Source organism: Saccopteryx bilineata, chromosome X (genome assembly GCF_036850765.1).
Source record: "Saccopteryx bilineata isolate mSacBil1 chromosome X, mSacBil1_pri_phased_curated, whole genome shotgun sequence".
Lineage (NCBI taxonomy): Eukaryota > Metazoa > Chordata > Mammalia > Chiroptera > Emballonuridae > Saccopteryx > Saccopteryx bilineata.
In genome coordinates, this window is record NC_089502.1 from 60244463 (window position 1) to 60388641 (window position 144179).

Consider the following 144179-nt stretch of genomic DNA (forward strand, 5'->3'; position numbering starts at 1 on the left):
GGTGAGGAAGAGCTGTATCTGAAGTTATGAAAAAGCAATGAGAAAATCAAAGTGGCAATGTGAAAAACCTTTATTATATACAATATATAACTGTCCAATACTTTAAAGAAGAGGGGTATAAAGAATGATCCTCTATGTGCTGAACAAGGTGACGTATGTGAGGATTCTGTCATAAGAAGTGGAGAGGGGTAAATGGCTCAACTTACACCAGAGATTTGGTGAGAAGGAGATTGATCAGGAAGAATGGGAGTTTCTCGTGAGGGTGCAGGGAACGGGGGCAAATCTGTCCAATGAAAAGCGATTAAAGAAATTTTGCAGTGCAATATGCCAGGGAACCACTTCCTTTGTTTCCCTGAAGATATCGATAAAAAACACTTTGAATATTTTTGTAATTACATTTATCATTGGCTGAAGAGTGGGGATGAATTTCAAGACCTGCTCTCAAAGATGGGGCAAGAGCAAACATCATCTTAATGTCCCAATGACATCTTGCTTCCATAAGGTAACTGCTACTATTGCACATTGTTTCAGCAGAAATGTCTACATATGGGCTTAACTTCAGAGAAATTGAAAGATTCTGAAGAAGCAGAGAGATAAGATTGAATCTGGCCACAAGCAAATCTGCAGCAGATGTTCCAGTTTTCTTCAGACAGGATTTAAAAGCACTGGGTGGATTCTAACAGGTGCCTGCTGGTTTTCTCTCCTGTCCTGTGCTGGCCCTTCTGTCATGCGTGTCTGATCAGCATCTCACAAGGCCTAAAGCAATAGACCTAGATGGGTCTGGTCAGTTTTGGGGGGGCAGCTTGATTTTTAAAATCAACATTACCAACTTCCCACTATCCTGACACCTACAGAAAGGAAGAATAAACCCTTGTAGGATGAAGTGCAATGGATGTTACGAGGACCAGTGAAACAGGGAGGGTGTGAAGGAAACTGGGGTTGATGTGCCTGAGGTGGGAATTCTAACTCCTTCAGATGGTGCAAAACATAGGGGAGATTACATGCTCTTTCTTTTTTTTATTATAATTTTATTTTTTAATGGGGTGACATCAATAAATCAGGATACATATATTCAAATATAACATGTCCAGGTTATCTTGTCATTCAATTATGTTGCATACTCATCACCCAAAGTCAGATTGTCCTCTGTCACCTTCTATCTAGTTTTCTTTGTGTCCTTCCCCCTCCACCTTTCCCTTTCCCTCTCCCCCCTCCCCCCGTAACCACCACACTCTTATCAATGTCTCTTAGTTTCACTTTTATGTCTCACCTACGTATGGAATAATGCAGTTCCTGGTTTTTTCTGATTTACTTATTTCACTTCATATAATGTTATCAAGATCCCACCATTTTGTTGTAAATGTTCCGATGTCATCATTTCTTATGGCTGAGTAGTATTCCATAGTGTATATGTGCCACATCTTCTTTATCCAGTCATCTATTGATGGGATTTTTGGTTGTTTCCATGTCCTGGCCACTGTGAACAATGCTGCAATGAACATGGGGCTGCATGTGTCTTTACGTATCAATGTTTCTGAGTTTTGGGGGTATATACCCAGTAGAGGGATTGCTGGGTCATAAGGTAGTTCTATTTTCAGTTTTTTGAGGAACCACCATACTTTCTTCCATAATGGTTGTACTACTTTACATTCCCACCAACAGTATATGAGGGTTCCTTTTTCTCCACAGCCTCTCCAACATTTGCTATTACCTGTCTTGTTAATAATAGCTAATCTAACAGGTGTGAGGTGGTATCTCATTGCAGTTTTGATTTGCATTTCTCTAATAACTAAAGAAGATGAGCATCTTTTCATATATCTGTTGACATGCTCTTTTTAATATGGTCCCATGAGTCCTCCAATAATCAGACCGACCCTCTGGTCACTGCATTGGAACATACTTTGTTCTTCCAGTTCCCAGTCATTTAGGGTTCTACAATTTGTTTCTTGAAGACTTGGTGTTCAGCTCTTGTGGTCTGTTCAGGAGTTACTACTAATTCATCTGTTTTCCAGCTTCCAAAACTTCACTTACATTTTTTATCTGATGCCCTTTTTTCAAACTTCTTATTTTTTTTCCTTTTTCTTCCTATACTTCATTGTAGGAAGCTTTCTGCTGGGAATGAAAAAAACATTTGTATTAGATTTTCCAGAAATCATCAGAAGTTGTTTGATAAATTTTTGAATAGTCTATGACCCTTTCATTTCTCGAATAAATCCTTTCTGAACATATTCCTTTACAAGACATTTCTAAGTTCAGCTTGGTAACATTTTTATTTAGAAATTGTGCATCTATATTATACTATTATACCCATGTACTATAATTTTCAATACTCATACTGTCATTTTCTAATGTTTAGAGTCCAATATTGCTAGCCTCATAAGATAAGATTTCTTTTCATAAGAGAGGATTTTTTAAATCTCTTTTTACTTTATTTATAAGCTTTTCTCATCTCTTTGTTATAATGGGAGATAGAACCAAAACCAAATTAGTGAATATAAATATACTGGAATGAGTGAAGAGGAAGGATAGTCTGAACATGTGGGAAAGGACCATTACTATTTTAAAAGCACTGCTGTGTGAAAGAGGGCAAAGAAAACCTCATTAAATGGACTTTTATTACCAAAAGAACTTGGATAAATGTTTGGGTGTCCAGGGGTTTTCATTAAAATAACCTTCATAATCATAATGTTTATTCTGAGGAAAAGCTAATAAATTATATATGGAGTAATTTTTACTCTCTGAATCCAGGCAAACACAGAAACAAAATTATTAGTTAACAATTGTATCACTCATGGTTCCTATAAAACCAAAACCAATAGATTCTATAAACAGACAGGCAGACTGTCAACCAAATGGATAGAGGGAGATCTAAATAAAGAAGTTCATTATAAGTAATTGGCTTACACATTATCAGATGCTTAGAAGTCACCCACCTTATATCTGCAAACTGGAGGCCAAGGAATGCTGCTGGTGTGGTTCCATTTTGAGTCTAAAAACCTGCGAACCAGGAGACTGACTGCATACGTTCCTGTCCAAATCTTTCTGAAAGCTTGAGAACCAAGAATGCTGATGTAATTTCTACTTCCAGGGCAGCAAAAGACCAATGGTTTAGTTTAATACTCCAGCAGAAAGAGAACATATCTTTCTTTTCTGCATTTTTTGTTCTATTTAGGCACTCAACCAATTGGGTAATGCCCACCCACATTGGAGAGGAAAATTTGCTTTATTCAGTTGTTAAATTAAACATTCACTTCATCCAGAAACATCCCCACAGACACGTCCAGAAATAGCATTTAACGAAAATATCTCTGTGCCCTGTCAAATCAACACATAAAATTAACCAATGCAATGATTCACGTCTAAATTACATATTGCAGGGCCTGGTCTACTAAGGGCTGGCAAAGGCCGAGAAATAACTATCAATTTCTAGTCAATAATGCCGGATGGAGAGAGGTGTAAGAGAGAACACTGAGGTTCTCTCCTAAGTCCACCACTGTGAAGGGTTGTTCTGGCCTAACCCAGGAGAAAAGCTGAGCACTGTGAAGATACTCTCTGAGTTTGCTCTTTTCTCATAATAGTTAGGAACAGACAAGATTCCCTCAGTCTCTTAGGTCGTGCAATGCAGAGTGTGCTGACTGTGGGACGCTCAGCCGCACGTGCCCTGGAAGAAATCTCTAGGGTCTCTTCTGAATGCCCTCAACCTAAAGAAAGTGATCTGGAACCAGGGGGAATAGAAAACCAACGAGTGACCACGACTGAGTGAACAACAAATGAATGCTTCTCTTTCCCTTCCACTTTCTCTATCTCAAAAAGAAAAAAAAATATTAAGCCCTGTTTGGAGAGGTTGGTTATTTGCAGCGTCAACCCACAGGGCAGAGGTTGTTGGTTCGATTCCCGTGTCAAGGCACACTCTCCCAACCTCTCTATCAATTAATTAATTAATAGTGTGAAAGCATGCGCCCAAATCTACCTATGGTACAGCATGGTATCATTGAGAGTCTTTTAAGTCATTGCTTTGCATTCTTTAGAGAAAAAGAATTTGATGTAGCTCAAAGCTAAATATATATTAAGTTGACGTGTCTAAAAGTGTTAATGTTTTTGGCAGTAGCTGGTCTGGAAGAGAAGCTGAGAAAGATTTAAAAGAATAATATGGCCTGAATAGGCGATGGCGCAGTGGATAGAGCATCAGAGAGGGATGCGGAAAGCCCAGGTTTGAAACCCCGAGGTCGCCGGCTTGAGCAAGGAGTCACTCGCTCTGCTCTAGCCTCCCAGTCAAGGCACATATGAGAAAGCAATCACTGAACAACTAAGGAGCTACAATAAGGAATGGATGTTTCTCATCTCTCTCCCTTTCTGTCTGTCTGTCCCTATTTGTCCCTCTCCCTGAATTTCTCTGTCTCTGTAAAAAAAAAAAAAAAAAAAAAGATAAAGTGGATGGAGGATGGTCACTACAGGGATGGTCAATGAGTAGGTGGGAAAGGAGAACAAAGTTCCACTGACTACTGATCTTATAGTTTCTTTGCTGCACTTAACCTAAAATCAATATCGCAAACCATCCCCTTGTTTCCCCACAAAAGGTCAAAGTTTCAGGGATTGACGTTAATTTATGGCTTAAAAACTCCAAAGAAGAGGTTTGAAGTGAGACCTTCATTTGTAACCATAGTCATTACTCAGACACTGAAGAGAGAGGTGCAGACCAGCTCATGGCCAAGTCCTAAGGCAAGGGCCTCGGTATAACTTAGAAACTGTGGAAATATGCATGGACAATTTGGTATGTGGCTTATTTAAGGTTTTACACTTGTCTGTGTTTCCTTCTTGCATATATCAGATATTTAGAAGCACCAGGGCTTCTGTGTCTCTGATATAGGATAGAAGTCTTTACTCATCCCATGCCATTCTACAGCCTTGAGGAGATCCTTGGAAAGCTGGAGCTAGAATTCTTCCACGAGGTGAGCTTACATCACTGGATAAGGAACCGCTTTCAGTTCCTTACCTACTAATGGATATGAGTAAACAGGTTAACTTCACGATGACCCACATCCCCAGGGCTTGTCTTTTGGACAGCTTCTCCCAACTGAAGCTGGATCATCTTCAGACATTTTTCTTGGCCTTTTCTTTATAGTGTTATTAAATTGCAAAACGGAATATCGTTACAAGCTCTTGGCTTTAAAAGAAGGTCAGTCTTCTAATGCACTAAAAATGAACAATACCTTCCATTAATGCAAATTCTCATAAATACATTAACAGGAATAGTTCTCTTAAACACAACATATGCATGTGAAAGAAATTTTTTAATCTTTTTTTTTTTTTTTTTGCACAGAAAAAGGGATAAGCAGGGGCAGACAGACAGGAAGGGAGAGGGATGAGAAGCATTCATTCTTCCTTGTGGCACCTTAGTTGTTTATTGATTGCTTTCTCATATGTGCCTTGACCAGGAGGCTACAGCAGAGCAAGGGACTCCTTGCTCTAGCTAGAGACCTTGGGCTTCAAACTTGCTACCTTTGGCCTCAAGCCCACAACCATGGGTTCATGTCTATGATCCCACACTCAAGCTGGCAACCCCTGCTCAAGCTGGTGAGCCCGCATTCAAGCTGGATGAGCCTGTGCTCAAGCCAGTGATCAGATTTGGAACTTGGTCCTTAGCGTCCCATGCTCATGCTCTATGCACTGCGCCACCACCTGGTCAGACTACAGTAAGAATTCAGTCTACAAATACAAGGATTTAAAAACAAAATAGCAAGATAAAAATGTAAACTTTTAATAAAGATGTTTTATATCATATAGACAAATGTGCTGTGTTTTTGGTTTTTCCTCACATTTTGCCTTAAGCTGCATCTACAGTCAAACTACCTTAATCATGTGTACTCTTCAGTTTGTTCTTCATTTTCTATTTCTTTGAATTATAAGGTTAGTTTGTTTATTTGAAGTCTTACTTTTTTAGTGTAGGCGTTTTTCCCTATAAACTTCCCTGTTAGTATTGCTTTTTTGCATCCCATACATTTTAGTATACTGCGCTTTCCTTTTCATTTATCTCTAGATATTTGCCTTTTTGAGTTCTTCTTTGACTCATTAGTTGTGCAGAATTGTGTGATTTAATTTTCACCTATTTGTGAATTTTCTAGGTTTCTTTCTGCTGCTGATATTTTATTTTTTATTAAAAATTTTTATTAGCCCTGGCCGGTTGGCTCAGCGGTAGAGCGTCGGCCTAGCCTGCGGAGAACCGTGGCTCGATTCCCGGCCAGGGCACACAGGAGAAGTGCCCATCTGCTTTTCCACCCCTCCCCCTCTTCTTCCTCTCTGTCTCTCTCTTCCCCTCCCACAGCCAAGGCTCCATTGGAGCAAAGATGGCCCGGGCGCTGGGGATGGCTCTGTGGCCTCTGCCTCAGGCGCTAAAGTGGCTCTGGTCGCAACATGGCGACGCCCAGGATGGGCAGAGCGTCGCCCCATGGTGGGCGTGCCGGGTGGATCCCGGTCGGGCGCATGCGGGAGTCTGTCTGACTGTCTCTCCGTTTCCAGCTTCAGAAAAATGCAAAAAAAAAAAAATTTATTATGCATACTTGGATTATTTTTGCTATTGATACTTTGTTTCATTCTGTTGTGGTTGGAAGATACTTGGTATGTTTCCTCTCTTCTTAAATTTGTTAAGACTTGCTTTGTGACAACATGTGCTCTGCTCTGCAAAGTGTTCCCTTAGCACTTGAAAGAAATGTATATTCTTAGTTCCTAAAATTGTGGTCATGTGGATACTGTCATCATGTGGACGCTGTAGTGATGTGAAAGGCCCAGAGCTACTGGTCATGTCAGCACCTGAGCTCATACGACTTTCTGGACCTGTTGGAACTGCGGTCACGTGGTATATCAAGCTCTTCAAGTCACTAGAGCATGTGAATTCTTCCCATCATGTAGCGCTTAGTACTATCGGCATATGGAAGCTGCAGCCTTCAAAGTCAAACACGTGACTTATTTCACCTCAGCGCCAGTCATCTCTACTACATGAAAATGGTGGACTATCACTCTGCAGATAGATGTATCGTCAGTCATGTGCCTCCTACTCTTGAAGGCAGGCAAAGACTTTGAAGTCACATAAGCACCACCGTTAACCAATCATTGTTGGCCATGTATATTCTGTGGTCACGTCTATCCTATTGTCACGTACCAGTTTATAATCTCGCGAGACTCAGTTCTATCAGCCACGGCAAGATTAACGGCTGCTGAACCTGGAATTCTTATCGCATGTTCTCCACGCCACACAAGACACTGGATGTCAGGTAGGGTTCCGAAGCTGAGGGTTTGGGACCCTGCAGTATTGTGATACTCCTGAACCCCACCCTCGATCCCCCACCCCTGTGCTATGGGTGTTTATGATAGTATGCCCTGTGCGTGTGTGTGTGTGTGTGTGTGTGTGTGTGCGCGCGCGCACGCGCACACAATCTCTCCTGAACCGTAACTATGGAGCTTTCTGACGTAAACTTTTAGAGCGGTGGTTTCGGACCCTGGCTCAGGATCATTTCTAGGTCGATACCACCCATTTGGTTCCTGTCAGGTAGGCGGTGGACGGTGCCCAGGTAGAAGGGGTGTCGACCGGGCAGGGGGCATAGGAGCGTCACGGATCTGTACAGTTTCCTCAGAGAACTGGCGGCGGGAAGCTCCCGCGGGGGTGTGACGGGCTTCTCTCAGGGCCCAGGCTCCAGAAGTCGGGTGAGGCCCTCCCTTGACATTTTTTTCCGACCCCACATCAGAGCCCCGCTCCCGCTTGTCACCCGCCATACTCCCGTGATGCTCCATCTACTGCGCCACCACCTGGTCAGGCAGAAACTTTTTATTTTGTAAAAGTAGCATCATGTGAGAATTCAGAATTTATTTATATTTATTTATTTATTTATTTATTTATTTATGTATTTATTTATTTATTTATGAAGCTGGAAACGGGGAGAGACAGTCAGACAGACTCCCGCATGCGCCCACCGGGATCCACCCGGCACGCCCACCAGGGGGCGATGCTCTGCCCCTCCAGGGCATCGCTCTGCCGCGACCAGAGCCACTCTAGCGCCTGCGACAGAGGCCAAGGAGCCATCCCCAGCGCCCAGGCCATCTTTGCTCCAATGGAGCCTTGGCTGCGGGAGGGAAAGAGAGAGACAGAGAGGAAGGGGGGGTGGAGAAGCAAATGGGTGCTTCTCCTATGTGCCCTGGCCGGGAATCGAACCTGGGTCCCCCGCACGCCAGGCCGACTCTCTACCGCTGAGCCAACCGGCCAGGGCCAGAATTTATTTTTCATATTTACTGAGCTGCTCAGTAGTTCCTTTTTTTTTTTTTTTTGGAGTATATACATCTTTATTTTTTTAATTTTTGTTAATTTTTAATTTATTGTGCTTACATGGATTCAAGTGTCCCGCTGAATATAACTCCCTCACCACCCATGCCTGTGTCCTTTTTATACCCCCTTTTCCCCCTCTCCCTAACTCCTTCCCCCCTTTCTTCTAGGATTTTCTGTCTTGCTATCTATATCTGTGTGTTATGTATATATAGTTTCACTACTCCCTTTACCTTCTCTGATTCCATCCCCTCACCCCCTTTCCCTCTGACTGCTGTCCCTCTGGTCCCTGTGACCCCATCTCTGCCTCTATTCTGTTCCTCAGTTCACTTTGCTCATTAAATTCCACATATAAGTAAGGTCATATGATATTTGTCTTTCTCTGCCTCGCTTATTTCACTTAGCATAATAGTTTCCAGGTCCTTCCATGTTGTCGCAAAAGGTAAGGTTTTCTTCTTTTTCAAGGCTGTGTAGTATTCCATTGTGTATATGTATCGCTGCTTTTTAATCTACTTGTTCACTGACAGACACTTGGGCTGCTTCCAGATCTTGGCTATTGTAAACAATGCTACAATAAACATGGGAATGCAAATCTTCTTTTGAATTAGTGATTTGGTATTCTTAGGATATAGTCCAAAAACTGGGATAGCTGGGTCAAAAAGCAGTTACATTTTCAATTTTTTGAGAAAACCCCATACAGTTCTCCACAATGGCCGCACAAGTCTGCATTCCCACCAGCAGAGCAGGAGAGTTCCCTTTCTCCACACCCTCACCAGCACTTATTGTGTGTTGTTTTGTTATTGAATGCCATTCTGACAGGTGTGAGGTTGTATCTCATTGTGATTTTAATTTGCATTTCTCTGGTGATTAGTGTGCCTGTTCACCATTTGTATGTCCTCTTTGGAGAAGTGTCTATTAGTTCTTTTGCCCATTTTTTAATTGGATTGTTTACCTTCCTGGTGTTGAGTTTTAGAAGTACTTTATAAATTTTGGTTATTAACCGCTTATCAGATGTATTGGCAAATATGTTCTCCCATTGTGGTAGTTTGTCTTTTTATTCTGTTAATGATGATCTTGCTGTGCAAAAGCTTTTCAATTTGATATAGTCCCATTTGTTCATCCTGTCCTTTATTTCATTTGCTCATGGAGAAAAATCAACAAAAATATTGCTATGAGAGATATCGGAGAGTTTAATGCCTATTTTCTTCCAAGATGTTTATGATTTCATGACTTACATTTAAGTCTTTTATACATACTGAGTTAATTTTTGTGAATGGGGTAAGTTGGTGGTCTAAGTTCATTTTTTTCGCATGTACCTGTCCAACTTTCCCAACACTGTTTATTAAAGAGACTGTCTTTATTCCATTGTATGCTCTTGCTTCCTTTGTCAAATATCAATTAACCATAAAAATACAGGTTTATTTCTGGGTTCTCTGTTCTGTTCCATTTATCTGTGTGCCTGTTCTTACACCAGTACCAAGCAGTTTTGAGTACAATGGCCGTGTAGTATAGCTTGATATCAGGAAGTGTGATACCTCCCACTTTATTCTTCATTTTCAAGATTGCTGAAGCAATTTGTGTTCTTTTTTGGTTCCATATAAATTTTTAGAATATTTGTTTATATCTTTTAAGTATGTCATTGGTATTTTAATAGGAATTGCATTGAATTTATAGATTGTTTTGGTTAATATAGAGGTTTCAATGATGGTTTTTCTTCCTGTCCATGAACATGGTATATGCTTCCACTTGTTTGTATCTTCATTGATTTCTTTTATCAATGTTTTATGATTTTCTGAGTACAAGTCCTTTATCTCCTTGGATAAATTTACTCCTAGGTACTTTTTTGTTGTTGTTACAATAGCGAAGGGGATTTTTTCTTAATTTCTCTTTTAGACAGCTTATTGTTGGTGTATAAAAATGTGACTGATTTATGAATATTAATTTTATATCATGCCACCTTACCAAGTTCATTTATCAGGTCTAGTAGTTTTTTGACTGAAACTTTAGGTTTTCTATCATGTCATCAGCAAATAATGATAGTTTTACTTCTTTTCCAATTTGGATGCCTTTTATTTCTTCTCTTGTCTGATTGCTGTGACTAGGACTTCTAGAACTATGCTGAATAAGAGTGGTGAAAGGGGGCACCCCTGCCTTGTTTCTGATCTTAAGGGGATTGCTTTTAATTTTTGCCTATTGGGTATGATGTTGGCCATAGGTTTGTCATAGATGGCCTTAATCATGTTGAGGTATGTTACCTGAATTCCCACTTTGCTGAGAGTTTTGATCATAAATGGGTGCTGGGTTTTATCAAATACTTTTCCTGTATCTATTGTTATTATCATGTAATTTTTATCCTTCCTTTTGTTTATGTGATGAATCACATTGATTGATTTGCAAATATTGTACCAGCCTTGCCTCCCCAGAATAAATCCCACTTGATTATGATGTATGATTTTTCTCATGTATTGCTGGATCCAGTTTGCTAATATTTTGTTGAGAATTTTAGCGTCTATATTGGCCTATAGTTTTCTTTCTTTGTAGTGTCTTTACCTGGTTTTGGAATGAAGATTATGCTTGCCTGATAAACAGAGCTTGGAAGTCTTCCCTGTTGAATTTTTTGAAATAGTTTGAGAAGTGTAGGTGTTAGTTCTTCTTTGAATATTTGGTAAAATTCCCTGTGAAGCCATCTGGTCCAGGACTTTTGTTTCTGGGAGTTTTTTGATAACTGTTTCCATTTCATTTTTTGTATTCAGTCTGTTTAGGTTTTCTGATTCTTCTAGATTGAGTTTTGGGGGCTTATATGTTCCTAGGAATTTATTCATTTCATTTAGGTTGTCCAATTTTTTGGCACCCAGATCTTCATAGTATTTTCTTACAATGCTTTGTATTTCTGTGATGTCAGTTGTTACTTCTCCACTTTCATTTCTAATTTTATTTATTTGAATCTTCTCTCTTTTTTTCTTGGTGAGTCTGGTTAAAGGTTCATGAATACTGTTTACCCTTTCAAAGAACCAGCTCTTGGTTTCATTGATCCTCTGTATTGTTTCTTTAGCCTCTATGCCATTTATTTCCACTCTGATCTTTATTATTTCCCTCCTTCTACTACCTCTGGGCTTTACTTTGTGTTGTTTTTCTAGTTCTTTTAGGTGCAGGGTTAGGTTGTTTATTTGAGCTTTTTCTTGCTTCTTAAGGTGTGCTTGTAATCTATGAACTTCCCTCTCACAACTGCTTTTGCTGTGTCCCATAAATTTTGAGTTGTTGTATGGTCATTTTCATTTGTTTCAAAGAAATTTTTTATTTTTTCCTTGATCTCATTGTTAATCCATTCATGATTTAATAACATGCTAGTTAGCTTCCAAATGTTTGAATTTATTTCAATTTTTCTATTGTAATTGATTTCTAGTTTCATGCCATTGTGTTAAGAGAAGACATTTGATATGATTTCAATCTTCTGAAATTTATTGAGGCTCATTTTGTGTCCTAACATGTGGTCTATCCTGGAGAATGTACCATGAGCATTTGAAAAGAATGTATATTCTGCTGCTTTGGGGTGAAAGGTTCTGAAGATATCTATTAGATCCAGTTTATCTAGTGTGTCATTTAAGGCCACTGTTTCTTTGTTAAATTTTGTCTGGAGGATCTATCCATTGATGTTAGTGGGTTATTAAAATCACCTACTATTGGTTTTGATCTCACCCTTTATGTCCATCAAAATCTACTTTATATATTTAGGTGCTCCAATACTAGGCACATAGATATTTACAGTGGTTATATTCTCCTGTTGGATTGCTCCCTTTACCATATGTTGTGACCTTCTTTATCCCATACTATAGCCTTTGCTTTACAGTCTATGTTGTCAGGTATAAGTATTGCTGCCTTAGCTTTTTTTCATTTCCATTTGCATGAAATATTTTTTCCATCCTTTCACTTTTAGTGTATGTGTGTTTTTTGTTCTGAGGTGGGTCTCTTGTAGATGGCATATGTATGGGTCCTGTTTTCTTATCCACGCAGCTACCCTATGTCTTTTGATTGGAGCATTTAATCCATTTACATTTAAGATTATTATTGATATGTAGTTGTTTATTGCCAGTTTATTTTTTAAATCTGCAATCCTGGCCTGACCTGTGGTGGCGCAGTGGGATAAAGTGTCGACTTGGAACACTGAGGTTGCCGGTTCGAAACCTTGGGCTTGCCTGATCAAGGAACATATGGGAGTTGATGCTTCCTGCTCCTCCCCCTTCTCTCTCTCTCTCTCCCCTCTCTCTAAAAATCAATAAATAAAATATTTTTTAAAAATTTAAAAAAATATATGCAATCCTCTTTTTCTCGATTTTTTTTTCCCTTTGCTCTTTTTACAGCAGGCCCCTTAACATTTCTTGCAGTCCTGGTTTGGTTATAATGAATTCCTTGAGGGTTTCTTTTTGTCTGGAAAGCTTTTTATTTCTCCTTAAATTTTAAATGATAGCCTTGCTGGATAAAAAATGCTTAGTTGTAGATTTTTGCTTTGCATCACTTTGAATATTTCTTGCCAATCTTTTCTTGCCTCAAGTGTTTCTTTTGAGAAGTTGGGTGTCATCCTTATGGGGACTCTTCTGTAGGTAATTAACTGCTTTTCTCTTGCAGCTTTTAGTATTTTTTCTTTGTCTCTGAACTTTGACACTTTAATTATGATGTGTCTTGCTGTAGGCTTCCTTGAGTTCCTCATTAATGGAACTCTTTGTGCTTCTTGAACTTGTATGACTTTTTCCTTCATCAATGATTTCTTCAAACAGGTTCTCTATTCCTTGTTTGCTCTCTTCTCCTTCAGGAACCCCTATGATGTGGATGTTGTTTCTCTTCATGTTGTCACAGAGCTCTCTTAGAGTTTCCTCAGACTTTTTGAGCCCCTCTTTTCTTTCTGCTGCTCTGTTTCCTTGCTTTCATTTATCTTGGTCTCTGAATTGCTGATTCAGTCCTTTGCTTCATCCAGCCTACTATTGATTCCTTCTAGTGCATTCTTCATTTTTGATATTGTATTTTTCATCTCTGACTGGTTCTTTTTTATGATTTTAATGTCCTTTTTGATACTTGCTATCTTTTTATTTAGGTGCTCATTATGTCCATCCATTGTTGCTCTAAGATCCTTGAGAAACCTAAAAAATCATTGTTTTAAACTCTGTATCTGGTATTTTGGTTACTTCCATCTCATTCAGTTCTTTTTCTGGGTATTTCTCTTGTTGATTCATTTGGATTTCTTTTCTCTGTCTGCCCATTTTGTCTGTGTATTAGGTAGTGCTGTCTGACTTTGAATTTTTTTTGTGGTCTTTATGAGGAAGATGGGCTTGGTGGTACTGTCTTCTAGGCCACTTGTTTTCTTTGTTCTAGGAATGTTTCTTGAGGGCATTATTTTCCCTCTTGTTGTATGTGTGTATTAGATGTAGTTGGTCTTTTGTGGGTACGTTTATCCCTTCAGGCTGGATGGCTCTAAGGGTCAACCTTGATTATGTGTATTACACACTGTGCAATGTCTGTCCTGTTGGGTGTATTTATTCTCCACAGTATCTGGTGCCTGCTAGACTCCACCTTTGGGTGTGCTACTTATGTATGTAGTTGAGTCTAAGGTTGGTGCTGTCTGCTACCCACTACCAGTAGCATTGGCTCTAGTTCTTCTTGGTTTGGTATCAGCTGTTGTTTATAATCCTCTGTGGGTTACCAGTCTGCAGCTACTGCACTTTTTGCATTTGTGGCTGCACTTTCTGTCTGAGTACTGTGAGAGGGGCCCACCTTTTATAAGGATCAGCTTCTTCCTGCTTAGAGATGACAAGAGCTCTGTAAAAGCTGCTAGGTCTGTAAGATTTGTCTCCAATTTTCAGCTGCTTCTCCTCCTCTTCCAGCTTCCTGGTCTTCCCACAAAGTCTTGTGTAGTAACACTGTAGTGTAGGCTCAGATTGGCCTCACCCAACCAACCCTTCTACAGGTTGCAAGCTTGGTAGGTTAGGGCAACTGAAGTTGTGAATACAATGTTTGTGGGACCCCCTACTTCAGGAGCTTCTTGGTCAGGAGCTCAATACAAGGAATGTGGCCCCCTACTCCAGAGCTTGATCCCTCAGCCACAGCTGGATACTCAAATTTTATTGCTCCCCAACAAGGTGAGGAACAGATTCAGACTGAGTGTGACTAACAGTCCCCTATGCAGAAGTTCTTTTAGCTGTTGAGACCCCAGTCTCAGGGAAGAAGACAGAGAGAGTTCTCTCCTGAGGCTGACTGTGCCTCTCCCAACAATGGTTAAGCCCCTCGACCAGATCCAGTAATAGACTTAAAGGGACCCACACTTTAAATGTCCATGCTCCAAGCCTCTCTCCCTTCTCCCTGTGGAACCTATGCTAGCAGTGCAGAGTACCCAGAGCCCAGGCCAGCTGACTGTGAAGCTCCACCCTATTCAAGGAGCATTAGCTGCTATGCTGGTGCTATTCACAGAGAGTGGAACTCACTTCAGCTGAGCCAAGTGTGAGGAGATTTTCTTTAGGATACCACTCTAGTAAGGGTTGTTAGGTCCTGAACCAATGCTTTTCACAGCTGGCCCCTGGATGTGCCAGTCCTGGGTCTCCCAAGCAGGAACTCTGCACAGACCAGAGTGAGACACTGCCTGTGACTGGCCCTCAGCAACCTTCTTAGGGCTACAAGCAATTCAGAGTTTGTGGCTGCCTCTGCTGGGCCCAGAGGTACATGGAAATTCCAAGCTGCACTCCTAGGCTGACTTTTACCCACTCTAGCCCTGGGGAAAAGTCCACTCAAATGGATAAGTTTCCCTGAGTCCCGCCTCCTGCAGCCTGTCTTCTGGCTGCTTGTTGGGCTCAGCTGCTGAAAAAACCTCTGCTATAATCTAGAGCCTGCAACAATTCAGCAATTAGGAAGGGTAGTCGGTGTGGCTTCACCCCTTGGCCCCAGGTGTCAGTCTGTCTAGACTTTTTCCACAGACCTCAGTAGGGTGTGGTCCCAAGAGTCTGGTGGTTGTGGCCTCTGAGACCCAGAGAAGTGTGTTCTTCCCCCCCTCCTGAACAGTTTCAACTGAGTCTATTGTGAGGTGGAAGCACCAGTCATAGACTGGGGAATGTGTGGGGGGAGCTCCAGTCTCAACACCAAAAAACTGAGTCACTGATGCACCCCCTGTTTCCTGGCCTCTCAGAATGACTCATCACCATTCCTGGGGTAGGAGAGAGTCCCGAGGGCAGAACAACTGCTTTTCCTCAGGCTGATGCCACGCAAAGGGGATTAGTAGTTCCTTTTAAGTGCATGTGAGGTGGGATGCCATAGTTTTTTTGTGCTTGGTATCCCTAAATGGTTTAAACTAATCCAACAAAACACCATTAATTAGCCTTTGATTTTCTAACCATTGCTTGAATAGACTCTTTGAAGATTCTGTGCTTTTCTTCATGTGGAAAACCATAGAGAATTTATTTATGATTAACATGTTAAGTAAAATTATAAGGGATATATTTCATAAAAATAACATAGATGAGCCTGACAGGTAGTGTCACAGTGGACAGAGTGTTGATCTGGTATGTTGAGGACGCAGGTTTGAAACCCTGAGGTCCTCAACTTGAGCGCAGGCTCATTGGGCTTGAGTGAAGGCTCATTAGCTTGAACCTGGGTTGCCAGCTTAAACACTGGAATATAGATATTATGCCATGGTCACTGCCTTGAGCACAAAGGATGCTAGCTTGTTGCCCAATGTTTCTGGCTTGAGCAAAGGGTCACTGGCTTGGCCAAAGCCTTTCCCACCCTCACTGTCAAGGTACATATGAGAAGCAATGAGTGAACAACTAAAGTGATGCAACTACCAATTGATGTTTCTCATCTCTATTCTTGCCTTTCCTTCTTTTCTGTATACCTGTCTCTTTCTCTCTAAAAAACAATCATGTAGATGATATTGAATGAGTATAATCAAAGCAAGTAAAGGATTGTGTTTATATTTATGGGTGATTTAAATATTGTTTGGTAAATGGATCAATAGTGCTATCGCTTGTGCTTTTTTGGAAGATTATATTTATTTTTTAGAGAGGAGAGAGAGAGAGAAAGAGAGAAGGGGGAGGAGTAGGAAGCATCAACTCCAATACGTGCCTTGACTGAACAAGCCCAGGGCTTTGAACTGGTGACCTCAGTGTCCCAGATCAATGCTTTATCCACTGTGCCACCACAGGTCAGACCCTATTTTTATTATAATATGTCTACTTATTTTTCTCATTTCATAACTTTCAAGTTTGTTTTACAAGACACTATGTCCGAGAGATAGCAACAACAAAAATGTTTTCTTTCATTAGAGAGGCATGGGACATACAGAAATGAAGGTAAAGGGATTTCCATATGGTAGTATTTTTAAAGATAATATACTAATATGCTATTTGAATCTTAAACATAGCAGTAGTGTCTTAGTTCATTCAAGTTGCTGTAAAAGAATACCAAGAACTGGTGGCTTACAAACAACAGAGATTTATTTTTCGCAGTTCTGGAGGCTGGGAAGTCCAGAATCAAGCCAAGGGCCAGTTCAGTGTCTAGTAAGAGCCCATTTCCTGGTTCATAAGCTACTGTTTCCTTGCTGTGTTCTCACATGGCAGAAATGGCAATAGATCTGTTTTCTTTTATAAAGGCACTAACCTCATTATGAGGGCACCTCCCCCGTGACCTAATACCCTCCAAATATTGCCACATTGGAGATTAGGTTGAAACATAGACATTCAGTCTACAGCAGATACTTTTTCAAATTATATGGGAAGAGAACATTTTTAAGAACAGTTTTCCACAGACCATTTTGGAAAACATTGTAGGAGACACTGTTCAAACTAATTCTTTTCTAGTATATTAATACTTTGTTTACTAAAAACAATCTAAAGTATGTTTACCTATATATAATCTGTGCTTCTTATTGAGAAACTACTTTTTGCTCTTTAACTCATTTTATCTCATTTCAGTAGTCAGTCTCTCATTCTCAATCTTTCCATTTTTTCATCCTTTACATACTCCCAATTTATAAGTATGTTTCTGATATCTTGATGGCAAGATGTAAGTGCAAGTCATTATGATTTTTTATATCTAGCAACAAATACAATGCCCCACTTTTACAGCAAGATACAATTTACCTGTAAAGATGGGAAGATGCAGAATATCTCAATTTATACCAACTTTTCATAAATTTTCAAAATCAGCCTTTTCTCATTACAGGGAGTCCTCAGGTTATAACACAGTTCCATTCTTACAACAGTGATGTAACCTGAATTTTGGTGTAAGTCGAAACACACCCTAGCCTAAGTCACATATCCTTAACACATTTGTAAAGTCATAATCTAGAACATAAAAACACAACTAAACCATAGAAAAAAGAAAAGCACATAAATATACTGTACACTGTACTGCATATTCTTCTGGCATGCACAACCGAACTAGTTCATCCACGTATTCTGTAAGTATGATGCTAACAAGAAAAGCCAAAGCACTCACGTCTCAATTTTTTTTAAGTTTTTATGGGATTAAGCATCATAAACTTGAAATGTGATATGTCAAGACTGTCATAACCCAAGGACCCCTGTATTTAATCAATGTAGCTGCCATTTTTCAGTTCCTATTATATGTCAAACACTGTGATAACCTTGTCATATAAGTTATTTAATTTTTTAGGAAAAATGTTAAGAAGGTATTATTTTAATTTACAGATGAGATATATGAGACAGAAAAGGCTGGGTTATTCCAAATGGCAGTGGTTTATTCTTCACTCATATTACATGTCCATGGCAGGTATATGTCCATCATGGGATGATGGACATTGGGGCTCTGAACAGTTCTTATTGGAATAACTTGGAGACCCAAACTGACAGAGGAGACATAATCCAGAAAATTGTCAGTGACTGTGCCTGAGGGGAATATGGTCCTTGAGTGGGGGGATTTCAAACCAACAACCATATTTTCTCACCCTCAAATAACACGTTAGTCTCCATTCCTTAGCCAGAACTAGCCACATACACATCCCCACCCATACAAGGGGAGTTAAGTAAGAAGCATAGTTCCACCAGAGGCCTGCAAGAGGAGAGAAATAGAAACACTTGGCAAACAGCACCACTGGCAACCACATGATAGAACTGAAGCTCAGAGAGATTACTTCCTGAAATCACATGGGCAGTAAGTGACAGATGATATTCTGTATATATTTTTTTGAAGTTCATGCTTTTTCTCCTCCAATGTATATGCTATTTTCTTAAGTGATTTTCATATATATAATGGAAATTTCATGTCTTTTCCAAGTAAATAAATGTATTACAGATTTGGATATCCATCATATCACAAAAATAAACTGTATAAAAGAAAACTTAATGGTAGATGAAAATATTTTATTTGTTATATACTTAATAAAAGTAATCTCTTATTGTCAAAAGAAATAATAAAAATAAAGACAAAATTTAATGAAATTGATCACAGATATGAAAGAGTTGAAAAAAGTGCTAGATGTTAGTGTTTTGAAAGAATAAACTTCTGAGAAGATGGGTCAAGATGATTAGAAGACACAGATTAGCCACTTTTGAATGAAAAAGGCATTATGTTTTCACTCACAATAAAAATGTAAAGATTAGACAGTATTATGAAGAAGATATGTTGATAATTTTTAAATTGGTATTAAATGGGTAAATTCTAGGAAAAGCATAACCTCCTTATATTGAAGAAATAAAAATAATATTACATCTATTTTTAAGAAATAATGCATGAGAAGGCAAAATTACTGGTCAGTGTTTATGAGTTATAGAAATGCAAAAAAAAAATATGTCCTGACCATTTGGCTCAGTGGTAGAACATCAGCCTGATGTGAAGAAGGCCCATGTTCAATCCTCAATCAGGAAACACAGGAGAAGCAACCATCTGCTTCTCTACCTCTCTCCCTCCCCTTTCTCTCTCTCTCTCTCTCTCTCTCTCTCTCTCTCTCTCTCTCTCTCTCTCTCTCTTCTCCTCCTGCAGCCAGGTTCAGTTGGTTCAAACAAGTTGGCCCCAGGCACTGAGGATGGTTCCATGACTTTGCCTCAGGCAATAAGATAGCTTGTTTGTTAAGCAACAGAGCAGCAACCGCAGATGGGCAGAGCATCACCTTGTAGGGAGCTTGCTGGGTGGATCCCAGTCAGGGCATATGCGGTAATCGGTTTTGCTGCCTCCCCACCTCTCACTTAATTTTATTTTTTTTTATTTTTTTTAAATTAAGGTGCATCTTTTTTTATTTTTTATTTTTTATTATATTCATTTTTTTTTAGAGAGGAGAGAGGCAGAGAGAGAGACAGAGAGAGGAGAGAGAGACAGGGGGGAGGAACTGGAAGCATCAACTCCCATATGTGCCTTGACCAGGCAAGTCCAGGGTTTCGAACCGGCGACCTCAGCATTTCCAGGTCAACGCTTTATCCACTGCGCCACCACAGGTCAGGCCATCTCTCACTTAATTTTAAAAAAGAAAGAAATGCATAAAAATGAAATAATAGCAAACTAAATGCAGCAATGGCTAAAACAGACAATACAACATGACCAAGTTGTGTTTATCCAAAAATTTGCAAAGGTTTAACATCAGATGATTCAAATGGAATTTTACACATTAATAAGATAAAAGAGTAAGAAAAGGGTGATTATCACTATGATTCTGGAGAATAAAGGCATACAATAAAGTTTAACAACCAATGAATATTAAGCAAGAACACCAATAACTCTATCAACTAACTGGGAATACAAAAATACTTCTTTCCAGTAATATCAGATATTTTTTAAAAACTACAATGAGCTACATACATAAGAGTGAGGCATTTAAAACATTCCACTTTAAATCAGAAGCAGCAAAGATGACTTAAAAAATCACCTCTGTTCAAGCTCTTATTGAGTCTCTTAGGCATTGCATTAAGCTGAAATAAATACATGTATACATAGGTTAGTAAATATGTATATAAGTGAGAAGAAACAAAACATTATAATTGTCTATATAAAACTCAAGAGAATGAACAAAAATTATAATAGTAATTAACAAGTTATTAGATATAAAATAATTGCAACAAATAAAACATAGCCTCTTTATTGTGAATATATCATTAACAATAGAAAAAAATTAATTCTGTGACCTGACCAGGTGGTAGTGCAGTGGGTAGAGTGTTGATGACCCAGGTTCAAAATCCTGAGGTCACCAGGATTTTGGGTACAAGCTTATCTGGCTTGAATGCAGATATTCTGTCTTGAGCATGGGATCGTAGGCATGACTTCATTGTAGCTATCTTGAGCCCAGAGGTCACTAGCTTGATGTCCAAGGTCTCTGGCTTGAAACTAGAGTCGCTGATTTGAGAAAGGGGTCACTGGCTCTGCTGTAGTCCCCCAGTCAAGGCACATGTGAGAAAGCAATCAATCAACAACTGAAGTGCCACAACTACATAGTTAATGCTTCTCATCTTCCTTCCTGTCTGTCTGTCTGTTTCTCTCTAAAAAAAATGATTTTGTGAACTATACTATGAACTAGCTAACTTGACAAGTAGTCCAATACTAGTAAAAATACTCTTATACTTTACTGTACTAGAGAGATTGGAAAGCTTAAAACAAAAATACTTATGTGAGTGTGCGCGTGTATTAAAGGTCCTTGCATCTAGGGTCCCAGTCAGATCTCCGTGTATGAAACATACTCATCTAGTGAGTACTGGAAGTGGAACTATGTACTGTAATATGGGAGTCGCACACAGAGTCAGCTATGTATAATGGGAGAGGTCTCTGATTTTAATGGAACAACCATAGCAGAGTTTCTGGAATTCAGTGTCTGTCATACATGTCAGGTAGCAGTCAGGTGGCAGTGGTGTTTCAGTTCTAACAGCCCCATAGCATGAGAGGGCTTCCACTGGTTGTGTAGCATCTAAGCCCATTTTTCTGACCCTCACAGATTTTCTGTATGCTATGTAATATATTTTATTAAGGATGTCGTACATTTATGAAATAGCTAGAAAAAGCTCTGTTGTAAGCGAATGGGAACCTTGATTAAGAAAGTATGGGGGATCCTTGGGTTACAACCATCTCGACATACATTTCAAGTTCACAACCCTCTCTTCCATAAAAACTTTAAAAAACTGAGACATGAGTGTTTCAGCTTACGCCATTAGTGTCATACAGCAATGACAGATTCAGTAAGGTCTACAGAGCTGTTATAGATGCCTTGCAATGCTGTAGGCAGATTTTGGAAAAGAAGAAGTCATCAACCTTCCAGACTAGCCTGGAATGATTCTTTAAGAAGGTAGAGAGGCCTGCAACAGATCCTGTACCCTCTACATCAGCTGATTCTCAAGATGAAACCCCTGTAGTACAGGTAGAATAATCTCTAGCATCTCCTGCATGTTCCTTAGGCAACCCTGATTCACCTGACCCAGTATCCCCAGCACCTTCTGCAGGTTCTCCTGACTCTCCAGCTTCCTCCTCCCAATTGGTCACTCTCTTTCACCTTGCAATACCCCTTCCAGTGTGCAAGCCAACCACAAGAATAAAGGTAAGGAATATTTTTACACTCACTTTTTGTCATTTTTTTCCTATTACTACAGTACAATGTATAGTACAGCATATTTATGTCTTTTTCTTTTTTCTGTGGTTTAGCTGTGTTTTTATGTTCTAGATTATGGTTTTACAACTGTGTTAAGGATAGGTAAGTGACTTAGGCTAGGATGTGTTTCGATTTACACCAAAATTCGGGTTACATCACTGTCATAGGAACGGAACTGTGTCATAACCCGAGGACCCCATGTACTTGGCACCAAAATTAATTGCAAGCGAAGAGCCCCAAAGGAAATGGAGAACTGGGATAAGTTATCTGACCTAGGTGGATCAGAAGATAGTAAGGATTCAGTTGACATTAAAGGGTCAAATATTGGTATTCCATGGTAGGCAGTGGTAAAACAATGGCAAAAGCTATCACCTTTGGTCATTTGAATTGAATTATCTTTAAACTCAATTTTGGATGGACCAACTAGCTGCTCTTAAGGATGCAGAGGGCACTCCTTTCCACACAACATTAAGGAACATATTGATGAGAGAAATATCTTCATTTTGAAGTGTTCTGAAGTGCGTGACTTATGTAGGTTTCAGATGGAATGAGAGATACTGCCATTTACATTGTGCCCTTAACTTTGGTTGGGATGTTGGAATCCTGGAGTCACAGGCCAAGTAGAAGCACGTAACCTCCCAGGTCAAGGTGAATGCTGTTTACCTTAATAGGCAGTAAGGACAAAAGGGTAGTGACATTGGTGAATTGGTTTGAGCTACAGCAATCTTTGAAGGTTACAAATTGATCAACAGATCCCTTGGCTCTTGAAATATCTAAATATTCTCAAAAGTTGCATTTGATTAATGAAAAATAAAATACAATTATAATAAAAGAAAATTTACACACACACTCTCTAGATCTGGAGACTTGAGCCATCTTGATGGTGAATAGTGGTCCTTGACTTAATTCCCACATCTGACCACGAACACCATGAACAATATATTTGTTCTATTTAAACTATTAAAGAAAGACCCTACAATGAAGTCATAAATAACTACAGTTAATCTTCTTACTGAGTTTTGCCAAAGGGACCTTCAGATGTTTACCAGAGTTACTGTGCAATTGGTTTTAAGGACATTTGTCATAAGCCAGAGCTCAACACACTTCTCTGAAAAGGGAAAAATCATAAACGTTTGAGGCTGTGTGGGTCATTTGGTCTTCGTTGTAACTATTCAACTCCGGTATTGCAGAGTGAAAGCCACAATAGAAACAGTATGACTGTTGCAGTAAAACTTTATGTATGGATGCTGACATGTGAATTTCAAATAATTTTCACCTGTCAAGAAATATTCTTTTGATTTTTCAACAATTCAAATATGTAAAAACCATTCTTATCTTACGGGCTCCACAAACACAGGCTTTACAGTTCAGGTTTGTCCCATGGATCACAGTTTTCCAATCCCTGATCTAAGTTGATGGAATCACTAGCACCCCAAAACAACACTGAGTAGAAAGTTACCATAATGATGGGGCAGCCATTCCTAGGAAGTTCTGGCAAAACCAAAAGCTGATATTTTACCACAGTGGTTTCCAACCTTGGTTGCACACTTCAGTCATGTGGAGAGTTTAAAAATATGTTTGCCTGGGTCTTACTCCAATTACGCTTTAATTGTTGTTTGTGTGGACTGGTGCTAGTGATTATCTCAGTCTCCTCAGGTAGATGATTTTTTAAAGAACTCTGAGAAATACCTTAAAAAGTTTCAGTGTTGACTGTGCAAACATATTAAAATACTTAATTTGAAATTTTTATACTTGTGGTTTTGGAATAATAATATTTCAATACTTAATATATACTATTTCAGTAACTATAAATGCAAGCTGTGATGGGAAACAGGGAAGAATAATTCCCATGTAAGAAAAATAAAATAATCCCTTTATAAAACAGAAAGGAAATGAGAAGACATAGTGATAAAGCACAGACCACCAGTGGTAGGACCAGGGAGCCAAATTATAGAAAATTGTATTGGTTTATATTTTTAATTTATTCAAATATTAAAAAATCAAGATGTTAAAAACTTAAAAAGGCATATTAAAAAAGATGAAAATTAGGTCATATGTAATACAGAATACATGAAAACAAAATATACTGTGCAATCTAGTTTTGTGTGACAATGCGTTTACCAACATGGTTTGGAATACATGTATCTATAACCTAATTATAAAAACATAACATAAAATATTAACACACACTCATGCACACACACACTCTTCCCTGCCTTTCCTCTGAGACACAGGCCATATATACTGTCTGTCACAAAGCTGAGCACCCACAAAAATGTCTTTAGTCCACAACATTTTTTGTACATAGAACAGACTTCTAGGAAGCCTTGTCTCTTGAATTGCAAGAAAGCCTCTTCTCATTAGTCCCCACTGTTTGCAAAATCCTCCCTTCCTGAGATTTGAAAAGCTATAGTTTTATATTAGTTCACAGAAGGGACTTCAGTCTCTTTCTAACTATAACTAGTGAACAATATGAACTTTGCAATTCACGGTAGTTTTGCAAAGCATATTATGAAATAATTCTGCATCTCAGATTTGTCTGGAATAAATAGATATAGGTAGAAATGTATGAGATAGACATATGCTCTAAAGTAATTTTGTTGATGATCCCAAATCTGTATTGCATACATTTATTTAACAAATATTAGTTAGGCCTCTGTTACATACCAGACATTGACAGTTTAAACTGACTTAATCTGAAATCTATAACCCAAACATACTACTAGATCTAGTTCAAGACATATCTTCACTTGATCCAACACAACTGGAAGACACTCAAACAGAAATGACTAGGACCTGGTCACAAAACAGCATCTCTGGTTTTCTCACTAATCTTTCCTTGAGACCTGGAAATTTACCATTGAAGGAGAACCAGTTCTATAGGTTGAGAATCACTTAGAATGTGAATGTAGACCAATAAGCAAGGACACAATTTCTGTTCTACCACTTACTTGGCTGAGAAATCCTGAAAATGTATTTAACACCTGCGAACCTAATATTCATGATCTGAAAAGGGACCGTGAATATACTCCCATAGGGCTTCTGTAGAGAGGCCAAAAAAATCCAGTGAGTCTGCCTAACACTGAGCAAATGTTGGTTGCTGCTGGGCAAGTGTGGATTTCCCCCTCCCACACCATTCTTTCTTTACTATAGCAGAGATCTCATGCCATGTACTCAGTAGCACAGCAGTGATGTTGGTAGAATTCCAAAGTGACACAGTAAGTAGCTATACATATACACATAATGTCTTAAAGGAAACTCACAACTATTTCTTTGTGGGAGGATTGGCTAACACCTGGTGGAGCTTGCAAGGGAACCCAGGTATCCCAGGTGAAAGGCACTAGCTGTTTGTAATACCCCTATTTTCACATTTAAAAAATTTTTAATATTTTTATTTTTATTTATTTATTTTTTTAGTGAGAGAGACAGGGAAGGAGAGAGATGATAAGTATCAACTTGTAGTTGTAACACTTCAGTTGTTAATTGATTGCTTCTCATATGTGCCTTGACCAAGGGCCTCCAGCTGTGCTAGCAACCTTGGGCTTCAAGCCAGTGACCTTTGGGCTCAAGCCAATGACCATAGGGTCATGTTTATGATTCCATGCTCAAGCTGGCGACCCCACACTCAAGCAGATCAGCCTGCACTCAAGCTGGTGAGCCCACGCTCAAGCTGGTCACCTCAGGGTTTAGTACCTAGGTCCACAGTGTCCCAGGTCAATGCTCTGTCCACTGCACCACCACTGGTCAGGCTCCTGTTTTCACTCTTGATTCTGACAGCAAAACTTTGAGACAGGGATCATGCTGAAATGCAAACCTTCAGTAAGTGGATGTGTACGTGTGTCTCTGTATTGGGGGAATCCCTCTGTGGCTTTTATCACATGAGTACACTCTTAAGAGATTCCCAAAACAAGGCCATACCTGAGGTTGCTGTTGTTTGAATCATCTTGATAAGTGAAGGCTCTGGCTTTCTTTTGACACCGGAATTACTTAATTGGTCAGTCTGGGAATTGCTGAAGCTGTTAGCTAGCTCACTTTTATACTTTTTCTTTGGTGACTTTATCTATGAAAGTAATGTCAGCCACAAAAATGACTCTGGCTCTTCATAGACACCATACACTGACCCCATACCATTACTCCTTTTTTTTTTTTTTTTTTACTTTCATGTATGGATTTTCATGAAAATAAGTTAATTTCTTGGTATTCACCAAAAGTCAACAATAAGGTGACTGTGGTTATTGTTGTTTAATAGCATTATAAATTCATGGATCATTAATATGCTGATGGGCTTTAAACTATTGTTTCATGGTTTTAAGCAGGGGTGAGAAGTGATTTGACCTACACTCTGGCTAAGGCCCCAACATGTATCTCCTGGATTATACTGCCTTCCAGCTCATCCCTCTGCATTCATCCTTGCCCCTCACCATCTGTCATGGCCTTGGTGGGTAGTTATGGAGGTGGTGAAAAACAGCTAGATTCTGAATATACTTTGGAGGAGGGCCCCAGTGAATTTTGTGGTCACTGGGATGTGATGTGCAAGAGAAAGACAGTACTTTAGGCTACCTCCCAAGTATTGGGGACTGAGCAAGTATTTCTGGTTCAGATGCTCTACCCATGTTCAGTTTCACTTTCAGTGCCACACATGGGAGGTCTCAAAGGCTGTGAGATACAAGATTGTCCTGACAGCGGGCCACACTGTGAGAACAATGACTTCCGAGAGGAGTTAATCTGAGGTCTGGTTGTCATGAGTACATTGTGGAATGATCAGCAATGAATGCAATTTTACTCATAGTGGCCCTGATACAATATTGAGTAATTAGTGTACAAAAAGTACAACACAGAAACCTAGAGAACCTTAAATATGAGACCCTAAAGGACGCTGCTTTTTATCAGTCTCATTCCTGTAATCTTCCTGTCTCTCCAAACCACTAGTGTGTTGTCTGCTGGTATACTGTTTCAGTTGAATAAAGTAAAAATAAAATGCTCTTAGTAAATCCATATATAGGAGAAAGGACAGAGACTTCCTTATTTCTGTTGTGCCCCCAAAACTGCCAAATCCTTCCATGTGGCGAATTACATATGTCAGTGGGATTGTTTGTTGGGGGGAAGGGTGGATAGCAACACAACTCCTAGGAATGAATGCACAGTGCAATATAACCAATCACTTCATGAATATACCTGTGGCTTCACTCTCCAATAAAAAAGAAAATTAATAACAGATTTACTAAAGAGAGACATTACATAATGATAAAAAGACCAATTCACCACAGAGGCATAACAGACCTAAGGGTGTATACACAAAACAACAGGGACAAAAAGTACATTAAGCAAAAACTGATGGCGCTGGCCTGACCTGTGGTGGCGCAGTGGATAAAGCGTCGACCTGGAATGCTGAGGTCGCCGGTTCAAAACCCTGGGATTACCTGGTCAAGGCACATATGGGAGTTGATGCTTCCTGCCCCTCCCCTTAAAAAAAATGATGGCGCTGAAAGGAGAAATAGTCAAGTACATAGTGAGAGTGAGAGTTGATACCTTTAACACCTTCTCTCAGCAAGTGACAGAATTACTAGAGAGAAAATAAACTTTTAGGAGATTTGAATAAGACAATAAATTAACAGGATCTACACTCAGAATATTCCATGCAACACAGCAGTATACAATATTTTTTATTCAAATATCTGTAACATTCACTAAGATAGACCATCTCCTGGGACATCAAAACAAATCTCTACAAATTTAAAAAGAATTAAAATTACACAGAATATGTTCTCTGACCATAAAGGGATCAAATTAGAAATCAATAATAGAAGGAGAAAAGAAGAATCCTTAGAGATTTGGAAATAGTAGTTGAGACATCATTCTAATTTGTAGTTCAGACTGTTGTTATAGGAGAGCTGAGGTTCAAAAGAGGTTCCTCTTGAACTCAAAAGCACTTCAAATAGACTGTTAACCCGTCCCAACCGATGTTAAACCTTGTATTGCACCAGCAAAGGAAGCACAGCATTCAGAGTATTAATGGGATTGGTTTGGTGGCTAATTGGGTTTGGGAAGCATGAGAGTGGTTGCCTCCCAGGTACTAGTGTTGTTGTTAGAGAGCCCTGAGAGAGGCAAGATTCGCATTCCTTCCTGAAGTATGGCTGGCATGAGGTCTAATCCATGGCAACAAACACCTCTGTTCTTATAAATCCTGCTTCATTTTTTAAATAAACTTTAACACAGTAACCTCTTCTTCCTGTCTCCTCCTCCTCTTCCTCCTGCTCATCCTTTTCCTCATCCTTCATAATTTCTTACTTGATAGCACCATCTGTCAATAATGCTCTTCTATCTGGACAGAGAAATTTCTTTCTGGGCTGTCTGAGGTTTGCTTCTTAGGGCAAGTTGTCACTTTGCTTGCCCTACCATGGTGTTAACCTGAGATGTGGTACATGGTTAGTGGGCACAGCTGTGTCTCCAAACTTGCATTTTTTTCCTTATTTCAGAAGATAGTGGTGGTGTTAGCTCACCTCAAGGAAGAAAGGTTAGAATTCTTTTCAAGGTAATTTTGGCAAGAGGAATATATGTGACCTGGTAATATGAGCTTCAACCATCACATGTTCAGAAAGTTGACAAAAATGTACAGATAAAAGAGGCCCAGAAGTACCAAGTAAGACAGTAACTTACCGTGCAGTCTGGTTTGCATGTAGCAGCCCCAAGGGACTATGAAACTCTTTCACTCTCCATGGTTTTGTTTTTCTTTTCTTCCTGGAAAAACAAAGAACACCAGAAGTGAAATTATCATTGTGGAATCCTGATTGCAATCCTGGTGTCAGAGAGGTAAGGGGAGTATAGAAGACTTTCTTAACATTTATGTCCACCCGCTTTCTCTCCACTTCTCCACAGTGCTTCCTATACCGTGGGACAGGACAAGGGAAGAGGGAAATACTATAAGAAAGGTCAAATCCATATTACTCTGTGGACTAACAGAAAACATCTCAAGAGAGAAATGGAGGATAACAGACAAGATGAAATCCTGCCGAGTTGGTTCAAGATCACAGTGAGTGTACTGAAAAAATATATGGGGTGTGCAAAGAGAAAGGTTGAATGGATTTATGTTGGTCTCATGAAGAGAAACTTGGTAATTTGCTGGAGGTAGTTTATGATCTGTCCTTTTTATTACTAAGAGTTAATATTCTTACTCATCTATTTGAAAATTCAGAGAAACAGTACAAGGAATCACTATAGAAAACAAAGGAGGTTTGTCCAAAAGCAAAGGTAAAAAAAAACTGTCAAGAAAATGGCACATGTCCACACTGGATGTCTCAGTTTGGCTCAAGCTGAGTGTGGGAGATGGGGGTTGAGTTTCTGGAAAACTTCTCAGAGTGGCAAATAGTGTGTCCTAGATAGGATCTCCTGGAACTTTATAAAAGGAGGAAAATGTCTAACACCTTAAGTTGTGTATGAGAACAAGAGCTTTGAATGGACAGATAATGGATTTAAAAAGTAAGTTTGTCACAAAAATAAAAATCAAGCCAGTGGTTCCTTGTTTATAAGCCCTGTGCAGCTCAGTAGAAGGTAGGAAAAGAACACTGTATTGGGTTTGTTCTCCACCTTTATTTCATGTTGGCCGTCCTGTCTCCATGCCTTTGTTTTCACCTTTAGGTTCCTTGCGGAAGAAAGTATGACAAGGCATCGTTGATGAAATTAATCCAGAGCCGTTGCAGAGTCCCCTTCACTCCAGTGGACGTAAGAAATTCTGATGGAGTCAGATGAGGGGGCACAGGGAAGGGAGAGCGGTGTGGCTCAGGTGGGGCTACCAACCTCTGACACTATTGTTGCTTCAACCCCTGTAGTTTCAGTTTGTTCGAAATAAGGCCCAGTTCTTTGTCCAGGATGATAGCGCTGCTTCTGCACTGAAGATGGTCAGCAATAAGATTTGTGATGAGGGGAACCGAAAGGTGTGTTGAGGTCATTATCTGTACTTAGTGCTGGGGCAGGAGGACAAGCAGAGCTGGTCAGCTTCCTTGGACTAGAGTTCCTGGTGCTTATCTCACCTCTTCTTCCTGCAGATACCTATCTTCGTCACTAGTGCTCCTGTACCCTACTCTGTGCAAGATAAACTGGGGCCAGAAGAAATGAAGCAGCTAAAGGTAGTGCAGACAAAAGGCATGTTGTGTGCCCATACTCAGACCCACCTAATCTTCCTCCAGCCTCCAATTTTCTGTCACCACCACAGCCTCAGAGCTCTCTCTCTGTCCCTCTGCAGCTGACCATGAGCAAACGATATGATGTCTCCCACAAAGCTCTTGACCTTTACAAGTTCCGCTTTGATCCAGGTATGGCTAACAGCAGTAATTCTAGGACAGAGGTGTCTGCCTGGGAGGGAGGCATGGTAATGACAGAGGTGTTGGTGCTGTCCTGGATGCTTCTCAACTTTTTCATTCCTTACTCTCACCTTCTTGAAGGCTTTGCGCGTCTTAAAATTGATATAATCCTGAATCGGAGAAACTGCATGGCGGCCACCCTGCAGGTCATTGAAAAGAATTTCCCTAAGGTGAGGCCTTAGACCAGTGCTGGTGCAGCAGATGGGACAGAGGGTACATTTGTCTTTGAGGTCATAGTAACTGTCACTCTAACTCTTCTTCCCCAAAGCTGTTGTCCTTGAACTTGCGCAAGAACAGACTGTACCAGCTGGATGGCTTATCTGACATTATGGAGATAGCTCCCACAATCAAGATCCTGAACCTGTCCAAAAATGAGGTGAGAAGAGGGACAGACCAAAGTTGGGTGTTGAGTGTGGTGTGTAGTGATTATCAGAATGGTGATGGTGGGCATGCAGCAAGTGAGATGTGGGTTTAGGGGCATAGATGTTCCTCTTTCCCTGGAGCTATTTTCAGTTTCCTCCCCAATTTTCTCAGCTGAGCTCAGCCGGGGAGTTAGGAAAAATCAAAGGCCTGAAGCTCGAAGAACTCCGGCTGGAAGGGAACCCTTTGTGTGACACCTTCCCAGACAAATCCACTTATGTAAGGTCAGTGTGAACCCTGTCACCTTTCCTTGGGAACATTGACAGCTGAAAGCCTTTGTTCCTCGCAGGTACTGAGAAGTCGCCTGTCCTTCCTCTAACCTGCCCACCTGTACTCCTATTCAGGGTCTGGTTCCCGACACTGAATATAGCATGCACCCAAAAATGTGTTCGAGGATGCAGGACTCCCTCTCTTCACCAAGACTAGTAATGTTGACTGTTGAGGCAGATACTGCTGACCTAGACTGAGAAACATCCTCCAGTCCAGAGTCATGGTTCTGAGAATATATAGTGACCCTAATCCAATTCTGGGAGGAGCTTCACTTGCCTTACTTCAAAAAGGGTCTCCCTTAGATTCCCAAAATGACATGGGGACATTCCCACGTCATGCCAAGTGTCTAGGCCCCAGGTGGCTGTCATCATGATATCTGTTCTTTGAGTGCAATGCCGAGGGATAAGCTGTCCTTCAGAGAATTCAGTGTTTCCTGAGTCAGGACAAGTAATTCAACACCACTGAGCACAAGACCTCCAAGGCAGCAGTGGAAGGCAGAGGGCAGAGGGTGGAGGAAACAGAACAGTCATCTTCTCAGGGACACTGCCCTTCTCTCCACACATCATATCACTTGCTAGTCCCTCAGATGAGCCCTGAGTAGCCTGACCCAGGTGGGATATTTGAGGCAATGAACAACTAAGACAGGTACATGTGCATGGGGGCCATGAGGAGAGAAGGCGTTCATCATAAGAAGGAACCAGAAACCCACAACTCCATGCTGAGGTGAGGTCTGACCCTTAACTCTTTCTGGGGAAGGTCTCCTGACCTGTGGCCACTGTATTTCCTATGCTCAGTTCAGACTGAGCTCCCACAGGTGACAAAGACTCCACCAGCATGCCATGGTGCTCAGGCCAACAAGGGCACGTTTTCTATTCCTATCTGGAGACCCAGGGCCAGCTAGAGGCAGAGGAAGGACAGGGCTGCTTCAGGGGAGCCATGCCCCCTTCTCTCTACTTCCCTGATCCCACCCCATTGTAGAGCTTCTTCGTTTCCCTTTGCTTTGCTTGCTTTTTCTCCTTTGTCTCTTCTACATCTCCCCAATGTCTGCTCCTCTCTTCACTCCCTTTCTGTCTTCTTCCCCCTCCCTTTCTCTCCTGCCCCCTGATGCCTCCCACACTCACCTCCCTACCCGAGCACCTTGGGCCATCCCAGGGTGTGCCCTGGTCCTGGCAGGGTGCTGGACCCCCAGTGTGATAGCAGAGCCCTGGGCTCCCACCCCATTGTCTCTTCTTTCTGGAGTCTTCGATGAGGACCTGAAGGAAGGCAGGGATACAGGGAAGGGAACGAAGTCTTGGAGTCTGGGATCAAATGCAGTGTTCTGTGGCACTGGAAAGGGAGTCAGGACCCTGTAGGCGGGAACTAACCAGGGGAATGGAGAGGGAGACAAAGAGAAGGGTGAGGGGAAGAGTGTGTGAGAGATAGGGAGGGAAGAAGGAAGGGAGGGAAGAAGGAAGGGAGGGAATATGAATGTGAAGGTGCGGACAGAGATGATGTATTTCCGAAATTCCGTATGGCAGATGGTCAGGGCTCAACAGAGAAGTGGACCCAGAACTCTGGATGTCAGAGGCTGAGGAGAGGAAAGGGGGCTCCTGGGTGGGCAGAACACCTGTGTCTCTTCATGCTCTCGGTGTTTTAACTAACTGGAAGTGCTGCAACTCAAACTATCAACCACTACTTTCTGTTTTTGGATTTGGACAGTGCCATCAGGAAATTTTTTCCCAAGCTGTTACGTTTGGTAAGTGCCTACATTCCTCATCTTCTTAATAACATTGTCAACTTCCACACCTGCCCTTAAATCTTCTGTGTATTAAATAGACTATGTGTTTACATCAGACTCTTACCCATTTTGGGGCACATGGATTTTTGAAAAAGACAGCCAAATGATTTCCGTGAAAATTTATTAGAAAGACAAGAAGAGAGAGATATGTGTGTGTGCGCATACACACACACACACACACACACACACAAATTACATAAAGCAGTAGAGACTTCCAATACCTCATAATGCAGACACCCACTGTAATCTTGCTCATGAAATTTCGAGAGCCTTTTATTCCTGACCTCTGACCTTCACCATCTCCTGGGCCCACCCTTTTCCCTAATTATCCAGGTCCACCTCCCTGCTTTACACTGCTAACTGATGCTTCCTTTCTTCAGGATGGCCAGGATTTACCCCCAGCAATTACCGCTGACACTGATGGACAACATTTGCCAACCCCCAACAAGGTGAGGTAGAGAGATCAACATTGAGGGTATTTCAAGAGAGGCTTTATCAGCCACATGATCTCAAATGTCTTTGATTCCAGGAAAGCTATAAAGGATCTGATCATCTGAAGAGTCTAGTCCTGCAATTCCTGCAGCAGTAAGTACCCCTGGGACACCAGGAATGGAGAAGGCTAGGACAGACCAGGACCCTCAGGCACAGGCTGCTCATGAGATATTTAAAATGCCATTTGGGGTCCAGACCATGGACATAGACTCTCCTCCTTGTCCCCTCACAGGTATTACTTAGTCTATGACTCTGGAGACAGACAGAGTCTCCTAGATGTTTATCATGATGAGGCCTGCTTCTCCCTGACAATTCCCTTCAATTCCGAGGACCCAGCCCCGTGAGTATCACAGCTTAGGCTCTGATTTGGAGAATGTTCCCCTACAACAGAAAACAACCATCTCATGGAAACACCCACACTGGCCTAACCACCACCTCTAGTTTGTTTTTATTTTTTTCCTCATAGAAGCAGCTTGTTTGAGTACCTCAAGGATAACAGGAATATGAAGAAGATCAAGGACCCCAGTGCGTGTGGGATGGGGACGATTGGGCAGGAAAAGGGGGCATGAAGGGGTCAATCTAAGGGCCCAGAGTGTGACAGCCCTGACCTTTGCTGTCCTTTCCCTACAGACCTGTGTTTTCAGCTGCTGAAACATACAAAACGTGACATTGTTTGCTCTCTCTGTCGATTGCCCAAAACTCAGCATGACACCAGCTCCTTTGTGGTGGACATGTGGTTCAGCTCGGTGAGCACCCACTTTCTCCCTCGTGCTGTCCCAGAAAGATGCAGGTGGGTTGTGACATAGACAGTGACTGAGCACTTGCACTCTTCTCTTTCAGGAAAACCTGCTCTTCTTCTGTGTCAGTGGGCTGTTCAAGGAAGGTGAGTGTGTGTAGAGCCCCCTCCTCTGATGCCCCACTGCTCCCTCTGCCTGGCTGATTTCTCTCTCAGAACTCTCACAGCCTGCCTGATTTTTTTTCCTTTTCTTCCTATTCCCTGTGTGTTCTCCTGCCTCCACGCTGCCCCTAAACTATCCTGGTCTGATCTGCATCCATGCCTGTCAGTCCCGCACAGCTGGGGCATTGGGGGCATCAGCTATGAGTCTGATAACTGTCATCTCAGATCCATACAGTGCAAACTTGGACCCATTACTTAATCTGTCATTTCCCTCATTGCAAAATGATACTAATAGTACCCACCTGTTGGGTAGCTGCAAAAATGAATTAAATGAACTTAAATTGGTTTTCCCAGTCCATGGCACATAGTAGGGTTCATGTAAGTGGGGGCAGATTACTCCTATTGTTGCCCTCCCTGTTCTCGACCCTCTAACTCCATGGGAACCGTTGACATGAGTATGGAGTCCAACCCTATTTGTCACTACTCTATGAGCATGTGAGCATGTCAAGCTTGGACAACTCTAATGGGGTCTTGTTTGTTGTTGAAGTGGAAGGAAGGTCACAGGGTTCTGTGCGTGCTTTCACTCGGACCTTCATCGCTACCCCTGCAAATAATTCCAGGTGAGTGCTGTGCTCTGGGTGAGAACACACAGCCCAGTCTCGGTACAGGGTGTGGGAATGTGACAGAGCATATCCTCAGGGTTTCTAGATGTTGTAGAAAGTCTACAGGTATGTCAAAGCAACAATCCATCTTAAGGTGTAAGAGTGTGGGCTTTGGAGTTAGAACACTGGATTCTCTTTGTGATCCCAGCACTCACTAGATTTATACCTTTGTGAAATCACATGAACTCTATGTGTCTTTCTCTGAAAGGAATTAGCCTGTTCTCTCCCTTGGGCTCTCTTGCAGAGTAAATTCAATGGGGTTAATCATACATATCGAGTGAGGCTGCTAGAAAGTCTCTCTTACAATTAGCTTAATGAGAGGGATAGAGCTACCAGGCAAGGAATGTGGAGGGCATGCTTAGTCAGGCTATGGAAGGAATCTGGTTGCTCAGTGGCAGTGTAAGCATGATCATTGTTGAAGATGTGGGGTTGGCCATCTATTTGTTGTCTGAGGCTTCATTTTTCTCCAGTCTGTGTGTCGTGAATGAGGAGCTGTTTGTGAGGGATGCCACACCCAAGGGGACTCAGACTGCATTGTCCACCCAAGTTCTCACACCTTGCTGCAGCTCTGGACTCACTCTCTCTCAGGAGCTGGAGGAAATGATACTGGTTTTCTCCGTCCTCTCAGGCATGAAACCACAGTGGTCTCAGAAGTGAGTATTGGGTGGGCACAAGGGTGGGAGGAAGCTCAGTGAGTGTGGAATGAATAATTGGAACACATAAACAATTCATAAATATAAGCATTTAGATGTTCGCTTCTTAGTACAAGTAAGCCCATGAAGAAGGTATCCTAATTTTATTATTTTGTAAGTATTTTTAAAACAGTATAATGTTCAGATGACATACATTTTTGTCTGGAAAATCTTCAGGAATCTACTAACAAACTATCAGAATAGATAAACAAGTTTAGTACAGTTTTAGGATTCAAGGTCAATATACAAAAATCATTTGTATTTCTGTGCACTACACTGAAAAATTCTGAAATTGAGAAAATGATTACATTTATGATAGAATAAAAATAACACTGGGGAACAAAATTTTTGTTGCACCCACAAAAACACTTGTTCTTACCTAATTTGAGTGTGCTGATATCAAATCTGACATTAGTTTTTCTCTGTAAGCTACAGTTTTTTTGAAATTCAAGATTTTAGGTTTTAATCTTATTGTAAAATTTTCAACGTTTAGTTTAACATAATGAAGTAGAGTGTCTTCTTGGGCATCATCTTTGTGAAAATATAATAATTTATGTAATGCAGTAAATACAGTCTAATACACTAAAAGATATGATTGCATCAAAATTTGCCTACAATTTCAAAATAGAACATATTAAAAACACTTATTTTAATCTAAAATTTGCGCAAAACTTATTTAAATTCTATTCAGGCAAAAATTTGCGTTTGTAGCTCTTGCGTTTGTGTACTTGTTGAAGACAATCCTGTTTGATGCTCCAGCAGTAGTCTGATCATTACTAACAACTCCAAGATTTTCAGGAAACTTATCAAGGTGACTGTTCAGGAAGTGAATCTTAACGCTCATGTTACATCCAATGTCGCAGGAAGCCAACAGCATCCTTTGAACCAGAAGTTCATAGTTTTCTGCTTTTTTGTTGCCAAAGAAGTTCTTTGTAACTGCCACAAAAAACTGCCATGCTGCTTTCTCCTCCTTATTCATCTTCCTGGCAAATTCTTCGTCACATATAGGGTTCGAATTTGAGGTCCATCGAATACACCTGCTTTTATCTTCTCGAAAGACAAGGCAGGAAAAGCAGAAATAATATGCTGAAAGCATTCACTTTCTCTATTCAAAGCCTGAACAAACTGCTTCATTAAGCCAAGTTTGATGTGAAGTGAGGGAAAAATGATTCTGCCTCAATTAACTACATGTTCATTCACAGTATTTTGCATCCCTACTTCCAGAGCTTCATGTTTTGGGCACTCCTTCTGTGTCCAGTGTTTCTCCTGAGCTCTGCTGTCCCACAAACAGAAAGCAAGGATACTTCGTGAAACCTCTCTGTTGTCCTAGCAGGAAATTTACTATTTTAAGATCCACACAAATGATCCAGTTATGCTCCTCATGCTTCAGAAAGTTGAGGACAATTTTTATATCATTATAATCTTCTCATAGATGAGTTGAATAACCAATTGGAACCGCTGCATAAACATTACCGTTGTATAGGAGAACACATTTCAGACTCCGTTAGAGCTGTCAAGAAATAACCGCCATTCTGTTGACTATAAGTGGTAACACCTAGCTGGCTGAGAAGACTACTGATATCATGACAGTAAACAAAGCGTTTGTCTTCGAAAACAAAGTCCATAAAAATTTGTTCACGCTTCCTGAAATGGGATACTTTAGCTGACTGGTGAAGTACATTCTTTTCTTGAAGCCTGGAGGCTAATAACTCAGCTGCTTTCTTTGATAGGCCCAACTCTCTTACTGAGTCATTCAATTCGGGTTGGCTAAACTGCTGAGGGGTTAATGACTGCTTGGCATCAGAAGAAGACCCTTCAGATTCTACAACCATTTTCTCATGCATCTTATCAAAATACACTTGATCACCATGTTCACTTTCTTTGTCCTTAAAAGAAATAAAACCATTGAGAACTGGAACCAGGAGTGTCTCAGAGTGTGGGATAGGTTGTATTGCTGAAGGAATATTAGGATATGCGATCATATGCTGTTTTTTCTTGCCGATGCCCTTTGTGTGGATCAGACAGAAATAACAGTCACTGCTGTGGTCCTTAGGTTCACGCCAAACCATGGGAATACCAAAAGGCATTCCTTTGCTTTTTCCTTTTGTCCAGTCAGGAACCATTTCCTCACAATTTTGACACACAATATGAGGAGCCCAATTCTTGTCTTGATTGCCAAGGGGAACTTGAAATAGGTAATATATAAATAGGTAATATATAGGTAATATATGTCACAAATTATGAAATATTGTGCCTTTGACGTTGAAGTGTGTAACAGCCACATATGTAACAGGTGTCAGGACTATTCTTACATTTACGCCTACTCGAAGAAGCCATGATTCAATCTTAAAACAAAATAAGAGGGTGTTTTTATCAGATAATAATTTTTTACATTTAAAAACAACTACAATTATGTAAAAGTGATGTTTGTAAAACATTAATTGCCTTGTGGTTATGTTCAATCCAAGAGTTGTTGCCCTTTAACTCCAATATAAAAACCAATGCATGCCATTAACTGTAACAAAAAGAATTTAAAATTGCATAAAAACTAGAGCATGCACCAAAAAACAGATTTCAGATTTGTAATCACTGATGGAGAGATATATAGAAACAGTTCTAAGACCTCATGCAACAGAAAATGGAAAAAAAATTTGTTCCCCAGTGTAATACTTAAGAAAAGTAAAGTAGTAAAAATTTTATACTTTAACATCTTCAAAATATTTTTGGAATGAATTAAATAAGACCTAAAAATGGAAGAACATGCTATTTGCAAGATTTAACATTGTTAAGATGGTAATACTATTCAAACTAATCCACAGATTCAACACCATTTCTATAAAAATCCTAGCTGTTTCTTTTCAAGAAATTGATAAGTCGATCTTAACATTCATATGGAAATGCAATGGACTTATAATACTAAAAACAAAATTGAAAGGGAAAAATAAGTTTGGAAGACTCATAATTCTCAATCCCCAGAATTTCAAAGCTTACTAGGAAATTACTGTAATCAAGCATGCATTGGTACTAACATTTGGTTAGACATATAGGTCAACATAAAGAATCGACAGTCCAAAAGTAAATTGTGACATTTATAGTCAATTGATCTTCAACTAGGTGCTAAAAATTTATAATTACGGAAAAATAGTCTTTTCATAAAATTGTGCTGGAATTCCTGTATATCAGCATGGAAAAGAATGAATTTGAACCCTTACCAAACACTATATACAAATATTACTCAAATGAATCAAAGACCTAAATGTAAGATCTACAGCTGTAGAAACTCTTAGGAGAATACAGATAAAGCCTGACCAGGTGGTGGCACAGTGGATAGAACAGGCATGGCCAATAATCAGCCTTTGGGCCAGATCTGGCCCGCGTAATGAATTTATGCGGCCCGCAATTAAATTTTTAACATTCTCCACTACTTTAAAATCTCAACTACTCAGAAGTGGATTATTGGAAATAGAGATATTTAAGAAAATAGTGATACTTGGAAAAGAATTCCACGTGTGACTAATCTAGGGTTAACTTCCAATAATTGGTCGAATGGATTCACGATTACTTCTTTATTTTTTTTAAAAAAATTCCATTATAAAGATTTACAACTTTTGTACTCGTCTGTATTCGATATGAACTGTTTTACATTTAGCAGTGATGTGAAACCCACATTCTTTTAAGTAGAGTTTGCCAGTGCGCACCCAATGTCAAACAATTCATTATTTTTGTGATCAAGTGTGCTGAATCAAGTGGCATTGTAGCATAGACAATAGCTGCAGTTGATAACTGAAAACATGTTCAGGCTGTTTGTAAAACGAAATAATTGTTTTATTTGTGATATAATCCCTTCAAGCTCATTCTATTAATTAAATATTGTTTAGATTGATTGCGATACAGTTTGGATATTTATACGGTATGTAATTATATTTTTATTAAAAATATGTTTATTAAAATAATATTGTATATTAAAAATATTTTACGCCTGACCAGGCGGTGGCACAGTGGATAAAGCATTGGACTGGGATGCAGAGGACCCAGGTTCGACACCCCGAGGTTGCCAGCTTGAGTACGGGCTCATCTGGTTTGAGCAAAGCTCACCAGCTTGGACCCAAGGTCACTGGCTAGAGCAAGGGGTTATCAGTGTGCTGAAGCCCCACGGTCAAGGCACATATGAGAAAGCAATCAGTGAACAACTAAGCTGTCTCAATGAAAAACTGATGATTGATGCTTCTCATTTCTCTCCATACCTGTCTGTCTGTTCCTATCTCTCTCTCTGACTCTCTCTGTCTCTGTATAAAAAAAGGAAATCCCATAAAAAATATTTTTCACTCACATTTATTCATAAACAAATTACATAATAAAATTTTGTTTACTTAAACAAATCGTTTTTGTATTTAATATTTTTTAATTTTAATATTTTGTCCAACCCGTGAAAAAAATTTTCTTTCTAATCTAGCCCAGGGGCAAAACCTGTTGGCCACGCCTGGGATAGAACATCTGACTGTAACACAGAGGACCCAGGTTCGAAACTTCGAGGTCACCAGCTTGAGCGCATGCTCATCCAACTTGAGCACAGGCTCATCAACTTGAGCATAGACGTGACCCCATGACTGCTGGCTTGAGCTCAAAAGTTGATGACTTGAAGCCCAAGGTCACTGGCTTGAGCAAGGGGTGATTTGCTCTGCTGTAGACCCCCAGTCAAGGCACATATGAGAAAGCAAACACGGAACAACTAAGGAACCATAACAAAGAACTGATGTTTCTCATCTCTCTCCCTTCTTGTCTGTCTGTCCCTATCTGTCTCTCTCTCTGACTTTCTGTCTCTGTCAAAAAAAAAGAAAACATAGGTATATAGTATATGTTTATGACCTTGAATTAGGCAACAGTTTCTGATATAACACCTAAAGCACAAGAAACCAAAAACAAACAAATAAATGAATAATAAATAAATTACACTTCATTAAAATAAAAAAGACTATCAAAGAAGTAAAAACACTGCCCACTGAATTGGAGAAAAGTTTTGCAAATCTCATATTTGGTAAGGTATACTTCCTAGGTATCTGAAGGATGGACACTTATAACTCAACGATAAAAAGACAAACAACCCAATTTGAAAATGTGGAAATTGTTTGAATAGATCTTTCTTTAAAGATGATATAAAAGAGACCAACAAGCACATGAAAATATGCTCACCATCATTAGCCATTAAGAAAGTACAAATAAATCAAGGAGATACCACTCCATACACAGTAAGATGGCTTTTGTGAAAATGAAATGAAAGATTAAGTGTAGATGAGCATGTGGAACTAGTAGAACTTTCAGATATCACTGGTACAAATGTAAAATGGAGCATTCCCTGGGAAAACTTTTTGGAAGCTCCTCAAAGTCTTAAACGTGGAGTTACCATATGACCCAATAATCTCATTCCTGAATATATAACAAGAAAAATTTAAACATATGTTCACACAAAAGCTTGTACAGGAAGGTTCATAGCATTACTCGTACAGCCAAAGAGTAGAAACAACCCAAATGTCTTTCTTTCTTTTTTTTTTTTTTTTTTTTTGAGCGAGAGAGAGAAGGGGGTGGTGATGAGAGAGAGAAAGGGAGAGAGAAGCATCAACTCATTGTTCCACTTAGTTGTGCACTCACTGATTGCTTTGCATATGTGCCTTGCCAGGGCTCCAATCAGTGACATTGGGGTCAAACCAGTAATCTTGGCATTCTGGGATGACACTCTATCCACTGCACCACTTGCCAGCTCAACCCAAGTGTCTTTTAGCTAATGAATGGATAAATAAATCCTGTATATCCATATAGTAGAATATTATTCAGACATAAGAAGAACACAGTTCTTAATATATGTCGTGAAATAGATGAATGTCAAAAACAGTACACTAAATGAAAGAAGCCAGTCACAACAAATTACATATTGTGTGATTTTATTTACATGAAGTGTTCAAGTACTGAAAACAGATTTGTGATTGCCAGGGCCTAGGGCAGGGGTCGAGAACCTATGGCTCACGAGCCAGATGTGGCTCTTTTGATGGCTGAATCTGGCTCACAGACAATTTTTTTTTTTAATTTTTCTTTTTGTATTTTTCTGAAGCTGGAAACGGGGAGAGACAGTCAGACAGACTCCCGCATGCACCCGACCGGGATCCACCCGGCACGCCCACCAGGGGCAACGCTCTGCCCACCAGGGGGGATGCTCTCCCCCTCCGGGGCGTCGCTCTGCTGTGACCAGAGCCACTCTAGCTCCTGGGGCAGAGGGGCCATCTTTGCTCCAATGGAGCCTTGGCTGCCTGAGCGGAAGAGAGAGACAGAGAGGAAGGAGGGGGGGTGGAGAAGCAAATGGGCACTTCTATGTGCCCTGGCCGGGAATCAAACCCGGGTCCCCCGCCCGCCAGGCCGACGCTCTACCGCTGAGCCAACCGGCCAGGGCCGACAAATTTTTAATAAAAAATAATAACATTAAAAATATAAAACATTCTCATGTATTACAATCCATTCATTTCCTACCGCCCATGTTCATGGTTGCAGGTAGCTGGAGCCAATCACAGCTGTACTCTGGGACAACACCAAATTTTTATTGGATAATGCATAACATACATGGGTTGTTGTATGGCTCTCACGGAATTACATTTTAAAATATGTGGTGTTCATGGCTCTCTCAGCCAAAAAGGTTCCCGACCCCTGGTTTAGGGAAAGGGGAGGAATAGGAAGATCTCTTATGCTTAAGGAGTTTCTATTTGAGATAATGAAAAAAATCTTAGAATTAGATACTTGTGATGGTTGCACATTCTTGCAATATACTAAAAAACACTGAATTGTACACTTTAAAATGGTGAATGCTATGGTATGTTCACTATAGCAATAAGATGTAATTAAAAGCTTGTATTTTTTACGTTTGTTTGTTCTTTTCTTGAACGTCTTTATCAATGTATACTAAGCTCCCTTGTTCTTTTGAACGTCTCCATTTTTCTGTTTTGAATTCTAGTGGGCATGAATGCTAGTGACATAGGTTTTGGTTTCACTAGGTCTTTCTTCCTCATTACGTAGTGCTCATTCTGACACATGTGTTCCGTCATAGACTAAGTGGCACAGATTTAGTAGTGGAATTGCATGGTCAGTGTGTCTGTCCTGTAATACTAATGAAGATCACCTGTTCTTCTCCCATTCCAGGTGCCTACAGGAAAATGAGTGGAATTGCATTAAAGCTGCTGAGGTCTTCACTAGGCTCAAGGTGAGTTCTGTGTATCAGGTGGGTTAAAGACGGATGGTTCTGGGTCTTTGGGAAGGCCAAGAAGGTGGAGGCTGGTGCCCTGGAATGAAACTCACAGAGCTGGCTTTTCTGACATTCTTATTCCTCCCCTGCAGAGCAAGGGCATGATCCCAAAAGAGGCCTTCAAATAGATCTCTTGAAAAAAGCTTTTGGATGTCATCTGTGTCTTTACCTACATCGTTTTGCTTTCTGTTTTCTCTAGCCAAAGGCCAGGCCCAGGACTGGGGTTGGAGGCCTGACAGACCAAGAAGTCTGTTATCTAACCACTTGAAGTATCAATTCTGTTTATTTTTCACACTAATGATAGCTGTTTATTTTGATAATAAAGAGTGATATTACAGGTTGTACTTTGCGTGTCTTGTATCGCTCTTTCTCTGTCCAACTAAGAGCTACCATTGACCCTGGCAGTCTGTGACAGATACATCAGGCTTGATTCCATAGGTAGTTTGTCAATAAATTCTGATGAAAAGGAACACTTGCTGCTTCCCAGAATTTGGACTTTGGAGCTAGTGTCTCAATCAGAGGATATACCTAAAGGCCTGCAGAAGCAGGCATGGGACCTGGCACAAAGGGATTTTGCCAGGAATGACTAATACATCATGTATAAACCTTAAAAACTTTATGCTAAATAAAGGAAATAAGTAAAAAAGGACTACATATTATATGATTCCATTTATATGAAACATTCAGAATATAAAAACCCATAGATACAGAAAGTAGATTAGTGTTTGCCAGTGGCAGGAGAAAAGGGAAAACAGGATATGAATGATTAATGGATATAGGGTATCCTTTTAAGATGATGAAAATGTTCTGGACCTAGATAAGGGATAGTCAACCTTTTTATACCTACTGCCCACTTTTGTATCTCTGTTAGTAGTAAAATTTTCTAACCGCCCACTGGTTCCACAGTAATGGTGATTTATAAAGTAGGGAAGTAACTTTACTTTATAAAATTTAAAGCAAGTTAAAGCATGTAATAATAATTACTTACCAAGTACTTTATGTTGGATTTCCGTTAAGTTTGGTAGAATAAATCTTTATAAAACAACTAACTATAGATAAATCTATTTTTTATTTATACTTTGGTTGCTCCGCTACTGCCCACCATGAAAGCTGGAATGCCCACTAGTGGGCAGTAGGGACCAGGTTGACTACCACTGAGCTAGATGGTGGCTGTACCAAATTTGTTTGTATTAAATACCACTGAATTCACTTTAAAAATTGATACAAAGTTAATTTTATGTTGTGAGACTTTTTCCACAATTAAAAAAAAAAACACTAAAAACAAGGATGAACCCTGAATATACTTTGTGAAGTAGAAAAGGACATTTATATGCAATATCCAGAATAAGTAAACCACAGCAAAGGAAAGCAGATTTGTGGTTGCCAGGTCCTGGGTGGAGGGAGAATGACAGCAAGTGATTAATGCTATGGTGCCGCGGACCAGCGCAGCTCCAAATAACGGTGCAGAATTGAGGAAACGCACTTTGTCAAAACAAAACCGATGGGACCGGGAGGACTCCTCAAACTGCCTGGCAGTATCTGAGTGCATCACAGCCCCAGTTCGCTTTATTATATAGACCTATGCAAATCAAGGATCCTGATACAAAGTTGCACATCAAAGGCTAAGACAGGAACTCTCCCAAGGCAAAAACAGGATACATTAGTGAAATTTACAAACATCTGAAACAAACAAAGAGTCAGAGGAAGGGCATGTATATTGCTTCCTGCAACCCAAGGAAACAAGTGGAGTGGGTGCAAACACTCAGCATCAAAGCCAAATATGGAGATGGAGGGGGGAGAACTTAGCCCCCTGCCAAGCCTCGAATCTATAATGGCTTTTTGCCATTAACGGTCCACAACACTATGGGATCTCTAAATAATTTCTGAAACTATATAATGGCGGTGATACAACATTGTGAACATACTCAATGCCTTTGCATTGTACACTTTAAAATAGTTTGAAAATAAAACAAAATGTTAAACTTTATGCTGTCTATATTTTACCATAATCTTTAAAACTCCACAGTGGAGTCCATTAAAAAATGATACTCCATTTTTCATGAATATAATATACTTGCTGTAGAAATGTGGAAAATATAGAAGAGGATAAAACTATGGGGAAAAATTCACAGTCCAAATCATGAGCACAATACCGCTGCTGATTTTTTATTTTCTCTGTACATACTCTTTCCTTATGTAACTTATCTGTATTACATTGCTTTAGAGAATATATTTTTTAACCTGGAATAATTTCTTTGGATTTTCCCCTATGTCACTAAAATCTTCCAAAACATTTTTAAAGTAAATTGTAAAATATTACAAATAAACTAATACGAAAGTAGTTGAGGCAAGAAATGGCAGGCATAGAAACGTTTGCAGGAAGGGTCAAGAGCGTATGTTTTCAAAATGGGAGGAGAGATAACAGCATATTTTATGCTGCAGAAAAGGTAATTGATTATTTTATGCTGCAATAAAGGTAATTGATTATAATGAAATCTTGTTTGTGAAGATGTATGTGTGTGTGTGTATGTATATATATATGTGTGTATATATGCACACACATATATATATACACACACACACACAACACACATAAATACATTGATAAAAACCTGGAAGGATTGCCAAAATGTTACGATACACAATACCATTTTTTCATTTTCTTATTTTTCCAGTGTGAACATATATAACTTAGGTAATAAAGAAATAAGTTAAATAATGGGGGAAATAGACATTCCCAGCAATTTCAATAGGAAAATGATTGAAAAACTACAATAGCCCTGGCCAGATAGCTTGGTTGGTTACCAGTGATTTTCAACCTTTTTTTTCATGGCACAAACACACACTAATTACTAAGGTCAGTGCCCCTGACTAAATACAACCATTTTCATCTCATGGCACAAATAAATTAGTTACTAAAGAAGAAGAGGTCAGGGCCCCTTTTTCTTTAGTAATTAGTTTATGAGTACATGAGAAACAAAGGTTGAAAATCACTGGGTTAGACCATCGTCCTAAAGCACAGAGGTTGCCTGTTTGATCCCTGGTCAGGGCACACACAGGAGAAGATCATTTTTCCTGTCTCTCTTTCTCTCTCTCTCCCTTCCTCTCTTTCTGAAATCAATAAACATTGAAAAAATAGAAAAGAAACTGAGTCATTTTCAGAACAAAGAACATTTTTAAAGCAGCATATGAATTAAGAGTATGGTCTTGAGTATAGTGATTAACGGGGGTAGTGGAAAGTAGAAGGGTATAAATGGGGAATAAATGATGATAGAAGGAGACCTGACTTAGGGTGGTGAACACACAATACAACATAAAGATGATGTATTACAGAACTGTACACCTGAAACCTATACAATTTTATTAACTAATGTCACATCCAATAAATTCAATAAAAAAATATGATTATGAAGATCATCTCACTGCTCTGTGTTTTCTCCAATGAAAAAAAAAATCTGGGACCTCCCCAAAACAATAAAGAGGCCTAAAACAGAGAAAGCATATCTCTCATAATTATTTTCAATGAGTTTGCTACAATTTGGTTGTTTTATGAGTATCAAGAGATGGAAGGAAACTTGACTTTGGGTGGTGAGCACACAATACAATATATAGATGATGTATTATAGAATTGGACAATAGAAACAAAATTTTATTAACCATTGTCACCCCAATAAATTCAATAAAAAATTTTCAAGTGCTGTTTCACATTACACTTCTGTATGGATTCAAACACAATCTTCTTTTTTTTTTACTTTTTATTCATTTATTTTAGTAAGACAGGAAGGGAGAGAAAAAGAGGAACATAAATCTGTTCCTGTATATGCCCTGACCAGGATCAAACTGGCAATTTGGGATGATGCTCTAACCATCTGACTTATCCAGCCAGGGCTCAAATACATTCTTCTGAATGTAAAGAAATACTATCTTTAACAGCAGTAGTCACACCACATTTACTATAAACTTACCTAGTAAACTAGATTATAGATCACAGTGGAGAAATGTGAAGTTAAAGGACTCATGGAACCTTGTCCTTCAAATCTGGAGTGTAAACCATCTACACTCATTAATGTCATTTCAGAATTGGGCCTCTCTCACTATTTTTGATTAACAGGTTGGCCCAACTTAGAGTACAGGTGTGTAGGCCTATACTTTACACAGAGTACTTTGGAGCACTTCTGAAAATGTGGTATAAACGTTTTAAATATAGTCTGATTCTAAGTCATATTTCATCAAATTGGAATTTATTTTTGAATAGTTAATATAAACATGGGGTTCAAAAGAATAATGTATATTTAAATGAGAAACAGTAATGAACCAGATGTTTTGGAACCAAAAACAGCTTAGTGAAAGGCAAAAGCAGAGCTGAAAGATGTCAAAATAAGTAGGAAATAGTGCCAATAAATTCCACCAAGCCCTACTTATTTCACCTCAAAGTTACATGGCAGAGGGAGGCTGAGTTCAGAAAAGGACACATTCAAGGTCTCAAGTGTGTGGGTTTTCCAAACTTGCTTTACAGAAATAGGTCTAGCACATCTGCTTCCTACATTCCTTGCCACTAACACTGATAGTCAATAAAATTAACTTTGATTACACAAATAACACAAAACAAAGAAAACCCCCAAAAAGCACAGAAGTTCATACAAGTAAGTCCCCAAGTCTCTTTCCCATTTTTTTCTTTAATTTGTGTGTGTGTGTGTGTGTGTGTGTGTGTGTGTGTGTGTGTGTGAAAAAGACAGAGAGAGACAGAGAGAGGGACAGACAGGAAGGGAGAGAGACAAGAAGCATCAAGTCTTCATTGTAGCACCTTAGTTGTTCATTGGTTGCTTTCTCATATGTGCCTTGACAGGGGGAGGGGGGCTACAGCAGACTGAGCGTCCCTTTGCTCAAGCCGGTGACCTCGGGGTTTCGAACCTGGATACTCCGCATTCCATTCCTACCCTCTATCCACTGTGCCACCGCCTGGTCAGGCTCTTTCCCATCATTGATTGCCAATAAGCTACTCTCCAAGAAAGGTAAACCTTATTACCAGTTACTTGTTGATATTATTAAGTCAATGAGAGCACCCTAAAATAGTCATTGTTTTGCACCTTGTCTTCACTTAAAGATGTGTTTCAGAGATCCATATCAATATTTACATTTTTAACTGCTTCGTATTGCATGGAGAGACATCATAATTTATTTAACCTACCCCTATTGATAATTATTTAGAATCTTTCCACAGAAAGGTTTCACTATTAAAAACAATTCTACAGTGGATATCCTTGTATACAAAGAATTTTGCTATTATTTTAAGATACATTCTTAAAATACAGTTATTGGTTAATGCTTTTGTGCATTTGTATTTTTTTGAGAGAGACAGAAACATCAATTCATTATTCCACTTATTTGTGCATTCATTGGTTGATTCTTATATATGTTCTCTCCAAGAATTAAACCCACAACCTTGGCATATTGGGACAATGGTTTAACCAACCTAGCTACCCAGCCAGCATGTGCATTTGTATTTTAATAAGTATTGCTGAATTACCTTCACAGAGGGAGTAGTTGACAATATATAAGAATGCTATTTTTCCCACGTCTTCTCCAATACAATTTGTTTTCAAATTTTTTGTTCTTTGCCAATTGATAGATGAGAAAATATACCACTGTATTTATAATTTGCACTTCTGTTATTATTATTAGTGAAATAAAATATTTTGTCAAATATTTAAGAAAAACTGATTTGTCTTTTTTATTAACAAACTTTTCATATATTTGCTTATTTTTCTATTGGATTGGTGGTCATTTGTCGAATTCATAGGGGTTTGGTACCTATTAAGGAGCTTAGTTAAGGCATAGATTAAACATGAATAAAATACAGAAAAATAAAGACTAATGAATCACTAATATAAAATTTCAATTCCATGTACCCCTCAAAATATTCATTACCATATAAGGTATTAAGATACCTTAGGTTTCTTTCATATATATATATATATATATATATATTCTTGCTTTTTTCCTCCTCTGAAAAAATTGTTTATAGAATATCTCCTGCGTTGCAGGCTCTAGGCTAAGGCCTGGGTCACAGACATCAAAGACAAAGAAACATCTATAGATAAGTATTGATCTACAGTCAATAGAAGGTACCATGGAATTCTCATTACTCAATGGCTCGTCTCTTCTTTCAACTGCTGACTGACTACTTTGTCTTCTAAGTGTGGCATTGAGCAAACAGTAGTGAACAAGATTGAGAAAAGGGCCCCTCCTGCATGGGAACTTACAGTCTCCTTCATACACCCTCCTGCCACTGCTTGAAATGGAAAGTCAGAAAAATTTACAAATTCAGGGAGAAAGAGCATATGCATTCATTAAGAAGGATGTGGGTGGTAAAAAAGAGACATCAGAAGAGCAGCTAGGATCTGCCTCAAAAAGTGGGGACTTGGCCCTGGCCAGTTGGCTCAGCGGTAGAGCGTCGGCCTGGCGTGTGGGGGACCCGGGTTCAATTCCTGGCCAGGGCACATAGGAGAAGCGCCCATTTGCTTCTCCACCCCTACCCCCTCCTTCCTCTCTGTCTCTCTCTTCCCCTCCCGCAGCCAAGGCTCCATTGGAGCAAAGATGGCCCGGGCGCTGGGGATGGCTCCTTGGCCTCTGCCCCAGGCGCTAGAGTGGTTCTGGTCACGGCAGAGCGACGCCCCGGAGGGGCAGAGCATCGCCCCCTGGTGGGCAGAGCTTCGCCCCTGGTGGGCGTGCCGGGTGGATCCCGGTCGGGCGCATGCGGGAGTCTGTCTGACTGTCTCTCCCCGTTTCCAGCTTCAGAAAAGTACAAAAAAAAAAAGTGAGGACTTGGGTAGCGTCTTTTTCCTTAGGAAGGGTAGTGTAGAGGGTGCCTGACACTTGGCTGTGGAGCCACAGACAGGAAAGATGGTAAGACCTGGTGCAGGTCCTGAAAGGGAAAGATCCTCTTTCTTGGACAACTGTGGAAACTGTAAAATGGCAAATTGTGTTACTATTTCAAATGAGGTGGAAAAGCAGTGTGGCTGAGGAAATGACTCTGGGCACAGAACAGTGGATTGTTTCTTAGGGTTTGAGATCCAGGTTTGTCTTCTGATAAAGAGAGCCAATGGTGAGGTCTCTATGACAGCTCTTTCCCACTTTCTCCCCTTCTATGGTCCCCTGAACAGTGAAAGAAGACCCTGGAAAGGCCACCACAAAATCTTCAGGGTGGTCTGCTCTTAAATTGCCTTCCCTCTCTCAACCTGCTTTCTTGACACTTCTACCCAACCTGAGTTTTTGTGCAGGAGACGCGATGGGTCAGGTCTAGAAGGGATTTACAATGGAATAATGGGATAATTTGGTATTTAATCTGTTCTCACTTTAGTAGCAAACTATGTGATATAGGGGTATGGGGGTGGTTTACGGGTGCAAAGGTATTTAAGCATTAATCCTCTTCCAAGAGTATAGAATTGCTTTCCTCATGCCCATGCTCAGGTCTCTACATAGTTGGTTGTGGAAAATATTGTGGGCATCAGGAGGCGAGACAAGGCATAAGAATTTGACATGTATACACAACAGTAGTTTGGTATTCATATGCTTCTTTCTTCCATTTCTGCTTTTCCTATATCCTTATCTCATCTTTTAACCTTCATTATTCCCGTGCAGGAAATTTGGTAAGCAATACGGGTAAGACACTTAGAAAAGCAAGAAAAGACTAAGGTGTTTGATATTGATCAACAAATCCTACCAGAGCAACTTTCCAAACACTTTGCCTCGTTTTGTGTTAAAAAAAAAATGAGTGTTTAGAAGAGATTCTCTCATATAGGGGACACACAGTTTTTGAAAAGGTTAGGATTTATCCTCGTCACTCAGTCTTGAGCCTCTCCTCCAACTCAAACTTGTAAATACGGGGTTTTGGTGACGTGAATGTTTAAATATGACACTTCCGTATCCGTCAGCCTCATCATGCCGGAGTTGATTCACTGACGTCACCGCCTGAAACTCGTGAACATTGCAGTTCGGGGAAGAAAAAGATGTAGGGTCGGTAGAGGGAGCTCCTAAAAGGGGAAGTAATACCCAAATCCTTACTATAAACCTTTTTCTCTTTCTCCAGCTCTGCTTTCTCTATCCAGGTCCCGCCCCTGCCCATTCCAATACGAGGAACGGCCAGCGTAGGCGGGACATAACGACAGAAAGAAGTAGCGTTCTGTAAAGCTTGGTATCAATCCACTTCCGTCAGGTCGGATTCCCTAAAACTACACTGGCTCCTCAAGTTGTCGATTTGGGTATTGGGGGCGTGGCAAGGCAGATCTGCAGAGGAAAAGGTAATTGTTAATTTCGTCACTAGGAGCCGGTCCCTGAGGATCCCGGAGATGGGAAGGAAAGGGGACTATCCAAAGGTATCTCAATCCAGATGTGAAGCCAATCGCCAAACACAGTCGCCGCCATTGTCTTATGTCCCTGTGTCTATCTGACTGTCCGCCTCTTTTTCTGTAGGGCGCGGCACCCCCTGAGGCAAGAAAATGAGACAACTGCCCCGTGATCCAAGCAGAGCAGGTGAGTTAGAAGGCGGGCGCGGTTTGGGAGTGTGGATATGGGTATCAGGGGTGAATGTGGGGTATGTGGCCTGGTCATGAGGTGCGGACGGTTTGAGTGTGGGAGGCACTGAGGTAATTTGAGTAACACACAAGTATAAAATTAAAATGATGTCTTTTGATAGTTTGATTTCCGGATCCTCGCCCCACCTTCGACCACGTTTGGGAAGGGAAAGGGGTATAGTAATTGCGACTTCTAGCGGAGAAATGGCGGATTATGTAATTGGAGGAAGCGCTGCTGTTATCGGTAAGAACGGTTGCCTGGAAAGTCTTGGAAAGGAGAGAATGGTAAAATATACCGTTCACAAAAATTAGGGAATATTTCAAAATGAATATGAAGCAATAAAATATCCCCTAATTTTTGTAAGCAGTGTAGGTTGTGCTTGATAATCAAGGTCTTGAATTAGAAAAGTGTCTCGTGTCGTGGTTACTAGTCTGACCAGTAATAGCTAAGTCTCTACCACTGTCATTTATTTTGGTGTTTGGGTGTATATTATGCATTTATATGTGTAGGTCCGTTCCTAAATTTGCAGTACTCCATGCTTCTGTAAGGATTTGTAGGGGTCAGAAGATCTCAAAAGGACAGAATAAGAAAAAGAAAATTAGCTTATTTTTTGTAGAGCGGGCAATGCTTGATGGTGGTAGATAGCTAAGACTAAAGCAGGTGGGGGTCTAGGGGACACTCCAGATCTCTTTTCTGCCAGCTTTCCGAACAGTCCCTTTTCACTCTCATTGTGTTGCAGAAAATGATAGGCCTTGAGGAGAGTTAGGAAACATAAGAATCAATGTCACCCTGTTAAATTTAATTTTCTAAAAAAATTTTTTTAAAAAGAAAAAAGAACTTAGATGAAATTGGAAATAATACTTCCCATTGATTTCCCAGCCAGCTTCCATGTCTGAGCATTCTATTCCTATTGACATCACCACTACCATGCAGGGGTGTTTGAGTTGTCTCTGCAGAGGAATTATCAGATTTGGGGAATGGAGTAGAGAAGATTGGAGATTTGGAGGAGGCGTGGAGAAAGGAAGGTAGAAAATTTTAATGAACAGGTACCTGTATCTAGAAGAGATCGATGTCCTAGATGCTACCAGGGATGCAGTCTCCATTGTCTCCTGTATCTCTATTTAGCTATCTCTGCTTTTGTAAATTTATGTGTGTTCTCTAGGTGTGTGGAACTCTCACTTGCTGTGAAGGTTTATAAATGGTAACCCAACTTGAAGCTAGGATACGATGAAGAGAAAAGTGCCCTGTGTCTGTTAAGATTGGTGTGATGGTAGAGGCACAGGGGATGATTACGACTAGAGAATAATATCTCTTCTCTTTTTCCAGTCTCCTAACCCCTGTTGGACCCACTACTGATTGGGTTGGGAGTCTTTATAAGCATTAGGCATAAAGAAAAGATAACATCTGCTTTTCTTACTTTCCACTTGATTTTCCTATCCATATGCTTCACCCTAACCCAATTCTGAACTAGGGAAATGCCAGAGCAGTCACTAAAGAGGAAAATAGTGAGCAGCAGGGAGTAGAAGGAGTAGCCCTGAAGCAGGAAAATGGGGGTAAGGGACCAGAAAGAGGGAAACACTAGAAAAGAAACAATTATAAGGAACAGGGACTATGGTCTGTCTACCAAGATATCAGTTTCCATAACCTCCTGTTTATTTATCTCTCCATAGATCTTCTATAGGGCATATCATCATTGGAAGCAAGGAAAGAAGGAGAAATTACTTCAGATCAGTACAGGTTGGTATTGTGGATGGAGACTTCCCCAGTAGTCTGGTAGGATGAGGTAGTAGAGATCTGCTCGGATCTAGCATGGGTAAAGAATGGTCTAGGGATTCCTTAGTCTCTCGCCCTTCCATCCAGCTTTCCCATTGTCCATATTCCTGTTTTGTGTCTAGAAAGATTAGTAGCACCTGCAGATGAAGAGAATGTGAATTTAAGGGGGAGATTGCTAATTATCTACCTCTCCCACTTAGCACTGAGTTTCCATACTCTCTTGTCTCTGTATGCTAATAAAAATGAGAAAAAAATCAGAAGACACTGAAAGTCCCATTTCCTTCCTCCCCCCTTAGGTTCAACTTCAGTGGCAGATCTGGTAGCTTTGAAGTAACTGAAGACTACCACCCTCTACAGGGTCGCATTTGGGAACACAACCATTCTTCCCTTCCACAAGCGAGCTTCTCTGCACATTGTTTATATCATTGGCAGAGCCTATAGTTGGAAAGGGGGCTGAGGGACTTTTGGACTTTGCATGAGAACACCAACCTGGGACAAACCCTTCAGTGAAGGCTGTGACATGAGTGGGAGTATATGAATTGGCCTTGACTTTAATTTAGATCATAACTGGTTTTGAGGTGAAGGCAGAGGCAAAGGAGAGGTAGGGGCTGGCTTGAAAACTGAATTCAATGGCCCTGCCAACACTGTAGCCAAGGCTAAGCTCTAGGCCAAGGCAGTGGCTGAGGCAGAACCAAAACCAGGACCATTGACCTAGGCCAAGGCTGGGGATGAAGTAGTGGCCAGGACACAGACAGTAACTTATACTGAGTCTATGGCTATGGCAAGGGAAATGAACAAGACGGAAGCCAAGACTAAAACTAGAGTCATGGCTGAAACTAAGGAAAAAACCCTGACAGAACCTGGCATAATGTTCCCAAACAATTCAAATGCCATACCTACATCCAGGGTCAGAGCTGTGACCAAGTGTGAAGTCAAGGCTGATGCTGGTAATGAAGCCAATATCAGGTCCTTTTGCAAGGCTGATGATAAGGCTATTACTGGATCCAGGCCCCAGACAAGAAGAAAGACCAGCATCAGAGCTGGAGACAGAGCTGGTATAACCGAGTCCAATGATGAGGATGAAGAAGATACCTGCTCCTGGTTCTGGTCTGGGGAAGAAGCTAGTTTAGGATCTTGGTTCTGGCCTAAAGAAGAGAACCCTTTTCAAGTTTATAAGCCTCTACCTAAGATCCAGGGAAAACCCGAGCCCATACCTGAACCCATACTTGCTATGAAACGAAAAGTAAAAGCATGGTTAAGGGCCAGGTATATTGTCTTAGTCCCAATAGAGAAAGAAGAGCAGCCCTTGCCTCCAGGTAGGAATTGGACTCTGGTTGACACTTTGATTGAAACTCCTCTGGGGATTCGTCCTCTGACCAAGATCCCACCCAATGGTGGGCCTTATATCCAGACCTTAGCTGAGATCAAAGAACAGATTAGGGATAGGGAAATGTATGATCCCAATCCAAAAACCTGCCGCTGCAAATCACGTTTCATAAGTTTAGAGCCTGAAGAGTTTGAGAAACTCATTGCTCTCCTTAAGTTAACTAAGGATCCTTTCATTCATGGAATAGCAAAAATGATAATGGGCATTGGTCCTGCTTATCCGTTTACCCAAGATATAGTTCATGATGTAGGTATTGCTGCTCTGATTGAAAACTTGATCAATAATCCCAATGTTGAAGAACATCCTAGACCTTTAAATAAGGTGGATGACAACTCTGAGTCTTCTGAAGAATCAATGACAGAAGAGTCATACGTAAATCTAGTTTGTAAGAACGTAATCTCTTATCCTTTGAACTCTCCCAAGCAAATTTCTGAACTAAGAGTATTGGAACACTTTAGTATGAAATTTGAGAATCACCATGTTATTGCCAGCTATATTCTAGATTTCCTCACCTTGTTAGACAATGGAAGTGTCAAAACCAAATTTAATGTTTTAAAAGTGTTTTTCTGCTTGTCTAAAAATCAAGCAAATACAAGAGAATTGATCAGTGCCAAAGTACTGTCATCACTGCTTGCACCTTTTAACAAGAATGAATCAAAGGCCAATGTTCTTAGTATCATTGACATTTTTGAGAATATAAATTTCCAATTCAAAAAGAGGGCAAAGTTGTTTACCAAAGAAGAGTTCACTAAATCTGAACTTATTTCCATATTCGAGGAAGCAAAACAGTTTAAGGAAAAACTCCTAGACTTAGCAGAGCACAGTGATCCTGAGGTGAGAGATAAAGTTATACGATTAATACTCAAACTCTGAATTATTAAATGTTCTTACAAAGCCTTGAACAATTGTTGGTGTCATAATATGAAATCAGTGTGTATTATAAGTTCAGTATTTATGTTATCTGTGTTGACTGAAGGAGGCAATTTATGAATACCAAATGATCTTGAGAGTTTGATTATTTGTTGATTTTTATTGAGCTATATAAATTGAGATGTTTTCAGTATTTTTGTAATGTGATCAGATAATGAAGTTGTTCATCCTGAGTAAGTTATACTCCTGTGCTTTATATTGACATAAGTGTATTCATTTGAGACTTCAATTACACAATAAAGCTGCATGCTAAAACGGGTGAAAACATTGTCCTTGTTCTTCAGTTGAAGTCTAGTCAGAGGAATATAGCACAAACAGTACAAAGATAATAAGCAACACTGTCTGTCTGGAGGGGCATACAAACAAAACAAGTTGGCACTGATAGACCTTTTAGTTTTATATTCAAAGAGTAGAATCACTCTGTACACAAGAAGACATGACTATGCTACTGGCGGACATCTGGACAGAGCTGGGGAAAGGGGTGAAGACATGGACTTAGAAGAAAGGGAACACAGATGGTTTCATTCCATTCTGTGTCCCAGACTTGTGCTCAGCCTTTCACATAGGATGTTTCATCAGGATAATTTAAACTTTTTAACCCTCCTAGTTCTCACCTCCATTCAGCAAAGCCATGGAAGTGTGGTTATGAAATGCTCCCCTATGCCCTCAACATCCAAGTTACAGTCTAGAACAGGGGTCCCCGAACTACGGGCCACATGCGACCCCCTGAGGCCATTTATCTATCCGGGCCCTGCCGCACTTCCGGAAGGGGCACCTCTTTCATTGGTCAGTGAGAGGAGCACATCGATCATCTCATTAGCCAAAAGCAGGTCCATAGTTCCCATAGAAATACTGTTCAGTTTGTTGATTTAAATTTACTTGGTTTTTTTTATTTTAAATATTGTATTTGTTCCTGTTTTGTTTTTTTACTTTAAGATATGTGAGTGTGCATAGGGATTTGTTCATAGTTTTTTTTATAGTGCGGCCCTCCAATGGTCTGCGGGACAGTGAACTGGCCCCCTGTGTAAAAAGTTTGGGGACACTTGGTCTAGAAGTATCAGTTCTACTGCTTCATCTGAAACTCTCTTCCCCTTGTAATCCTGGGCCTCAGAGGAAGTTCCTTCTGGGCATAAACCACAGATGCCGCTTCATGGATAGTCTCGTTTGCCTTGCCTTGGTGATTGTTTACTCTCCTCCTTGCTTTTGCTTGCTGTCCAGTCATTTAGGCTTGGTGATTTGCACCTATCCTTGGTGGTAGCCCCTTTTTTCACTGATCCCTTTTTATCCGAGCTCAGCTCTGAGAGACAGTCACAGGATACCAAAGTTCTTTAGAAGTGTATGGTTATGAAGAAATTAATTTCCCCTAATATCACTATCCTATCTGTTCATTTGTACAGTTTACAGAGCTGAAGCCATGCTGTCTATACCAGTGATTTTTAACTGCCAGTCCACAAAAGAGTTAACCACACAGATGCTGTATGAAGATTCTAGACCCAATGATCTTGGTCAAATTCACTTATGCTCAGGGTGATTTCTGTCTTAGCGGTCCCCCAAATAATTATCTTATTTTCACTGGTCCTCAAGTATAAGATAATTGAAGACCACTAGTTTATACTACTTCAGCTCTTCCTCTTTAGCTAGAACAAAAATTAGGTTTTGCCCTAGGGGTTGTGTCACAGAATGCCAGAGTATAGATTGGGATCTAGGGCTTCCTCTGCCTCTTCTAACCTCTTCTTTTTTTGCTGTTATTATCCTCTTTTCACTGTTCAGAATTAGGAGATAGAGATATTAGGGTCTATGTATAAATATTAATCTTTCTATTGAACTTCCTCTCTCTCTTAATTTTATATATATTGGGGGAAAGGCCTAAACTGGAGAATCAGAACTAGGTGTCATGTACCCCCCATTTTAGTGGCTATCCTTAGTTTAATTTCTATTAAGGTCAAGTCTAAACTTATATTTCATATATCTAGGAGTTAAAATGAAGCACAGTCAGCCACACTTGGGTATTAAGGGTATGAAAAAACAGGTAGGCTTTTTTGCAACTTAAATGGTTTTTTAAGTTCTTTATAACTTGATTTTTAATCCACAGGACTCCCATAGCCTGGAATTCCAGATCAGGGTATTGCTTTCAGAGTTGGGAATCTTCACAATTCAGTTGGACCAGACCCTTTGGAATAATCTCTGTCTCAATGCCCTATGGAGCACACACTTAATTAGTTGATGGCTATAAAATTTTCCATCAGCTATAGAAATGGGTGAGTGTTTGGTATGTTGCTATTTGTATATAAGTAAGAAACCGATAGTCTCTTTTTGTTTTTTGTTTGTTTGTTTTTAATTTTTATTAATGTTAATTTATTGTATTAACTTGCATTCAAGTGTCCCACTCAATATAACACCCTCCAACCCCAACAACATGCCCCCATCACACCCCCTTTGCTTCCCTCCTCCTTCTCCCTCACCCCCCTTCCCTCTGGGATTTGCTGTCCTGTTATCTGTATGTCTGTGTTATGTATATATAATTTCACTAACCCCTTCACCTTCTCTGATCCCATTCCTTCATCCCCCTTCCCTCTGACAGCTATCCCTCTGGTCCCTGTGACCCTGCCTCTGCCTCTATTTCATTCCTCATTTCACTTTGTTCATTAGATTCCACATATAAATGAGATAATAGGATATTTGTCTTTCTCTGCCTGGCTTATTTCACTTCACATTTGCAGCCACTGTGGAAAGCAGTCTGACATTTCCTCAAAAAATTAAAAACGGAACTGCCTTTTGACTCAGCTATCCCACTTTTAGGAATATATCCTAAGAATACCAAATCACTGATTCAAAAGAAGATTGCACTCCCATGTTTATTGCAGCATTGTTTACAATAGCCAAGATCTCGAAACAGCCCAAGTGTCCATCAGTGGACGAGTAGATTAAAAAGCTGTGGTACATATACACAATGGAATACTATGCAGCTGTGAAAAAGAAGGAAATCTTACCTTTTGCAATGGCATGAGTAAACCTGGAGGCTATTATGCTAAGTGAAATAAGTCAAATCAGAGAAAGTCAAATGCCATATGATCTCACTTATATGTGGAATCTAATGAACAAATTAAACTGATGAACAAAATGGAAACAGAGATATGGAACAGACTGATAGCTGTGGAGGGTTTGAGGGGACTGGATGATAAAAAGTGAAGGAATTAAGCAAAAAAATAACAAAATATACAAGATGTAGAGACAGACAACAATGAGGTGATAGCAAAGGGGAATCAGAGTGAAAGGTGGGTGGTAGGTAGAGGTGGGCAAAGGGGTAGTGGAAATGAAAGAGACTTTCCTTGGGGTGATGGACACATGATACAGTGTGCAGATGATATTTTATTGAGTTTCATACCTGAACCTGTGCCCCGATAAATTCAATTGAAAATAGTTTATAAGAGAAATCAAAATTAGTATTTTTTATTATCAGATTGGCAAAAATTCAAAGTTTTGATAACACTTGTTTTGTTCGAGCCCTTATGGTAAAAGAGGCAGTTTATACATCATCAAAGGGAAAATAAATTGGTGTGACCCCTTGGGGGGGAGATTGGCAACATCTATCAAAATTGCAAATATGTTAACCTTTAATTCAGCAATTTCCTTCTTGGAAATATATCCTACAATTATATTTGCATGCATGACAAATGGTATATTCAAGATTATTCATCTTGGTATTGTTAAAAATGGCAAAAAGATAGAAACAACACAATGTGTAATAAGATGGGTCTAATTAAATAAATCACAGGCTTTTATCAAGTGGAATAATGTGTGTCTGTTAGAAAGAATGAGGAAACTGAGGTGATATGGAAGTTTCTTAGGTACATTATTTACTGAAAAAAGCAAGGTGGAGAACAGTAATTATAGTATATTACTGTCTGTGCAAATAAAGGCATTAGAATGTATGTTTCTATGTGCTTATATTTGATTAAAACAACTCTGCAAGTATATAAGGGAACCAAAAAAAATCAATTGGTCCTAGATATGTTAGGTTTATTTCTGGACTCTCGATTTCATTCTATTCCTTTCTGTGTCTATTTTTATGCCAGTTTCATAGGGTTTTGATTTGTACAGCTTTATAGTAAGTTTAGAAACAGGAAGAATAAATGCTCCAACTGTTTCTTCTTTTTCAAGATTATTTTGTTAATCTGAGTCTCTTTCTGTTCTATATGAATTGTAAGATCAACTTTTCCACTTATACAAAAAAGCCACTGGGATCTTGACAGGGACTGCTTTCAGCTTATAGATTGTTTTGTGGGTATTGCCATATCTTAAGTCTTCCAATCTTTGGACACAGGTACTTTTCAATTTATGTAAATATTTTTGTTTGTTTTTTTAGCGAGAGAGACAGAGAGCTGGGCAGATAGGGACAGACGGACAGGAAGGGAGAGAAATGAGAATCATCAATTCTTTGTGGTGGCACCTTAGTTGTTCATTGATTGCTTTCTCACATGTGCCTTGACCAAGGAGCTACAGCTGAGCTACTGACCCCTTGCTCAAGTCAGAGACCTTGGGTTCAAACCAACAACCTTGGGCTTTAAGCTAGACACCTTTGAGCTCAAGCCAGCAACCATAGGGTCATGTCTATGATTCCACGCTCAAGCCAGTGACCCCGTGCTCAAGTCAGTGACCCTGCACTCAAGCTGATGAGCCGGTGTTCAAGCCAGATGAGCCTGTGCTCAAGCTGGCAACCTTGGGGTTTTGAACCTGGGTCCTCTGCGTCCCAGGCCAGTGCTCTATCCACTGCTCCACTGCCTGGTCGGGCTATGTAAATCTTTATTTTTAGCAATAAGCTGTCTGTCAATAGACATTTTGCTTATTTATACCTTTTGGCTCTTGTGAATAATTCTGCTAAGAAGTTGTATAAATATGATATCTGTTCAAGTCCATGCTTTCAGTTACTTTGGTTATATAAATAAAAGTAAAATTGTTAAAAATAGAATTACCAGGCCCTGGCCGGTTGGCTCAGTGGTAGAGCATCGGCCTGACGTGTGGGGGACCCGGGTTCAATTCCCGGCCAGGGCACATAGGAGAAGCGCCCATTTGCTTCTCCACCCCCCCTCCTTCCTCTCTGTCTCTCTCTTCCCCTCCCGCAGCCAAGGTTCCATTGGAGCAAAGATGGCCCGGGCGCTGGGGATGGCTCCTTGGCCTCTACCCCAGGCGCTAGAGTGGCTCTGGTCAAGGCAGAGCGACGCCCCGGAGGGGCAGAGCATCGCCCCCTGGTGTGCAGAGCGGCGCCCCTGGTGGGCGTGCCGGGTGGATCCCGGTCGGGCGCATGCGGGAGTCTGTCTGACTGCCTCTCCCCGTTTTCAGCTTCAGAAAAATACAAAAAAAAAATAGAATTACCATATGTTAATTATGTTTTGAGGACCTGCCATACTGTTTTCCAAAGCAGCTGGACCATTCATTTTACATTCTCATCAACAGTGCACATGGATTTCAGTTGACCCATATCCTCGCCAGCATTTGTTATTTTCTGTTTTAATAACACTTATCTCAATGTGTGTGAAGTGGTACCTTGTGGTTTTGCTCCGTATTTCCCTAATGTCTAGTGATATCTAACATATTTTCATGTGTTTATTAGCCGTGTGTATATCTTCTTTGAAAAAAAAGTCAGCCCTGGCCGGTTGGCTTAGCGGTAGAGCGTCGGCCTGGCGTGCGGGGGACCCGGGTTCGATTCCCGGCCAGGGCACATAGGAGAATCGCCCATTTGCTTCTCCACCCCCCCCCTCCTTCCTCTCTTGTCTCTCTCTTCCCCTCCCGCAGCCAAGGCTCCATTGGAGCAAAGATGGCCCAGGCGCTGGGGATGGCTCCTTGGCCTCTGCCCCAGGTGCTAGAGTGGCTCTGGTCGCGCAGAGTGACGCCCCAGAGGGGCAGAGCATCGCCCCCTGGTGGGCAGAGCGAGGCCCCTGGTGAGTGTGCTGGGTGGATCCCGGTCAGGCGCATGCGGGAGTCTGTCTGACTGTCTCTCCCCGTTTCCAGCTTCAGAAAAATACAAAAATTTAAAAAAAGTCTATTCATGGCCTTTGCCCTTAAAAATTAACTTTTAAAAGTAGGGTTGGCAGTTCTTTTGTTGTTGAGTTTTAAGAGTCCTTTATATATTGTTGATATTAACCCCTTATATATATATGATTTGCAAGTATTATCTCCTATTATTTTGGACTACCTTTTTACTTTCCTGAAAGAGTCTTTTGATACACAAAAGTTTTTAATTTTGATGAAGTCCATTTTATCTATTTTTAAATGTTTTTAGTGTCATATCTAAGAAATCATTGCCAAACCCAATACCACTAAGTTCTTCCTAATGTTTTCCTCTAAGAATTTTAAAGTTTTATCTCTTAAATTTGTCTTGGATCCATTTTGAGTTAATTTTTGTGTCTGGTGTAGGTAAAGTCCTAAATTCTTTTTTTTATGTGGATATCCAGTTTCTCCAACACCATTTCTTGCAAAGAATGTTTGTTTCCTGTTGTATGGTGTTGGTACCCTTGTCAAAAATCATTTGGCCATAAATGCAAAGGATTATTTCTGAGCTATCTATTCTAATTCATTGATTTATTGTCTATTTCTTTGCCAATACCATACTTTTTAGATTACCATAGTTATTGTAACAAGTTATTGTGATTTGTGAGAAATGTATATATATTGGTCATTCAGATGACCAAAATATACTTCTCATATATAGTTTGTCTTTGTCCACAGTTCCTGTCTGACAGCTCCCAAAACCGTTAAAATTTCACGAGTGATAAGAATAATGGGAGCTTCTTTTGTCATTATATTTATTATTTTTTTTATTTATTTATTCATTTTTTAGAGAGGAGAGAGACAGAGAGGGAGAGAGAGGAGAGAGAGAGACAGAGAGAGAGAAGGAGGAAGGAGCTGGAAGCATCAACTCCCATATGTGCCTTGACCAGGCAAGCCCAGGGTTTCGAACCGGCAACCTCAGCATTTCCAGGTCGACGCTTTATCCACTGCGCCACCACAGGTCAGGCCTTTTTGTCATTATATTTAGTCTCTTGTCACCAGTTCCTGAAATTTACTTCAGAGCCATTAAGGTGAAATGAGTGTTTTATTATTTATAACAAGCCCCTTACATTAATTAGGTGACATTTAGAAAGCACCTAAAGATGTTAGCTCGTTGGCTGGGGAACCAGCCAAGTGGTCACAGGGTTGGAACTTTCAGTCCAAACTCCCCACCACCACCTCTTAAGAAAGGAGAGGAGATAGAGGTTTAATCAGTTACCAACAACCAATGATTTAATCAATCATACTTATGCAATGAAGCATTCATAAAAACCCAAGGGAATGGGTTTTGTAAAGTTTCTAGGTTGATGAACACATGGAGATTCTGGGATAGTTGTGAGCTGAGTAAGAGAATGGAAGTTCTGTGCCCTTTTCCTATACCTTGCCATATCTCTTCCATCTGGATTATCCTGAGTTATATCCTTTGATAAAATACCAGTCATCTAGTAAATAAAATGTTTGAGTTCTGTGAACCACTAGCAAATTAATCAGACCTATGGAGAGTGTCATTGGCACTTCCCTTCTATAGCCAGTCAGTGAGAAGCACATATAAAACCTGGACTTCGGTCCGGCATCTGAAGGTGGGGTGACAGTCTTATAAGACTGAACCCTTAATCTATGGGATCTGATATTACTTCTAGGAAGCTTCAACTTAGAATTAAATTAAATTGTAAGACATGTTGTTGATGTCCAAGAGTTGCTTGATGGTGTGAGAACTACACACTTTCACACATACACACACACACACACATTGGAATTGGTGCTCAGGACACCTTTACTTTGGAATTAGGAAGAGTGAGTGCCAGCTTTTTTTTCTTTTTCAAAATTATGAACAAAAATGTTGCAACAGACTCATGGGCACAGAGAGAAAATTGGTGTTTGCCAAAGAGAAAGAGGGTTGATGGACTGGGTGAAAAGGGTGAAGGGACTAAGAAGCACAAATTGGTAGTTACAAAATAGTCACAGGGATGTAAGTAAAGCATAGGGAATATAGCCAATAATATTGTGATAACTGTATATAGTGCTAGTAGGAGTACTGGAAATGTAAAGGGGAACACTATGTAAAGTATATGATTGTCTAACTACTAAGTTCTACAACTGAAACCAATACAAAATAAAATTGAAAGGAAAACAATATTGTTTTATCTATTTGAATTTTAAGATAAGTTTTTCTATTTCTACAAAATATATTGTTGTGATTTTAATAGAAATTGCACTGGGTCTTATAGATCGCTTTGGGTGATATTGACATCTTAATTTTGTTAAGTTTTCCAATCGATAAACACAAGATGAGTTTCCATATGTTTCGATCTTTTAAAATTTACTTCAACAATGTTTTGTAGATTTCAGTGTATAAGTTTTTGGCTACTTAGTTAAATGCATACTTAAGTATTTTATTCTTTTGATGCTATTGCAATGAAATGACTTTCTTAATTTATTTTTAGATTGGTCATCGTTATTGTATAGAAATATAACCCAGTTTAGTATGTTGTTTGAATCCTGCAACTTTGCTAAACTTGCTTCTTAACTCTAAGAGAATTTTTTGTGTGATATTTAAGATTTTCTACATATGTGGCATGTCATCTATAAGCACAGATAATCTTATTCTTTCATTCCAACTTAAATACCTTTATTATTATTATTATTGTATGAGATGAAACTTCCAATACTACATTGTATGTAGAGAATGTGGACATCCTTATCTTGTTCTCTATCTTTTTTTTTTTTTAGGCAATTAAATTTAACAGGGTGACATTGATCAACCAGAGCACATAGATTTAGAGAAAACATCTCCACATCATTTGGACAGTTGATCATGCCATATACCTATCACCCAAAGTCAAATCATCCTCCATCAACCTATATTTTGTTTCTCTTCAAGCCCCTCCCCCTCCCCACCCTCTCCCTCTCCTCCCTTTTCCTCCCCCTGGTAACCACTGCAGTTTTATCTATGTCCATGTGTCTCAATTTTGTGTCCCACCTCTGTATGGAATAATACAGTTCTTAGCTTTTTCTGATTTACTTATTTCACTCTTTATAATCTTATCAAGGTCCATCCATGTTGTCATAAATGGTAATATGTCATCATTTCTTATGGCTGAGTAGTATTCCACTGTATGTATGTACTACAACTTCTTTATCCAATCCTCTATTGAAGGGCATTTCAGCTCTTTCCATGTCTTGGCCACCGTGAACAATGCTGCGATGAACATGGAGGTGCATGTGTCTTTACATACTCATGTTTTCGAGTTTTGGAGGTATATACCCAGTAGAGGGATTGCTGGGTCATATGGTAGTTCTATTCTTAATTTTTTGAGGAGCCACTGTACTTTCTTCCATAATGGTTGTACTAATTTACATTCCCACTAGCAGTGAATGAGGGTTCCTTTTTCTCCACAGTCTCTCCAACATTTGCTATTACCTGTCTTGTTGATAATAACTGATCTAACAGGTGTGAGGTGGTATCTCATTGTAGCTTTGATTTGCATTTTTCTAATAGCTAGCGAAGAGAAGCATTTTTTCATATATCTATTGGCCATTTGTATTTCTTCTTGGGAGCAGTGTCTGTTTATATCTTCTTCCATTTTTTTATTGGGTTGTTTACTTGTTTGTTGCTGAGTTTTGTGAGTTCTTTATATATTTTGGATATTAGCCCCTTATCTGAGCTGTTGTTTGAAAATATCATCTCATTTAGTTGGCTGGCTGTTTGTTTTGTTGTCATTTTCTTTTGCAGTGCAGAAGCTTCTTAGTCTGATGTAGTCCCATTCATTTATCTTTGCCTTTACTTCCCTAGCCTTTGGGGTCAAATTCATAAAATGTTCTCTATTGCCAAAGTCCATGAGTTTAGTAGCTATGTTTTCTTCTATGTAATTTATTGTTTCAGATCTTATACTTAGGTCTTTGATCTATTTTGAATTAATTTTTGTGGGAGGTGACAAACTATAGTTAAATTTCATTCTTTTGCACGTGGCTTTCCAGTTTTCCCAGCAACATTTATTGAAGAGGCTTTCTTTTCTCCATTGTGTGTTGTTGGCCCCTTTATCAAAGATGATTTGACCATGTACATGTGGTTTTATTTCTGGCTCTCTATTCTGTTCCATTTGTCTGTGTGTCTGTTTTTCTGCCAGTGCCATGTTATTTTGATTATCATGGCTTTGTAGCATAATTTGAAGTCAGGTATTGTAATGCCTCCAGCTTCATTTTTTCCCTTAGTATTACTTTGATTATTTGGAGTTTTTTATGGTTCCATATAAACCTGATGATTTTTTCTATTTCTTTAAAAAATGACATTGGAACTTTGATGGGAATTGCATTAAATTTGTATATTGCTTTGAGTAATGTATCCACTTTAACTATATTTATTCTTCCTATCCATGAACAAGGAATATTTTTCCATTTCATTGTGTCTTTTTCAATTTCCTTTAATAATGCTTTGTAATTTTCAGTATATTGGTCCTTTACATTCTTTGTTCTGTTTATTCCTAGGTATTTTTTGTTGTTGTTGCAACTGTAGAAAGGATTATATTTTGAGTTCTTTTTTCAAAGTTTCATTGTTGGCATATGAAAAAGCAATAGACTTCTGTATATTAATTTTGTATTCTGCAACCTTACTGTATTGGTTTATTGTTTCTAATAGCCTTTCTGTTGAGTCTTTGTTTGTAGGTCCTTGCTTTTTATCACTTTGACTATTTCTTTCTACTCCCTTCTGGCCTGCAAAGTTTCTGTTGAGAAATCAGTTGACAGTTTTATGGGAGCTCCTTTACAAGTAACTAATTGCTTTTCTCTTGCTGCTTTTAAGGTTCTCTCTTTGTCATTTTAATTATGATGTGTCTTGCCTGTGAACCTCTTTAGGTTCACCTTGTTTGACACTCTGTGCTATTCTTTGACTTGCATGTTTATTTCCTTTGTCAAGTTAGGGAAGTTTCCTGTCATTTTTTTTTCAAATAGGTTTTTCGTTTCTTGCTCTCTCTCTCTTCTTCATCCAGCACCCCATGATGTGAATGTTGGTATGCTTGAAGTTGCCCCAGAGGCTTCTTACACTATCCCCTTTTTTTCAGTCTCTTGTTTTTCTTTCTTTTTTTCTTTTGCAAGAGAGACACAGAGAGGGATATGGACAGACAAATAGAAAAGGAGAGAGATGAGAAGCATCAATTCTTTGTTGTGGCACTCAAGGTAAGCCTCTGCCATGTAGGCTGTGTACACCTTCCCCTTGTAATTGAGCCTTGATTGTTACTGGAACACTAATGGAGGAATTTAACCCCAGGCTGATCAGCTACAAGGACTGACTGTGACCACACTCCACAGAGTACTACTTATTTCAACAGGGTTCTCATGCCCTCTGAGTTTACACCTTGAGTGTGTCGCTTGTGAACATGGTTGGGCGGTTATGCTTCAAAATGGTCTGAAGCTGTCTACTGTATGCACTGGCACTGAGACCTCCCAGGAAGTTCAGGCTAAGGTCAACTACCTGTGTTCTATCCAGATTAACCCAACATGGGCTACAAAGCAACCTGCAAATGCCTGCTACTTGGAGATTCCCAGGCAAGGCCAACCTGTGAACCAAGGCTGACTGCTGCTAGTGCCTGTGCTGGGGCCACTTAGTGAGAGATATGGGGCATGCTTAGACCAGATGTTATTTGTTTCAAAGATTTTAGGAAAATCTGAAGTGTGAGCCAAGACAGGTCACTTGTATGGAAAAGCCACTGGAAACAGCTTGGGTGAGCCTGACAGTTCGGTGGGACAGGGTCTCAGGGAATCACCAGGGTGGGGCAAACAGTGTGAGTCAGGTTGATGGAGTCTTAGATCTGGTGCCTGCCTGCCTGCCTGCAAAGAAAGCATGGCTTCTGCCAGCACTTCTATCTGGGAGGAAGCTATTCCTACTCCCCAGCCCTCACTCTGATGTTTGACAATTCAGTTCTTCCCCATATATCTCTGGTAATTTTCATGCTGCTTTCCCAGCACTACAGTTCAGAGGGAATGAATCTGAGTAAGTCTGTGTGTGGGCTCTTTAAGAAGAAATACCAGGGACTCCAGCAGCCCTTCATCTCACTCAGCCACAGTCTCTGCTGATTTTCACAGCCAGAATTTATGGGGACTTCTCTTCCCAGCACTTGGAACCCTAGGTTTAAAAGCCCCTTCTGCATCTCCACCCTTCCTACCAGTCGCCATGTGGCTTCCTTTTTTTTTTTTTTTTTACATGGACATAGAGAGTCAGATAGAGGTATAGACAGGGACAGACAGACAGAAATGGAGAGAGATGAGAAGTATCAATCATCAGTTTTTCGCTGCGACACCCCAGCTGTTCATTGATTGCTTTCTCATATGTGCCATGACCACAGGCCTTCAGCAGACTGAGTAACCCCTTGCTCGAGCCAGTGACCCTGGGTCCAAGCTGGTGAGCGTTTTGCTCAAGCCATATGAGCCTGCGCTCAAGCCAGCAACCTCAGGGTCTCGAACCTGGGTCCTTCTGCATCCCAGTTGGATGCTTTATCTACTGCGCCACTGCCTGGTCAGGCTGTGGCTTCCTTTTTATTCCCCCAGTTGTAATACTTCCATTAAGCCAGATTTCAGGTAGTTCTGAATGACGGTTATTCTATGATTTAGTTGTAATTTTGATATGGTTGTGGGATGAAGCAAGTACTGTGTTTACCTACCCGCCATCTTGACCAGAAGTCTATTCTTATCTTTCAATATTGTGTTGGTTATTTTTTTAGATTTTATTTATTCATTTTTAGAGAGAGACGAGAGAGAGAGAGAGAGAGAGAGAGAGAAGGGGGGGCAGGAAGCATCAACTCCCATATGTCCCTTGACCAGGCAAGCCCAGGGTTTTGAACCAGTGACCTCAGTGTTCCAGGTCAACACTTTATCCACTGCACCACCGCAGTTCAGGCCTAACTGTGTCTTTCTCATTTTCTTTTATTTTTATTCAAGAATCTTTTTTTTAAGGTTTTATTTATTGACTTTAGAAAGAGGAGTGAGAAAGAAAGGAGCAGGAAGCATCAACTCATAGCAGTTGCTTCCTGTATGTATTAATACTTTGACCAAGTGAGCCCAGGGTTTAGAACTGGTAACCTCAGCATTCCAGGTTGACACTTCATCCACTGCCCCACCACAAGTTGTCTAAGTGTTGGCTATTTTTGTTTTTGTTTGTTTTTTGCTTTTCCGTATGAGCTTTTGAATAATTTTTTAATATCTACAAAGAAATTTACTTGGACTTTTGTTGGAATGGTTTGAATGTGTACATCAAATTGGGAGGAACTGATATCTTAACAATACTAGGTCTACTTATCTATAAACATGAAATACCATACCTCTCCATTTATTTTGATTTTTGATTTCTTTCAATGGTGCTTTATAATTCGTGTAGTGTTTTATAGGTCTTGTGCATGTTTTGCTATATTTATACCTAAATATGTCATTTTTGAATACAGATTTAAAGGTTATTGTGCTTTTTATTTCAAATTTCAATTTTATCACTGGTGTATAAATGAGAAATTGATTTTTATATGTTAAACGTATATCCTAAAACCTTGTGATAACTGCTTATTAGTTCCATAAGTGTTTTGATTGATTCTTTGAAATTTGTACATAGACAATCTTATTATCTGAGAACAAAAGTAGTTTTATTCCTTTTATTCTAATCTGAGAAACTTTTATTTTCTTGTCTCATTCTATTAGTTGGTAATTCAAGTATGTCGATTAGGAGAGGTGAAAGTGACCATCCTTGCCTAGTTCTTGATATCAGAGTGAAAATTTCAACTTTCTAACCATGAAGTATGATGTTGGCTAAAACTTAGTTTTTAGATGTTCTTTGTTAAGTTGAGGAAGTTACCCTGTTTAACATTTGCTGAGAATTTTTTTTTAATCATTAGTATGTGTTGAAATTTGTCAAATGCCTTTATGCATGTATTGATATAATCATGTGTGATCTTTTACTTTACCTTGTTGATTAATACATTAATACATTTTCAAATGCTAAACAAGCTTTGTGTACTTGGATAAATCCCACTTGGTTGTGATATATATTATTTATATTGTTAGAGTCAACTTGCCAATATTTTGTTGAGGATTTTTACATCTTGCTTTGTTATATATATTTATCGGTACTTTTACTTCAATGTCTTTATCCAGATTGGGTATTAAGATAATGTTGCAACCATCGAATGAGTTAGGAATTATACTCTCTCATTTGTGAAGAGTTGGTATAATTTTTTTTATTTTTTTTAATTTATTCATTTTAGAGAGGAGAGGGAGAGACAGAGAGAGAGAAGGGGGGGAGGAGTTAGAAGCATCAACTCCCATATGTGCCTTGACCAGGCAAGCCTAGGGTTTCGAATCGGCGACCTCAGCATTTCCAGGTCGACGCTTTATCCACTGCGCCACCACAGGTCAGGCCGAGTTGGTATAATTTTTATTGAAATATTTGTTAAAATTAATCAGTGAAAATATCTGAGCCTTGCACTCTCTATTTTTGAAATTTATCAATTATTGATTTGATTTCTTTAATAGATATAGGCCTACTTAAATTATCTATTTCCTTTGTATAAATTTTGATACATAGTGTCCAGGGACTAATACTTTTCAATGTGGTTATCAAATTTATGTGCATTGATTTGTTTGTATTAGTTTATTAGCTTTTTAATGTCCATACTGGCACCTCTTTCATTTCTGCTATTGATAATTTGTGTCCTCTCTCTTTTTTCTTGGTTAGCCAGGGTAGAGGCTTATCAGTTTTACTAACATTTCTAAAGAATCAACTTTTTTTGTATGTGTGACAGAGACAGAAAGAGAGAGAGAGGAACAGATAGAGACAGACAGGCAGGAAGGGAGAGAAATGAGAAGCATCAACTCTTTGTTGTGTCTTCTTAGTTGTTCATTGATTACTTTCTCTTTTGTGCCTTGACTGGGGGGCTACAGCAGAAAGAGTGACCCTTTGCACATGCTAGCGACCTTGGGCTCAAGTCAGTGACCTTTAGGCTCAATCTAGCAACCATGCAGTTATGTCTATGATCCCCGGCTCAAGCCAGCTACTGTGCGCTCAAGCCAAATGAACCCGTGCTCAAGCCAGCGACCTCAAGGTTTCTCAAGGTTTCGAACCTGGGTCGTCCTCTGCATCCCAGTCCAACACTCTATTCACTGTGCTACTGCCTGGTCAGGCAGAACCAACTTTTATTATAGTTTTATTTTAGATTCCTTTATTGATTTCTTACTTTCAATTTCACTGAACCCTGTTCTAATTTTTATTATTTCTTTCTTCTGTTCAATTGGATTTAACATATACTTCTATTTTTAGTTTCCTAAGATGAAAGTTTAGCTTAGAAATGGTAGATCTTTAATCTTCACTAGTATATACATTCAAATGTATAAAAAAAACCTGATCATTGCTTTTGTTGTATCCTGAAATTTTGAAAGTTGTACTTTTATTTTGATTCACTTTAAGATATCACTTTAAATTTAACTTGCGAGTTATTTCACCCTTTTGTAATATAGAAGTGTGTTGTTTCATCTCTAAGTATTTTGAGAGCTTTCAGTTATTTTTTTCTATTATTGATTTCTAGTTTTATTCTATTGTGGTCTGAAAGCATACATTATATGATTTTTATTCTTATACATTTCTTAATGTGTGTTTTATGACCCAGAACATGGTCTGTCTGGATGTGTTCCATGTGAGTTTAAGAATTTATATTTTGCTGTTATTGGATGACATAGTCTATAGATGTCAATTAAATCTAGCTGATTTATTATGGTATTCAGTTCAACTGTGTCCTTACTTTCTGCCTGCTGTATCTGTCAGTTACTATTATATGGGTGTGGAAGTTTAACTATCACAGTAGATTCATCTATTCAATTATGAAGTTCTATCAATTTTTGCTTCACACATTTTGGATTTGGGGGTGGCTTACACAATAAACATTTATTTCTCACACTTTTGGAAGATGGAAAGTCTACACTTAAGACAAATATAAAAATATAAAGCAAATAATATAATAAAAACACACAAAGTAAATAATTATAAAGTATCATTAAACCATTTTTTATTATTCAAATTCATTTGGAGTGAGTCTCTATTAGATACTCTACTCAGAACTTTCTCTTTACAGATTCATTCCATTTTCTATCTGGAGGTGATTCATCTTTTTCATAGCATATTTAGTTTCCACTAGTGTCTTATTTGCTGTTAAGGAATTATTTTTGTCTTTAAATTCCGGCTTTCAGGTCCAACATTTCTAGTGCTTGTCTTGCCACAATGAACCACTGTATTTATAACAATAGACTCTTCTTGACCTAATCCAAACTTGAAGAATCCTGTATGATATAACTTTTAAACCCTCTTCTGTCAGGTCAAACTATTTAAGAGCTACACTAGTCTGACTTGGTCCAATGGTCAAACCTAAATTTCTTAAGTAACTGAGAAGATAGGATGAATTTTATGCTTTCCATTAATAATAATTTTTACGCCTCATACATTTTGATATTCTTTTATTAGGGCATACACAGTAATGGTTATTACACCTCCTTTGATTTCACCCATTTATCATTTGTAGTGTGCATCTTCATCCTTGATAATTTACCTTACTCTGAAGTTTGCTTTGTCTGAAAACAATAAAACTTCTCCAACTTTATTTTGGAGGTGCTAATATAACAGATATTGTGTTATTAATTTCAAACTTCACTTGTTCGTTGTTAGTATAAAAGAAAGCAAGTGTATTTTTTTATTACCCTTATTCTCTAAACTTGATAGAATGGCTTTTTAGTTCCAGGATTATTTTTTCTGGTGTTTTTTTTTCTTCAGATTTTTCTACATAGACAAACATGTCATCTGTGAACAAAGACTATGTTATTTCTTCTTCCAATCTGTATTTCTCTTATTTTCTTTCTGGTCTTAATGCATTTGCTATGAATTCCAGTACAATGTTGTAAAGGAGTAGTAGGAAGGAATGTACTTGACTTTTTCCTGATCCTAATGGTAAAGCTTCTAGTTCCTAACCTTTAGTGAGATTTCAGTTAAAAGGTTTTTGTAGACGTTTTTATCAGGTCAAGGAAATTCTACTCTATTCCTAGTTTATTGAGCCAATTTTACTCTTGCATGTGGATAGTTAGTTGTCTTAGCATGGCTTGTGAACAGACAGGATTGTCAATAAATGGTCAGAATGTGAGTGAAAATGATGTGGGTATTTCTTGACCAAGAATTTTAAGAGATGTGTAGAGTATTTTTACTCTTTTTTTCCCCACTTTGCTAAATGGGCACAGACTGTGATTATGTCTCATGGTAGTGAGGCAATAAGTAAGTGATGGTTAGGTAATGAAAAACATAACAAAAGGTATTATGGGCTTCGATTAATCGTAAGTATTTGCTGGCATTGTAAAAATTCAGAATTTCTTCTTTCTGCAATTCTACTAACCTCACCTCACCAGTCCTTTTAAATCTAAAAATCCTCAAAGGTATTTTTTGTGCCCTGAATTTCAATGGCTTTCTTATGACCTTTCTAGGTGTTGTTTCCCCACTAATCTTTACAGTTAAACTTAAATCTCTTTGACAGCTCCTTCTAATTTTTCTAAGCACTGCCCATATCTAGAGTCCTTATGACATCAGGGTGAGTACTAGTTCACATTTCAAAACCATGTTGGAAATGAGAATGTTTTCCTCTCTTTAAGTTGCCCTTTATAAATAAAATCTGCACAGCAGAGCATAACAGTTTATTTGAAAATAGAGCTTTCTGGGGTAACTTGTGAATCTGCTTTTATTGTGACAGATATACAGTTGAGAGCATATACTGGAACAGACAAAAATAGGAGTCCTAATCCCAGTGCTGCCACTAAGAACAACTATGCTCCCGTAATGACAAGGCAGTCTTCCTGGGATGAAGTCATTTTGCCTAGTTCTGTTTCCAGAATAAATTCTCTTAAAAGCAGAATCCACCTCAAATGTGACCTGAAAATATTCTCAAGTCAGGCCTACCCAAAAGTTCTCCAGATGTGCATTATCTGAAGTAATAGACACAGGTTAAGCTCTTCTGCAGAGGCTCTTCAGCCTCTACTGAAAGTTGGCATTTATTGAACCAATTTTATCACAAGAACCCAACCTGGTCTGCTTGATCCAACTGCAAAGGACTTGAGTTCCTGTGTAAAACTCCAGAAACTTGGGGATTGAAGAACAGAAACATTCTAAGAATTGATGGGGTTTAGCTCAACCTTGGACAAAAGGAAGATCCCAGAAAGAAAGTGTGTCTGAGGCACATGATGGAGAGAAGAGAGGCAAGTTAAACTAAGTGGGTGTAAACAGGTCCATGACTATGATGACTGAGAGAGACAAGAGATCATTTGAGCTGCACAGACAAAGGATATTCTAGTGTGAAAGTGCACGTGCATGTATGTGAGAAGTGGGGCGGGGACGTGAGTGCAAGCAGAGCTGTAGGTATGATGCAGCAGCACAGCTGCTTCTCTGTCCTGGGCTTAATGCTTGAGAGAATAGTTGGTTCTGAAATTGTTCCATAGGTCTTGAGCGTGTTGTTGGTAGTGCCCTCAGAAATGCTTGGGGGCAGGAGACAGGGAAACACAACAAACCTAGGACTCTGCCTTTATTAGCATTCAAGGGTGGGGAGCCTAGGGTTTGACAGCTTCACTCTTGTTTGTTTTTTGTTTTTTTTTTTTTTTTTTTTTTGCATTTTTCTGAAGCTGGAAACAGGGAGAGACAGTCAGACAGACTCCCGCATGCGCCCGACCGGGATCCACCCGGCACGCCCACCATGGGGCGATGCTCTGCCCACCAGGGGACGATGCTCTGCCCATCCTGGGCGTCGCCATGTTGCGACCAGAGCCACTCTAGCGCCTGAGGCAGAGGCCACAGAGCCATCCCCAGCGCCCGGGCCATCTTTGCTCCAATGGAGCCTTGGCTGCGGGAGGGGAAGAGAGAGACAGAGAGGAAAGCGCGGCGGAGGGGTGGAGAAGCAAATGGGCGCTTCTCCTGTGTGCCCTGGCCGGGAATCGAACCCGGGTCCTCCGCACGCTAGGCCGACGCTCTACCGCTGAGCCAACCGGCCAGGGCTAGCTTCACTCTTTATTGGCTAATTTAAAGTGTACGAGTAGTAAGTAGGGTGTGGGAAGGATAAAGTGGGGTCATTCAAGGGTTCAGTTATCTAGATTACTCAGGACTTTTTGAAAAAGACAACTTCATAGGTGGAAGTTGTCTAGTTCCTTATCCAGTAGTTGTGTCATACAGCTAGCAATGTCTTTACTGAGGATGGGTGTCTTTTTTTTTTTTTTTTTTTTTTTACAGAGTCAGAGTGAGGGATAGACAGGGACAGACAGGATCGGAGAGATGAGAAGCATCAATCATTAATTTTTCATTGTGCATTGCGACACCTTAGTTGTTCATTGATTGCTTTCTCATATGTGCCTTGACCATGGGCCTTCAGCAGACCGAGCAACCCCTTGCTTGAGTCAGCGACCTTGGGTCCAAGCTGTTGAATTTTTGCTCAAACCAGATGAGCCCACGCTCAAGCTGGTGACCTCAGGGTCTCGAACCTGGGTCTTCTGCATCCCAGTCCAACGCTCTATCCACTGCGCCACTACCTGATCAGGCTGGATGTCTTTTGAAATGGACACCTTAGCAATCAAAAGCTCAATGTCAGGTACTTACACTGTAATAAAAAGGCATAATGTCAGACACTTAGACTAAAGAAATTTAAATGTCAGAGGCTAGTCAGGTTTACACAGTTGCTAATAGAGACAATAGGGAGTGGAACAATGTCTGCTGCAATCATACTGAAATCCATTTTTAGGAAGAAGTAAATAGAATATTAGTTAGCACTCATACAGACATAAGTCACTAGCATTCTGTTTCAATCTTTTCTTTGCTCTCTGATTTTAAAGATGATACTTAACCTAACTGGTATATGTTGGAATCCATGGGAGTCCGAAAGACCAGAGTAACAGGCTTTATTGAAAGGAAGAAAGGAACCCTGCCAGGCACTTCTCCTGGGGGAGAAGAGCACCGGTTACAGACTTGGGGCGAGTTATCTAGTGTTTGGGAGAGCCTGAGGGGATACTGAGGCAAAAGTCCTGGTATGTCCGGAATGCCCCTCCTTGGGGGGCTTCGAGCATGTGGGTGTTGAATCAAAAGTCCTGGTGTGTCCGGAGCCCCTCCTTGGGGCGGCTTCTCAGCTTTTTGGAATTCCTCTGTCTCAGGGTCAATAGTCCAGTAAGGGTGAGGTCTGACAGATAAGCGGAACATCAAGAGGGCAGTTTGGAATTCACGTATCTATCATTTTTCAACTCTGTGGTTACATATAAAAGAAAGGCAGTTATTAATTTTATAATATATGGTAAGGGGTAATGAGGAGAAAGAAGAGAAAAAATTGGAAAATTATTGCTTCTTCTGGAGAGAACTCGAGAAGGGAATCTTGCCAAGCCAAGTCCCTCATCCAGTTAAGGAAGTCGTCAATTTCCATGCTGTAAGGTCTGAACCAGGAATGTCTCTGAAAACCTGAGTGAGGAAGTAAAAGAAATTTTGCGAGGTAATAATTGTTAGTTGCTTGCTGCTAGTGCCAAGTGAACAGAGTGACATGGTGATACATGGTCTCCTGGATGAGCCTCATGAGACGTGCTGGACTGGTTTCCTTCAAGTGGGAGGACATGTGGAGATTTTAAAATACAGGAAACCTGTTGGTGTAAGATTTTTAGAAGGATTGAATATGTGTGGTAAAAAGGAAGAGGGTTTGGAGAACATTCAGGAGGGAACTTCTCGGGCTGAGGGGTGGCTTCTTCCTGCTGTCATCCCTACCTATTTGATATTTCCCTCGTGAAGTTACAAGATAGATTACTTACTCACATAGCTTAATATACAATTCTGTTTTTTAAGTTTTTCAGGATGGCAGAGAATTGCCAGCAAAGAGGGGAGGAAGAGAGAAAGCAGACGGATGGACAGTGTGAGCAGCTGGATGGAAAGAAGGAAAGTCAGAATCTGCAGGAGGAGAGAAGGAGGTTAAAGTATTGGTGTGGCGCCACATGGTCAGAGGAGTCAAAAGGATTTAGAACTCTGAGGAGAGAGGAGAGGGCAAGGAGGAAAGAGGCCCAGTCACAGTTTGTAAGGAAGGAGGAGAGGTCAGAGAGGAGACAGAACTGCAGTTTGTAAGGAGGGAAGAGAGGTCAGAGATGAGACAGGCACAGCTTCTAAGGAAGGGGGAGGGGACGAAGAACACAGTGGAGAAGGGAGAGGCCCCCGGCCAGCAGGGGAGGAGAAAGAGGGACTGGTGAAATGAGAAAACAGGATTTAGTGAAGGGAAGAGGCTTTCTGGAGGGAAGTGACTCCAGCAAAAAAGATTTGCTGAGAGACTAGAGAGGGGTCCCGAGAGAGGGGTGCCCCGGGGGTCAGGCAGGAGAAGGAAAGAGTTTGGGAGTCCACGGAGAAGGAAAGATTAGGAGCAGAGGTTTTAGGTGAGGTTTCTTTGGCCAAAAACGGCCTGCGTGTAGAACAGAAAGTACAGAAATTAAGGACAGGAGAGAAGGGAGAAGAAAGCCTGCACATAAGGAATTTCTAATGCCCTCCCCATCCGGTGGCAGAAATTGTCAAGATCTTTTAGGATATTGTAATCTAATGTCCCGTTTTCAGGCCAATGGGAGTCATTGTCTAGTCTGTACTGAGGCCATGCCGTGTTAGAGAAGAAGATTAATTTCTTCAGTTTGAGGTCTGAGAGACCGAGTTTGGTGAGGATTTTTATGAGACATCCTAGAGGTGTCTGGTCAGAAGGCTTAGACTCTGAAGAGCCCATAGTGGAGACAGGTGAACAAGAGGGGGCGTCCCCGCCCTTTGTCACTGTCCCAAGAGGAGAGAATCTCCGTGTGGGGAAGTCATCCCTGATAGAGGTCGTCACCACCTGTCAGGGAGCCCCGAGGATGAGAAGTCTGAGAGAGTGGAGAGGTTTGGCTAGGCGCCTAGTCTTCCGTGCAGTCCACTGAAACTGAAAGTCAAACCCCTCAAAACGTGAGGCATGTCAGAGAAAACCGTCCAACCAGAAAGGGATGTTTTTAGAGAGAAATTTAGAGGCCAACCGGGGAAGGGGAAGAGAGAAACTCCTTACCTTCTGGTCCAGCAGGGGTTCAGGACAGGGTTAGACTGCCGGCCAATCAACCCACAATTATACGTCCAAACAGAATCAGGGAGTAAGCCTGGGACGAGCTGCCGCTGCCCATTGCTTCCCTGGTTGTAAGTTTGGACAGCAAAGAGGGATCGTCCAGGCAGCTAGTACCCTGTCCCGGGTTTCAGCACCAAATGTTGGAATCCATGGGAGTCCGAAAGACCAGAGTAACAGGCTTTATTGAAAGAAAGAAAGGAACCCTGCCGGGCACTTCTCCTGGGGGAGAAGAGCACCGGTTACAGACTAGGGGCGAGTCATATAGTGTTTGGGAGAGCCTGAGGGGATACTGAGGCAAAAGTCCTGGTATGTCCAGAATGCTCCTCCTTGGGGAGCTTCGAGCATGTGGGTGTTGAATCAAAAGTCCTGGTGTGTCCGGAGCCCCTCCTTGGGGCGGCTTCTCAGCTTTTTGGAATTCCTCTGTCTCAGGGTCATTAGTCCAGTAAGGGTGAGGTCTGACAGATAAGCGGAACATCAAGAGGGCAGTTTGGAATTCACGTATCTATCAGTATAAAGAGCTTAAAATAGGACTTTTCTCAATTCAATAAATATTAATTGGCATATAGTGCCTGGTCTATGAATTAATTGATAACAAACTACACAAGAGATAATTTGAAGTCTCACAGTAAAGTCAACTTTTTGCATATCTACTCCTCTGCCAGTAATTATCTTGGATTTTCCAGTACCTCAAAAATTACCAGATAGATACCTTATGCTGATATAACTGTAAACTTTTTGTTGAGAAATTAAATAAAATAGAAACCACAGTGAATGTAAGCTCCAGAACAACTGGAATTTCATTTTGTTTTGTTTACAGAGAATCCCCAGTGCCAAGAGCAAAGTATGTACTCAACATATACTTGTTGCCTGACCAGGTAGTGGCAGTATATAGCGTCAGATTGGGATGTGGAGGACCCAGGTTTGAAATCCCGAGGTCGCCTGCTCGAGTGCAGGCTCATTTGGTTTGAGCAAGGCTCACCAGCTTGAGCTCAAGGTTACTGGCTTGAGCAAGGGGTCACTCGGTCTGCTGTAGCCCTCCAGTCAAGGCACATATGAGAAAGCAATCAATGAACAACTAAAGTGCTGCAATGAATAAATGATGCTTCTCATCTCTCTCCCTTCCTGTCTGTCCCTATCTGTCCCTCTTTCTGAGTCTCTGTCTCTATAAAAAAAACAACAACACACACAACCATATATTTTTTGAATGAATGAAAAACACAAGTAACTTTAAGAAAGAGAAGGAGTTCAGGTAGCCAGAGATTCTCACACACACACACACACACACACACACACACACACACCAGCAGTGCTCATGTCACTGGAAAGGGACCTGCCTGGAAACATGTGCTTTTGAGAGGATATTTATTAAAGCTGGGGAAAGTGAAACAAAGAAAGGGCTTAAGATAGAAGAGGCAAGATCAGAGCAACAGAAATGAACCTAGGTGGAGCTGGCTTTTTTTTGGCTCACTGAAAAGTTAAACAAAAGAAGGTCCCTCAAAAACAGATTAAGGGCGAGCTGCTGTTGCTTGCTGCTCCCTGGTTTCAAGCCTTCTGGGAACCCTTAGAACTTTAGAGAAAGAAAACCAAGATACACACCTGAGGAAAGAAAGTGGGAAAAGGCACAGGCATGCTCTAGGGAGAGTACATACTGGGCTCTTTTTCTTAAGGGTTTTTATCTGTTTCCTAAAGGCAGAAGTTTTAGGGGAGATCTCCAGGGAGGATCTCAGTAGAATATCCACCAACTTTCCAAGTGTGTCTTTAATATGCTGATCCGTCAAAATGAGCATATAAAGAGGTCAGCGTCATTCTCTGGTCAGTTTCAACTTCAAACAGTGTCACTGAAGAAGGATCAAGACCAAGGCCGATCTGTCCCAGCACAGTCTGGAATGTGTAAACTATTTGCTCCTAAGTGCCCTCGATTACGGGAGATAAGATCTTGTGATTTATTATCTGACTGTAAATTGCTTGGCCAGTTAGCTATCTTGATTCAGTTTCCCCATTCTACTTGCCAAGGAATTTTCCTAACCTCTTACCAACCTGCCTCACTCAAACTTCCTTCTTCAAGCCTAGTATTCACCCACCCAAGAAAGTATAATGTGGAATAAAGAAAAATAATCTGCAATTTAGTTAAAGTCATTTAAACTGCACAGTAAAAGTGGCTGTCCTCTGATAACTGACATACATTGTCTCCAGATATATACAATCATCTCCAGGTGTTTTTTATTTTTCTTATTTTGCTATTACCTAAACATAGCACAGTTTTAATAAATCTCAAAACAAAATCTGCTGCAAAGTTTCATGGTTATAATATGCTTCTCTTTTCATCCTGAGAAACATCAATATCTTAAGCAAATAGGAACTTTCTCCAACATGCACTTCAAAAACCCTTGCTGCCCTGGCCAGTTGGCTCAGTAGTAGAGCTTCAGCCTGGCATGCAGGAGTCCTGGGTTTGATTCCTGGCCAGGGCACACAGGAGAAGCGCCCATCTGCTTCTCCACCCCTCCCCCGCTCCTTCCTCTCTGTCTCTCTCTTCCCCTCTCACAGCCAAGGCTCCATTGGAGCAAAGTTCCCCCAGGCACTGAGTATGGCTCCATGGCCTCTGCCTCAGGCGCTAGAATGGCCCTGGTTGCAACAGAGCAATGCCCCAGATGGGCAGAGCATCATCACCCCGTTGGTGGGCATGCCGGGTGAATCCCGGTCGGGCACATGCCGGAGTCTGTCTGACTGCCTCCATGTTTCCAACTTCAGAAAAATACAAAACAAAACAAAACAAAAAAACAAAAACACCCTTGCAAAGATCTCTGTTCTATAGAAAACACAGAGATGGCGATTGCTGGAGAGGGAGGTTATAGTGGTGAGAAATGAGCTCCAAAATTCATCCTCCCAGGGCTAAAATCCAAAAAAATAAAGTCAAGGGAAATGGACTTTATCGGGATGCTCAGTGAATGTGGTTCGTATTGTAGCTGCATCAAATTACCACAGCCTTGGAGGCTTAAATAATGAAAATTTATTATCTTAAAATTACAGAGGTTGGAATTTTAAAATTGTATGTATCTGGAGACAATGTATGTCAGTTATCAGAGGACAGCCACTTTTACTGTGCAGTTTAAATGACTTTAACTAAATTGCAGATTTTTTTTCTTTATTCCAATGAGACAAATTACAAAATGTCTCATTGGCCTAAAATAAAGGTTATGTCAGAGCTTGATTTCTTTAAGGGGTTATAGGGAAAATCTGTTTCTTATTCCAGGTTCTGGGGACCCCTGACTTCCTTTCATTTTCAAAACCAGCCATGGCCTGTCCTGTCTTTCTCATGCTACTTCACTGTGACATTTACCCTTCTACCTGGCTCTTCCACATTTAAAGCACCATACCTTTGTGATTCCATTGGTCAGGATAATCTGGCATATTCTTAAACCTTGAACTTCATCAGATTAACAATCTTAATTCCATCAACAACTTTAGTTCTCCTCTGCCATGTAATATCACATATTTACAGGTTCTGGAGAACTAGACGTGGACATCTTTAGGGGACCTTCCTTTAACCTGCCACAGTGAGGGATGCCTTTAATTCGGTTTTAAAAAGGGGTATAGTGCCAGCAGCATTGTGCTCAAACACAGCTGTGCTTAACCACTATTACTCTGTTTGCCCATAGCACAGAAAGTAGGAGCTCAAGACTAGAAGAAGGATATAGAGGTGAAGGATTCAAGAAATGCCAGGTTTCTGTCTTAGAAAGTGGGTGCACGCTTGAGCTTTCTCCAATGAATTTACCAAAGAATGACTAGGCAAACTAGACAGGTGTGTATGGGAAGTGGCTGAGATCCAAGCTGGTAAACCCCTGCCACGTTTCCACAAGGCCAAAGATCGTGAGAGCTTGGATGTGATGGCAAGAGAAGACTTGACAGACAGTATGGAGGACAAGCAGCCAGGACCTGCCCTATCCGGTGCTGGACACTGGGCTGTGGGGGCAACAGACAGCGAGGATTGCATGACCAGTGTGGGTCCTGACAGAAAGGATCTCTTGGGCAACTGTGGGGACCGCAAAATGACAATATGTGTAACCATTTCAAACGAGGGGGGAGCAGTGTGGCAGAATGAGGGACTCTGGGCAGAGCAGTGGACTGTTTCCTAGGGTCAGCGGTCTAGGTCTGCCCTCCTGCAGAAGAGGGACAAATGGTGAGACCACCATGGCAGCCCCTTCCCACCTTCCTCCCCTCCCTCGCACCTTGAACAATAAAAGAGAACCTTGGGGGTCACCCCGGTTCACCTAAGGCGGTGTGGTCTGGCCTTGGGTCGCCTTCCCCCGCCCCAGCCTGCAGTGCTCACAGCCCCTCTCCTATCTGCGTCCAAGAAAGATGGCAGGTGGGATGGGGGCGGGGGTGGGCAGACAGAGCAGCCTGGGGGATTCACAGCCGCCAAGGAACGGTCTGTATCCATCCGCTGCTGCCTGGAGCGCAGCTCCTCCCAACAGCCCGAGCCTGCGCCCCCGCCGCGCCCGCGGGTCCCATAGATTGTAGTGCTGGGAACCCGGGGGTGGTCGCAGGGAGGGAACGCGTTGGACCACTGAGGCAGGCTGGCGTTAACCCGCGCCTGTGCGGGAGCTCCTCCCGGCGGAAGGAGGAGTTAGAACGGCGGTGGGTCTGGGAGGGGGTGTCGAGCCCGTTCGTGCCGTATCCCTCCGCCCCCCTTCCCGACACCCTCGCTGCCCGCGGTTCGTGCCGCATCCTGCGCAGCCCCTGACCGGTTTGGCGCAGCGGCGCGGCGGCGGGCAGCTCTTTGCGTTTCGGAGCTCACGGAAGGCGGCGGGAATCTGAGTGAGGAGCTCGGCGAGCAGGGGAGGACGACCACCCGGGCCCTGAGCCTGTCAAGGTAAGTGGGGGTGTTGTGGGGCCAGAGGGTGGCCCCCCACACTGCCCCGGCTCACAGCCCGCACTCAGCTCCTGACAGCCTGCGAGGAGGGGGCGCCCCGGCCGATCGGAGCCAGTCCCTGAGAGAGGTGCGCGGCGCCCGGACCGGAGCGAGGAGGAGGCGACAGCCGGCGCGGCCGGGCCCAGGGCGCAGGGGGCCGGAGATGCTCCCTGGTTTCCGGCGGGGGCGAACCGCGCCGCTGCTTCCCAGGCAGCGTCCCGGCGCCCGGGCCCCGCCCTCGGCGGTGACAGGGCTGGGAGATGGCAGCGGGGAGGCTGGTGCGGGAGAAATGGCGGAGCGGGAGCCGGTTTGGGGGGATGGTAGGTGGGGGCCCGGATCCTGGAAATGGGACCTGTTGGGCCCCGCGTCCTGGGTGTTCCCCCTTCCCACAGGCGCCGCGTTGATGCCAGCGTCTTCTGTCTGCGCGGTAGGTCTGGCGTTTTCAGGCGGTGGAGCGCATATGTAGAGCGGCTTGAGAAAAAGTTGGAGTAGGAAAGTAACCTGGATTTCCGGAGGTGTGTGGGGATAGGGTTTGGTGTACAGCGACCACTGACTGGAGACCCGGATCGGGGGGGGGGGGGGGGGGGGGTGACTGAGGGCATAACAGTTCAAGCATCCAGGAATAAATCTTAAAATTTCCCGGTGTACCAGCTTCTAGGCGCGTGCCTTGACTTCCTCCTTTATCTCCAGCCAAAGCTGGGGGCAGAAAAAGATGGCTTGGGAGACAGATTCATAATTGCAAGTATCACCGCACAACCTGTTTTCTAGAATATGCGGACGCCCTTCCCCCAATTTATGCTGCGCAAGGCAAAGGGACGTGGTACACCTAGTGGTGAATCCTTAGAATTGGAGAAGGAAGCAAAGGGAAAACTGTGACGTCAAGAAAAGATGTCGTTATCTAGAATTCTGAAACTGGGTCTTAATAAAATGAGAATATATGACCAAGAAGACTGTAAATGAAAGACAAAGTAAATTCCTTTCATTGGTGTTGGTCTGTCCACGAAGTGCTCAGTCGCTACCATTGTCTCCTGTCTTATATTTTTGTCCACAGGCTTACTTTAAGGTTGATCATTTTCTGCAAGGAAGGAAAGAAAGAGGAGACGGGCTCAATTCTCTGCAGGTTGGTGTAAAGAGGGTCCGTGCAGGGCACAGTTACAGAGTAAGATCACGGCAGGTGTTTGTGAACCACTTCTCCTGCTCTGCCAGATTTGCACACTGCTCCAACCTCCCTTGTTCATTTTCTGCAAGAGGTATTAGAAATATTTGGGTAGCTGTGGATTGGGTTGTGAATGGAAGGAGATTATCTGAGGTCAAGAACCAGGAGACAGGAAACGTTAGAAGAATTTGACCCTTAAGCAGATAAAGATGTTTATATCGGATCAGGGTGTCTGCCTGTTAACTTAGCACTCATTCTCCGCTTTCTCGTGTATGTTTACTTGCCCACAGGACTGCCTCTTGTCTGCTGTTGGGCTTAACACCACTGCAACAACGCAAGGAGGGGAATATTGCATCACATCCAAGCAGGTTGGTATGAGAGTGGGTATACCTCAGGGTGGAGTGGTGGAGATGAACACAGATTGAAGAGTGATGAGGCTCTAATCTGGGGGCTGCTTAGCCCCATTACCAACATACCTTTTCACCAACCTCACATTTTGTGGCATGCCATGTGTGTGGTAGCTCTGGGCGAATGAGGGGGAGAGAGTTTCCAATAGCCCAACAACCCCACCGAGAATTCAAGGTCTGGTCTCTGTGGGTGAGTCTCTGTGCTTGGAGCGACACAGTTGGAAGAGACTCAAAGCCCCATGCTGTTCTCTCTCATTAGATCCATCTCTAGTGGCAACTGTGTTGGAATTGCTGCTGACCACTGCCCTCAACAGATCTGCACTCACCTGGAAACCATCCATCCTCCCCCAGCTTGGTTGGGCCTCTTCTGCACTCTGTCTGTAATACTGGCTGAGGCTGGTCTTAAGGAAGAGGCTTGTTCACAGCTGGACTGGTGATTGACTCTAACTCTTATTTCCCACTGTGTCATCTGAATTGCTAAAAGTGTGAAGATACAGAATTGTGACACATCTGTGGTAGAAGCTGAGACTGTGTAGTGCTAGCATTTAATAGTATCTTTTCTGTAACTCGTACTATGACTGGGGCTGAGGTTGAAACTGGTGCCAAGGCGAAGCCTGAAAAGAAGGCTGGAGAAGAAGTTGGGGGTGGGACTGAGAGAGAGAATGATGCCCTGATGGTGGTCAGACCCAAGGTTAGGACCCAGGCAATGTCGGGGGCAAGGCCTAAAACTGAGTCAAAGTCTATGAATGGAGCAAGGCCCAAAACTGAGTCAAAGGGTATGAATGGGGCAAGGCCCAAAACTGATTCAAAGGCTGTGAATGGGGCAAGGCCCAAAACCGAACCACAGGCAATGGCTGCAGCAAGGCCCAAAACTGAGGCCAGGGCAGTACGTGGGGCACGTCCTAAAACTGAGGCCAAAGCAATCCCTGGGGCAAGGCCCAAAGATGAAACCCAGGCTTGGGCCCAGACTGAGTTTGGCGCTGAGGTGATGTCCCAAACAGAACGCATGCCTCAGACCAATGCAGCAGCCTGGTCACTGGTCAGTACTGAGTCTGGGTCAGTTGCTAAACCTTTGGTCCTCTCTGTAGATAGGGAGCTGATGAATGTGAACGTTGAGACTTTTCCTGGCTCCCAGAGTCAGTCAGGAATTCAACCCTGGTTTGGATCTGGGGAGGAAACGAGTACGGGGCCTTGGTGCTATCCCAGGCCCAGGGCCAGAGAGGAAGCCTCTAATGAATCCGGATTCTGGTCCGCAGATGAGACCTCTACAATATCTTCTCTCTGGGCTGGAGAAGAAGCCAGTATCAGATCATGGCCAAGGGAAGAGGTCAATACCAGGTCTAGGCACAGGGCTAAACATCAGCCTAACCCCAGGTCTAGGCCCAGATCCAAGCAAGATCCCTATGTTGATTCCTGGTCTGGGTCTGAGGAAGAGTCTGGAAACCCATTCTGCTTGTGGCCTGGAGAAAATACAAATAACTTGTTCAGACCCAGAGTCAGGGATGAGGCAAACATTAGGTCCAAGTTCAGAACAAAGAGAGAGGACTTTTTTGAATCTGAGTCTGAAGATGAATACCTTAAGGAGCCCTGGTTTCTGCCTGGAGAAGAGGCCAATAGTAGATTTAGGCCTAGAGACAAGGAGGAGCCTAACACTGTCTTGAGGCCCAGGGGCCAGAAAGATGTTAAAAACAGAGATAAGGCCAAACAAGAGTCAAGGTTTGAGGAGGATGTTATCATTGGATCCTGGTTCTGGGCAGAGAAAGAGGCTGGTGTGGAGGATGATTTGGAAGCTGGGGCCTCGGCCATATGTGAGGCCACACCAGGGACTGAGGAGGGGGCCATTGGTGGATCCTTGTTCTGGACTGAGGAAAAGTCCAGTTTGGGGTCTGTGGCCAGAGAAGAGACCAGACAGGAGTCTGAAGAAGAGGCCATATTTGGGTCCTGGTTCTGGGACAAAGATGAGGCTTGCTTTGACCAAAACCCCAATCCTGTATACAAGGTCAGTTCCAGGTTCAGAGATTCAGCTGAGGAGGAAATTAATACATCATCCAGGCCCCAAAGCTGGGATGAGGTTGAATTCAAACCTGTTCCTCGTCATACTATTGGCTTCCCATCCTCAAACTCCTTTAGAATTTCTGGAGACGTATCCGCTGCATTCGTTGAAATGTTTGCGGGAAAGACTAAGGATGCTGAACTTACGTCAGAAAGGGAGGATGAATCTTCACAGACTGATCGGCCCAACTCTCAGTTCCTATTTCAGTATGCATCAAACTATCGGTCAGTCAGGGAAGTCCGGGAGCATCTTAAGACCAAGGAGAGTGCAGACCTTGAAAATTGGGCCTGCGGTTGTATACAATGTGAGCTTAAAATTGGTTCTGAAGAGTTTGAGGAACTCCTGCTGTTAATGGAAAAAGTTCGAGATCCTTTTGTTCAGGAAATATATAAAATTGCAATGGGTATGAGAAGTTCTTCTCAATTTACCCGAGATTTCATTCGGAATTCAGGTGTTGTCTCACTTATTGAAACCTTGCTCAATTATCCCTCCTCCCGAGTTAGGACAAGGTTCTTGGAAAATATCATTCTCATGGCTCCACCTTATCCAAATCTAAACATGATTGAGACATTTGTATGTCAGGTGTGTGAAGAAACCATTGCACAAAGTGTGGATTCCCCTGAGCAGCTGCTTGGATTAAGGCTGCTTAGGCACCTCTCTCTGACTACTGCCTATCACCCACTGATTGCCAATTTTATGACTGGGTTTCTCTCCCTGTTAGTCACAGGAGATGCAACAACAAAGTTCAGCCTTCTAAGAATGCTGTTGAACTTGTCTGGAAATCCTTTGGTGGCAAAAGATCTATTCAATGCCAAAGCTCTATCCGTATTTGTGGGTCTGTTTAACTTAGAAGAGTCACATGATAATATTCAAATTGTCATTAAAATGTTTCAGAATATCAGTAAAATTGTAAGAGATGGAACAATAGCCTTAGCTGATGATGATTTCAATCTTGAGCCATTTCTTTCTGCATTCCATGAATTTGAGACTTTAGCTAAGGAAATACAAACTGAAATAGACAATCAGAAGAACCCTAAGGGAAGAAAACCAAACTAATATGATTAACCAACTATCTGTTCAGTCTTGTGTTCCCAAAGAGTTCTGAGTAGTGCTTTGGTTTTCACAGTCTGGTTTTATGTCGTAATTTATGTTTTTAATGCTGTTGTTAACTTTGTCCAATTCTTGGCTTGAGCTGGATCATTTTGTGGATGCCAAATGAATATTAGAGCTAAAAATATTTGTTGTATTTGTCTTGCTGTCCAAATTGCAGTATTTTTCAGTATTGAGCTTCAGTGAACTGAGTCGCTTATGTAAGTTCCTCTGCTGTTTGTTGTTTAAACATGTGGTTCTGTGTTTTCAATAAATTTCTGTGTGAAAGTGGGCAGAAGTCTCCCTTTAGTTTAAAATCCAGGTGCAGATACATTATTCACACTTACAAACATAGAAAATTAGAAGCATACCCTCATTGGAAAATTCCATTCCTGGAGTTTAAGAAGGAGATTACTGAGGGCTGTGGTACTTGAGAAATGTTTCAGAGAACAGGATCCCACTTGAATTGGTCACTGAAGGGCATCCTGTCTGACTGAAATAGGTGATACAAGTTTATGGAAGGATGCAGTGAGAGTGCGGAGTCTGGAGAGCGAAGTTAGCCAGATGCGCACATTTTACAACTCAGTGTAGGTGCTGTTTCAGTGCCACCTGAATAATGAAAGAGTAGCAACAACGGGAGGGAAAGGGGGTGAAGGGGAGGGGAGAAAAAGGGGAGAAATGAGGATGGAAAGTGACTTTACATGGGGCATGGGGGGCATGATGTGTGTAGAAGGTGTTCTATTGAGAGGGACACTTGACACCATGTCAACAAAATAAATACTAAAATTTAAAAAAGAGTGAAGGCCCTGGCCAGTTAGCTCAGTTGGTTAAGAGCATCGTCCTGAAACAACAAGGTTGCAGGTTCAATTTCTAATCAGGGCACACATGGAAAGCAACCAATGAATGCACAACTGAGTGGAACAACAAATGAATGCTGCCCTTCCCCCTCCCTTCTCTCTCTTTCTCTCTTTGTCTCTAAAAAAAATAAAAATAATAAGCCCTGGCCGATTCTCAGTTGGTTGGACTGTTGTCCTGGAGCACAGAGGTTGCCGGTTCAATTCCCCAGTCAGAGCACATACAGGAGCAGCATTATGATCCTGTCTCCCCCTCTCTCTCTCAAAAAAAAAAAAAAAAAAAAGAGTAGGAAAGCACACCAATTAAATAGAGTAAGGAGTTAAATTTATTTTGTGTGTGATCCTAGTCCAAAGAATAAGAAAATACCATACATCTATTAAAAATTATTTATTTATGGCGTGAAATGACCCTGATTCTTTTATGTCTGGTTAAATAGAAAAGAATATTATCAATTATGGAAAAATAGACCCCATTTTAAAGACGTGTGTGAATCAACAACCTCTGTGCAATTTCAATATAACTGGGTGTTTTGTTTTTCAATATAACTTTTTAAGAAACTTCATCTATCCCATAACCTGGCATAAAATCTTCCATGCTAAACAAACTTCAGAGACAGACATAAGGGAGATAGAAAAATTAATAAGACATGGCTTTTTTTTTCTTTTAATATATTAATACTTCTAGTGCTTCGAGTTATAGGTAGACATGTTGGAAAGGGTAGTTGTATAAATGAATGAACTACATTAGAAGGAATTTTTAGAGATAAAGTCACTTAGAAAAGTTGGACAGAAAAGTGCGCTCCCATGAGAGTTAAGAAAAAACAAGCTTTTCAAATGAAATTTAAATAAAATTTACCCAGGTTACTATGTTTATATTAGTCTCTTGACTGTACAAAGATGGCAACATTTTTACATGACATATTCAAAAGATAACATTTCCTTTTGGAGTGACAACAAAGTTCTAGAAGTAGATAGCAGTGATAGTTGTACAACCTTGTGAATGTAGTTAATGCCAGTGAATTGTTCACTTAAAAATATTTTTATGAGCCCTGGCCGGTTGGCTCAGCGGTAGAGCGTCGGCCTGCTGTGCGGGGGACCCGGGTTCGATTCCCGGCCAGGGCACATAGGAAAAGCGCCCATTTGCTTCTCCACCCCCACCCCCCTCCTTCCTCTCTGTCTCTCTCTTCCCCTCCCACAGCCAAGGCTCCATTGGAGCAAAGATGGCCCGGGCGCTGGGGATGGCTCTTTTGCCTCTGCCCCAGGCGCTAGAGTGGCTCTGGTCGCGGCAAAGCGACGCCCCGGAGGGGCAGAGCATCGCCCCCTGGTGGGCAGAGCGTCGCCCCTGGTGGGCGTGCCGGGTGGATCCCGGTCGGGCTCATGCGGGAGTCTGACTGTCTCTCCCCGTTTCCAGCTTCAGAAAAAAAAAAAAAAAAAAAAGAATAAAAAAATATTTTTATGTTATGTGTATTTTCCACAATAATTAGTAGAAGATTATACTATACCTTCAGATAAAAATTGCAGAAGTTAAGGATAGAATGGTTTGGAGAGGGGATCCAGATTTGCGAGAAATACATTTTATCATTTTTATTTATTTAATTTTTATTTATTGATTTTAGCGAAGAGAGGAAGAGAGAGAAGCATATCGCTGTTCCTGTACATGCTCTGATCAGGGACCAAACTGGCAATCCCCGCACCTCAGGACGGCGTTCCAACCAACTGAGCTATCCTTCCAGGGCAATATTTTATTATTCTTAGACATGGTAGAAATGTTATTTCTGTTTTGTCTAAGGCTGCTGTTAAATTTTGAAAAGGTTAAATTATGACTCAAATTCGAAATGAACATGTGAAAGCTTTTTCAGCACAATGAAGAACTAAGATTATGAAAATGGTTGAAGGAGATATATGTGTATAGATTGTGTACAGTATAATAATAAAATGTATGTTAAATTTTACACTTACACAAAAAATGTTAGGATAGCATTACTGGGTTAAATACAAAATTGGTTACTATCTTAAAGACAATAAATTGTAACCATTGATGTTATCTGTTCTGCTGGACAGAAATCATTTCCTTATCTATTGGATAAAATACTGTATCTGCAGGTTAACATCAGCCTCTCAGAGCTGAAAATGCTCAATCACTAGAAAGGGAAGCCTAGCTCTGCACTGAAATAATATCCAGTAACCCGTGTTTTCTTTACCCTAGTTTTGTGTAATTTTTCTGACAGTGAAATGTGCTTTTTTTCCTGTTCTAATATGCAGGGGTTATGGCAATGATTTTCAACCTTTTTTAATCTCATGGCACACATAAACTAATTACTAACATTCTGCAGCACACCAAAAAATATATTTTTTGCCAATCTGACAAAAAGAAAAGGTATGATTTTGATTCATTGATTCATTCACACTGGACAGCTATAGTTGTGTGGTTGTTATTACTGTTTTTTGACAATCTAAGGAAAAAGATGTCGATTCCCCTGATTAGCTAGTCAGGTATTGCATGTGTTAAGAACTCTTGCTTGCCTGACCAGGCAGTGGCGCAGTGGATAGAGCGTCGAACTGGGATGCTGAGGACCCAGGTTCGAGACCCCGAGGCCACCAGCTTGAGCACGGGCTCATCTGGTTTGAGCAAAAAGCTCACCAGCTTGAACCCAAGGTCTCCAGCAAGGGGTTACTCGGTCTGCTGAAGGCCCGTGGTCAAGGCACATATGAGAAAGCAATCAATGAACAACTAAGGTATTGCAACGTGCAACGAAAAACTAATGATTGATGCTTCTCATCTCTCCATTCCTGTCTGTCTGTCCCTGTCTATCCCTCTCTCTGGCTCTCTCTTTGTCTCTGTTAAAAAAAAAAAAGAAAAAGAAGAAGAACTCTTGCCACACACTGATTGAAAACGCTTGTTTATAGGGGAAAGTGGCCTTTTTGCCTCCCTTCACAAACCACAAGTGTTAACAGAGATCATCCTGGAGGTGGAGATTGAAGTTGGAATGTTTACTTTGCCTAACAATATTTTTCAGGACATATCCTGTGTGTGCTTTTAACATGTCACCCCGAGTTTTAGAAAGAAGGTACAAAGTCATTTATATCCAAACTCCCCATCCAGTATTCCTGACCAGACCTGGGCTCCAGTAGAGCAAGACCCAGGTCTAAGGCTGGAAGATTTGGCTCCAAATCCAGCCTCCCTTCGCCTATCTTCACCAAGGTCAAGAGATTCAGGTTCGGCTAGCAAGGCTCTCAATCCGAGGCAGAAAATTCCTTTCTTAGATGCTGCGGGACTGTGGCAGACGCGCTGTGTGGTCACATGGGTTGATGGTCACATGACCACTCTCGCCCTTCCATAGGCCTAGAGGTTTATCCCACGGAGAAAAAAGGAAAGACATATACCTGACGATTGACAGACTGCTGCGGGAGGAGTGGTATGATGTTATTGTGGGTAGGTGGGTTGGTTGGTGGGTGGGTGGCTGTCTCGCTGAGCTGCACTAGCCAGAAAACTAGTCTCAGGCATTTTTTGGTAGAAGAAATAGTCCCACAGGCAATCGCGAGCATCTTAGCGGAGTCTCTCTTTTGTCCAGGAGCTTAGGAGGCAAGAAGTCATTCCGCGAGAGGCAAGTATTCTGTGGAGAGAAGCGTTGGTCACTAGCGGCGGTGGTGGATGCGGAGGAGGTGGGTAAGAGGCCCTGAAATGGCATCTGTTGGAGGTGGCTGAAACTAGATTGTAGTACAGCAAGTGCCTGGCAACCTTCTGCTGCCTCCTGAACACACCTCACCTCACCCCCAGGCTCTGCCCAGTGCTGTGTAATTCTGTGTTTCTATATGTGGGTGGGAGAGGTGGACACATGAAGGCAGTTGGAGTCAGGGGAGCCCAGAGAGAGGAAACCGTGAAGTGTGAGTTCGTGAACATGCAATTTGTATAAAGCAGTGATGCTGGCTCCGGAAAAAAAAAACAGAGGTGAGGATGGGAACCCTGAGCAACACTCCTGTCCTCCCACCTATTGGCCACTCATTATTTTCCATCTGTCTTTTCTAGAGGATGGGGATTGCTAAGACCAGCTCAAAACAAGGGGAGAGTGGGACAAAAGGAGTGTGTGTGTGTGTGTGTGTGTGTGTGTGTGTGTGTGTGTGTGTGTGTAGGGGGCATACATCTGCCTTATGCTGCAAAGCTCCAGCTGCTTGGAGATGCAAGAGAGGGAGAAGAAATTCCAATTGGCACAACTCTAGGGAAGGAGTTGTAGGAGAGACTTAGGAGGAGGGGAGCTACATGCTGTGGTCTCCGACAGGGTTTCTTGTCTTGATACTGCCCTGCTTCTCAGCTCCCAAGAGAACCTCCGGATCTCAGCCCCAGGCGGCAGCTCCCTTCCATCTGGGAATACACAGATTGTTACTCCATCTAAAGTTTCCTCCCTTTTCAGTCCTGATCCTCAGAGTAGGATTTTTCTGGCAAACACTTGCAGAAATTATTTTATGGATGGTCCCATAGGTTCCCCTCTGCAGATACTTTGCTCTCTTCCATGTGTTTCACTTTCTGCCCACTTCTTACAACTTGTTCCTTTGGTCTCATCCTAGGTAGCAGGGCTTAATAAGTTGTTGTCCTGTAACAGAATATTCCCAAACCTGAGGGGGTCATGGGTACCCCTGATGCCCAAGGCTGGGTATCAAGGTAGTTTAAGCAGTATCACTAGGAAGTAATTTCCCTAAGCCTACTCATATCCTTATTTTTATTCTCAATGTAGAGTTGAAACTATGCTGTCAGACTACTTCAGGCCCTTCTGTTTCCATTTAAGAGCTAGGATTGAACAGTGGGAATGTGGGGTAAAATGACAGAGATTGAGGCCTAGGATTACCTTCTGATTTCTTACCCCTGCCTCCATTGTTATCATCTTTCCTCTACTCTACAGCAATGTGGTAAGATAAGGATTAGGGCCAATTTTCAAATTATGGTCTTTCCACTTAAGGTTTGTTGTCTCTGGTCTATGGCTGTGTGTTTTTAGAGTTTGACAAAAAAGTGTACCTCAAACATGGTGTAATGTAGAAAGAACATCTCTGAACTTTGTTGCTGGTTCCTGGCTCAGACCTTCAAAAACCTTGGGAATTCTTGACTAATAGAAGTATCTTTATTATGTTAATTTACTGACTTATGGTGGACCCTTTAGATCAGGGGTCCCCAAACTTTTTACACAGGGGGCCAGTTCACTGTCCCTCAGACCATTGGAGGGCCAGACTATAAAAAAACTATGAACAAATCCCTATGCACACTGCACAGATCTTATTTTAAAGTAAAAAAACAAAACAAAACGGGAACAAATACAATATTTAAAATAAAGAACAAGTAAATTTAAATCAACCAACTGACCAGTATTTCAATGGGAACTATGCTCCTCTCACTGACCACCAATGAAAGAGGTGCCCCTTCCGGAAGTGCGGCGGGGGCCGGATAAATGGCCTCAGGGGGCCGCATGTGGCCCGCGGGCCGTAGTTTGAGGACCCCTGCTTTAGATAGCTTCATGGGGTGGACTGGTCCCTAGAAGGACAAACTACATGATTAGAGTTGGAACTTTAGGCCACAGAGGGAAGGACAGCCGAATTTTGAATTCAATCAGGTGGCCATTGATTTAATTACACATCGGTAAGGAATCACCAGTGAAAACTCAGGGCTCTGTACAGCTTCCTGGTTGGTAAACACAGTGTTATCCAGGGAAGGTGATTTTCCCTGAATTCATAGGAAGAGGGCATGGAAGCTGTATGTCTGTGACCCTTCCAGACCTTATGCTATGTAAAGCCTTTATAATAAAATTATAATGCAAAGTATAATACTTTTAGTGATTTCTCTGAGGTTTTCAAGTAAATTATAAACCATAAGGGGATCATGAGAACCCTTGAATTTATAACTGGTCAGTCAGAAGCATGGTGGTCTCCCCAAGACTTGTAACTGGTATCTTATTTGAAGTGGAGGCAGTATTGTTGGGGTCTGAATCCTTGAGTCTGTGGAGTCTGATGCTAACACTAGGTAGTTGGTATCAAAGAATTGATACCCGAACAATGGTGTCATTCTTTTATCAGCCACTCCTGGATTAATATCTGGAAATCTACCTCTGATCCTATGCGTCATAGATAAGCAAGTTAAAATGAAGGAGGTACAGCTCCCAGTGTATTATGGAGGACAGAAGATGTTTTTGTGACACGTGCCTGCATTTAGATTTTTTTTTTTTAACAAGAGAGAGAAAGACAGATAGGGAAAGGCAAATTGGAAGGGAGAGAGATGAAAAGCATCAATTCTTCATTGCAGCATTTTAATTGTTCTTTGATTGCTTTCTCATATGTTTCTTGACCAGCGGCCTCCAGTAGAGAAGAGCGAGTGACCCTTTGCTCAAGCCAGCGACCTTAGGCACAAGCCAGTAACCTTGGGCTTCAAGCCAAGTGAACTTTGGGCTAAAGCTAGCAACCATGGGGTCATATCTATGATCCCATGCTCAAACCAGCTACCCCACACTCATGCTGGTGAGCCCATGCTCAAGCTGCACGAGCCCGCGCTCAAGCTGGCGACCTCAGGGTTTCAAACCTGGGTGCTCAGCATCTCAGTTCGTCACTTTCCACTGTGCTGCCACCTGGTCAGGCTGAATTTAGATGATTTTTAAAGTTCTCCATAATTTTATTTTTCTTATCAAAGCTCCTTCAGCCTAGAATTCCTGTTGTGGGCACTGCATTTGTATTTGTGGAGCTTCATATTGTGGCCTGGATGAATACCTCCTAGTCCCACATGCATAGGAAGCAAATATTTAAGCCAGTGGTCCCCAACCTTTTTTGGGCCATAGACCAGTCTGATGTCAGAACATATTTTCATGGACCGGCCTTTAGGGTGGGATGGATAAATGTATCATGTGACCGAGACAAGCCTCAAGAGTGAGTCTTAGACGGATGTAACAGAACGAATCTGGTCATTTTAAAAAATAAAACATCGTTCAGACTTAAATATAAATAAAACGGAAATAATGTAAGTTATTTATTCTTTCTCTGTGGACCGGTACCAAATGGCCCACGGACCAGTACTGGTCCACAGCCCGGGGGTTGGGGACCACTGATTTAAGCGGTTCACACCTGTGGATTTTTTCAATCTCAGCCAAAAGACAGGGTAAATAGTGTGTGTGTGCATGCGCATGTACAAGAACATAGATGATTACAGAGGGTCCTTGGGTTATGACACAGTTTCGTTCCTACAACAGTGATGTAACCCGAATTTTGGTATAGGTCAAAATACATCATAGCCCAGTGGTTCTCAAACTTTTTGAAGTTGGGGTGCATTTAAAATCCTACAAATAATTGTAGGTGCACTATATACAAATTTCTGAGAAACATGTTTTAATAATTAAGTCAAATATTAAAGAAAAAATATAAAGTCCAAGCGTGCTTTTATGGTAATTAAATGAAATAAACACAACAAAATTATATTCTGACATTAAAACATTTTTGTTACATTTTTTGTTATACTTTTTAGAATTCGTAAAAAAGAGGGGTTAAAAAATTACAAAAAATTATCTTTATATATATATATAGATAGATAGATACATTCTTAGTAAGATTTAGTAAATTCGGCAGGTCCCAGCACAAATGTGTTTTTTCATTCTTGTGTTTATGAGAAACATGAGCCTGATGTGTCCTAGCGATTTCTTCAATGTTTGGGCATATGTTTGAAAGCAAACTCTCATTTCCTCATCAATCCATTGAAGAATTCCTCTCTTTTTACTCTTAATTGTGTTGAGGGTAGAAAATCCTAATTCACATAAACAGGATTTTCATAATTGTAGTAACATGTTCAAAGCTTTTTTAGATATTGCCACATATTCTTCTTTTACAGAAATCCAAAAGGCTTCAAGAGACAATTCCTTATGTTTATTCATCAATCCACGATCAGTGGATATAGCTGCCAGTTCTTCTTCTTCTGTTAATGTTAAACCAAAATCACTTGAAGCTTCCATGAATGGGTTTCTAATCCAATCGTATTGTTCAGTGTTAATTAATGGAAAATGCTATAAATTAAATTCTGCCCATCAGCCTTCTAGTCCTATTTTATTTACACTTAATTTTTGCTCACTTCCAGAATCAGATTCTTCAATATCACACTTCTTTTTGAAAAAATCTATCCATTTTATTTGGGTGTATTTATCTAAAAATAATATAATGATGTATTAACAAAAAGAGCATTATTTTCATAGTGAAATGATATAATAGAGTAACTATATTTATTTTTATATATGGGCACATGCTGGGAAACAGCGCAGCTAGTAATTCCAGGTCCCGAGTGGGAATGGTGTAGAATTAAGAAAACCTGTGGAATTAAGAAAATACGGGGTTGGGAGGGCCCTGTAATTGGTGCTGGCAAGAACAAAGCATGCCCCAAAATGACATCTTGCTTTATTTATAGGGCAAAGTGAGGCCATTAGCAAATCACTGGTCTCTGATCACGTTTCCAAGGCAACCCAAGAATTTTACCAAGTGCAGAAAACCTCCACCATACATATCATTTTAACTTTACACCAAACAAAGGATAGAAGAAACTTGCCTCCAGTCTTTCCGGGGAACATGGGGAGTACTGTAAACAATCCAGCACCACAGCTTAACAGCCTTTTGCAACCTAATCAGGCAAGTGAGGTGGGGGGTTGGGCAGACTGTCAGCTTACAGCCAATTCCCCACACCTCTGTCCCCCCAAAATCTAAACTCCAAAAACCCTGTTGTTTTTTTGGTCCCCAAAAGGCACATATTTCTCTGGAATACCATAGAGCGCACCTGGAAATCTTCTAGGGTGCACCAGTGTGCCCTTGCGCACACTTTGAGAACCACTGCCGTAGCCTAACATAGACGGAACACTTGACCTTTGAACGGTCCAAAATGGTGTAGGTAAGGGTAATGGGAGATGCCAACTCCCTCACTCGTACACTGTGTTACTGCATATTTTTCTGCACACAACCAAACTAGTTCACCCACATATTCCGTAAGTACAATGTTAACAATGTTAACCAAAACATGTCTCAATTTTTTTTAAGTTTTTATGGGAGTGAGCATCGTGAACTCAAAATGTTGTATGTCAAGACTGTCATAACCCGAGGACCCCCTGTATGTTCTGATCACTCCTTGGATCATTCCTCAGCTATTTCTGGGATATAGTTGAAGTAAAATCTCATCACTCATATGGCTTTTTTGTTTCTGCCTCCCTTCTGGATAAATATTAGGCTGTCTCATGCAATAAGATAATAAGGGTCCATTCAAATGTCATTTGACCTAAAATGTTGCTGCCTGGGGATAAAATTATAGTGGATTTGTCATCTCTCCAGTCATGAATGAAAGAAAACTATCTTCTTACAGCACAGCTGGACAGCTAGCACCCACTGACACTCTCTTCCCCATTTCAAGAGAGCAACTTTCGCCCTGGCTGGTTGACTCAGCGGTAGAGTGTCAGTCCAACCTATGGAAGTTTCAGATTTAATTTCCAGCTAGGGCACACAGGAGAAGCGCCTATCAGCTTCTTCACCCTTCTCCCTCTCCTTCCTCGCTATCTCTCTCTTCCCCTCCCACAGCCAAGGCTCCACTGGAACAAAGTTGGCCCAGGCACTGAAGACGGCTCCATAACCTCTGCCTCAGGTGCTAGAATGGCTCTGGCTGCAATGGAGCAACGCCTCAGAGGGGCAGAGCATTGTAGCCTGGTGGGCATGCCAGGTGGATCCTTGACAGTGCATGCAGAGTCTGTCTGACTGCCTCCCCACTTATAGCTTCAGAAAAATACAAAGAGAGAGAGAGCAACCTTCAATGGAATCTCATCTATAAAATACTACAAGGCTCCCCACAGAGGGTTTCAAGGCCCTGTACCCTTCTTTACAATTCCACCTTTCCGTCTCCACCTCCCAACACATACTTCCAAGTCAGGCTCAGGACTAGGGTGAGATAAAGACATAGTTTAAAGAAGCACTCACTCTCAGGTGTCTAACCCAAAGCCTGTTCCACTTTGTCTGCACTCAAGCCACATTAGGCTAGCTGCCATTTCCCAATCCAGTTATACTCTGTGCTTTACTACTTCTGTGCCTTTCTCCACTGTTCACTCTATTGTTAACTACTCTAACAATCCTTTCTCTGCCTAGGGAAACATTTTCATCCTTTTAGACTCAGCTCAAATGCTAGGGTCTGTTTGAAGTCTTTACTTTTTGCCCCTTGATAAGAATTAATTCCTCTGTCCTGTGTGCATACGTTGTTTGTTATTTGCCGCTATTTTAGCATTTGTGTCTTTATACTATGTACTGGAGTCTTTTTTTATGAAAAAGACAACTAGTGTAGATGGACAGGTAGCATAGAGGAAGAAACTTGAATTCCAGAAGTGTGAATCAAACACATCTGTCTAACTGCAACATCTGAGCTTTTTATTATTTATAAAAGTAATTATCGTTAAGATATATTGGGTGCTTGATATGTACCAGATACTCTTCTAAGGGTTCTAAATATATTAACTTATTTAATGCTCAAAACAAACTTATGAAATAGATTATGCTTTTGTCTCTATTTTACATAGGAGGATGCTGAGGCACACACTGGTTAAGTAACTTGGCCAAGCTCACTGAGCTGGTTAACAAAAGAGCTGCGACTCAAAGCTTCGTAGTTTGAATCTGGGGCTGGTGTACATTACCACTGTACTGTGTATGTGTCCCTCTAGTGCAGCGGTTCTCAACCTGTGGGTCGCGACCCCGGTGAGGGTCGAACGACCAAAACACAGGGGTCGCCTAAAGCCATCGGAAATACATATTTTATTTAAAAATGTATTGTATAATAAATATGTATTTTCTGATGGCTTTAGGCGACCCCTGTGTTTTGGTCGTTTGACCCCCACCGGGGTCGCGACCCACAGGTTGAGAACCGCTGCTCTAGTGCTATTATCACCAAAAGCTGCCATCATCACTGTCACTGTCTTCACCATCAGATTTTCTGTTCCTTACAATTTGTAGCAAAGTACTTTATTCATCATAAAGACACTTAAACCTGTGTATTGTTAGACCTCCTGTCCCTTGTCCCCTTCTTCCTGTGTATTAATCTATTCCAGCTTTTTCTTCCTTCACAACTTACTGGTCAGTCATGGTCCATCATTTTTATGACTTTTCTACCTTATTATCTAGTGCCTGGCTCCACTATCCTAGCAAAATCCCAGCTCTTGATAAATCTCAAATGTCCACCTCTTTTTAAACCTGCATTGCTTAGTAAAGTGTACCTGGGGAGAAAGTTAAACAAACCTTTCTGACTCTTGACACTATGAATTTATCTTTCTCAAACTCAGTAAAGTCCCCTGAATTGATGAGATCTTTACATTATGGACATTTCATAAATGACTCCAAATTGAAACCAGCCTTATCTATGAGTTCAAGTATTTAATGTACCTCTGAACCCCCTCAATAAGTAAGGGTTTAAGTTTTTCTGCCTGAGGCTTTGCTCTAACCCTAGAACAGATGCCAATCACAGTTGTCATACCTCTAGCAATCATTAGGTAAAGCATTCAGAATCTACAGTTTTCCTTTCACTTGAACACATGAGCTCCGCCACTGGTTTTAAGAGATAGGTGCTCACTATCAGACACAAATCAGGAACTATTACTCACTAAAGAGTTGTTCTGTGCCTGAACATAGATATCATTTAAGATTGTTACACTTTTGAATATTGATAAAAAGTAACTAAAACTAACTTAATAAAGAAATTTATGATCCACAGATTGGAAGTACTGAGTTCTGGATGGTTGTTTGATTCAACTAAGGACTCAAATTTTCCCCCTCTCTCCCTTTTGCCATTTACAGTATCAGCTTCCATCCTAAGGCTGGAATTCCACTCAATAGCTGCAAAGCCTGATTCTAAGAATCAAATGACTTTCTGAAAAAGAAAAAGACAATTTTTCCTGATGGCCCTTTCTTATGAGCGAGGACACTCTTCTTAGTTCTTCTCCAGTCTTCTCCTAATGTCTCATATACCAGAGTTAGATCATCATCCCTTCCTGAACCAGAGTTACCAAGGGAATGGATTACCCCCAAGACACTGCAGACCCACCCCTAGAACTGGGATCAGCCTCCCTGTGGTATATAACCACAAGGAGGAAGGAGGCATACTTACACAAAATATGATGTTCTTTTTAGTAAGGGGTTAGTTATGGTGGGCAAAACAGAGTATTAAAAAGCACTGAGGTTATAGTAACAAAGAGCACTGGGTACTGTCTTAGCAGTTAAGACCACTAAAAGCCACCATGGAGTTCTCATTTACTCTTTCCTACTTACCCAACCCTACCCCATAATATGACTAGATGACAATTTTTAAAGGAACTAGGGGACTCCTACTGATCCAGTGACCCCTTGCTCAAGCCACAAACCTTTGACTTAAAGCCAGTAACTTTTGGCTCAAGCCAGCAACCATGGGATTATGTCACACACTCAATCAGTGACACCGTGCTCAAGCTGGTGAGCTCATGCTCAAGCCAGGGACCTCAGGGTTTCAAACCTGGAACCTCAGCATCCCAGGTTGATGGGTTAAGTCACTGTTTTTCAGACCTCACCACCAGGAACTTGGATTCAGGAAGTCTAATCTTCACTCCAGGTTAAGAATTTGGAGGCTGAGATGACAAGTTCAGGGAGCTATATACATTTTCATTATCTGGGAGAGAAAAGAGCTAATATTAAGGGAACAGCTAGGATTTCAAGAGCAACTTTATTTCCAGATCCGAAGTTCAGCTTTCAGAAGATGACAAAAGCTGTTCACTGGACTCTAACTACCCAGTTAAAATCCATAGATTAGACTTCCAGTGTCAGTTGACATGAAAAGAACTTGGAAGTCATTGTTCCTGTACTTATAACCAGAAAAAAAGCTGAACAGTCTGAGAATCAATGACTTATCTTAGACTCATCAGAAAACTGAAGTCACAGAGCAAGTGACCTCCCCAAATTCTGGAGAAAAGAAAAATACGGAGAGTCACAGCCTATATTTCCTTACATATAGCACAGACAGAGACATAAACAGGGGAGAAGACTTAAATAGTAATTTTGGCAAATTGCTGGAAACTGAGTGTGGAATAGTATGAGACTGAGAAATTCAGGCTACAGTCTTAAAAGTTTAGTGGGCTTTAAATCCAGAACTCTAGCAGGTTCTTACAGTGAAGATCCCTGAAAGATGTCTTCATGGCACTCCCAGTGGGAAGGGAAGTGTGCTCAAGTGCAGTCCAGTCAGAGTCTTCTCCATGACAAAGCTCTACTCTGCAGTGGAAAACACTTCCCGAGAGCCTTAGCCCCGATGAGAGAAAGGCATTCCTCCTAACAAGCCCACTCTAGCCTTCCATTTTCACAGAAGAAGAGAAAGAAGCTAAGAAATATTCATGAAGGACACAGCCTAGGTTCACAGGCCCACGAAGTACTGAAATTTAATTGTTAGATTATAGAACACTGCACACGTCCTTACCATGTCACAAGCCTCCAGTGTAATGAGAGCCAAGTATAGCTAAAAGAGCTGTAACATGCGGACTCTGCAAGGAGTAATTAGGGAACGCCAAAGATAAGAAGGAAGACAAAAAAAAAAAGTAGAGGAATCTAAAGACTGGCACCTACAGCTAGAGCAAACATTATACACAGATCAACTGCTAAACAGCCTAACATAAAACTTCTTGCACACGGTCTGGTCACCCCACTTCCTATCGCCCAATGCATCATATCCAGCATTCAACAAAAATTAAGAGGTATGCTATAAGGCATGAAAATGTACATTTGATGATACAAAGCAAACATCAAAACCAAACTTGGATATAATGCAGTTTGCATAATTATCAGGAAATTCAAAATATGTAGGGTTAGTCTGTTAACAACACTAAAGGATAAACTAGACAGGTGTGTATGGGAAGTGGCTGAGATCCGAGCTGGTAAACCCCTGCCACGTTTCCACAAGGCCAAAGATCGTGAGAGCTTGGATGTGATGGCAAGAGAAGACTTGACAGACAGTATGGAGGACAAGCAGCCAGGACCTGCCCTATCCGGTGCTGGACACTGGGCTGTGGGGGCAACAGACAGCGAGGATTGCATAACCAGTGTGGGTCCTGACAGAAAGGATCTCTGGGGCAACTGTGGGGACCGCAAAATGACAATATGTGTAACCATTTCAAACGAGGGGGGAGCAGTGTGGCAGAATGAGGGACTCTGGGCAGAGCAGTGGACTGTTTCCTAGGGTCAGCGGTCTAGGTCTGCCCTCCTGCAGAAGAGGGACAAATGGTGAGACCACCATGGCAGCCTCTTCCCACCTTCCTCCCCTCCCTCGCACCTTGAACAATAAAAGAGAACCTTGGGGGTCACCCCAGTTCACCTAAGGCGGTGTGGTCTGGCCTTGGGTCGCCTTCCCCCGCCCCAGCCTGCAGTGCTCACAGCCCCTCTCCTATCTGCGTCCAAGGAAGATGGCAGGTGGGATGGGGGCGGGGGTGGGCAGACAGAGCAGCCTGGGGGATTCACAGCCGCCAAGGAACGGTCTGTATCCATCCGCTGCTGCCTGGAGCGCAGCTCCTCCCAACAGCCCGAGCCTGCGCCCCCGCCGCGCCCGCGGGTCCCATAGATTGTAGTGCTGGGAACCCGGGGGTGGTCGCAGGGAGGGAACGCGTTGGACCACTGAGGCAGGCTGGCGTTAACCCGCGCCTGTGCGGGAGCTCCTCCCGGCGGAAGGAGGAGTTAGAACGGCGGTGGGTCTGGGAGGGGGTGTCGAGCCCGTTCGTGCCGTATCCCTCCGCCCCCCTTCCCGACACCCTCGCTGCTCGCGGTTCGTGCCGCATCCTGCGCAGCCCCTGACCGGTTTGGCGCAGCGGCGCGGCGGCGGGCAGCTCTTTGCGTTTCGGAGCTCACGGAAGGCGGCGGGAATCTGAGTGAGGAGCTCGGCGAGCAGGGGAGGACGACCACCCGGGCCCTGAGCCTGTCAAGGTAAGTGGGGGTGTTGTGGGGCCAGAGGGTGGCCCCCCACACTGCCCCGGCTCACAGCCCGCACCCAGCCCCTGGCAGCCTGCGAGGAGGGGGCGCCCCGGCCGATCGGAGCCAGTCCCTGAGAGAGGTGCGCGGCGCCGGGGACCCAGGCGAGGAGGAGGCGACAGGGCTGGGAGATGGCAGCGGGGAGGCCGGTGGGGAGAAATGGCGGAGCGGGAGCCGGTTTGGGGGGATGGTAGGTGGGGGCGCCGATCCTGGAAATGGGACCTGTTGGGCCCCGCGTCCTGGGTGCTCCCCCTTCCCGCAGGCGCCGCGTTGATGCCAGCGTCTCCTGTCTGCGGGGTAGGTCCGGCGTTTTCAGCAAAAAGGGGACTGAGTGAGTAGGTTAAGAAGACGTCAAAATGCAATGTTGACCCGTCTCATAACGTAGCGGTATTTTGGGCTTCCATGTTTAGGTCTTGTACCCAATTAAATGCAAGCAAATGACCCAGTGAAGAGTCAATAGACTTTCACAGGAAAAGTCCAGATAAATAAATAGTGTGCTATTATTAATCCACCTTTCTCATTCAGGGTCTGTATACTCAACATCCCAGCCTACTTGAACATGTTGAGGTAATGGCGGTTCAGAAAAGATGGGAGAATTTTCTGAGGAGTCCATTTTGAACGCATGAAGTCAGTTTGCTTATTTAATTTCTGGTTCAGGAAACCTAAACTCCATCTCCGACTGCCCTTCACAGCCCCTCTCATTTTGATACAGAGACGGTTTCACAAAAGATTTTGTGGATTTCCTGAGCGTGAATACCTGAGGAACCATGAGAGTTGAGAGACATTTATTTCCATTTCCTGATTTCTTGAAATAAGAATATTAGTACCTGAACTCTGGGTATCTGTCCATTAACCTGATCTTTTTCTGCCATTATTAACATGTTTTCCTGGTGTTTCGCTGAATATCCCTCCATCTTTCTGTGTGGCATGACTCTTCTCCAGCTAGAAGACTGTTCTTTCGTGGAAAGAATAGCATCTTCTGAGGTCCCTGCTGTGTGGGCTGGCTGACATAGGTGGTGAATGAGATAGAATGTGTGTATACGTAAAGAAGGGGAAGTGGAAGGACATACAAAGATGCTATTAAAATAATAGTCCCTATTATCTTTACTTCATGCATACTAAACACAGCTGCGTATTTTCCACTGCGCACTCTTGCACCTAATATTTTGGCTTGGGTAAAGAGGTGTGGCCTCTGCTGGGAAAATGACTTCAGAGTTGGGAGGTGTAATTAGACAAGCTGCAGGTGTTAGTGGAATGGATGGGGAATTATTTGGCAGGAGCAAACAGGTGGGAGACCTGTAACATGACCTTGAATGTACAAAAGCGTATGTTATAACACTTATCGTGGGTGTTGGGCCATCTCAATCTCTTCTGTTTTCTCTTCTTTGTCTGTCTATAGGTTTGTTCCTTTATAGGTTCCTGGGGGAATCTGTAGGTAGCTGTTGACTTTGAATTGAATTGAGGAAGAAGACCAAAACTGTTCATTTGGATCGAAAGTGAGTGTGAGCTTAAGCACCCCTGTTATTGATTGGGAATTGGCTTTTGGCCAGTGGCTGAGACCAGATCATATCTTGGAGCCATTGTCTTTCAACGTTCTAAACCACTCTGCTCTCACATTTGTGTATAAGAAATGGGGGATGGGGTGAAGCAGGATTGTGCCTATAAGGTAATTGATACACACCCAGGAAATGGGGAGGGAGGGCCTGAGGAAGACCAAGAAGCCAAGAAATATACAGTGGACCCTTGAACAACATGGGTCCACTTACACGCAGATTTTATTTTATTTGACCACAATTCAGTTGACTCACACAGGTCTACTGACTGCAGTTCAAACCCCCATTGTTCAAGGTTCAGCTCTGCAGTTGAGAATCCACATAGGCAGAGAGCCAACTTTATATGTGATTTTTCAACTGTACGCAGGTTCAATGCCCGTAACCCCCATGTTGTTCAAGGGTCAAAAGTATAACCAAAGCACCCAGGTTTGGGAAAGCAGGTTCTGGGCTTAGAAACCAAAGTATATGTCTGTCTACAAAGACTGTGAATTCCAGTCCCTCCTGTCTTTTTGTTAACAGGTCTGCCTGTGATTTCAGCTTTAGGGCTGTCAACACCGGAAGCAAGCAAGGAAAGAAGGAGATCAGTGCAGGTTGGTGTGAGTCCTACCTACATAGACCTGTAGACTAGTATGGTCATGTACACCAAAAGGGCTACATGCTCTGTAGCCTCTCTCACTTCAGCAAACCTTTCCATCATCCCTTCTCCTATTTGATGCAAGAAGAGTGTGGTAGTGTCTGGGCGGGAACGTTGTTGGGCATTTGTGGGAGTGTGGAAAGGATAAAATGAGGTAACAATCGTCTACAATTTCACTTCTACCACCATCTCTACTCTCATGTCCTGTGTGGTGGTCTGCATAGGTGAACACAGTTGGAAGAGTCTCAAAGCCCCTTTCCTTTTCCCACCTCAGGTCCATCTCCAGCAGTGGCTGCGGTGGCCTTGGAGTGGCAGAAGACTGTCGCTTTCAACAGGTCTTCACTCAGGAACTGTCATCTTCCCTCAGTCTGAGTGCCTCTGTCTGTTTCACTGACGAAGCTTTGGGTTTGGAAAAGAGACTGTGTGACTGTTGAACTCTTGCTACAAGGTTTATCTCTGACCCAGTGAAAGTAGGTCAAGGTATTGACCTAGGACACATTGAGAACCCAGTCTAAGACTCGAGGGCTCTCGATATAACTAGGCTTTAATCATGACTAGGAGCAGAAGACACAGGAACAAAACTGGGAAAAGGTCTGGTGTAGAAGCTAAGACAAAGAAGGAGGCTACTGGCATAGTTGAACCTGTAGCCAAGACCCAGGCCAAAGGAAAAGCCAAGGCAGGGGGTCAGGCAGATGCAGTGGCAGAGATGAAGGCAGCGTCTAAGAACAAGACTGTTACTGAAGTGAAGAAAGGAGCCCAGGCAAATATCAGTCCCAAAGTTAAAGACGAGGCTCCTCGAGTATCTCAGAGCCGCTCTGTGACTGAGGCTAGTGCCATGCCCAAGTCTGTGAGTAAAGATAAGGCTGGTACTGACGCCTCGTTCTGGCCTGGGGAAGAGAATGATGTTGAGTCCTGGCTCTGGAATGGGCCAGAGACTGGTAATCTTTCCAGTGCCAAAGCTGAAGGTAAAGCTGCTAATGGTCCCCCGTCCCCTGCTAAGAAGGTGGAGCCTGTGGCTGGGGCTACCTGTAAGGCTGGCGCAGGGGCTGAAGAGGAGGAAGACGACGTTATTGGGAACTGGTTTTGGGATGGTGATGAAACTAGTTTTGACCCTAATCCTAAGCCCGTGAGCCGGATTGTTAGGCCCCAGCCTGTGGATGAAATTAATGAAAAAGATAGACCCAAGGACTGGTCTGAGGTAACTATCTGGCCCAAGGCCCCTGCTATACCTCCAGCAGTGTTAGGATTTAGATCCCAAGGTGGAGCTGAGGCAAAGCCTTCTTCATATATTGTCCTGGGCGCAGCTGAGGGAAGTACTCCGCCTTTGCCTGAGGAACCAGTGTGTCTGTCTAAGGCCATACTCTCACAGAATATCCCAGAGAACGCATTTGGTTCTGAGGCTTGCACTCAGACCATAGAGGAGATTAGACGTCAAATCAAGATCAGGGAGATGAATGGGATTAAGCCATTTGCTTGCCCTTGCAAAATGGAATGCTACATGTCTTCTGAGGAATTTGAAAAACTTATATCCTTACTTGAGTCCACTACTGATCCTCTCATTCATAAAATAGCTCAAATTGCAATGGGCATCGTTAATGTTCATCCATTTGCCCAAGAGTTCATTAATGAGGTTGGTGTAGTGACGCTTATTGAGAGCTTGCTCAGTTTTCCTTCCTCTGAAATGAGAAAAGAGGCTATAATTACTCTGACTCCCCCTTCGGTGAGTGAAAGACAGCGTAAGTTGGAATTACATGTTAGACATATGTGTAGAGAAACCATGTCTTTTCCTTTGAACTCACCTGGACAGCAGTCTGCCTTAAAAATACTGGGGCAGCTGACCACGGGTTCTAACCATCATCATATTGTCGTCATTTACTTTACGGAGTTTTTTAAGCTGCTTACCCAGGGAAATCGTAAAACCAGAAATCTGATTTTGAAAGTACTTTTGAATATGTCTGAAAACCCAGCTGCAGCCAGAGACATGATCAATACACAGGCATTGGCAGCATTAAAACTAATCTTTAATCAGAAAGAAGCAAAAGCCAATCTCGTTAGTGCTGTGGCCATATTTATTAACATAAAGGAGCACATCAGAAAGGGTTCGATTGTTGTCGTTGATCTCTCGAGCTATGATACACTCACGGCCATTTTCCGTGAAGTTAAAGTGATTATTGAAACAATGTAAAATGATCCAGAAATACAAAAGCACAGAACTGTCTCCACACTCTTAATAGGCTGTCTCTTCTCAAAGAGCCTTGCATGTTTTGTTTATTACAGTGTGCATGCACATGATAAAGTCCATCTTTAACAGTATTACCTGTGACAGTCTCTAGGTTTGAGCTAGATCATTTTTGGAGTATCACATGAATATTACATCATGAACTGAAAATGTCTGATTTTTATCTTGTGTGGTAGATGGGGCACTTTTCAACATTTTACCTAAGAAATTAGTGAGCCACTTAACCCTAAGTAAGCTAACTTGTTCATTAGTATCTGCTTGGATCTGTTTGTGGCTTCAAATGGCAAAAAAAAAAAAAATCGTTTTGAATTTATCATCTAGTTGCAGAAATATGGCATATACACATAAAAAGATACCTAACAGGCCTACATATATTCACACCCTCAAAGTCATTGTGAAATGTACACTCTCAATACATAAAGAAGGCAGGGGTTCTTATAAGCTATTTAACGTAAGAGGAATTAATTTTCCTCCTATTCTGCCTGAATCATATAATGTATTCTACAACACAGAAATGCGCCTGAATCCTAGATAACTGTAATACTCACTTTTTAAATGTTGCTACAACGTTTATGTAAGAGTCAGCTCAGAAAAAAACGGAGGTAGGTGTAGGGAAGAAGCATTTCCTGAATACCTGCTTTTAATGTCAGACACTTGGCACTACAGGTATGCAAGTTTTTTTCCCCTCTTCTAACAATGGTCTTATGAGCTAAGTAGTGGTAGGTTTTTTGTTTGTTTTCTTAAAACATTATTCGGGATCACCTCTAATGAGAGTTACGGAGGTTGAATAAATTTTCCTAGATCCCCATAGTGGGCAGGTAGTATAGCTGTTTTGTCTGATAATAAAATCCTCTCACTACACTAGTCCTCTCATATTTTTAGATGGTGGCCTTGAAGGCTCAGTTTAATGAATCAATTTGCTGTGGTTAATGCCCTTGCCAGTCTTTCGCTTCACTTTCCCAGAATGCATTTGTCGATTCGGCATTTGGCTATACCTGTCGGGGATCAGGAGAAAAGTCTGGCAGGAGTGTATGGATATGAACTGACAGTGTCTGAGAATATAGGTACCCAAAACTGTTGAGTAAGATGTACATTTGGAGTAATCAACAAGTGAAATCTGCTATATATCTTTCCTATCTTTTTTCAAATAACTGGAGTCACTCTACATTGTTTCATACATCACATTTTAAAAAGAATTGCTATCTTCCTTGCACAATCACAATTTTTTTACCATTTATATTTTTTTCTATTTCATATGTGTGTCATGAGTTGTCAAAATGCTCCATCTTTTACTAGTAGTCTGGGCCGCTTTCTGCATTTGCACCAGCTAAAACTGTACAGGATAAACTTAACTGGAGAAATTTAGATCCAGAACTGCAGTTTTGTCAACACAGAACAGGAAAAGAAAGCTAAGAGAGAAACTGCTGCCTCAACTGACATAATAGTGATTCCTGGAAGTCTCTGGTTCAAAAAGCATCCCCAGGACTTTTGGACTATGGCGATGTTCTCTAAGGCTTATGGCAAGGTATTACAAGCTAGTCTGAGCTGAAGAGAAGGTCTCAGTGTATGCAAATAATGTGTTAAGAAACTAACATGAGCTTGTACTGTAGATACTGTTTTAACTCGCTTCCCCCCCACTACCTGTATATTGTGAACATCTTTCCATATCAATAAATATGCTTCTACAACATATTTTGAATCTTTCTCTGTGTGTGTGTGTGTGAAAATTTGGTGCAGAATGCCTAGTCATTTATTGTGTATTCCCTTAAACAACATGCACAAATTCTCTTGCAAAAATAGGGCTATAGTTTTCTGCAAGTTGCCTTTTTGTCTTTCCAGTTATCTTTTAGTCCAATACAGATCTGCAACATGCTTCTTATTTAATAGCTTTTTGATGTATACTTGACATACACTAAACTACATATTCAAAGCATACAATTTGATAATTTTAACATGTATACACATGCAAAACCACCACAGTAAAGACAGTGAACATGTACACCACCCCCAAAAGTTTCTTCACGCCCTCCTACCCCTCCCTGTGTCTCCTTGCTCTCAGACAACCACTGATCTGCTTAATGACAGTATAGAATCATTCTCATTTTCTATAATTTTATATAAATGGAATCAGTGCATGTATCGTTTTTTGGGGAAGAGGGTCTGGCTTATTTCACTTAACTATAATTATTTGAGATCTTACCATGTTATGTATATCAATAGCTGTTACTTTTTACTGCCAAGTAGTATTCCACTAGATAACTGTACAACATTTTGCTTCTCCATTTACCTGTTGATGGACATTCGGGTTACCAGATTTGGGATGTTAGAAATAAAGCTATCAACATTCTTGTAGAACTATTCCTGTGGACATGCACATTGCTTTCCCTTTGGGTAAATAACCTAGGAGTGGGATAGCTGGGTTTTAAGGTAACTATATGTTTAACTTACATTTTCTAAATTGTAACATTTTACATTCTAGCAGCAGCATGTGAGAGTTCTAATTCCTCCACATACCTTGCTGATACTTGGTGTGGGTCTCTTTAATTTTAGCCATATCTTTTCTGATTGGGATATCTCTAATGACTAATGATGTTAGACATATTTTTAAGACTATTTATTTTAGAAAGAGAGAAATAGGGGAGAAACAGGAAGCATCAACTCCCATATGTACTTGACCAGGAAAGCCCAGGGTTTCAAAATGGTGACCTCAGCATTCCAGGTTGATGCTTTATCCACTGCACCACCATAGGCCAGGACATTAGACATGTTTTTTATATGTATATTTGCCATCCATGTATCTTGGATGAAGTATGCATCAATTTTTTGCCTTTTTTAATTGGATTGTTCATGTTTATTCTTTTTATATACTGGATACAAGTCAATTATCAGATATATATCTTACTAATAATATTTTTTCCCAGCCTGTGGATTATCTTTTTACTCTTTTAAAAATATATCTTCTTTTTCATGGCCACATAGTATTCCATTGTGTATATGTACCATGGCTTTTTGAACCACTCATCTACTGATGGACACTTGGGCTGTTTCCAGATCTTGGCTATTGTAAACAATGCTGCAATAAACATGGGGGGTGCATTTCTTCTTTGAATTGGTGATTTTTTAAAATAATTTTATTTTTTTTAATGGGGCGACATCAATAAATCAGGATACATATATTCAAAGATAACATATCCAGGTTATCTTGTTCAATTATGTTGCATACCCATCACCCAAAGTCAGGTTGTCCTCTGTCACCTTCTGTCTAGTTTTCTTTGTGCCCCTCTCCCTCCCCCTTTCCCTCTCCCTCTCCTCCCTTCCCCCATAACCACCACACTCTTATCAATGTCTCTTAGACTCACTTTTATGTCCCACCTACGTATGGGATAATGCAGTTCTTGTTTTTCTGATTTACTTATTTCACTTCGTATACTGTTATCAAGATCCCACCATTTTGCTGTAAATGATCCAATGTCATCATTTCTTATGGCTGAGTAGTATTCCATAGTGTATATGTGCCACATCTTCTTTATCCAATCATCTATTGATGGGCTTTTTGGTTGTTTCCATGTCCTGGCCACTGTGAACAATGCTGCAATAAACATGGGGCTGCATGTGTCTTTACGTATCAATGTTTCTGAGTTTTGGGAGTATATACCCAGTAGAGGGATTGCTGGGTCATAAGGTAGTTCTATTTTCAGTTTTTTGAGGAACCACCATACTTTATTCCATAATGGTTATACTACTTTACATTCCCACCAACAGTGTATGAGGGTTCCTTTTTCTCCACAGCCTCTCCAACATTTGCTATTACCTGTCTTGTTAATAATAGCTAATCTAACAGGTGTGAGGTGGTATCTCATTGCCGTTTTGATTTGCATTTCTCTAATAACTAAAGAAGATGAGCATCTTTTCATATATCTGTTGGCCATTTGTATTTCTTCCTGGGAGAAGTGTCTGTTCATGTCCTCTTCCCATTATTTTATTGGATTGTTTGTTTGTTTGTTGTTGAGTTTTATGAGTTCTTTGTATATTTTGGATATTAGGCCCTTATCTGAGCTGTTGTTTGAAAATATCATTTCCCATTTAGTTGGCTGTCTGTTTATTTTGTTATCAGTTTCTCTTGCTGAGCAAAAACTTCTTAGTCTGATGTAGTCCCATTCATTAACTTTTGCCTTCACTTCTCTTGCCTTTGGAGTCAATGAATTGGTGATTTTTTATTCTTAGGCTATATTCCTAGAAGTGGGATAGCTGGGTCAAAAGGCAGTTCTATTTTTAATTTTTTGAGGAATCTCCATACTGTTTTCCACAGTGGCTGCACCAGTCTGCATTCCCACCTTCAGTGCATGAGGGTTCCCTTTTCTCTGCACCCTCGCCAGCACTTGTTATGTGTTGTTTTTTTAATGAGCACCATTCTGACAGGTGTGAGGTGGTATCTCATTGTGTTTTTAATTTGTATTTCTCCACCCTTTGCGGCAACGTGGATGGACATGGAGTCTATTATGCTAAGCGAAATAAGCCAAGCAGAGAAAGAAAAATATCATATGACTTATATGAGGAATCCAATGAACAGTGTGAACTGAGGAACGGAAGGGAGGCAAAGAAGAGATCAAAGAGTCCAGAGGGAAAGGAGAAGAGAAGAGGGGATCAAAGAAAGGAAAGACATTAGTGAAAGTATATAAACATAACACAGAGAGATAGAGGGCAGGATAGTAAATCATGGAAGAAAGGGGGGAAGGTGGTAGGTTATAGGGGGTATCAAGGAGAACACAGGAGGGAGGGAGGGAGGGAGATATATTCGGGGATACACTTGTAACTATGTAAACACAACAAATTAAAATCAATAAAAAATTTAATATATATATATATCTTGAAGAGCAGACATTTTTCATTTTGATGAACAATTTTTTAGATGTGTTTCAGTGTTACATATAAAAAACCATCGCCTAACCAAGTTACAAAAATTATATCTCAAATTCTGAATGTTTTAGTTGTAGGTTTCGCAAGTCAGTCTGATTCATTTTGAGTTTTTTGTATATAGTACAAACTATTGGTTGAAGTTCTTTTTTTTTTTTTTGGTAAAGTAATAACTAACTGTTTCAGCATCACTTGCCTAAAAGACTTCTTTATCCACTGAATTGCTTTACATCTTTGTCAAAACTCAGTTGTCCCAAAGTCACCAGCTTGAGCACCACCTTGAGCGCAAGCTCATCAACTTGACCGCAAGGTTGCCAGCTTGACTGTGGGATCATCAACATGATCCCATGGCCCCTGGCTTGAGCCTGGAGCCCCTGTCAAGGCACATATGAGAAGCAATCAATGAACAACTAAGGTGCTGCAAGTACAAGTTGATGCTTCTCATCTCCCTTCTGTCTTTCTGCCTCTTGCTATTATCAGACAAGCACAAGCTTTACAGTGAGCAGACTTACTTTCCAGTTACAGCTTTATAAAGATTATATAAATGTATTTTTTCAGTTCTTCAGATTAGAGATTGGTTATTATTGTATAAAATAAGCTTCAGAACAGCATCTTAATTAACCATGAGCTGATCAAAGTCTTTAGTAAACCAACATGCAGATTTTGCTTTCAGAAACCATAGGGCTCTCTTTGCTATCTCTGGACACCTATGCTCTTCTGGAGAATGTTATGTACCCTGTCAGCGAATTTTCTGAAAGAAGCTTTGGCTCTGCACCTCCTATAGGTACTATGTTCTTCTCAATAGTTGTTCCAAATTTTCCCTGACAGAGGAGAATTCCAGAAACTTGCAAAATGTCTTTTTTGTGTACATTGAACATCGCATTTAGCAAACTAAGCTTAGTTGTGGTACCCAAAATAAAACAGAGTATAAAAAACTTGGGTAGATTTTTTCTGCTTCAGAAGTGGTTAATCCTCCATGTGAGAAGGGGAAATTCTTGCTACTGTATTCCTCACAGTCCAGTAGGAAAGCTTTAAAATGTCAGGCAGGAATGGACAAAATGCTTAATTATGTTAGTAAAGATTTGAAAAGTGTGATGCAGAGAGCAAGTATGTGTTTCTAGATGCTTTGCTTTAAATCAATGAAGTGCTGTTTCCTCTCCTTGATGATGGAATGTCATTTTAATATAAAAATAGAAAATGAATATTGCATTGGAGAGAGTACTCTCTACTAGGCACATGCTATATTATGTAACTTTCAAGTATATTGTGGCTTAAGGATACAAAGCACTATTTTTTCAGAAACGTCTTGATTTTATGCATGATGACAATATCATATGAGATTGCACTCCTTAAAAACACATCAAAATATAAGTGCATATGAATATTATCCTTTAAAATAGTCCCCATGGAAAGCCATACACTTATGCCATAATTGTTTAAAACATTGGAAGTGCCTTCAGAACCAGTTTCTGAGTTACCCCAGGACCATTGTTTTATAGCCATGGTTAATTTCTGTTCTCTAGTGTTTTCAATTTTTATCATGTCATGACACACATAAAAAATTATATTTGTAGTGGAATAAACAGACCCATCTGCTCTCCATTAAAATAATCAGTTCCAGTGACTCCAACTGCCCAGTTCTTGCTACAACTACTCTGAACACTGAGGGAAATGGTATCTCTGGCATACTTGTAACCCATTTCTGGCATACCGGTGGGATGCCTTACTCCAGGAAAGTGGTTTTCGATGTTTCCTCAGGTTTCAGGATTACCTGAAAATGCTTCTGAAGGCACTGCAGAAGTTCAATGGGAGTGAGAGTAGGCTGAATGTATGTGCTCCATATCACCTTCAATCAAAGCACCTTCACTTTGGGGTTATGAGGAAGAGTGTGTTTGGGGAAAGGTTGCTCCAAATAAAAATTGGTGTGAACACATCTGTAGATGATCATCCACATGTATTTTAAAATAATCTGGCAACTAATGGTTGAGTTGCCTTTCTACATATTCATAACACTGAAAATATTAGTGTCTACTAAGTTTTTTCATTTGAAAAAAATCTTCATGTTACTGAAAAGATTCCTGTGTTCAGGCTTTACTTGATTGAAGGCTCTATACTTTGAAATATATAGTCTGAAAACTGACATAAATTCCACTTTGCTTGACAGAGAAAATTGTTTTGTTTGGGTGAGTGGGCTGGTATCCAGTTTTAGAACTTCTGGAATTGCTTATTGGTGCCAGCAGCCTTGGTGGCCTTGAGCACAATGAAGCAATGTCACTGGTGTGGACATCTCTGAAGCCAAGAGATAGGTAGGTGCACTGACATGTTCTTGTGGAGTTTTCACACCTAGGTTATTTTTATTTAAACATAAATTTTAGAATTATCCTGTCAGTTTATTTTTCTAATGTCTATGGAATTTTTATTAGGATTGCACTGAAACTGTAGATCAGTTTGAGCAGAATTAACATCTTAGCAATACTAGGTCTTCTGGTCCATGAATATGTGATAAAACTCCACTTACTAGGTTTTCTTTGATGCATCTCCTTGCACATCTGTGGGGAGATTATTTCTAAATAGTCTATACTTTTTGATGCTACTGTAATTGGCATTGTTTTATTATAATTGATAATGTTTATGCTTTTACTGAACTGTTAGCAGCCAAATGTATAACAATAGATGTTGAGGAATCATTTTGTTTGAAAGCACAGGCTACTCTTGGATAGAAAAGTTATTTGATGCATAACATGAATTTGCATGTATTTTCAGATCAGCTTTTATTCATTATTGGTGATATACTGAAACTAGGGAGAAAAATGTGCAGATACAATTCTAGAACATCTCCAGAAAAAAATCTATCACTAAAAAAACATAGTTTAGTAACTTTCAATTGTATAAATGTGGTTAGAATTAAATCTGTTGAATTGTGAACTTTTTTTGTTTGTTTCTTTGTTGTTTTTCTTATTTTGTTTGTGTTTTTTTTTAACCTCAGTAAATAAACCCCAATGAATTCCTGGGAGTTTTATTGGTGAGAGAGACAGTAAAAGCATTATATATGTTTGGAATGTATGTATATTTGTATATGATGAAGCTGGCATGAGTATTTATTGTAAGGAATACTTGAGATTAATTTTTGTGCATTATGCTGGTCTTATTATACATGTTAGGAACCAGCTGTCTCCAGCTTTCCATGGCCAGCACAGTTACCATGGTGATTTGGTGCCTGCTGTGGGAGTTGGTATGGACTGAGCATGCGTTCAGGACTCTTACATCAATCGTTACCATGGCAGTTGTCAAGTGTTGCTTTTCTAATTCCCTCATTACTTCCAGATTTATTAGTTGATATTTGTCTGTGGGATATAGCTTTTCCCTTTCCTTATTTATGTATTTATTAATGTATATATTTATATAGTATCACTAATAGATTCCTACTTTGCTCAAAATATTACCTACCATCTGTTACTATCATTATGTCTTTAGATGCACAAATTGAATCACAATAGGTCAGTGTTAGCCTCTTCAAGTTGACTTCTCTGTACATTTGACACCTCCCTAGAATGATTTTAGTATGTACTTTGATCTCAGAGCCTATCTCCTATCTGTAGAAAGGAATTAAGGATACCCGCCTGAGAGAATTGATTTGAGGATTTGAAGATAGTCTGAAAATAACCTACAATGCATGGCACCTAGTAAGCTCTCACCAAATTTTATTTCTCCTTTCCCACATTACATACTCATTACTTTATTGAACACATCAGTCCTGTTCACTTCCTAGTGCATAATAGAAACCAAAAAAAGTACTGGGGTGTTTTTCTATCTTCACTTGCCCACGTGGTTACCCATAGTGACCCTGACTGCAGTGGAATTTGGTGCATATTGAGCATCATTTTATAATTCTAGACTGAATCACCTATTGCTATGATCATTGTTGCATTTTGTTATTCTAATTTTCTCATTTGTTCCAGGTTTATTAATTGAAAGTTGACTGGACATACAGCTTTCTCTTCTCCTGGGGTATTTATTTATTTATTTATTTATATTATAGATTCCTATTTTGCTCAAAGGGTTAACATCTGACACTTTGTTAAGAAACTGCCCAAATTGCTTTACCGATTTAAACCACCATCAACAGTGTATATGAAGGCCATCTTCCACAACTTTGACAATGCTTGGTATCATCAGTCTTTTTATTTTTAGCAATTCTCATGGGAGCATAGTAATATGAAATTTTATTTTAATTTATAATACCACACTGTCTTGATTGCTATAGGTTTATGATGAGTCTTCAAATCTGAGAATATTCATGCTCAAACATTATTTTTCTTTTACAAAGTTATTTTTCATATTCTATGTCTTCTTCCTTTCTACGTGAGTTTCAGAATTGTCCTGTTAATTTCTTTTAAAAAATATTTTCTAGAATTGTATTGGAGTTGCATTGATTGTACATAGCAATTTGAGGGAAAGTGACAGCTTATCAATACTTAGTATTTCGAATTACAAACATAGTTTTCTCTCCATTGATTTAGATTTTCTTTAATTTTTCTGAACAGGGTTTTATAGTGTTCACTGAACAGGATTTGCATTCTGTATACAAATTATCCATAAGTATTTCATACTTTTTGATGCTATTGTTAAAGATATTTTGCAAATACAGTTCCCAATTATTAGATTTTCACTTAACTGTTAAAAGTCAAATGAGCCTGACAAGGCAGTGGGGCAGAGGATAGAGCGTTGGACTGGGTCACAGAGGACACAGGTTCGAGACCCCAAGTTCGCCAGCTTGAGCGCAGGCTCATCTGGCTTGAGCAAACAGCTCACCAGCTTGGACCCAAGGAGGCTGCCTCGAGCAAGGAGTTACTCTGTCTGTTGAAGGCCTGCAGTCAAGGTACACATGAGAAAGCAATCAATGAACAACTAAGGTGTCGCAACAGCAACGAAAAATTGATGATTGATGCTTCACATCTCTCTCCGTTCCTGTCTGTCTGTCCCTATATATCCCTCTCTTTGACTCTCTCTCTCTCCCTGTTCAAAACAAAAAAAACGCCAAATGACTGATAATAGCCATTGAATTATATTTTTGGTCAAAAGAACAGGCTGTCCTAGGATGGAAAAGCTACTTGATGCACAACATAAATTTGACTGTGTTTCTCTATCAACACCTAGGCATAAGGCAATGTACTGATACTAGGAGAAGAATGTCACAGAGAAAATTCTACTGGCCATCTCCAAGAAAATCACTCATTAAAAAAAGATACTCATGGGAGCTTTCAACTTTATATGTGTGATCAGAATGGAACCAGATCTTATTGTGAGGTTTTTCTTTTTGTCCCCCCGAAATCCACCACAGTGCACTGCTGGGTTCTTGGATGGTGACACAGACAGAAGGAGACAGCATGTATGTATATGAATAAGTACGATTGTACATGTGCGCATTGCTGAAGCTGCCAGGAATCATGATTGTGAGGAAACTTGAGTTGAATTATTATGATCACACCAGTCCTGTTCACTTCCTAGCACATCATAGAAACCAAAAAACTATAGTACTTTTCCATCTTCACTTGCCCACATTGTTACCATGGTGACTCTTCACTGCAGTAGGATTTGGTGCAGATCGAGCCGCATTTTATAATTCTAGGCTGAATCACCTATTATTATGATTGCTGTCATATATTGTTTTTCTAACTTTCTCAATTTTTCCAGATTTGTTGATTGAAATTGTACCAGATGTAGAGCTTTCTTTTCTCCCTAAGTATTTGTTTGTTTGTTTATCCATTTATTTAATCGTAGATTCTTATTTAGACACTTTGTTAAGAAGCTGCCAAAGGAGTTTTAACATTTTAATCACCACCAGCAGTGTACATGAGTGCCATCATTCACAACCTTGACAATGCTAGGTATTGGTAGTCTATTTACTTTTAGCAATTTTCATGGGGTGTAATGGTATCAAAATTTAGTTTTAATTTATAATACCACATTGTTTTGGTTCCTATAGGTTTATAATGAGTCATCAAACCTGGGATTATTTATCCTCCAACTTTATATTTATTTTTCAGTTATTTGTTATATTCTACCTCTTTTTTTCATTTTTCCATTAATTTCAGAATTGGCCTGTTGATTTCTTTCTTTTCTGTGTGTGTGACAGAGAGAGGGAATGACAGATAAGGACAGATAGACAGAAAGGGAGAGAGATGAGAAGCATCAATTTTTTGTTACAGAACCTTAGTTGTTCATTGATTGCTTTCTCATATGTGCCTTGACCAGAGGGCTACAACAGAGCAAGTGACCCCTTGCTCAAGACAGAGATTTTAGGCTCAAGCAGGCAACCTTCGGCCTTAAGCCAATGACCATGGAGTCATGTCTATGATACCATGCTATAGCTGTGAGCCCATGCTCAAGCTGGCAACCCCGGGGTTTCAAACCTGTATCCTTTGCATCCCTTTCCAATGCTGTATCCACTGTACTACCACCTGCTCAGGGTGGCATGTCGATTTCTTTTAAAAAAAAAATTTCCTGGGATTATATTGGGATTTCACTGACTATATAGATCAATTAGAGGGAAAGTGACATCTTAACAATGTAGAGTCTTTTGAATTATGAAAATAGTTTTCTCTCCATTGATTTAGATTTTCTTAAATTTTTTTGAACAGGGTTTTGTAATGTTCAATGAATGTACTTTGCATATCTGTAGACAGATAATCCAAAAGAGTTTCATGCTTTTTGATGCTATTGTAAAAAACATTATTTTACAAGTATAGTTCGCAGTTATTATATTTTCACTAAACTGTTAAAAGCAATATGATTGATAATAGCCATTGAATGATATTTTTGGTCAAAAGAATAGGCTGTCGTAGGACGGAAAAAGTACTTGATGCACAACATAACTTTGATTGTGTTTCTCTATCAACATCTAGGCATATGGCAATGTACTGATACTAGGGAGGACAATGTCACAGAGAAAATGCTACCACTCATCTCCAGAGAAATCAATTATTTCAAAAAATACTTATGGTGACTTCCAATTTTATATGTATGGTTAGAATTGTACCAGTTAAATTGTGGGTTTTTTCTTTTTTGTTCCCTAGCAAATCCATCTCAGTGAACTCCTGACTTCTTGGATGATAACACAAACAGAAGGAGACAGCATGTATGTATATGTATAAGTATGTTTGTACGTGTGCAGATTGCTGAAGCTGCCAGGAATCATGATTGTGAGGAAACTTGAGTTAAATTATTATAATCAAGCCAGTCCTGTTCTCTCCCTAGCACATCATAGAAACTGAACAACAGATGTGTGGTGTTTTTCCATCTTCACTTGCCCACATGGTTACCATGGTGACTCCTCACTGCAGTGGGATTTGGTGCAGATCAAGCGTCATTTTATAATTCTAGGCTGAATCACCTTATGACTATGATTGCTGTCATTTACTGTTTTTCTAATTTTCTCATTTTTTCCAGATTTATTGATTGAAATTGGACCAGATGTAGAGGTTCCTTTCTCCCTAGGTATTTACTGTTTGCTTGTTTATCCATTTATTTATTTATTTAATCCTAAATTCCTATTCTGACACTTTGATAAGAAGATGCCTAAGGAGTTTTACCATTTTAATCACCACCAGCAGTGTACATGAGTGCCATCCTTCACAACCTTGACAATGCTTGGTATTGGTAGTCTTTTTACTTTTAGCAATTCTTATGGGGTGTAATGATATTAAAATTTAGTTTTAATTTATAATACCACATTTTTTTGGTTACTATAAGTTTATAATGAGTCATCAAACCTGGGAATATTTATTCTCCAACTTGATATTTATTTTTCAGTTATTTTTTATATTCTATGTTTTTTTTATTTTTCCATTAATTTTAGAATTGGCCTGTTGATTTCTTTCTTTTCTGTGTGTGTGACAGAGAGAGGGAAAGATAGATAAGGACAGATAGACAGAAAGGGAGAGAGATGAGAAGCATCAATTTTTTGTTACAGAACCTTAGTTGTTCATTGATTGCTTTCTCATATGTGCATTCACCAGAGGGCTACAACAGAGCAAGTGACCCTTTGCTCAAGACAGCGATTTTAGCCTCAAGCAGGCAACATTCGGGCTTAAGCCAGTGACCATGGGGTCATGTCTATGATATCACGCTAAAGCTGTGAGCCCATGCTCAAGCTGTCAACCACGGGGTTTCAAACCTAGGTCCTTTGCATCCCTCTCCAACCCTGTATCCACTGTACTACCACCTGCTCAGGCTGGCATGTCGATTTTTTAAAAAAAACATTTCCTGGGATTGTATTGAGATTTCACTGACTATATAAATAAATTAGAAGGAAAATAACATCTTAACAATATCGTCTTTCAAATCACGAAGATACTTTTCTCTTCATTGATTTAGATTTTCTTTAATTTTTCTGCAAAGGGTTTTGTAGTATTCATTGAACAAGATTTGCATATCTGTAAACAGATACTCCATAAGTATTTCATGCTTTTAGATGTTATTGTAAAAAAAATTATTTTGCAATTAGAGTTCCAGTTATGAGATTTTCACTTAACTGTTAAAAGCCAAATGACTGATAATAGCCATTGAATGATATTTTTGGTCAAAAGAACAGACTGTCCTAGGATGGAAAATCTACTTGCACAACATAAATTTGACTATGTTTCTCTATCAACACCTAGGCATATGGCAATGTACTGATACTAGGAGAAGAATGTCACAGAGAAAATTCTACTGGCATCTCCAAGAAAATCAATCATTAAAAGAAAATACTTATAGGAGCTTTCAACTTTTTATGTGTGATCAGAATGGAACCAGGTCTTATTGTGAGGTTTTTTCTTTTGTCCCCCAGCAAATCCACCTCAATGAATTCCTGGGTTCTTGGATAGTGACACAGACAGAAGGAGACAGCATGTATGTATATGAATAACTATGTTTGTATGTGTGCACATTGCTGAAGTTGCCAGGAATCATGATTGTGAGGAAACTTGAGTTGAATTATGATTACGTCAGTACTGTTTACTTCCTAGCACATCAGAGAAAACGAAAAACTGTAGTATTTTTCCATCTTCACTTGCCCACATTGTTACCATGGTGACTCCTCACTGCAGTGGGATTTGGTACAGATCGAGCCTCATTTCAAAATATTAGCCTGAATCACCGATTATTTTGATCATTCTCAAATATTGTTTTTTAATTGTCTCATTCTTTCTTGATTAATTAATTAAAATTGGACTGAAGGTAGAACTTCTTTTCTCTCTAGGTATTTATTTGTTTGTTTGTTTATCCATTTATTTATTTATTTAATCCTAGATTCCTATTTTGGCACTTTATTAAGAAGCTGCCAAAGGAGTTTTACCATTTTAACCACCGCCAGCAGGGTACATGAGTGCCATCATTCACAACTTTGACAATGTTTGGTATTGGTAGTCTTTTTTATTTTAGCAATTCTCATGGGGTGTAATGGTATCAAAATTTAGTTTTAATTTATAATACCACATTGTTTTGGTTACTATAGGTTTATAATGAGTCATCAAACCTGAGATTATTTATCTCCAAATTTATATTTTTCAGTTATTTTTTATATTCTACCTCTTTTTTTCATTTTTTCATTAATTTCAGAATTGGCCTGTTGATTTCTTTCTTTTCTGTGTGTGTGACAGAGAGAGGGAATGACAGATAAGGACAGATAGACAGAAAGGGAGAGAGATGAGAAGCATCAATTTTTTGTTACGGCACCTTAGTTGTTCATTGATTGCTTTCTCATATGTGCCTTGACCAGAGGGCTACAACAGAGTGAGTGACCCCTTGTTCAAGACAGCAATTTTAGGCTCAAGCAGGCGACATTTGTGCTTAAGCCAGTGACCATGGGGTCATGTCTATGATACCATGCTATAGCTGTGAGCCCATGCTCAAGCTGGCAACCCCGAGGTTTCAAACCTGAGTCCTTTGCATTCCTCTCCAATGCTGTACCCACTGTACTACCACCTGCTCAGGCTGGCATGTCGATTTCTTTAAAAAAAAAAAACATTTCCTGGGATTATATTGGGATTTCACTGACTATATAGATCAATTAGAGGGAAAATGACATCTTAACAATGTAGAGTCTTTTGAATTATGAAAATAGTTTTCTCTCCACTGATTTAGATTTTCTTAAATTTTTTTGAACAGGGTTTTGTAATGTTCAATGAACGTACTTTGCATATCTGTAGACAGATAATCCAAAAGAGTTTCATGCTTTTTGATGCTATTGTAAAAAACATTATTTTACAAGTATAGTTCGCAGTTATTATATTTTCACTAAACTGTTAAAAGCAATATGATTGATAATAGCCATTGAATGATATTTCTGGTCAAAAGAATAGGCTGTCGTAGGACGGAAAAAGTACTTGATGCACAACATAACTTTGATTGTGTTTCTCTATCTACATCTGGGCATATGTCAATGTACTGCTATTAGGAAGGACAATGTCACAGAGAAAATGCTACCAGTCATCTCCAGAGAAATCAATTATTTCAAAAAATACTTATGGTGGCTTTCACTTTTATATGTATGGTTAAAATTGTACCAGTTAAATTGTGGGTTTTTTCTTTTTTGTTCCCTAGCAAATCCATCTCAATGAACTCCTGAGTTCTTGGATGATAACACAAACAGAAGGAGACAGCATGTATGTATATGTATAAGAATGTTTGTACGTGTGCAGATTGCTGAAGCTGCCAGGAATCATGATTGTGAGGAAAATTGAGCTGAATTATTATGATCAAGTTAGACCTGTTCTCTCCCTAGCACATCATAGAAACTGAACAACAGAAGTGTGGTGTTTTTCCATCTTCACTTGCCCACATGGTTACCATGGTGACTCCTCACTGCAGTGCAATTTGGTGCAGATCAAGCGTCATTTTATAATTCTAGGCTGAATTACCTATTACTATGATTGCTGTCATATACTGTTTTTCTAATTTTCTCATTTTCTCCAGATTTATTGATTGAAATTGGATCAGATGTAGAGCTTTCTTATCTTCTTAGGTATTTATTTGTATGTTTGTTTATCCATTTATTTATTTATTTAATCCTAGGTCCCTATTTTGACACTTTGTTAAGAAGCTGCCTAAGGAGTTTTACCATTTTAATCACCACCAGCAGTGTACATGAGTGCCATCCTTCACAACCTTGACAATGCTTGGTGTTGGCAGTCTTTTTACTTTTAGCAATTCTTATAGAGTATAATGGTATCAAAATTTAGTTTTAATTTATAATACCACATATTTTTGGTTACTATAAATTCATAATGAGTCATTAAACCTGGGAATATTTATTCTCCAACTTGATATTTATTTTTCAGTTATTTTTTATATTCTAAGTTTTTTTTCATTTTTCCATTAATTTCAGAATTGGCCTGTTGATTTCTTTCTTTTCTGTGTGTGTGACAGAGAGAGGGAAAGATAGATAAGGACAGACAGACAGAAATGGAGAGAGATGAGAAGCATCAATTTTTTGTTACAGCACCTTAGTTGTTCATTGATTGCTTTCTCATATGTGCCTTGACCAGACAGCTACAACAGAGTGAGTGACCCTTTGCTCAAGACAGCGATTTTAGGCTCAAGCAGGCGACCTTCGTGCTCAAGCCAGCAACCATGGGGTCATGTCTATGATACCACGCTAAAGCTGTGAGCCCATACTCAAACTGGCAACCTCGGGGTTTCAATGTGCGTCCTTTGCATCCCTCTCCAATGCTGTATCCACTGTACTACCACCTGCTCAGGCTGGCATGTCGATTTCTTTTAAAAAATATTTCTGGAATTATTAATATATTGGGATTTCACTGACTATATAGTTCAATTAGAGGGAAAGTGACATCTTAACAATGTAGAGTCTTTTGAATTATGAAAATAGTTTTCTCTCCATTGATTTAGATTTTATTTAATTTTTTTGAACAGGATTTTGTAGTGTTCATGAACAAGATTTGCATATCTGTATACAAATAATCCATAAGTATTTCATGCTTTTTGATGCTATTGTAAAAAACATTATTTTCAAATATAGTTCCCAGTTATATTTTCACTAAACTGTTAAAAGCCATATGACTGATAATAGCCATTGAATGATATTTCTGGTCAAAAGAACAGGCTCTCTTAAATCAGAAAAAGTACTTGATGCACAACATAACTTTGATTGTGTTTCTCTATCAACATCTAGGCATATGGCAATGTACTGATACTAGGGAGGACAATGTCACAGAGAAAATGCTACCACTCATCTCCAGAGAAATCAATTATTTCAAAAAATACTTATGGTGGCTTTCAATTTTATATGTATGTTTAGAATTGTACCAGTTAAATTGTGGGTTTTTTCTTTTTTGTTCCCTAGCAAATCCATCTCAGTGAACTCCTGAGTTCTTGGATGGTAACACAAACAGAAGGAGACAGCATGTATGTATATGTATAAGTATGTTTGTATGTGTGCAGATTGCTGAAGCTGCCAGGAATCATAATTGTGAGGAAACTTGAGTTAAATTATTATAATCAAGCATGTCCTGTTCTCTTCCTAGCACATCATAGAAACTGAAATACAGAAGTGTGGTGTTCTTCCATCTTCACTTGCCCACATGGTTACCATGGTGACTCCTCACTGCAGTGGGACTTGGTGCAGTTCAAACGTCATTTTATAATTCTAGGCTGAATCACCTATTACTATGATTGCTATGGTTGTTGTCATATACTGTTTTTCTAATTTTCTCAATTTTTCCAGATTTATTAATTAAAATTGGACCAGAAGTAGAGCTTTCTCTTCTCCCTAGGTATTTATTGACTGATTGATTGATTGATTGATACATTCATTCATTCATTTCTATCATAGATTCTTATTTTGCCCAATATGTTGCCTTCTGACACAGTAATTATTTATTTTCATGCTCAGATTGTCACAGATTTGGCCAAGGAAGACACCTTTAAGTTGGCTGCTGGGTCCATTTGACACGTCCTTAGAATGCTTTGAACATGTACTTTGCTCTCTGAGGTTGTCTCCAAATCTATACCCACCTCAGAGCATCACTGAGGCATTGAGGACGAAATAACAACGTACAATGCATGGCGCCTAGTAAGCTCTCACCAAATTTTATTTCTTCACTCCATTTTGCATCCTCATTACCTTTATGATCATGTCAGTCCTGTTCACTTCCAAGCGGATAATAGAAACTGAAAAACAGTTCTGGGTGCTTTTCCATCTTCACTTGCCCACATGGTTACCATGGTGACTCCTCACTGCAGTGGGATTTGGTGCAGATCGAGCATCATTTTATTATTCTAGGCTGAATCATTTATTGCTATGATCTTTGTCAAATATTGTTTTTCTAATTTTTGCATTCTTTCTAGATTTATTAATTGTAATTGGACTGGAGATAGAGCTTTTTCTTCTCCTTAGGAATATATTTATTTATTAATTTATATTGTTGATTGTTATTTTGTTCTCTAAGGGTTACTGTCTGACTCTATAATTATTTATTTTGATGCTCAGATTGTCATAAAATTGTCCAAGGAAAATACCTTTAAGTTGGCTGCTGTGTCCATTTGACACGTCCTTAGAATGCTTTGAACATGTACTTTGCTCTCTGAGGTTGTCTCCAAATCGATACCCACCTCAGAGCATCACTGAGGAATTGAGGACAAAATAACAACCCACAAGCCCTGGCCGGTTGGCTCAGTGGTAGAGCGTTGCCCTGGCATGCAGGAGTCCCGGGTTCAATTCCCGGCCAGGGCACACAGGAGAAGCGCCCATCTGCTTCTCCACCCCTTCCTCTCTCCTTCCTCTCTGTCTCTCTCTTCCCCTCCCGCAGCCAAGGCTCCATTGGAGCAAAGATGGCCCAGGCACTGGGGATGGCTCCTTGGCCTCTGCCCCAGGCGCTAGAGTGGCTCTGGTCTCAACAGAGCAATGCCCCAGAGGGGCAGAGCATCACCCCCTGGTGGACAGAGCATCGCCCCCTGGTTGGTGTGCCGGGTGGATCCCGGTCGGGCGCATGCGGGAGTCTGTCTGACTGTCTCTCCCCGTTTCAGCTTCAGGATAAAAAAATAATAACATCCCACAATGCATGGCACCTAGTAAGTTCTCACCTGATTTTATTTCTTCATTCCCACTTTACATCCTTTATTCTGTCAATGTGATACCTCTGGAATTAAGATCATAGCATGAGTACACGTGGACAGGTAACAACAAGCAGGGATAAGCCCACATATCCACGATGTGTGAGCTTCAGTGTCACTGCTGTGAGGGAAGTGGCTCTGTGATGAGCTGGGGAAGAGACAAAGTGGCATTGCAGAGCTTCCAGTGAACTGAGTGGGGACAGGAAGCACATCCTCACCCTTTTCCTGCATTTCCTGTGCTTTCCCATCCTCTCATGTTCCTCTCTGTTCCATGCGCTGTCTTATCCCATCTCTCCATTCTAGTGGAGCATCAGAGAACGGTGTGAACTCTGAGTCCCAGAAACAGGAGCTGAGAGAGAGAAGCCCAGTGTGATGTCTGCTGTACTAGACGGGTTCCTGGAGCAAGAGTGAGCAGTCTCATCATGGGGACCCTTCAGGTATGTCACTACCATTTATTTCCTCCAGTGTCTCCTACACAACAGGGTGACAATACATACTGCTGCCGCCCACCCAGGAACATTGTGGAGTTTAGGTGTGACCCAGGTAGGAAAGCAAGCTGTGGCTGTAGGTGGGAGGGAAGGATCTGTGCACTTTCCAGTCATTACAGTAACAAAGATCCCCTAGAGACCATAGAACTCTGCACGATAGACATTAAATTGATGCTACACACTGGTCAACTCTTTAGGTCAGGATTACTCCAAGTGTGGTCCATAGCCTATTTCATCACAATCATCATGGGTGCTTGATAAAATTGTGGCTATCTGGGCCCTCCCTGGGCCTGCTGAATTAGAACCAGGAAGGTGAGGTACAGATGTCTGCATTTTGAGTAATATCTCCTGTTGTTTCTGGTACTCATCCGGGTTTAGGAAGCACTGGTGTGAATTTGCAGTGGACACTTAAAGTTTTCAATCTTTTGATGTCTAATTTCCTGTCAACTTTTCCTGCAAATCAGACTTAAATATCTGTGTCTTCTCCTGTCACCAAGTAGATTACAATTCCTTCATGTAAGTAATATTTACTCAGAGATTTGTATGTGAGGCACTAAACTAGGCACTGTGGATGCAGCACAGAGAACAAGACCAGCAGGGGCCCTCGAGTTCCACTCTAGTTTGGGAAAACAGGCAATAAACTGGTAAAAACATCATAAGCATGACAATTCCATATGGGGATGAGTGCTTTGAAGAGCGTAAATATACCAAGATCTGGAAGCAGCCCAAGTGTCCATCAGTGGACAAGTGGATTAAAAAGCTGTGATACATATATACAATGGAGTACTACACAGTTGTAAAATAAGACAGAAATCTTACCTTTTACAATGGTATAGATAGACCTAGGGATTATTATGCTAACTGAAATAATCCATTCAGGAAAAGAAAGATACCATGTGTTCTCACTTATTTGTGGAATCTAATGAACAAGGTGAACTGAAGAATGGAATAGAGGCAGAGGCGGGGTCACAGGGAGCAGAGGGACAGCTGTCAAAGGGAAGGAGGATGAGGGGACGGGATCAGAGAAGGTAAAGGGATTAGTGAAACTATATATACATAACACAGAGATACAGATAACAGGACAGCAAATCCCAGAGAGAAGGGGAGAGTGAGTGAGAGGGTAAAGGGAATATAATAGGGGGCATGTTGTTGGGGGTGAGGGTGTTATATTGAGTGGGACACTTGAATCCATATTAGCAGAATAAGTTAAAATTTTTTAATAGAAAAAAAATAAATCAACTCTAAGAAAGTAAACATAAATAGAATAGAAAATAATGGGGCACCAAAAAGCCCGTCAATAGATGACTGGATAAAGAAGATGTGGCACATATACACTGTGGAATACTACTCAGCCATAAGAAATGATGACATCGCCTGACCTGTGGTGGCGCAGTGGATAAAGCGTCAACCTGGAAATGCTGAGGTCGCCGGTTTGAAACCCTGGGCTTGCCTGGTCAAGGCACATATGGGAGTTGATGCTTCTGGCTCCTCCCCCCTTCTCTCTCTCTGTCTCTCTCTGTCTTTCTCTCTCCTCTCTAAAAATGAATAAATAAAATTAAAAAAAAAAAAAAGAAATGATGACATCGGATCATTTACAGCAAAATGGTGGGATCTTTATAACATTATACGAAGTGAAATAAGTAAATCAGAAAAAACCAGGAACTGCATTATTCCATACGTAGGTGGGACATAAAAGTGAAACTAAGAGACATTGATAAGAGTGTGGAGGTTACGGGGGGAGGGGGGAAAGGGGGAGGGGGAGGGGCACAAAGAAAACTAGATAGAAGGTGACAGAGGACAATCTGACTTTGGGTGATGGGTATGCAACATAATTGAATGACAAGATAACCTGGACTTGTTATCTTTGAATATATGTATACTGATTTATTGATGTCGCCCCATTAAAAAAATAAAATTATTAAAAAAAAAGAAAATAATGGGGCAGGGATTATTAAAGATGAGGTTGTCAGTGAGGGCCTTTGTCAGGAAGTGACAGTTGAGCTGAGTCCTTTATGACAAGAAGAAAACAGGCCTGGGCAGGTCTTTGGTCAGTGGACCTGCGACGTGAGTGGCCCCAGTGGTTCCAGGACAAGACAACAACTTGAGTGGCTGGAGCCTGGCAAAGTGCCAGGTAAGAGAGGAGGTCAAAGGGCAGATGGAAGCCACATCATTTGGATCATATAAGGACTGTGGAGGATATTCTGAGGGTGGGAGTTGAGTGATCTGATTCATGTTCTCAGATGGTGACTCTGCTGCTGTGTGGAGAAAGTACTGAACAGAGTCAAGATAGCTGTGGGTTCAACCATTACAAGAACCTTGCAGTGTCCAGGTGAGGGGCAAGGGTGGATTGGCCCAGTGCTGCCGCAGTGTGCAGAGAACAGGGGTGGCCCTGACCAGGGTGTGTTGGAGGTAGGGTACTGCAGTGGCTGTGTGTAGACGGCACATGAGGAGAAACCAAGGTCCTGGATGAGCCCTCACTTTTTTGTCCAGCGACGTGCAGAAATGGTTGTTTCCTGAGATCAGTTGGTCCAAGTGTTTTAGAGATAGTTTCATGATAATTACTTAGGTATCCAAGAGTGGCTATGAAAACTAGTGATTTAAAACATGCATCAGTTGATGAAAAGTTTTCAATTGTAAGATTTAAACTTTAAATACACATGCAAGCTATAGAATTATAAAAATCTCACATTCTATTTTTTCAAACAGCTAGCATTTTGAGCTGTTGCTGTGTGTCTAGCTGTGCTCTAAGTGTTTTCATGTATTAGCACAATTAATTCTCAACACCACAATCCATGAAGTAGTGACAATTGTTTTCTCCATGTTACAAAAGAGGAAACTGAAGCACAGAGGGGTTCTTCCAAACTTCTAAGAGCAGATTCCAATGTCTCTGCAGTAGAATTTAAAAAAAATAATTGGATTCTGACTATTTATCCTTGTAAAGACCGAAACACAAAACAGTATTTGTTTAAAAAATGTTTTGTCTTCTACAGTAAGTACTGCATAATCCCAATTTTATACATGAGGCAGTTGCATGACTGTAAGGTGAGGTAAAAGTATTCAAACTCATACAGTTTATGAGTGACAGAACTAGGGTTTGAACCTGGTCTGTCTCCAGAGCCCACCCTCCACCCAGTACACTTAAGATTAAAAAAAAATGTGTGTTCGGCCCTGGCCAGTTGGCTCAGTGGTAGAGCATCGGCCTGGCGTGCAGAGGTCCTGGGTTCGATTCCTGGCCAGGGCACACAGGAGAGGCTACCATCTGCTTCCCCACCCCTCCCCCTCTCCTTCCTCTCTGTCTCTCTCTTCCCCTCCAGCAGCGAGACTCCATTGGAGCAAGGATGGCCTGGGCGCTGGGGATGCCTCCTTGGCTTCTGCCCCAGGCGCTGGAGTGGCTCTGGTCGCAAAAAAGCGAAGCCCCAGAGGGGCAGAGCATCACCCCCTGGTGGGCGTGCCGGGTGGATCCCGGTCGGGCACATGCGGGAGTCTGTCTGACTGTCTCTCCCCGTTTCCAGCTTCAGAAAAATACAAAAAAAAAAATGTGTGTTCAACTATGCCATCCCATGATGGACCAGGGCCATCCATATCTCTGAGTGGAAACTGTACTTTAGTGGGCATTTTGTCATGTACCAAATGGTATTTACTTAAGAAAAACCAAAAGGTGAAAATTATGGAAACAAAAGGGTAACAAAGATGAACGAAGCCAAACCTTAGTGGTAAGGGTAGATTTCAGTTGTACACTAACATGACACCAAGTGAGTCCAGTGGGATCTGATGTCAGCTTCACTTTGTACAGAGGTGACAGGGACATTTAAAGGGAGAATGAGGAAATGAGGGGGCTGAATGGGGCTCAGAAGAGCCAGGGAGGTGAAAAATTACAAAAAGCAAGAAGGGAATATCTGTCCACATGAAACCCATCTGGGTTTGCTAATTCGTCCTTATTCAAGTTAGATTTGTACTCTCCCAAAGTGACTGAAAGACAGGGGCCCTATCTTCAGCTGTTGGCTGAAACAAACGGTAAATTGTTCTGGAAGCCTTAATATTTCTCAGACAGTAACATTAAGGGTACTTAGAGTCATCTTTTTTTTTTTTTTAAATAAATTTTTATTAATGGTAATGGGATGACATTAATAAATCAGGGTACATATATTCAAAGAAAACATGTCTAGGTTATTTTGTCATTAAATTATGTTGCGTACCCCTCGCCCAAAGTCAGATTGTCCTCCGCCACCCTCTATCTAGTTCTCTGTGCCCCTCCCCCTCCCCCTAACTCTCTCCCTCCCTCCCTCCCATGTCCTCCCTCCCCCCACCCCTGGTAACCACCACACTCTTGTCCATGTCTCTTAGTCTCATTTTTATGTTCCACCAATGTATGGAATCATGTAGTTCTTGTTTTTTTCTGATGCAACCTTGAACTTTCAAAAACTGTAAGTGTTCTGTTTGAGACTTTATTTTCCATGGGTGAGGCCTACTTGTGAAGAGGGCTAGGAAGACTCTGGGTAGAGTTTGGTCAAGAAGAGAATCTTTGCCTTACCAGTGGTGGAGCAATGGATAGAACGTCGACCTGGGACACTGAAGTCCCAGGTTCAAAACCCCGAGGTTGCCGGCCAAGGCGTCTGCTCAAGTGCAGGCTCATCCGTCTTGAGCGTGGGCTCACCAGCTTGAGTGCCGATACTCAGGCTTGTGCATGGGATCATAGACATCACCTCACAATCACTGTCTTAATCCCTAAAGTCTCTGGCTTGAAGCCCAAGGTTGCTGGCTTGATCAAAAAGTCACTGGCTGAGCTGGAGCCCCCTGGTGAAGGCATGTGTGAGAAAGCAATCAATGAACAACTAAAAGTGCCACAACTATGAGTTGATGCTTCTCATCTCTCTCCCTTCCTGGCTGTCAGCCTGTCTCTCTCGCCCCCCAAAAAATAAAAAAAAAATTTTTTTAAGTTTGTATTGGGATTGCATTGATTAGATCGATTTGAGGGAAAGTGACATTTTAATAATACACAGTCTCCTGAATCATAAACATATTTTTCTCGTCATTGATTTAGATTTTCTTTAATTTTTCTGAACAGTGATTTGATGTGTTCATTGAAAAATCTTTGTATATCTACAGAGAGGTTATTCATAAGTATTTCAAGCTTTTTGTTGTTATTGTAAAAGACATTATTTTCCAAATACAGTTCCTAATTATTAGACTTTCACTTAACTGTTAAAAGCCAAATGATTGATAATAGCCATTGAATGATATTTCTGGTCAAAAGAACAGGCTGTCCTAGGATGGAAAAGCTACTTAAAGAACAACATAAATTTGATTGTGTTCCTCTATCAAAACCTAGGCATATGGCAATGTACTGATACTAGCAGAAGAATGTCACAGAGAAAATTCTACTGGCCATCTCCGAGAGAATCAATCATTAGAAGAAAATACTCATGGGAGCTTTCAACTTTTTATGTGTGATCAGAATGGAACCAGATCTTATTGTGAGGTTTTTTCTCTTGTCCCCCAGCCAATCCATCTCAATGAACTCCTGAGTTCTTGGATGGTGACACAGACAGAAGGAGACAGCATGTATGTATATGAATAAGTATGTTTGTACGTGTGCGCATTGTTGAAGCTGCCAGGAATCATGATTGTGAGGAAACTTGAGTTGAACTATTATGATCACGTCAGTCCTGTTCACTTCCTAGCACATCATAGAAACCAAAAAACTGTAGTGTTTTTCCATCTTCACTAGCCCACATGGTTACCATGGTGACTCGTCACTGCAGTAGGATTTGGTGCAGATCGAGCCTCATTTTATAATTCTAGGCTGAATCACCTATTACTATGATTGCTGTCATATACTGTTTTTCTAACTTTCTCAATTTTTCCAGATTTATTGATTGAAATTGGACCAGATGTAGAGGTTCCTTTCTCCCTAGGTATTTATTTGTTTGTTTGTTTATCCATTTATTTAATCCTAGATTCCTATTCTGACACTTTGATAAGAAGCCTAAGGAGTTTTACCATTTTAATCACCACCAGCAGTGTACATGAGTGCCATCCTTCACAACCTTGACAATGCTTGGTATTGGTAGTCTTTTTACTTTTAGCAATTCTTATGGGGTGTAATGATATTAAAATTAGTGTTAATTTATAATACCACATTTTTTGGTTACTATAAGTTTATAATGAGTCATCAAACCTGGGATTATTTATTCTCCAACTTTATATTTATTTTTCAGTTATTTTTTATATTCTATGTTTTTTTTATTTTTCCATTAATTTCAGAATTGGCCTGTTGATTTCTTTCTTTTCTGTGTGTGTGACAGAGAGAGGGAAAAATAGATAAGAACAGATAGACAGAAAGGGAGAGAGATGAGAAGCATCAATTTTTTGTTACAGCACCTTAGTTGTTCATTGATTGCTTTCTCATGTGCCTTGACCGGAGGGCTACAACAGAGCAAGTGACCCTTTGCTCAAGTCAGCGATTTTAGCCTCAAGCAGGCGACCTTCGGGCTTAAGGCAGCAATCATGGGGTCATTTCTATGATATCACGCTAAAGCTGTGAGCCCATACTCAAGCTGGCAAACATGGGGTTTCAAACCTGGGTCCTTGGCATCCCTCTCCAACGCTGTATCCACTGTACTACCACCTGCTCAGGATGGCATGTAGATTTCTTTTAAAGAATATTTCCTAGGATTGTATTGGTATTTCACTGACTATATAAATAATTTAGAGGGAAAATGATATCTTAACAATATAGTCTTTCAAATCACGAAAATATTTTTCTCTTCATTGATTTAGATTTTCTTTAATTTTTCTGGAAAGGGTTTTGTAGTGTTCATTGAACAAGCTTTGCATATCTGTGGACAGATAATCCATTAGTATTTCACGCTTTTTGATGTTATTGTAAAAGCCATTATTTTGCAAATACAGTCCCAATTATTAGATTTTCACTTAACTGTTAAAAGCCGGATGACTGATAATAGCCATTGAATGATATTTCTGGTCAAAAGAACAGGCTGTCCTAGGATGGAAAAACTACTTAATGCACAACATAAATTTGACTATGTTTCTCTATCAACACCTAGGCATATGGCAATGTACTGATACTAGGAGAAGAATTTCACAGAGAAAATTCTACTGGCCATCTCCAAGAAAATCAATCATTAAAAGAAAATGCTGTTCTTGTTTTTTTCTGATTTACTTATTTCACTACATGATTCCATACATTGGTGGAATATAAAAACGAGACTGAGAGACATGGACAAGAGAGTGGTGGTTACCAGGGGTGGGGGAAGGGAGGACGCAGGAGGGAGGGAGGGAGAGAGTTAGGGGGAGGGGGAGGGGCACAGAGAAAACTAGACAGAGGGTGACAGAGGACAATCTGACTCTGGGTGAGGGGTATGCAACATAATTTAATGACAAGATAACCTAGACATGTTTTCTTTGAATATATGTACCCTGAAATATTAATGTCATCCCATTAACATTAATAAAAATTTATTAAAAAAAATAATAAAATGCTTATGGGAGCTTTCAACTTTATTTGTGTGATCAGAATGGTGACACAGACAGAAGGAGACACCATGTATGTATATGAGTAAGTATGTTTGTACGTGTGCGCATTGCTGAAGCTGCCAGGAATCATGATTGTGAGGAATCTTGAGTTGAATTATTATGATCACGTCAGTCCTGTTCACTTCCTAGCACATCATGTTAGAAACCGAAAAACTGTAGTATTTTTCTGTGTTCACTTGCTCACATGGTTACCATGGTGATTCCTCACTGCAGTGGGATTTGGTGCAGATCTAGCCTCATTTTATAATTCTAGGCTGAATCACCTATTATTTTTATCATTCTCAAATATTGTTTTTCTAATTGTCCCATTCTTTCCTGGTTAATTAATTAAAATTGGACTGAAGGTAGAGCTTTTTTTCTCCCTAGGTATTTATTTATTTATTTTTTTTGTTTATCCATTTATTTATTTATTTAATCCCAATTTTTTATTTTGACACTAAAGCTGTGAGCCCATGCTCAAGCTGGCAACCTCACGGTTTCAAACCTGGGTCCTTTGCAACCCTCTCCAACGCTGTATCCACTGTACTCCCACCTGCTCAGGCTAGCATGTCGATTTCTTTTAAAAAATATTTCCTGGGATTATATTGGGATTTCACTGACTATATAGATCAATTAGAGGGAAAGTGACATCTTTACAATATACAGTCTCTTGAATTATGAAAATAGTTTTCTCTCCATTAATTTAGATTTTCTTTAATTTTTTTGAACAGGGTTTTGTAGTGTTCAATGAACATCTTGGCATATCTGTAGACAGATAATCCATAAGTATTTCATGCTTTTTGATGCTATTGTAAAATTATTTTGTAAATATAGTTCGCAGTTATTATATTTTCACTAAACTGTTAAAAGCCATATGATTGATAATAGCCATTGAATGATATTTCTGGTCAAAAGAAAGTGTGCAGATTGCTGAAGCTGCCAGGAATCATGATTGTGAGGAGAATTGAGTTAAATTATTATAATCAAGCATGTCCTGTTCTCTCCCTAGCACATCATAGAAACTGAAATACAGAACTGTGGTGTTTTTCCATCTTCACTTGCCCACATGGTTACCATGGTGACTCCTCACTGCAGTGGGATTTGGTGCAGATCAAGCGTCATTTTATAATTCTAGGCTTGATCACCTATTACTATGATTGTTGTCATATACTGTTTTACTAATTTTCTCAATTTTTCCAGATTTATTAATTGAAATTGGACCAGAGGTAGAGCTTTCTCTTCTCCTTAGGTATTGATTGATTGATTCATTCATTCATTTATATCATAGATTCTTATTTTGCCCAATATGTTGCCTTCTGACACAATAATTATTTATTTTCATGCTCAGATTGTCACAGAATTGGCCAAGGAAAACACCTTTAAGTTGACTGCTGTTTCCATTTGACACGTCCTTAGAATGCTTTGAACATGTACTTTGCTCTCTGAGGTTGTCTCCAAATCTATACCCACCTCAGAGCATCACTGCGGAATTGAGGACGAAACAACAACGTACAATGCATGGCATCTAGAAAGCTCTCACCAAATTTTATTTTTTCATTCCCATTTTGAATCCTCATTACCTTTATGACCATGTCAGTCCTGTTCACTCCCAAGTACATAATAAAAACTGCAAAACAGTTCCGGGTGCTTTTCCATCTTCACTTGCTCGCATGGTTACCATGGTGACTCCGGACTGCAGCGGGATTTAGCGCACATTGAACATCATTTTCTCATTTTAGGCTGAATCACCTATTGCTACCATCTTTGTCGAATATTGTTTTTCTAATTTTCTCATTTGTTCCAGGTTTATTAATTGAAAGTTGACTGAACGTACAGCTTTTTCTTCTCCCGGGGTACTTATTTATTTATTTATTTATATTGTAGATTCCTATTTGGCTCAAAGGGTTAACATCTGACACTTTGTTAAGAAACTGCCCAAATTGCTTTACCGATTTAAACCACCATCAACAGTGTATATGAGGGCCATCTTCCACAACTTTGACAATGCTTGGTATCATCAGTCTTTTTATTTTTAGCAATTCTCATGGGAGCGTAGTGGTATTAAATTTTATTTTAATTTATAATACCACACTATCTTGATTGCAATAGGTTTATGATGAATCTTCAAATCTGGGAATATTCATTCTCAAACTTTATTTTTTTTACAAAGTTATTTTTCATATTCTATGTCTTCTTCCTTTCTACTTGAGTTTCAGAATTGTCCTGTTAATTTCTTTTAAAAATATTTTCTAGAATTGTATTGGAGTTGCATTGATTGTACATAGCAATTTGAGGGAAAGTGACAGCTTATCAATACTTAGTATTTCAAATTACAAACATAGTTTTCTCTCCTTTGATTTACATTTTCTTTAATTTTTCTGAACAGGGTTTTATAGTGTTCACTGAACAAGATTTGCATATCGGTATACAGATTATCCATATGTATTTCATACTTTTTGAAGCTATTGTTAAAGATATTATTTTTCAAATACAGTTCCCAATTATTAGATTTTCACTTAACTGTTAAAAGCCAAATGAGCCTGACCAGGCGGTGGCACAGAGGATAGAGCGTCAGACTAGGACACGGAGGACCCAGGTTCGAGACTCCTAGGTCGCCAGCTTGAGCGTGGGCTCATCTGCCTTGAGCAAACAGTTCACCAGTTTGGACCCAAGGTGGCTGCCTCGAGCAAGGGGTTACTCTGTCTGGTGAAGGCCCGCGGTCAAGGCACATATGAGAAAGCAATCAATGAACAACTAAGGTATCACAACGGCAACAAAAAATTGATGATTGATGCTCTCATCTCTCCATTCCGTCTGTATGTCCATATATATGTCTCTTGGACTCTCTCTGTCCCTGTTATAACAAAAAAGGCCAAATGACTGATAATAGTCATTGAATGATATTTTTGGTCAAAAGAACAGGCTGTCCTAGGATGGAAAAGCTACTTGCACAACATAAATTTGACTGTGTTTCTCTATCAACACCTAGGCATATGGCAATGTACTGATACTAGGAGAAGAATGTCAGAGAAAACTCTACTGGCCATCTCCAAGAAAATCAGTCATTAAAAGAAAATACTTATGGGAGCTTTCAACTTTTTATGTGTGATCAGAATAGAACCAGATTTTATTGTGAGGTTTTTCTTTTTGTCCCCCAGCAAATCCACCTCAATGAACTCCTGGGTTCTTGGATGGTGACACAGAAGGAGACAGCATGTATGTATATGAATAAGTATGTTTGTACGTGTGCGCATTGCTGAAGCTGCCAGGAATCATGATTGTGAGGAAACTTGAGTTGAATTATTATGATCACATCAGTCCTGTTCACCTCCTAGCACATCAGAGAAATTGAAAAACTGTAGTATTTTTCCATCTTCACTTGCCCACATGGTTACCATGGTGACTCCTCACTGCAGTGGGATTTGCTGCATATCAAGTGTCATTTTATAATTCTAGGCTTAATCACCTATTATTTTGATCATTCTCGAATATCGTTTTTCTAATTGTCTCATTCTTTCTTGGTTAATTAATTAAAATTGGACTGAAGGTAGAGCTTTTTTCCTCACTAGGTATTTATTTGTTTATTCGTTTATCTATTTATTTATTTATTTAACCCTAAATTCCTATTTTGACACTTTGATAAGAAACTCCCAAAGGAGTTTAATCATTTTACGACCACCAACAGTGTACATGATTGCCATCCTTCACAATCTTGACAATGCTTGGTATTGGCAGTTTTTTTTTATTTTAGCAATTCTCATGGGGTGTAATGTTATCAAAATTTAGTTTTAATTTATAATACCACATTGTTTTGGTTACTGTAAGTTTATAATGAGTCATCAAACCTGGGATTATTTATCCTCCAACTTTTTATTTATTTTTTAGTTATTTTTTATATTCTACCTCTTTTTCATTTTTACATTAATTTCAGAATTGGCCTGCTGATTTCTTTCTTTTTTGTGTGTGTGACAGAGAGAAGGAAGGACGGATAATGACAGATAGACAGAAAGGGAGAGAGATGAGAAGCATCAATTTTTTGTTACAGCACCTTAGTTGTTCATTGATTGCTTTCTCGTATGTGCCTTGACCGGAGGGCTACAACAGAGTAATTTACCCCTTGTTCAAGACAGCGATTTTAGGCTCAAGCAGGCAATCTTCAGGCTTAAGCCAGAGACAATGGGGTAATGTCTATGATACCACGCTAAAGCTGTGAGCCCATGCTTAAGCTGGCAACCTCAGGGTTTCAAATCTGGATCCTTTGCATCCCTCTCCAACGCTGTATCCACTGTACTACAACCTGCTCAGGCTGGCTTGATGATTTCTTTTAAAATATATTTTCTAGGATTATATTGGGATTCCCCTGACTATATAGATCAATTAGAGGGAAAGTAACATCGTAACAATATAGAGTCTCTTGAATTATTAAAATAGTTTTCTCACCATTGATTTAGATTTTATAAATATTTTTGAACAGGGTTTTGTAGTGTTCAATGAACGTACTTTGCATATCTGTAGACAGATAATCCATAAGTATTTCATGCTTTTTGATGCTATTGTAAAAAACATTATTTTGCAAATATAGTTCCCAGTTATTATATTTTCACTAAACTGTTAAAAGCCATATGATTGATAACAGCCATTGATGATATTTCTGATCAAAAGAATAGGCAGTCCTAGGATGAAAAAACTACTTGATGCATAATATAAATTTGATTTTCTTTCTCTATCAACATCTAGGCATATGTCAATGTACTGCTATTAGGGAGGACAATGTCACAGAGAAAATGCTACCAGTCATCTCCAGAGAAATCAATTATTTAAAAAAATACTTATGGTGGCTTTCAATTTTATATGTATGGTTAGAATTGTACCAGTTAAATTGTGGGTTTTTTCTTTTTTGTTCCCTAGCAAATCCATCTCAATGAACTCCTGACTTCTTGGATGGTAACACAAACAGAAGGAGACAGCATGTATGTATATGTATAAGTATGTTTGTACGAGTGCAGATTGCTGAAGCTGCCAGGAATCATAATTGTGAGGAAAATTGAGCTGAATTATTATGATCAAGTTAGACCTGTTCTCTCCCTAGCACATCATAGAAACTGAAATACAGAAGTGTGGTGTTTTTCCATCTTCACTTGCCCACATGGTTACCATGGTGACTCCTCACTGCAGTGGGATTTGGTGCAGATCAAGCATCATTTTATAATTCTAGGCTGAATCACCTATTATTATGATTGCTGTCATATACTGTTTTTCTAATTTTCTCATTTGTCTCCAGATTTATTGATTGAAATTAGACCAAATGTAGAGGTTTCTTTTCTCTCTAGGTATTTATTTGTTTGTTTGTTTGTTTGTTTATCCATTTATTTATTTATTTAATACTAGATTCCTATTTTGACACTTTGTTAAGAAGCTGCCTAAGGAGTTTTACCATTTTAACCACCACGAGCAGTGTACATGAGTGCCATCCTTCACAACCTTGACAATGCTTGGTATTGGCAGTTTTTTTACTTTTAGCAATTCTCATGGGGTGTAATGGTATCAAAATTTAGTTTTAATTCATAATACCATGGTTTATTTGGTTGCCATTAGTTTATAATGAGTCATCAAACCTGGGATTATTTATTCTCCAACTTTATATTTACTTTTCAACTACTTTTTTATTCTATGTTTTTTTCAGTTTTCCATTTATTTCAGAATTGATCTGTTGATTTCTTTCTTTTTTTGTGTATGACAGAGAGAGGGAAATATAGATAAGGATAGACAGACAGAAATGGAAAGAGACGAGAAGCATCAATTTTTTGTTACGGCACCTTAATTGTTCATTGATTGCTTTCTCATATGCCTTGACCAGAGAGCTACAACAGAGCGAATGACCCTTGGCTCAAGACAGCGATTTTAGGCTCAAGCAGGTGACCTTCTGGCTTAAGCCAGAGACAATGGGTCATGTCTGTGATACCATGCTAAAGCTGTGAGCCCATGCTCAAGCTGGCAACCTCAGGGTTTCAATCTGGGTCCTTTGCATATCTCTCCAACGCTGTATCCACTGTACTACCACCTGCTCAGGGTGGCATGTCGATTTCTTTTAAAAAACATTTCCTGGGATTATATTGGGATTTCACTTACTATATAGACCAATTAGAGGGAAAGTGATATCTTAACAATATAGAGTCTTTTGAATTATGAAAATAGTTTTCTCTCCATTGATTTAGATTTTCTTTAATTTTTTTGAACAGGGTTTTGTAGTTTTCAATGAACAAGCTTTGCATATCTGTAGACAAATAATCCATAAGTATTTCATGCTTTTTGATGCTATTGTAAAAAACATTATTTTGCAAATATAGTTCTCAGTTATTATATTTTCACTAAACTGTTAAAAGCCATATGATTGATAATAGTCATTGAATGATATCTCTGGTCAAAAGAATAGGCTGTCCGAGGATGGAAAACCTACTTGATGCACAATATAAATTTGATTGTGTTTCTCTATCAACATCTGGGCATATGGCAATGTACTGCTACTAGGGAGGACAATGTCACAGAGAAAATGCTACCAGTCATCTCCAGAGAAATCAATTATTAAAAAGAATACTTATAGTGGCTTTCAATTTTATATGTATGGTTAGAATTGTACCAATTAAATTGTGGTTTTTCTTTTTTGTTCCCTAGGAAATCCATCTCAATGAACTCCTGAGTTCTTGGATGGTAACACAAACAGAAGGAGACAGCATGGATGTATATGTATAAGTATGTTTGTACGTGTGCAGATTGCTGTAGCTGCCAGGAATCATGATTGTGAGGAAACTTGAGTTAAATTATTATAATCAAGCCAGTCCTGTTTTCTCCCTAGCACATCATAGAAACTGAACAACAGAAGTGTGGTGTTTTTCCATCTTCACTTGCCCACATGGTTACCATGGTGACTCCTCACTGCAGTGGGATTTGGTGCAGATCAAACGTCATTTTATAATTCTAGGCTGAATCACCTATTACTATGATTGTTGTCATATACTGTTTTTCTAAGTTTCTCAATTTTTTAAATTTACTAATTGAAATTGGACCAGAGGTAGAGATTTCTCTTCTCCCTAGGTATTGATTGATTGATTCATTCATTCACTCATTCATATCATAGATTCTTATTTTGCCCAATATGTTGCCTTCTGACACAATAATTATTTATTTTGATGTTCTGATTGTCACAGAATTGGCCAAGGAAGACACCTTTAAGTTGGCTGCTGTGTCCATTTGACACGTCCTTAGAATGCTTTGAACATGTACTTTGCTCTCTGAGGTTGTCTCCAAATCTATACCCACCTCAGAGCATCACTGAGGAATTGAGGACGAAATAACAACGTACAATGCATGGCGCCTAGTAAGCTCTCACCAGATTTTATTTCTTCACTCCCATTTTGCATCCTCATTACCTTTATGATCATGTCAGTCCTGTTCACTTCCAAGCGGATAATAGAAACTGAAAAACAGAAATGAGTGTATTTCCATCTTCTATTGCCTACAAGGGTTACCATGGTGACTCCGGACTGCAGTGGGATTTGGTGCAGATCGAGCATCATTTTCTTATTCTAGGCTAAATCACCTATTATTATAATCATTGTCGAATATTGTTTTTCTAATTTTTGCATTCTTTGTAGATTTATTAATTGAAATTCGACTGGAGGTAGAGTTTTCTCTTCTTCCTAGGTATATATTTATTTATTATCTTATATTCTAGATTCTTATTTTGCTCTAAGGGTTACTGTCTGACCCTATAATTATTTATTTTAATGCTCAGATTTTCACAAAATTGGCCAATGGAAGCACCTTGAAGTGGCTGCTGTGTCCATTTGACACATTCTTAGAACGCGTTTAACATGTACTTTTCTTTCTGATGTTATCTCTAAATCTATACCTACCTCAGAGCATCACTTTGAAGAATTGAAGACAAAATTACAATTGACAAAGTGTGCACCTAAGAAGCTCTCACTAAATTTTACTTCTTCATTCCAACATTACACCCTTAATTCAGCAGTGGTATCTAACAGTGATAATAATAAAAATTAATAATTTAAAATATGCAGCAATTGATGAATAGAGCTTAGTTGTTAGATCATTAAGCTTTATTATTGACACATACAAACTCAAATTATCGAAATGATGATAAAAATCTCAACTTGTAAATAATTCTTTTTTAAAATAAACTTTTACTTTTATTTTTAATTTATTATGTTGACATGGTTGCACTCAATATATCTAGTATTTATTGAGTTGTTATTGTATGTCTAACACTTGTCTAAATTTTTTTACATATTAATTCAACATGGCATTTTCCACATTTTTCATTTTTATTCTTTAAATTAGTGTGTGGTGGTATCTCATGTGGCTTTAATTTTAATTTCTTTTTAAATGTTAAGTTCCTTTTAACCTAAAGAACACCATCCCTCTTTTTTTATAACCTTCCAGCTTATTTGGTCATGAAACTATATATTTTGTCTTGTGGAATTTGCAATCCGGATTTTGCTACTTGTATCCCTATTGTGTTGTTTATTATGTTCCACTGCCTCTTCCCATTTCCTTTAAATTGCTAAGTAGATTTTCAGGCTTGATGAGATTCAGGTGTTTTGACAAGCATACCTCATATGTGATTCAGTGTACTTCCTGTAATAACACTGGGAGGTTCATCTTGTCACTTATCTCTCTTTCTGTGTCATTGAAATTGATCACTGGGTTCAGGTTTTGTCAAATTTCCCATCTACTGTTCACTTCATATTTTTGCAGCCTCTGAAGACCTATATGTCATTAAAAGTTGCAGAAGGGTGATTCATAACTTTCTTTTATATTTTTATCTGTAATACTTCTATAAAGAAATTTCTCTTCATCAACTATGAGGTTATGCTGAAGTATGCTACAAATAGGAAGAGTAGGATGAATGTTTAATTATTTTGCATTATTTTCATTTTTCAGAATGAGTTATTTCTTTAGGATCTTCCAAAGGTGAACAATGAATTTGTTTCTTTGTTTGTTTGTTTTGAGTGTCATAAGGAGCTCACAGATACTTATATATTTGATGCATTTTAACCCATTATGGTCCTTAATATTTTTGATTTTTAAATTGTTCTTTGTCCAGTAGAAACCCTCAGGTTGGCTTCTGAATCTTTAACATGCTTTCTGCCATGAGAGTTTGGTCCAGACTTACTTGGTACAATACTTATCCAGACCTGGAATCAGCCATTTCTCCAAGGATGCCTGGTTCCTTTATTGGGAAATGTTTTCAGAGGCTTCAGTCTGGGTATTAGAGCTGCACATTGCTACTTGGTTGGTCATTGTTTCTTCCCCTTTTTGTAATTGGAGCCTAGAAATCTGTATTATACTTTTAAGAGAATACAGGTAATTGGCTTCCATCCTGGGATGCTCCTCCATCTCTTATAGGTAATAATTTTTGTCAGTTTTTTGTTTTAACCTTTCATATTTTAAATATATAACCAAATGCAATATATATATATATATATATATATATATTAGTTTTTTTCCCTAATTATGGGTAAAAGGTAGCACATTCTTCGCCAACAATATCCAATAGAAGTATCTGCAGAAATGAAAAAGTTTTGTGTCTGCGCTGTCCAACACTGGAGCCACCAGCAACAAGTGGCTTCTGAGCATCTATAATGTGGCCA

General features: G+C 40.3%; 4 protein-coding genes and 1 non-coding gene across 9 annotated transcripts; all 5 read left to right on the forward strand.

Annotated features, from left to right (window-relative positions):
- Positions 1 to 28848: 28848 nt before the first annotated feature.
- LOC136317679 (nuclear RNA export factor 2-like) lies at positions 28849 to 52049 on the forward strand. The gene is made up of 21 exons (XM_066250471.1): positions 28849 to 28899; positions 29505 to 29588; positions 29696 to 29800; positions 29912 to 29992; positions 30109 to 30178; positions 30308 to 30396; positions 30495 to 30602; positions 30761 to 30870; positions 32615 to 32651; positions 33074 to 33142; positions 33223 to 33278; positions 33418 to 33525; positions 33652 to 33710; positions 33816 to 33931; positions 34026 to 34068; positions 34631 to 34703; positions 35216 to 35398; positions 42617 to 42677; positions 50654 to 50730; positions 51415 to 51536; positions 52033 to 52049. Exons 1-21 carry the CDS (start codon positions 28849 to 28851, stop codon positions 52047 to 52049), a joined length of 1719 nt encoding a protein of 572 aa, XP_066106568.1.
- LOC136317543 (G-protein coupled receptor-associated sorting protein 2-like) lies at positions 51465 to 87466 on the forward strand. Of its 4 annotated transcripts, XM_066250298.1 has the most exons (8): positions 51465 to 51536; positions 52964 to 53030; positions 57476 to 57641; positions 82299 to 82434; positions 82905 to 82988; positions 83525 to 83593; positions 83920 to 83997; positions 84296 to 87466. In XM_066250298.1, exon 8 carries the CDS (start codon positions 84611 to 84613, stop codon positions 87143 to 87145), a length of 2535 nt encoding a protein of 844 aa, XP_066106395.1. In that variant the 5' UTR covers positions 51465 to 51536; positions 52964 to 53030; positions 57476 to 57641; positions 82299 to 82434; positions 82905 to 82988; positions 83525 to 83593; positions 83920 to 83997; positions 84296 to 84610; the 3' UTR covers positions 87146 to 87466. The 4 variants fall into 4 exon arrangements, with proteins under 4 accessions (XP_066106395.1, XP_066106396.1, XP_066106397.1 ...); XM_066250299.1 differs by lacking the exons at positions 51465 to 51536; positions 52964 to 53030; positions 57476 to 57641 and having other exon boundaries at positions 82048 to 82434; XM_066250300.1 differs by lacking the exons at positions 51465 to 51536; positions 52964 to 53030; positions 57476 to 57641; positions 82299 to 82434 and adding an exon at positions 82544 to 82561.
- On the forward strand, positions 51467 to 55638 carry ARMCX5 (armadillo repeat containing X-linked 5). The gene is made up of 3 exons (XM_066250303.1): positions 51467 to 51536; positions 52964 to 53030; positions 53363 to 55638. Exon 3 carries the CDS (start codon positions 53839 to 53841, stop codon positions 55324 to 55326), a length of 1488 nt encoding a protein of 495 aa, XP_066106400.1. The 5' UTR covers positions 51467 to 51536; positions 52964 to 53030; positions 53363 to 53838; the 3' UTR covers positions 55327 to 55638.
- Positions 87467 to 89078: 1612 nt separating the features above from the next.
- On the forward strand, positions 89079 to 89154 carry TRNAS-GCU (transfer RNA serine (anticodon GCU)). Its single transcript has one exon. It is a non-coding gene; the product is annotated as a tRNA-Ser (tRNA).
- A 2222-nt stretch (positions 89155 to 91376) lies between these two features.
- GPRASP3 (G protein-coupled receptor associated sorting protein family member 3) lies at positions 91377 to 109147 on the forward strand. 2 transcript variants are annotated; one of them, XM_066249409.1, is made up of 5 exons: positions 91377 to 91448; positions 91605 to 91695; positions 104429 to 104525; positions 105102 to 105172; positions 105491 to 109147. In XM_066249409.1, the coding sequence occupies exon 5, from the start codon at positions 105767 to 105769 to the stop codon at positions 107399 to 107401; it is 1635 nt and encodes a 544-aa protein (XP_066105506.1). In that variant the 5' UTR covers positions 91377 to 91448; positions 91605 to 91695; positions 104429 to 104525; positions 105102 to 105172; positions 105491 to 105766; the 3' UTR covers positions 107402 to 109147. The 2 variants fall into 2 exon arrangements, with proteins under 2 accessions (XP_066105506.1, XP_066105505.1); XM_066249408.1 differs by lacking the exons at positions 91377 to 91448; positions 91605 to 91695 and adding an exon at positions 102624 to 102984.
- Positions 109148 to 144179: the final 35032 nt, after the last annotated feature.

Coding starts and splice junctions, on each gene's coding strand:
- LOC136317543 (XM_066250298.1), top strand. CDS start 84,611: ATGACTGGGGCTGAGGTTGAAACTGGTGCCAAGGCGAAGCCTGAAAAG.
- ARMCX5 (XM_066250303.1), top strand. CDS start 53,839: ATGGCTATGGCAAGGGAAATGAACAAGACGGAAGCCAAGACTAAAACT.
- LOC136317679 (XM_066250471.1), top strand. CDS start 28,849: ATGGAGGATAACAGACAAGATGAAATCCTGCCGAGTTGGTTCAAGATC. Junction 28,900..29,504: donor CGAGTTGGTTCAAGATCACA/GTGAGTGTACTG, acceptor TTTCACCTTTAG/GTTCCTTGCGGAAGAAAGTA. Junction 33,143..33,222: donor ATTTGCCAACCCCCAACAAG/GTGAGGTAGAGA, acceptor CTTTGATTCCAG/GAAAGCTATAAAGGATCTGA.
- GPRASP3 (XM_066249409.1), top strand. CDS start 105,767: ATGACTAGGAGCAGAAGACACAGGAACAAAACTGGGAAAAGGTCTGGT.